Source organism: Lepus europaeus, chromosome 5 (assembly GCF_033115175.1).
Source record: "Lepus europaeus isolate LE1 chromosome 5, mLepTim1.pri, whole genome shotgun sequence".
Taxonomy (NCBI): Eukaryota; Metazoa; Chordata; class Mammalia; order Lagomorpha; family Leporidae; genus Lepus; species Lepus europaeus.
The window spans coordinates 109183745-109327337 of NC_084831.1; the positions used below are offsets into that span (position 1 = coordinate 109183745).

The 143593-nt window shown below is 49.2% G+C and overlaps 1 protein-coding gene across 3 annotated transcripts; it reads right to left on the reverse strand.

Moving 5' to 3' along the window:
* Positions 1–57901: 57901 nt before the first annotated feature.
* Positions 57902–113072, reverse strand: NGF (nerve growth factor). Of its 3 annotated transcripts, none has more exons than XM_062193502.1 (3): positions 113006–113072; positions 66729–66852; positions 57902–58780 (listed from the first exon to the last, which is right to left on the reverse strand). In XM_062193502.1, the coding sequence occupies exon 3, from the start codon at positions 58766–58768 to the stop codon at positions 58043–58045; it is 726 nt and encodes a 241-aa protein (XP_062049486.1). In that variant the 5' UTR covers positions 58769–58780; positions 66729–66852; positions 113006–113072; the 3' UTR covers positions 57902–58042. The 3 variants fall into 3 exon arrangements, with proteins under 3 accessions (XP_062049486.1, XP_062049487.1, XP_062049488.1); XM_062193503.1 differs by lacking the exon at positions 113006–113072 and adding an exon at positions 112843–112895; XM_062193504.1 differs by lacking the exon at positions 113006–113072 and adding an exon at positions 69210–69233.
* Positions 113073–143593: the final 30521 nt, after the last annotated feature.

Sequence of the window (143593 nt, forward strand, 5' to 3'; positions counted from 1 at the left end):
TACCCACATGACCTCATTAAAACCTTGCAGAAGCCAGCAGGACAAGGTAGGGATTAACAGAAGAGGAAACTGAGGCCTGGAGAAGTTGAGCAATCTGTCCACAACCTCACAGCCAGCTAGCGTCAGAACTTGAACTTGAATTTAGATTTGGCTGGCTCCAGAACTGCCTCCCTTCATCACCGTGATCTGCGTGACATACTTGATATACAAGGTTCCGGGAAGAATCCACCGTGAGCCTGACACCCTGAGGTTGGGCCCACATGGTCCACGGTCCCAGCCGCCCTGGTCTCAGCTCTGAGGCAGGCTTGGTTGCCAAAAGGACTTGTCTTTGTCACTCCCACGGAGACTGTGACACATTAAGAGCACATAAAACCCGAAGAGAAGGCTTCCCAAAGCACCCGGCCTCCTGATCACGCTGCTGTTTTCAATCTTTCAGCCACAGCATCAAGGTCATAAATGGAAAGGCTGTAATTTCCTTTCCTCCACGCCGGCTACGGCAACATAAGGAATTGATGGAGGACGGGGAGGCGGCTGCAGATTCGGATGCTGTGCACGGCAGGGCTGGGACGTGTCGCTGGCTGTGCGTTAGTCGGGACTGAAATGGTATTTCCATCTTTGAGTTTTGAAACTTGGCAACTAGCAGCCAACAGCAGTGCTTTGTAGAGTGTGTAATTCACAGAGCATTTGTGCTTTTATAGTTTGTACCTGGATCTCTTGACTGTTTCTCAGATTTTCTGAGCCAAAGTTTATGAGTCTTTTGGAAATCAGATGGTTGAGAGGGTTAATCCAGAAAGTCGCCAGGTTATTTTGGTCCTTGTGCCCTTGGAGGAGGCCTGGACTTGGATCAGGATTTGCTTGTGAGCATTAGTCTTTTTACCTGGAAAAGCGCGATAACCTTGAACTTTCCTACAGCATGTGGATGCTGTGACTGTCAGACAAAATGTAATAGATAGGCATTGGAAGCACTAAGGTCTTAAACCCAGGTAAAATATAGAAGGTATTAGCTGTTACCTAAGTGCTGGCATGTGGTCACATCGTATCTGTGCTGTGAAAAGACTTCACCATCCATCCCTGAAATCAAAAATCCTTCTTCTGATAACCTGTGGCCACCATGATCTCGAACACTCCCTCACTGCTAGGTCATGCTTTGTTTCATGATGTCATGATGTTTCATGGTGTCAGTTATTATCTTGAACTCTTGTGTTCACCTAGCATTTCATGTAATAATAATTGCTTCTTTTCCAATACAATGCCATCCTGGTGGAAACTGAGTCTTTAAAAGTTTTTATGTCCTGTCCATTGTCACAGGACGTGCGTGTGTCAAGGCTAGAAATTCCTTAGGTGTGGCAAATGTTCCAAGTCTCCCTTTCTCGGCCTGCGGCCTTCACAGCGACTGTCAGCAGAGTCCATTCACCTATTTCTTAACAGACATCCCCCGGATTGTCTTATGTTGAATTTCAGTAAAGGACATAAGAAAATGAGTTAACAGAAGCTGAACCCATACCACAGAAAGAACTATGTAGAACTTATCATGTAGTTAGTTCAAGAACGCGGTGAACATCTGGTGTGTGTGTGTGTCCCAAAATGATGCACACTCAATTCAATAAAAACCACAATAGAAAGATTTTGGTTGTGGTGTTTACTACAAAAAAATAAATAAAGCTCTGTAGTACTAATGTTCTTAGTACTAACTAAGGAGCACTTTCTGCTGAGTTCCAGCCATACACCTCAATCTCTGTCATCCTCTTTTGAGTGCCAAGTTGATTCAGAATATTACAAACACTCTCATTGATTACTTTCAGCGGTTTATCTCGGGAGAACGCTTGTTCTTTGCCTGTGTTTGGTTTAAGGTGTTGAATTTCCATCGTCTTCATTACTGCTGGCTTGATCCGGGTCCTGTCCTTATAGGGCATACATTCATACAGTGTTAGACCTAGAGAAAGAAGGGCTTCCCTCCTTGCTTTTTGCAGCCAATGCTCCTGCTCTGGTGGGTTTATTCCTGAACCCACACACCTTATAGCCGGTGGGAGTAGAAGAAGGTTTGTAAGTTTCCGTAACCGGAAAGTGAATTCAGGACCGGAAAGCGCCATCTTCATCTCCCCGCCCCCATCCCTGGGGATGACTTTCTGTGTACCCTCAGCCCCCTGCTCACCTGCTGGAGTAGGCTGAGCTCTTGTGATTTGGCAATTGCACCTCCACTGTTCACCTGGAACTCACATTGTGCTCCTATCTTGGTTTAAGGACTTCTGTTTTATTGTGTGTTCCATACAATAAGAAGAAAGGTAGCTTTGTCTTTGCACACCCCCTAACGTGTTCTTGTCTTCCCAGGGTGAGGTACAAACAGCCAGGCGTCCTGCGTTCTCCAAGAGAGAGGGCTTTTCTTGTAAAATCTGCCCTCCACTAGCTGTCACAGAGAAGGCTGCTCCCCACCGACGTGGGTCCTGGGTAAGCCAGGCCCTCTCAGGAGGAAAAGGCAAGGGGATCTGGGTACTGCACCACTGCATTGCAGCTTATTGGAAAAAAATAAGTGACCCCTGGACTCAGGATGGAATAAAGCAGGACAGAGGTCATCGGAAGGAAATGCTTTCTGAGAAAGGGTGCAAAGGGGTACATGAGTACAAAGGAGCGCATGAGTGACAGGAAAACTGCACCCTGGGAAAGCGGGGGGCGGGAGCAGTGCCGTGGACATAGGAAGGTTCTTCAAAGTGCCGCTTAGGAAAAAATGCTGCGTGGATTTAATTTTTCTCTGCACCCAAATAATTTTCTCATCCCATGTTCCACCAACCTTTTGAAGTGTGCTTATCTACACAGTTGTCCCTCAGTGCATGTGGAGATTTGGTTCTGGGCCCACCCCCACGGTCCCACCCTCTGCAGACGCTCAAGCCCCTCGTGTAGAACGATGCAGCGGTATTAAAGCTTCAAGCCCGTGCAGTCCTCCTGTACCCTTCATGTCCTCTCTGAGTTACTCGCAGTGCCCATACAACCTAAGCCCTATGTAAATACTGGCTATACTGTGTTGTTTAGGGAACAACGACAACAAAAACAATCTGCACATGTTTACCAAAGATTCCAACTTTGGGGCCTATTTTCTGTCTGCGGTTGGTTGGATCCAGGGCTGCTGAACACACAGATCCTAAGATATCCATATGGTGAGTGTCAAGGCTTTGCCCAAATGGTGAAGCTGTCATGTCTGAAGAAGTAGAGTGTCTGATAAATGCTGGCAATACTTTACAAATCCCTCAGAAAGCTGAGGAGGAGCCAGCCTTGTGGGGTCGTGGGTTGAGCCGCTGCCTGTGACTCTGGCATCCCTTATCAGAGCGCTGGTTCAAGGCTCGAGTTCTGGCTGCTCCTCTTCTGATCCAGCTCCATAGTACTGGGCCTGGGGAAGCAGTGGTAGATGTCCAAATGCTGGGACCCTGGTCACGCACATGGGAGATTGAGATGGAATTCCAGGCTTCTGGGTTTAGCCTGGCCCAACCCTAGCCACTGCAGCCGTTTGGGGAAGTGAACCAGCAGATGGAAGATTCTCTCTCTCTCTCTCTCTCTCTCTCTCTCTCTCACACACACACACACACACACACACACACACCACTCTCTGTACTCTATAACCCTGCCTTTCAAACAAATAAATACATCTTTAAAACAGAAAGAAAACTGAAGGAGCTGTGAGGTGAACTACCTGGAAGCCAGGAGCCAGGAGCTTCCTCCGGGTCTCCCACGCCGGTGAAGGAGACAAGGACTTGGGCCATCTTCCATTGCGTCCCCAGGCCATAGCAGAGAGCTGGATCAGAAGTGGCCTGCCAGGACTCGAACTGGTGCCAATATGGGACGCCAGCACTGCAGGTGGTGGCTTTACCTGCTACACAACAGGGCTGGCTCTAAATGTATTATTTTATATTGGAAACAAGAATGGAAAAATAATTGGCATAATCTAACAAAAATGAATGTATTATTAGCCCCCAGAATTAGCAAATGTTGAAGTTGGCACTGTGGTGTATCTGGTCGAACCACTGCCTGCAATGATGGCATTCCTTATGAATGCCAGTTCAAGTCCTGGCTGCTCTACATCTGATTTAGCTCCCTGCTAATGGCCTGGGAGAAGCAGCGAAGATGGCCCAAAGTCTTATGCTGCTGATACCCAAGGAAGAAGCTCCTGGCTCCTCGATTGGCCTGGCCCAGCCCTAGCCATTGTGGCCATCTGGGGAATGAACCTGCAAATGGAAGAGCTCTCTTTATCTCTCTCTCTCTCTCTCTTCCCTTCCCTCCCCCTTCCCCGTAACTCTTTTAAGTAAATAAATCTTGAAAAAAAAAAAAAGGATTAGCAAACGTCACTTCTTTGAGACATTTGCTGTAGACTTTTACTGAGGAAGTAAAACATGCAGGTGCAGTTCAAATTCCCTCAGCTCTGGGCAGGTCCCTCCCTCCCCAGACTGCTGCTGTTTTGAATTTGGGAGTGGATCCTCCCAATCTGTAGACTTACTACTTCCCAGTAGGAAAGGCCTGAAACTGAGGATGAGAGAAATGCCAGACTCTTTGGGAGAGACAGGCTTAGGGAGGGGTAGCCAATGGCACCTGCCTTGTATTAGGTGAAACAAGTGTCAGGGACAATCAGGCATAGATCCAGGGCTCTCCAAGTGGAAAGCAGGTGTAAAAGCCTGGGAGCGCCCAAGAATTCCGCTGGTAGCTATGTCATCACAAATGGACCTTGTAAGCAAGAAAAGGGGATAAGGAAGGCAAAGGGAAACTTCAGAAATAATGTGGTGGCCTCAGGAGCACCCTTGGCCGGCATATGAGACCCGGAGGGAAGCGACCTGCCGAGGTTAGCAGAGTCTGTAGGCTGATAATCAGAATTCCCAAATTCCAGAAGGAGACAAAGTTTTCAGGTAGCGCCGAGAACAAGAACGAAAAAGCTGTGTTTAGAACTAGGATCAGAGTGAGAGGAAGATCGAAGGCCCTCTTCATGGACAGCTGGTGAAACGTTAATGGGCAACAGAGAAAAGCCAGATCTACTCCATTTCTATCGTGGTATTCATTTTGTCCGTTCTGGGGAACAGGTGGGAACCTCAAAACTTTTGTAGAAAGGCAAAATTAAAAGGTGTTTATTTTTGTTCAGAAATTTTTTGTAATCCTCACATAATGAGACTTTCCAGAGGGTTCATGAAAAAGATGTAGTAGGAAAAATTGGGAACCCATCCATAGTCTTTCATAATCCGCATTGTCATGAACATGTTGAAGACCGCTAATGTGCATGGACTTCCGAATCCCTTTTTCACCAAAGCAAACACATTTCAATTCTATTTTCCATGGAGTTTTTGAAGCCCCCTGAATCTTCCATAAGGAAGAGGTATCCAGTGGTCACAGCTGAAGAGGAGTGGGAGGCCTGAGGGGGCCAAGCCAGAAGAAACACGGATAGCAGCTTTCAACCAGTTGCAGTTCCCACTGCTAAGGAGTTACGTCCCAAGGGGTGGACGAAATCACAGAAGTGACTATGGGATCTTAAGTGCCTCAAAATTGGGGATGAGTTGATGTCTTGATTTTTCTTAAAAAAAAAAAAAAAGGGTGGGTGGGTGGGTGGGAATATGTGGCACAATAGCGTAAGCATCTACTTGCAATAATGGCATCTCTTATGAGCATCGGGTCCAGTCCTGGCTGCTCCACTTCCAATCCAGCTCCCTGCTAATATGCCTGGGAAAGCAGTGGAAGATGGCCCGAGCACTTGGGCCCCTGCCACCCACATTGGAGACCTGAATGGAGTAGTTCCTGGCTCCTGGCTTTGGCCTGGCCCAGCCTTAACTGTTGCAGCCATTTGGGGAGTGAACCAACAGTTGAAGATCTCTCTCTCTCCCTCTCTCTCTCTCTCTCTCTCTATATATATATATATCCCTTTCAAATAAATAAATAAATAAATAAATAAATTTTTCAAAAAAAATTTGGGAAACATATGTTCAGGAATTTAGAGGCCAGAACATTGGTTTTCATTCTAAAGGCTGACGTGGTATGGAGGGGCTTCTTCTGCCTGAGGCCCTTCTGTTCCTGGTAGCCAAGGGACTGGGGGGTGCGATCCTGAGCAGGCAGCCCCGCCTCCAGGGTGAGCAGGACCAGAGGACAGAGACCTTTTACACTGCTTTGTGCAAAGAGCTTTTTACACAGACCTTCTCTGCCCATCTGTGGGGAGCCCCTCCCACCTCTGCACCTCTTTCTGGAGCAGTCTCCACAGATCTCTTCAGTCTACAGACACGGAAGCTCAGGTGCCTGGACCGGTTAGGTCCGGAGAGGAAAAGCACGCTGAGCAAGTTGCCCCAGCTGTTCAAGGCTGCGCTGGGGTGAGAGCCACCCGAGCTGAGTCACCACCTGGGGTTCTCCCACTCGTTCCCCGCTTGTTCTGCCTCACGTGGACTGTCAATTTGAGTGCACACATCTGTTACGTCCCCAATAAGCCTGCATCCATTTCACATTGACCGACTATTTAATGTGTTCCAGGCACTACAGTGGGTGCTCTGTGGAAGAAAGATGATTAAGATCTGGTCTTGGGTGTAATGAGCCTCTAACGTCAGTGACCCGTTCAGGTGTGAGCTCTGTGAGAACAGGCACCGTGTCATGGGATCCTGGTGAAAGGGACCACTGTGACCTGGAGGAGCCCCGGATGCTCTCCCGGGAGGCACAGGCTTCCTAACACAGGGAGAACGCCATGCACAGCTGCCCAGAAGCCGGGAAAATGGCACTGCCACAGGGACCCACAACCCCTGTGGGGCTTCGTGATTTCAGATTTAGTGAAGGAGCCCAACTTGTCCCAAGGAGGCCAGAGACCAAGATCCATTCTTGCTTCCTCTTCTCTCCCTTTTTTCTCATGCCACTCAATTCTCCTCGGCTCCTCTTCAGAGATTTAATGAAGATTAGAAGTTTTTTTTTGAGTCAGGATGTGTCACCTCTTGGGCAACCAGAGGCCGGTGAATCATATTAGGAAGCCGTGTCTGCTGCTTGCATGGACTCTCGGGCTAGCCTGCACCCAGGGCTGCCTGCAGGAGTGACAGGAAGTGCGGGGTGCAAGCACTTCATCTTGATGCTTTCTCTCTGGGGCAGCATGGAAGCATCCACAGCCCGGTCAGGGAATTCAGAGAAAGAAATGGCATCCAGGACATGGATGTTAGCGGCACATTCTTTCCCACTGAGCCTGGCTCCCTGGGGTGCAGGCCTGTGGGGCGGTTTGGAACAGAGACAGCTGCCTGGGTGTCTGGACTGGCAAGGACTGCGATTTGGCCTGGGGCCGCATCAGGCTGCAGATTCCAATGGTGAGCACCAGGACACCAGGGCAGTCCGCTGTGGTCTCTGTCCCCAGGGCCAACAGCCAGGGATCTGGCTGCAGCAGGAGCACAGACTGAACTAGGCACAGGGAGGTAGACAGGACAGAGTCATTGCAGGCATCAGGTGTTAAACGTGAACTTTGAATTCTCTGTTTATGAGGTTGACCTTTGGTCCAAGTGCACAAACCCAATTCTCAAAGGCTAAGCAAGACTTCACGGCTGATAGGTGGCTGGGAAGCTCTTTCCATCACAGCCAAGTGGAACATCATGTGCTTCGAGAGAGCTCATTTATCCTCTCTTCTTTGTCACTATGTTGTCACCCTCGTGGACTAGCTGTGTGACCTTTAGCTCTCACCTTCTCCAAGTGTCCTTCCGTCAACCTGGAAACGGGCATCACACTTTCTACTGTTCCAGTCTGTCTGGAGGACTAAACAAACCCGTTTGTAAAGTGGGAAATTGGGGGCTGGCGCAGTGGCACACTAGGCTAAACCTCCACCTGCAGCGCCGGCACACCAGGTTCTAGTCCTGGTTGGGGCACCAGATTCTGTCCCAGTTGCCCCTCTTCCAGTCCAGCCTCTGCTATGGCCCGGGAAGGCAGTGGAGGGTGGCCCAGGTGCTTGGGCCCTGCACCCACATGGGAGACCAGGAGGAAGCTCCTGGCTCCTGGCTTCGGATCAGCGTGACAACACTGAAGCTGCATTAGGAAGACCCTCTTGCCCTGCCCCAGACAGAAATGTTACCCCCAAGCTTATCCCCCAAGCCCTGTGAGCATGCTTGTGACAACACCTGGTGTCATTGCGGTTGTCATACAGCCTTGTTCTATACATGTTAGGCATTAAAATCTTGGTGTGAAATAACTTTCAAATCAGAGCTCCTCCATGTTGGAAGTCATTTTGTCTGATGCCCGCCCCCTAAAAAAGTTATTCTGATAACTCCCCTTAGAGTCATCCAGACTCCTCCCGAATACTCCTCCAAGACCGCAGAGCGCACTACTTCATGAGGCAGCCTGTTCCCCTGCGGGACAGCTGAAGTTGACTAGACATTCATTCTTTTTTAATTTTTAAAATTTATTTGAGAGGGAGAAAGGTAGGGGGAAGCTCTTTCATCTTTTGGTTCACTCCCTAAATGCTCTAAGTAGCTGGGGCTGAGCCGGGTCAAAGCCAGGATCTGGGAACATAATCCAGGTCTCGCACAGGAGAGGCAGGGAGCGAGTTCCTTGAGCTCTCACTGTTGCCTCTCAGGGTCTTCACCTGCAGGAGGCTGGCTACAGGAGACAGGGCTGATTGCTGAACCCAGGCACACCGATGCGGGTTGTGGGTGTCTTAACCACCAGGCTAAATGCACGCTCTCTGCCCATTCTTTTTACGTTGAAGTCAGTCAACCTTCTCAAAACTTCTTCTTTTTATTGACGTCAGCTCTATGAAGTAGAACAATGAGCTGAATTTGTTCCCTCATTCATTTGAAGGTATTTTAAATATTTGATGATGGGGGAGCTCTTTTTCAGCCTTAATAACCTGGTTCATTTGATGTTTTTCACATGACCAAGTTTCCAGATCATTCAGGTCCTTTACAACGTCGGTTGTCAATGTAAGTGGCCCCTCCCAGATTTGTGTCATCCTTAATTTGGAATAAGCAAGTCCAATGATAGAGTTCTTTAGCCCAAAACTAAAGACTTTCCTAAAACTGGCACATTTCTATCACCCCTGAGTGAGCTTGCTGAACTGCAAAAATATTCAATAGTTCTCACATTGAGGCTGCAACCCTGAGCACTCCCAAGCCTGGCTGTTTCCACAGTCACCCAGTTAGTAAGTGAAAGTTCATTTTTAATGATTTGGGTGGAGTTCTTAAAATGCATATGCTTGGCAGACAATGCTAATTGGGATGAGGTTTCTGGATGCGTACGATGCCACCTACCCAGGTAGAGTGATGCATAAATTACTGTTCTGGCCCAGAAGCAAGCTATTCATTCACTGAGTATTAAGAACATGGGGAAATGCACACGTGAAGCTTTGGACTTGCCCTGATGTCTCAGAAGGTTGAGGAAGAGCTGACTGGGCTGGAATCTGGCAGCAACAGGATTCCGACGCATGTGGGACCAGGGTATCCAATCTTTCAGGGTTTCTCTGTTTTCACTTTGTCCTACAGTCCAGGAACGACCGTCAGTTACATCAGTAGTTTCTGCTATTGTGAAAAAACTGCTGTGAAAATCAAGGAGCCGGTGCTGTGGCGCAGTGGGCTAAGCCTCCACCTGTAGTGCCAGCAGCCCGTATGAGCACCAGTTCATGTCCTTGCTGCTCCTCTTCCGATCCAGCTCCCTGCTATGGCCCAAAAAAGCAATGGAAGACGGCCCAAGTGCTTGGGCTCCTATAGCCACGTGGGACATCCCAGAGGAGGCTCTTGGCTCCTGGCTTTGCTGGTTTGGCTTAGCTCCAGCCATTGTGGTCATTGGGGGATTGAACCAATGAAGGGAAGATCTCTCCCTCTCTGCCTCTGCCTCTCTCTGTCTATAACTCTACCTCTAAAACAAACAAACAAACAAGCAAATAAATAAATATCAAGAACTTGGTGACTGGGGAAGGAAAAAGTGTTGCCATTGGGAGGAAACCTACACCTTAGACAAATGAAGCTGTGAACATTGGGCTCCATGTTGAGAGAAGTGGACCAGAAAGTGTGGCCTGGAATCAGTGAGAGACCAGAGGAGTAGCAGGTGGCATGTGGGACTATTTTCCTGAGACGACAGACCATAGACAGCTGAGTCAATTTTCCCCCCTCATCAACTGGTAGGCATTTTTGTGGTTGATCATCATGGAGTAGTCATCGTGCTCAAGTTTGGTTCCAAATGTTTGGAATCCCTTGGTGTCCTGGGGAAGCCAGGTATGAGGGTCCTCACCTCTTTTGGAAGCATTTGTTAACTTCTAAAGGATGTGGAAGATAGAAACTTGAGGTAAAAGTTTATTTTCATGTAATTTGCAAAGACCAAAGAAGAGACTTCTAGTTTAAAACTTGGCTCCTGATATGGCTTGTCAAAGATGCCAATATCATACATATCCCTGAAGGATGAGAAAAATAGAAACCTGTACCACTAAAAGATAGAAATGATGGACAACCTAATTTTATAATCTAAGAAGAACCTCTAAACTTGAGGGAGATTGAACTAAACTGGGGGAGAAAATCCTATGGAGGTTTCCCTTCGTGGCCCAGTCGGGTTTCATTTAACTCATGAAACCGAACACCTCGGAGGAAAGCCACTTCATAATCCCTTGATGTCTGCTTCATTGATCAGAGGCCGAGGATTTGCAAAAGGGAGAAAGCAGGGGAACATTCCTTTAGGGCATGAACATGTTGAGGTTTCCTGAACACTGTTCTTCCTACACTCTGTCATCCTTATTCGCAGAAAGAACAATGTAGTCTTATCAGTTTTGAAAATGAGGATAGTGCATTGAGAAAAGCTACTGGATCCCTGGAAAATAATCCCAAAGGCAAAAATGACAGGAACTGGGGAAGAGAAGGAGGGGAGAGTGAAGAGTGGAAGACACAGGTAGGAGAATATGGCATTGTAATAGGCGTAGGTCTCATGAGCACAGGAGGTACACAGGGAGAAAACAACACTGATGACCGTGTGTGTAGGAAAGCACAATAGATTTTCTTAAACTTTGTTCAAAGTATTAGAAACCCAAACAATGGTTTGATGGGGAAATACCACTGAAACCTCACTAGATGAAAGCCAATCAGAAAAGAGAGCAACTTCTCTTCTGCGTCTCAACCATCCCTTTCTCTGTAGAACCAGGCAGAGGAGTCACCCATTAGCCAAGGAGCTAGAGTAGAGCCAACCGTGACCTTATTACGAACCTTGTTGTTTGCAAGTGCTCAGAGAATATAGGAGAATGAATAAAGAAGAAAAGTTGTCCATGAGAACACATGAAAAATCCCACATAGCAAAGAAAAATTAACATCATTGTGAAAACTCAGAGAAAAGAATTTCTATTTTTAAATGGCAAGGCAGAGACTGAAGAAACTCTCCAAGTTTAGAATACTTAAAGATGTTGAAAAATGTACTTAAATAGTTTGTATTTAAACACTTTACTGAGCTGATAGGAAAGTAAAAGAAGCCTTCAAAGCCCGAAAATGACAAAAAGTTTTAGCCTGCATTTGCCATGGGGCTTACCTGGAGTCCAAGTGGCCTAGAGCTTAGGCATGAGACAAAGTCCGTGTAAGGTCAGAGGTCAGTCAGCTCTGACAGCCCTGTGTGAAGCTGGCTTCCCTGAAGGGTGACAGCCTCGGTGGGGAATCAGGGGAACCCACGTCTCAGGCACAGATGGTGGAGAGCCTGGTCTATCTGAATCTGACTCTGTGTGGAGACAACAAAGCAGTCCCCAGCAAGAATTCCCAACCCCAGGGACCAAAATTCATACCAACACTGAGACTAGAAAGCAACGTTCAAGCTATTTATTTTCAAGTTGTCTCAAAATTGGCAGTCTACTCATGTCCCTAGGAGAATCAAATAAAAATTCTCTCTGTAGAGATAGTTTTAAAACATGCAGGCAGATGCACACAAACAGAAACTGGTCAGAAGCCCAATAAGCTTGAAAATCAGATGCACAACATATTACAATTATCGAAATACAATGTAAATAGGACATTAAAAATATTACAAAAGTGAAGGACATTCTAAAGAGTGACTAAAAAGATTTTGAAAGGAGACCAGAATTTGTTATTGAAATGAGAAGTTCCATGTGTGGGCTAAAGAGCAGTTTAGAATGACCTAACAAGAAAGATAGTGAATTGGAAGATAGAATGAAATATTGCCCAGAATACAGCACAAAAGGTACAAAGCAAGCCAAAACATAGATGGATATTGGGACTCACAGAGCTGATCATGAGGACGTATGTCATTACCCGAATCAGATTCCCACAGGAATTATCAGAGATTGGGTGGTGGTAATATTCAAAGAGATAATGGCTGATAATTTTCCATCATTGACAAATATACCAATTTTACATCAGGAAACCCACACTGGACAAATAGAAAGAAACCAACACAGATACATCACTACAAACTGCAGAATTACAAATAGAAGATCATAAAAGCAGCCAAAAGAGGAAAGATTTTTAACCTACAAAATGTCAGCTATATGTACAGTTGAGTTTTAAAGAGGAACAATGAAAATCAGAAGAATAATATCTTTACTTTTTAATATTTTATTTATTTGGGTATGAGAGAGAGATAGAGAGAGAGAGGGAAAGAGAGAGAGAGAGAGACCTTCCATCCACTGGTTCACTTCCCAAATGCATGCAACAGCCAGGATTAGGGCAGGCCGAAGCCAAGAGCCTGGAACTCCATCCAGGTCTCCCACATGAGTGGCAGGGACACGGGACTTCAGCCGCCACCTGCTGCCTCCCAGGATACATGATAGCAGGGAGCTGGGTCAGAAGCAGAGCTGGGACTAAAACCCAGGGCATTGTGCTGTGTGCTTAAAGCCCAACATCTGACAAAATAATATAATTGTAAACCTAGAATTGCATATCTAGCAACTATTTGTCAACAATGAGACTAACATGAAACTACTTCCACACAAATAACAATTGAGTTATTTTTATAAAATAATTCTAACCCTTTCTTAAAGTAGAAAGAAAACAGAAAAATAAGGATGAGATGCAAGAAAAAATAGTGAGCAAAGAAAATGATAGATATTGGGAAACAGAAAAGATCATCAGCTGAATAAAATAGTTTCAGTAATGCCTAATTTTGAGAAAGAAATCAGAATAAAACTAAAATCATGGAGAAAAATATATGTAAATGTGGTGGGGCAGGGAAGTTATTGTGGTAGCAATAGCTTTGGGCTTTGTGTAGAAGAAGATGGGTCAGTGTTGGTGCTTAACAGATTTTGTTAAGTTTTGTGGATGCATGTTAAAAATTCTAAGGTAGCCGGCGCCGCAGCTCACTAGGCTAATCCTCTGCCTTGCGGCGCCGGCACACTGGGTTCTGTCCCGGTCGGGGCACCGATCCTGTCCCGGTTGCCCCTCTTCCAGGCCAGCTCTCTGCTGTGGCCAGGGAGTGCAGTGGAGGATGGCCCAAGTGCTTGGGCCCTGCACTCCATGGGAGACCAGGATAAGCTCCTGGCTCCTGCCATCGGATCGCTGCGGTGCACCGGCCGCAGTGCACCGGCCGTGGCGGCCATTGGAGGGTGACCCAACGGCAAAGGAAGACCTTTCTCTCTGTTTCTCTCTCTCACTGTCCACTCTGCCTATCAAAAAAAAAAAAAAAATTCTAAGGTAACCAACAAAAGAATAAAAACTGTAAGAATTTTTTAAGTAGTGTATGATAAAAATAAGAAAACAAATACAAAATTCAGTTAATCTAAAAGGAGGTAAAAGTTAAATGAGCATAGGGCTGGCATTGTGATATAGTGGGTTAAGCTGTCATCTGCGATTCCTGATCCCATATAAGAGGGCTGATTCGAGTCCCAGATGCTCTGTTTCCCATCCAGCTCATTGCTAATGCACCTGGGAAAGCAGTGGAAGATTGCTTGTGTACTTGGGCCCCTGCCACCCATGTGAGAGACCAGAGTGCAGTTCCTAGCTCCCGGCTTCAGCCTGGCCCAGCCCCAGTGAACCAACAGATGGGAGATCTCTTTCTGTCTCTCCCTCTTTCTCTGTCCCTCTGCCTTTCAAATAAATAAAAATAAAATCTCTTAAAAATAAATGAGCATAGGAAATGTGGAACAAATGAAAGTATAAAACATGAAATGTTAAATGACTAAGAATATATTGTAACTCATAATACAAGTAAATGGAGTAAATTCTCCCAGGGAAAAGCCAAAGGTTAGATTTCAGGAGATAACAAAGCAAAAATCTTCTTATATATTTTTTACAAGAACTATATCAGAGTTCAAGGGAATGGATGTTAGCCTAGCAGTTAAGATGCTGGTTGAGATGCCTGTGTCCTACATGGGGAGCACCTGATTTTGATACCCAACTCCTGCTCTTGCCTCCTGATTCCTGCTGTTACAGACCATGGGAGGAAGCCAGGATGGCTCAAGTAACTGGGTTTCTGCTACCTACATGGGAGGTTTGAATTGTATTCCTGGCTCCTACTTCAGCCTTGGCCGAGCTCTGACCATTGCAGGCATCTGGAGGAAGAACGAGTGGACGAGCACTCTTCTATCCGTCTCTCTCTGTACATCTCTGAAAGAAACCTAAGGACACAGAAAAGTTAAAAATAAAAAAGTGAAGAAACTATATAATGGGTAAATACCAAATAAAAGAAACAGAGTAATTATAATAGCACGGTTTTAAAGGAAGAAACGTTGTTCAAGGTAAATATGGCTGCAGTGATATGTAAAATGATTTTATTCTAAATTAACATTCATCTAGTAGCTATATATAACTTTCCTTTTCTTTATCTTTCTATCATAATGGAATAATTAATTTATTCAAGAGGTCAAGTCGGGGCAGAACGGGGAGCGAGGGAGAGGGAGAGGGAATGCTGCCATCTCTGTCATCTACTGACTCACACCCTAGGTTTATGCAACAGCTGGGCTGGGCCAAGTTGAAGCAGGGAGCCAGGAGCCCAGTCTAAGTCTCCCATGTAGGTGTTCCAGACCCAACCACTTGAGGCACCACCTGCTGCCTCCTAGAGTCTACACTGACAGGAGGCTGCAATCAGGAGCCAGAGCTGAGGATTGAACCCAGATCTGTTCAGATGTGGGACATGGGTGCCTTAACCTACATCTTAACCACTAGGCCAAATACCCTCCCTGATGGTAGAATATTTTAGTGCATATTCTTTCAGTTACTGTTAGTGAAACCAATAAAAATAATCAAGAATATAGAGTATTTGAACAACACAATTAGCACTCAAGAAATGCATAATGTGTCCGTGGGGGGAGTCTTCCAAAAGTTCATAAAACATGAGTATTATGAAAAAAATCCATGAATTTCAAAAACTTTTTAAGCATTAACATTTTTCTGACATGAATCTTTTTTTTTTTTTCTTTTTTGACAGGCAGAGTGGACAGTGAGAGAGAGAGACAGAGAGAAAGGTCTTCCTTTGCCGTTGGTTCACCCTCCAATGGCCGCCGCGGTAGCGCGCTGCGGCCGGCGCACCGCGCTGTTCCGATGGCAGGAGCCAGGTGCTTATCCTGGTCTCCCAAGGGGTGCAGAGCCCAAGCACTTGGGCCATCCTCCACTGCACTCCCTGGCCACAGCAGAGAGCTGGCCTGGAAGAGGGGCAACCGGGACAGGATCGGTGCCCCGACCGGGACTAGAACCCGGTGTGCCGGCGCCGCAAGGCGGAGGATTAGCCTGTTGAGCCACGGCGCCGGCCCTGACATGAATCTTTTTTTAAAAAGATTTATTTTTTATTTATTTGAAAGGCAGAGTTACAAAGAGAGAGAGGGAATGACATAGAGAGAGAGGTCTTCCATCTACTGGTTCACTCCCCAAAGGCCACAATAGCTGGGCCTGGGCCAAGCAGAAGCCAGGAGCCAGCAGCTTCTTCTGGATCTCCCACGTAGGTCCAGGGGCTGAAGCACTGGGGTCAGCTTCTGCTGCTTTCCCTGGTGCGTTAGCAGGGAGCTGGATGGGAAATCGGAAGTCTAGCAGCTGGGAATCAAACTGGTGCCCATATGGGATGCCAGTGCTGCAGGCAGCAGCTTAACTCACTACACCACCGTGCTGGCCCCAATTTCAAAAATGTTTTATTCAAAATCAACCTACCTTTAAAATTAAAATTTCTGGGGACTTTTTGAAGTATCCCTGAATATTCATTTTAAATATGTATAGACTATTTAAAAGTTTGATCACATATATCAGTTCCTTGAAATCAAGTCTTAGGAAAATTAAAAGGATTGTTTCCTACAGAACATAATCTCTGACCTCAAAATAATTTAGAAATCAGTATCAAAAAGGCGTTTTCCTTCATTTTGAAATTTAAAAGTAGACTCACAGAGACAGAAAAAGCAGATGAAATGTATAGTTATTTAGAACTGATCAATAGTGAAATAATCTACCTGTGGGAAATGAAACTTGTGCAATGGAGGGAATTTGTGGGGAGAGAGTGGTGGTGTGGCAGCAGAGTTTTAGTATCTTCTTGAACATCCCCATAACCAATAAGAGAGACCAGAGAGTAAAACTAGACACTCACGGACAACAGCAGCAACCAGATGAGATACAACCGGCAGTGGTCGTAAGGCAGGCAAGGCCTCAGCAGCTGGCAAGTTCCCAAGTGGCTAGTGCAGAACTCTCAGCACAGGTCTTAGAGGACTTGGTTTCAAGACGTGTTTTCCTCTCCGTCTGAGAAGAAATTGCTGGGAGTGTGATCAAAGTTGAGCTGGACGAAGATCTGAGAACAAATCAATAAAGTTTTTAGAACATGTGAAAATAATACAAGAGGAAGTTTTGTGAAGTTAAAATAATCTACCCTGAATAACATCTCCTGAACCTGAGCAACGGAAATGGATTGGGGCTCAATTCTATGAGGGATCTTTAAAACGTTCAGGGAGAACATGTACTAAGAAAAACCATGCTTGGTTTTCAAAATTTTTTGCACCAAAATAAATTGATCTTTCAATTTCATTTATCTGTGAAATTTTTGAAATTCCCTTGTATCCCGTAAGAATGAGTAACAGGAAATGTATCAGCTCAAAATGCAATGAAAGTTATTATAGGAAAAAAATAAAACATGGGTGAGAATAAAACCCAGCCATACTTAATGCACATTAAGAAGCTGTTCCCGTGAAAATAATACTTATTATTTCAAAATGAGCTAATGTAACAATATTCATTTCCAGATTATGACGGTTGTGTTATGGTTTTGTAGGAGAATAAAGGCATACAAATTAATGTGATTAACCATGATGGGATTATCAGGTTGCAACTTATTTCCAAATCATTCAGAAAAAAATGTTCTTTGTGCAGTATACACAGCTTCTCTGTAAGTTTGATATTGTTTAAGAATTAAAATCATTAAAAAGGAGGTCAAAGAATTTCTGATAAACTGACAAACATAAGGATACTTAATAAAGTTTGTGAAAATGTATTTAAATTTAATTTGGTGCACAGAAATTGAAATCCATTTATAGTTTTTTAATAAACACACATTTTCTCAGAGTTACACAGAGAGGAGAGGCAGAGAGAGAGAGAGAGAGAGAGAGAGAGAGAGAGAGATCCTCCATCAGATGGTTCACTCCCCAATTGGCCGCAATGGCTAGAGCTGCGCCGATCCGAAGCCAGGAGCCAGGAGTTTCTTCCATGTCTCCCAAGCAGGTGCAGGGACCCAAGCACTTGGGCCATCTTTCACTGCTTTCCCAGGCCATAATAGAGGGCGGGATCGAAGTGGAGCAGCCGGTTCTTGAACCTGCGCCCATATGGGATGCCAGTGCTTCAGGCCAGGGCGTTAACCCACTGCGCCACAGCACCGGCCTCCATGAACTTTTTCAAGATCCTTCACACTGAAGCTAGGCAAAGAAGATACAAAAAATGAGTAACAGTAAACCCTCCCCCCCAAAAAGAAGCCCAAATCAAAGAAACAGAAAAAAATACTAAAAACTCTACATTAATAAAACTTCCATGAAAAATATTAAAATACATGTAAGAAAAACATACCACACATTTGAGAATACTGACCTAACATAACTAGCCCTAAGACATACACAAATACAAATTATTAGATTTTAAGAAAAATGATAAATTCTTTAGATAGATCCTGCTATTTATAAAGAAAACAAAATTAGAGTACTGTTAGACTTTTTGACGGCAAAGCTTTATACTAGAAGAAAACAAGAATATTGTTGTAGATAACTCTAGGAAGGAAAATATAAACACAGTGTTTTATAGCCAGGAAAAATGACTTCCAAACAAAAACAGCAAAAGCTGTTATAAACATGTAAGAACTCAGGGAATATTGTTTTGATGAGTTCTTCCTGAGACATCTACTGGGGTGGAACCTAAATGACTAGAGAGATGGTAAGAGAGATGCTGCTACCTGGCATCAGTTAGGCCAGAGTCCTACTATCCTCTAGTGGTATCAGTGAGCTAGGTTCTGAACAACCTCTTTCACCATCAGCCAGGGTCTGCAGCAGAGAGCCTCCACCGAGACTTGGAGTTATGCTGGTACCTGTTTCACAAGTCCTATCCTCATGACTTTGCAAAGAATGTGTCGATTATATTCATGTAGCATGTCTTCCAGTTGTACATGGTGTGAACATATCCATTCCAGCATGTCAAATTCCTGGAGATGTTTAATTTTTCCATCTAGTATCTGTCTCACATTTCAGCTCTACTCAGCATGAACCATTGTTTTCTCTCTGCATCTGTAGTCTCTACTAGTAGGGAGTTTGGACCACCTCCTGGGGGCCTTGCCAGTATATTAAATCCTGTGTCTCAGGAGAATGCTTCCAAGTGAACAAACCCTTCTGTAGCCAACTTTATCTTGTGTCTTCTAGATTGATCACTCTCAGAATCCAGTCCCAGGCAAACTTGGCTGGCTCCTCCTGGAATACGCAGGTTAGATTCAAAAGTTCTTTTGGAATATAGATCCCTTCTCCCTTGGTAGGCAATGCACATGCTCTACTGGGTTTTAGTGTAACTTGGCCCTAGTTACAGGGCTGGTGAGTGGATAAGAGAGGAGGTGAAGTGGTTACTGAAAAGGATACATGTTGCTGTCCAAAAAAGAGGACTCTGTGTCTTTCCAATAAGGGAGCAGAAGGGTGTAAATGAGACCAAGTTGGCTTTCAGTTAGGAGGGACGGGTATATATGCAAGCTGAGAAGCTTTAAAGGGTTCTTGTCAATCAAAATCTTCAGGACACATATGTCCCTACCCCCTGACTCAAGGTCCCATATCTGTAAGCAAGGCCCTGATCTTGTCGTAACAGACCTACTGCATTGTGCCTTTAATTGTCATCAGTATCCAGCCACTCACTTATTAAGTGACAAGAAAAGGTGGAAACTTTAAGAGGCTTTCTGGTTTTCACAGCAGTCATTAAATTGCACGTTACAGTATTCCTTGTCTTTCTGAGAGCACCAAGGATGCTCCCAAAAGCCACCAGTGCTGTGATCTTAAACATTGCATGTATGTTCTCCATACATTTCAAACAACTGATCCATTATTCTGTTTATCCAGTTCATTTTTCCAACTCACCACTGTTGAAAATTTTGATGCCTGCAATACCATGTTAAGTCGGGGACTGCTGGTACAATACACACCATCAGCAATGGGACCTTGTTGCTAGATTGGTATTGAGTGATCAGCTCCAACATGCCGTTTATGACGTGCTTTCTCAGATCATTTCTGGTACCCACTCTTGTAGGTTGCATTCCTCAGAAGTAGATATTGAGATGGCGCTGGTGGCCTAAGAAGTCTCTTAGGGAATCAACACCCGTGAAGGAAAGGGAGAGAAAACAAGATGTGCAAAAGAAGTCTGAGTAGCATGCAAGTCCAGCAAAGGCTTGGCTGACTGGGTAGGGACCTCTGAGCAAGCACTGACCAAAAGAGTATCTGCAACTTAAGCCAAGAGGCCACATCTTTATGCTCTCACTTCAATTCACCACCAGGTGAAACCTGCACTAGGAAGGCATTATCTTAGGACAGCAGCTTCTGCAGTTTAGGTACAATCTGAAGTAGTTCTAGCTATAGGCTCTCTACTGATTCAAGTCACTGATGCTGGGCAGCAAGACCTCCCTGGACAGGAGATCTCAGCCATGTGTCTCCAAGCTGCTCAAATCTGTACGCAGTGTTTGACAATAGGTTTTAGTGTGACCACAATAAATTGGGCTATGATAGGGAAAGTCTATATAAAGATATTTTAAAACCATCATTGGTGAAAGGTAAAATATTGATATTATCTGAAGAGAAAATAGTTTACATTAGAAAGAGAAGTTAGATGCTAATTAGTCGATGAAGTTAGAAGGAAAGGTAAAACCAAGTCAAAGAAAGTAGAGTGAGAGGGAACTCATGAACAGAGGGACTGAAATTAATGCAATAAAAAAAACTAAGATAGGAGACCAATAAAGTTTAAATGAATTCACTGATACAAGTTATAAAATTGTGAAATCTGACAAGACTGATCAAGAAGAAAGTCATATATAAGTAATAACATAGCTACAGATACGGGAAACACTTAAAAGATAAGGAGATATAATAAAAGTCTTTATGTCAATAAAATTTGAAAACATAGATGCCAGGAGATTTTTCTAGATTCAACACTATAAAAAACTTCCACAGTTGACTCAAGAACACACAAGTTTCTTCTTTTTTTAAAGATTTATTTATTCATTTGAAAGTCAGAGTTATACAGAGAGAGAAGGAGAGGCAGAGAGAGCTGGTTCACTCCCTAACTGGCTGCAATGGCCAGAGCTGTGCTGAATCGAAGCCAGGAGCCAGGAGCCTCTTCTGGGTCCCCCATGCGGGTGCAGTCCAAGGACTTGGGCCATCTTCTACTGCTTTCCCAGACCATTGCAGAGAGCTGGATGGGAAGTGGAGCATTCAGGACTCAAACTGGTGCCCATATGGGATGCCAGCACTGCAGGTGGTGGCTTTCTCCGCTTCGCCACAGAGCTGGCCACAACCTAGACGTTTCTATACTACTTATAGAACTAAGTATTTAAAGATCTTTAAAGGAAAATGTCATATCCAGACTCTCATAGGCAAGTCTTCTAAGGATGCCGTCTACACCAAGTCTTTCAACATTTTGCCAGAGGGACCTAGCAAACAACTCAAGATTTGTAAATGAATCTATAAAGTTTGGAAAGAAAGAATTGAAATAAATGAAACATATTTGTAGATGATATGGTTGCAGAAAGCTAACATAATACATAATCTAGTTAGAGTTATTAAAGTTAAGAGTCACAAAGCTTGTCTGTATACAAATTTTATAAAATCTATTTTGTAACTACAACATCTAATTAGAAAATGTATTTATATTGAAGTGTGAGGATGCCTGATTAATAGTATCCACTCTTCCAGTGGGAGTTCTGAACCAGACAAAGCAATAGTCAGATAGGAAAAAAAATAATTAAAAACAATAGGAAAAGGGGCCTGTCTAGACATTATTCCAACAAAGATGTGTGGCTGTGAAGAAAAGGAAATCCCTGTGCACTATTGGAACAGGCACTGTGGAAAACTGTAAGTAGCCTTCTCACAGAATTAAACATGGAGCTACCTTGTGATCCAGAATCCCAGTTCTGGGTATATATCCAAAAGAAACAAAATCACCATCTTGAAGAGCAATCTACACTCCTGTGGTCTGTACAGCATTATTTACAATAGCCAGGATGTCGAAATAACCTAACTGTCCATAGACAGATGAATGGATAAAGAAATCTCTCTCTCTCTCTCTCTCACACGCACACACACACACACACTATTCAGACTTAAAAAAGAAGGCAGCATTAGGATGTTATGCTGAGTGAGATAAGCTAGACACAGGAAGAACACTGCTGTGTGGTCTCACTTAACCTGAGCAATCTAAGAAAACAAAATTGAATTCATAGAAACAGAGCATAGAACAGTGGTTCCTAGTGGTGAGAACAAGGGGGAGGGGTGATACTGGTCAAAGGGTGGAAAGTTGCAGTTGTACGTGGAGTGGTCCTGGAGACCTAACAGACAGTGTGGCCACTAGAGTTACTGATAATGTCTGATACACTCGAGATTTGCTGAAAGGGTAGCACACACGTGTTCTCGCCACACACATACACAACGGCAACCACATGAGGGGATGGATATGTTAATGAGCTTAATTTCAGTACCAAGTCACAACATACAAATATATCACAACATCATGTTGTGTATCCTAAAATATTTATAAAAGCTTTGTTTGTCAATATTGCCTAAATAAAGTGGGGGAAAGAGTGGGCAGGTAGGGAGTACCACTTGTTCATTAACAGGAGCATTGGTTTTGGAGAATGTGGCTTATATTTATGCATAAGAGAGATTCATAATCCTAAATTCCACAATCCGACAGCCTGCCCCAAAGAATCACTCGAAACATATGAACACCAAAGACCTCTGCTGTCAAGGAAGGGCCTTTTCTGTTAGGCGGCTTAGAGTAATCGAGACCACATGTTCTCACAGAGCTGCTCCCAAGAGCAAGGCAAGAGGAAGGAGCTGGGCATGAAAGCCAAGTATATCCTTACAAACCATTAATCAGATTAGGTCGCTTCTCCCCCCGAGCTGGCCCGGACTGTTGCACAGGTACAGCTCCCTCCACGTGGAACCAAACCGGGAGGGGAGGAGATGCTCCCCCGACACAATGTAGGCTGTCAACCTCTCCCCTCCCCCCAAGAACTGGCCAGCCCTAGGAACAGACTTTATTAAATAAATGCAAGATCTTTATGGAAAAAAGTATAAAAATTTATTGAAAGATGCTAAAGAAGATCTAAGTAAATAAAGAGACATTGTGGTCCCAAACAGGAAGAAGGACCATTATAAAGTTGTGAATTTTCTCAAGGCTAAGTCACAGCTTCAATGCATTTCTAATAAATTCTGTGAGGAACTTAATTAGCTATTTCTAAAATATATATGGATGAGTAAAATGTCACAAATAGCCACTACACTCCTAAAAAATGTCAGGCTAGAAAGACTTGCCTTTCTGACGCAATCTTGTGACAAGCTCTTGTGATTAAGGGAGTGTAGTTTGGGTTCAAGGATAGGAACAAAGCCCACTGGAAAATAGTGAGCCCAGAGCATACTCCTAATTATCTGATAAAACATGAGCTCACAAAGAGCTGGTATTGAAGATCATAAGGAAAACAAGAATGTGGGGCTGGCACTGTGGCATAGCCAGTAAAGCCACCAGCAGTGCCGGCATCCCATATAGGCACCAGTTGGAGTCTCAGCTGCTCCACTTCCAATCCAGCTCTCTGCTATGGCCTCCAAGTCCTTGGGCTCCTGCATCCGCATGGGAGACCCAGAAGGAGCTCCTGGCTCCTGGCTTTTCAGATCTGCGCAGCTCCAGCCATTGGGGCCATCTGGGGAGTGACCCAACGGATGGAAGACATCTTTCTCTGTCTCTGCCTCTTCCTCTGTATCTCTGTCTTTCAAATAAATAAACAAATCTTAAAAAAAAAAAACAAGAACGACAATGACACAACTGGTCACTTAAGTGGGAGGAAAATTGTCTCTCTTCATGGTGCACACAAATGTTTATTGAGGGCAGTGCTTCAACTGAAAAGGGAAAACTATAAAATATTTCAAGAACAATACAGAAGAAAAGTCTTTCAGCTTTAGGAAAGGGGAAGAATATCTTAAACAACATTCCAAGGAGGAGGATCTTATGAAATTTAGGTTGCTAGATGTGACCACCTTCTAATTAAAAACTTCTTCCAAAAGATATCATCAGTCAAAAAAAATCAAGTCAAAAATCGTTAGAAATGCATTAACCAGTGAGGAATTAGTAATTAGGTTATACAGCAAACTTCTCTGACTTAGAAAGAAAATTACAACCCATTAGGAAAAACATAGGCAAAAGACAGGAGCAAGCATCTCACAGAGAAGCAATAGGAGTGGCCCACAAACATGAAGAGATGTTCAACCTCCTGAGTGAGACAGCATCTGGGGAGCTCCTTCATATCTGCCATGTTTGTAAACAGTACAAATCTTGCCAAGTACCATCAGGGGTGTGGGACACTCGAGCTGTCCCTACATGGCTGGTCAGGGAACAAATGGGCACAGACACACTGGACACTGCTGGGCATTCCTTGGTGTGGCCGAAGACGTGACTATCCTATGACCCAGGGATTTCATATCACAGCAGGGAAAAGACCTTCAAAACACTCATGGAATATGTGCATTACCTTCCAGTGCCATCTTGAAGCAAATTTTTGAAGCCCTCTTGTATTTCCTAGAGAGCCTGCACAGGTGCACCAGCAACCAGGCACAAAGTGATGACGATGGCCTTGTTTGTAACAGCACAGACTGGAAATAATGCAAAGTTCACCACTTCTAGAATGGATAAATAAACTGTGGTACATGCATTTAATGAATATTCACCAAAGTAAAATTGAGTGAATTACAACTCTGTGCCCCAACATGGATGATCTTACTGTGAATAAAAATCAAAAAGCCATAAAAGAATATATATGATACGATTCAATTTACACAAATATAAAAAGGCAAATTTTAAGTCACTGTAGAGAATACATTGGTATATGACAAACACGTAGGGGAAATCAAGGGTGTAATTAACAGCAAATTCAGGCTACTTCGGGGTCAGGTATAGGGCTTAGGCTCCCATGGAGTTTCAGACACTGGTTGTTGTCTGAATGATGGTGATCCTCCAAAATTCCTGTGTTAGAACCGAATCTCCAGCACCACCGTAGTATGGAATAAGGTTTTTAGGAGGGGATTAGGATGAGAGCAGAACCCTCACAATGGGATTAGTGCCAAATAAAAGAGACCCGAGGAGACCTGTTGCCCTTTTGGCCATGCGAGGACACACAGAAACCACCATCTGTGTGCAATGGGCCCTCACCAAACACCAAATCTGCTGGCACCTTGAGCCTCCAGAACTGTGAGTGAAGTCCAGAAGTTACCCAGTCTAAGGTGTTCTGTTAGAGCACCATGATCACAAGAAGACACTAATCATGTTCTATCTTTAAAACCAAGTGATGGGGCCTGCATTGTGGCGTAGTAGGCTAAGCCTCCACCTGCAGTGCCGGCATCCATTTGGGCACTGGTTCGTGTCCTGGCTGCTCTGCTTTCAATCCAGCTCTCTGCTGTGGCCTGGGAAAGCAGTGGAAGATGGCCCAAGTTCTTCTGCCCCTGTACCCATATGGGTGGGAGACTTGGAAGAAGCTCCTGCTCCTGGCTTCAGATTAACCCAGCTCCCCCTTTGTGGCCATTTGGGGAGTGAACCAGCAGGTGGAAGACCTCTCTCTGTTTCTCCCTCTTTCTGTCTGTAATTCCATCTCTCAAATAAATAAATAAATAAATAAATCTTTTGAAAACAAAGCAAAAAACTCAAGTGGTACAAGTGTGTCTGCATATTCAATAAATATTTACAAAATAGCACAAATAAATTACACATATTAACTTGTAATGCAATTGTTTCATTTAAGGAATTAGTTAACACTTGTCAGAAAATTATATGCTGAAGGATTCAGAATAGAACATCAGCATATTACTTGGCATTTTCAATGAATTACAAGAAGACGTGGTTTCTGTAGCATAGGAGCAGAGAGCTCAGGAGACAGCAGGGTGAGATCCCAAGACCAAGGCACAGAATGAATCTGGAGGAAATTAGAAATACTTTATAAAAAAAATTGTGGAAAACTAATGTGCAATAGCTGAGTTACAGTCCAGATCGGAAGCAATAAGGAAATAATTTTATAGCTTGGAAGATTCAATCAATAATGCGAAGAACAAACGAGAAGCTATTCTAATAGGCAGATAAAAGAGTTACAGAAATGAAACCGATGCAAGAAGCTGACAGCTGTGGATGGATGAGCCTTCCTCTTTCAAACCCTCCAGGTCATCCTATCTCCAGACATGGGTCTGGTGCCTTTCCCTGGAGTCTACATCAACCTGCACTCCCGTACTGAAACAGCTGTCACACTCCAGTGTGTTTGCTCTCCGCTCTCTCCTGTCTAGGAAGTTAGCTTCTGATATTTGCGAACTTTATCTCATTCATGGTTTACCGCCCAAGGCACTGTAGTGTTTGCAGCACACTGTTTGCCCCAGCAAGGTGCAATCAATTGTGTCTAGTGGAAAGTCCTACTCAAAAGAGCTTGCACCAGGGTCAGGGCAGCATAGCTCACAGGACAAAGGCGACCTGGTTTGTAAGCAAAGTTTGCAAAGTGATGAATGTTCATATTCCCCCAGTTTTTTCTGTAGAAATCCTAACCCCCAAGGTGATGATATTTAGTAGGTGGAGCCTGTGGGAGGTGATTGGATTATGAGCGTCATCGATAGGAGCAATGTCCTTCTAAAAGAGACCCCAGAGAGATCCCACGCCCCTTCTATCATGTGAGCCGCAGCCAAGGAGAGCCGTCCGGGATTAGGAAGTAGGCAGGCCTTTACCAAGTGCCTGGATCATGGATTCCCCAGCTTGCAGAACCAGGAGAAGGAAATACTGGTTGTGTCTAAGCCACTCTGTAGATGGTGTTTTGTTGCACAGCCTGAGCAGACTGAGACACTTTCCTGATGCCAGGCCACCCCCACAATGGATGGGCTGTGGCTGCTCCATGCAATGGCAGGCTTGGTAGCTGCTGCAGAGAACATATGGTCGCGACTGACTTTCCACCCCTTTTCAGATGAATGTTGCCAAGCCCTGGCTGAGACAATAATGGTATTTGTTATTATCATACATATCACATAGTAATTCCAGAGGTAATATAGGTCCATGATTGATGGAGTGGCCCAGCGGCATCACTAGGAACCCAGATTTCTCTGATCTTTTCTCTTTGTTATTGTTGGTGTGTTGGCCACATCCCCCGGTCACAAGATGGGTTGCTATTTTACCAGACATGAATTTCCAGAAATAAGTAGGACTGGCTTTTTCTGTGTCTGTTTTAAGGAATTAATACACACGTTCTATAAGCCTCCTGCAGAAGACATCCTCTCCTGCTGGCCAAATCCAAGGCTATAAAGCTACGCCTAAACTGCTCCGTAAACCAGTGACTGATGATGTGTTTAGAGACACCATGACTGACCTTTACCAAGCAGTACTTTAAAAAAAAAAATTCATTAATTCATTAATTCATGTATTTGAAAGGCGGAATTACAGAGAGAGAGGGAGAGACGAGAGAGAGAGAGAGAGATCTTCCATCTACTGGTCCACTCCCGAGATGGTTGCCATGGCCAGTGCTGGGCTGGGCCAAAGCCAGGAGCCAGGAACTTCCTATAGGTCTCCCACATGGGTGGCAGGGGCCCAAACACCTGAACCATCTTCCACTGTTTTCCCAGGCATATTAGCAGGAAGCTGGATAGGAAATGGAGCAGCCAGGACATGAACCCATATGACATGCCAGCACCCCAGGTGGCAGCTTAAACTTGCTGAGCCACAATGCAGGCCCCCACCAAGCAGTGTTAACCTGAATCATTTTGGGGTAAGGATAGATGATGGAAAGAAAATCAGGGTTCTATGAGCATTTGGGAAGAGGGAAACAGCTTTTGAGTAGGCAATCAACGGTGAATACTGAGACATTCACTGGATAGTTGCTGAATGAATTAGAAACAATGAAAGATCTAACATTTGAATAATTCATGCTTTTGAAGAAACAAGGGGAAAAATGAGCTGAAGAAATAATTAAAGATACAATAAAAAATAGAAGAACTTTTCCAGGAATGGTATATGTAGATTACAAAAGTTTCTTGTGTTCCAGGAGAAAAGAATAGCAAATGAAAAGAGATTCTTGGCTAGATTTTTGTCACCAAAACTTTGCAATACAGAATCCAAAAGAAAGAGGAATCTTCCATGTAGCAATATGGAACAATAACATGCTACAAATGACCAAGATGAAGCTGTTCTTGGAGTTCCATTCTTCAGCATTGATTGCCAGCACACAAGGTCTAAACGTGTAAATACCAAAAATCAGTGACTCGAGCCTATTTTTTCTGACACATTGACTTCCATGTGTGAAAGTAAAAGAAAACTATTGGCCGGCGCCGTGGCTTAACAGGCTAATCCTCCGCCTTGTGGCGCCAGCACACCGGGTTCTAGTCCCGGTTGGGGCGCTGGATTCTGTCCCGGTTGCCCCTCTTTCAGGCCAGCTCTTTGCTATGGCCCGGGAAGGCAGTGGAGGATGGTGCAAGTGCTTGGGCCCTGCACCCGCATGGGAGACCAGGAGAAGCACCTGGCTCCTGGCTTTGGATCAGCGCGATGAGCCGGCCGCAGCGGCCATTGGAGGGTGAACCAACGGCAAAAAGGAAGACCTTTCTCTCTGTCTCTCTCTCTCTCACTATCCACTCTGTCAAAAAAAAAATAAAATTAAGTTAAATTAAAAAAAAGAAAAAAAAGAAAACTATTTTGTGACACACAAGGGCTCAGAAAATATGCCAACCTTTCTGTACCTCTGGAAAAATAATTTCTAGATATGTACTCTTACTGATGTAAAGGTGAAGCAAAACCAAGTGTTTAGTCATCTTGAAGCCGTGGTAGAAAGTCTACCATTTGGCGTTTGTCAGATACTAGAGTATGGCAAGGAAGAAAATCAGAATGGAGTAGCATTGGTCTGGCACACTGAAAGTGGAGTTGGGAGGCCATGCTAAATCAGGTTTCAGACACACCACATCCTTTGAAGTAGGCTGCCTGGACATCAACACCCTGAAGCCTGCTGACTTTTGGACTGGGCCAAACTGCAGTCCATTAGTTTTTGTTAACCACATGTAAAATTCCTGTCTTCCCTAAATTACCTAGCGTTTAAGACACATCTAATCCCTTTCTTACAAAACAGTTTAACTTATGGCAGCAACAATTATAATTCCCTGCAAGCAGAAGATGTCACCCACCTCCTTTGCAATTTAAAGCTTCAAATATGGCCACTATTTTGTAAAATTTTGCAGCACATTTTCAAGGCTGCTTATATGTGTGTTTTCTAGGATTACAACCCCAATCTGTCCCGGATGAATGCGATATTCTCTATTCTCAACCAGGTTGACTTCATCCTTGGCTGACAGGTGGCAGGACTCAACCAGGGAAGTGCCTGAGGAGCTGTACTCTGAATCCTTGCTCTCTAGTGTGCCGTAGGGGTGGCCTTGTAACCTAGAGCCTCCTAGTCTAGGGCAGTGCTCGTGAACCCTGGCTCCACAGTGGGATCACCTGGGAGACTCTTCAAAAATGTCAATGCTTGGCCCTACCTTCAGAGAGATCTTTCTTTCTTTTTTTAATATTATTATTTTTTTTTACAGGCAGAGTGGACAGTGAGAGAGAGAGACAGAGAGAAAGGTCTTCCTTTTTCCGTTGATTCACTTCCCAATGGCCACCGCGGCTGGCGTGCTGCGGCCGGCGCACCGCGCTGATCTGAAGCCAGGAGCCAAGTGCTTCTCTTGGCCTCCCATGCAGGTGCAGGGTCCAAGGACCTGGGCCATCCTCCACTGCACTCCTGGCCACAGCAGAGAGCTGGACTTGGAAGAGGGGCAACTGGGACAGAATCCGGCGCCCCGACCGGCACTAGAACCCAGTGTGCTGGCGCCGCAAGGCGGAGGATTAGCCTATTGAGACACGGCCCTATTATATAATATTTTCTTGATATCCCTTCATAGGGGTGTGTGTGTCAGAGGGTGGGGGAGAGGGAGAGAGACCACAGAATCCACAGTCAATCTGAAATTCTACACAAAATGTCAATTCTAATCAGTGATTCACAGAGCACATATTAAAGGCTCTGCCATAAATGAGGCCGGCGCTGTGGCTCAACAGGCTAATCCTTCGCCTTGCGGCACCGGCACACCGGGTTCTAGTCCTGGTCGGGGCACCGGATTCTGTCCCGGTTGCCCCTCTTCTAGGCCAGCTCTCTGCTGTGGCCAGGGAGTGCAGTGGAGGATGGCCCAAGTGCTTGGGCCCTGCACCCCATGGGAGACCAGGAGAAGCACCTGGCTCCTGCCATCGGATCAGCGTGGTGCGCCGGCCGCAGCGCGCCAACCGCGGCAGCCATTGGAGGGTGACCCAACGGCAAAGGAAGACCTTTCTCTCTGTCTCTCTCTCTCACTGTCCATTCTGCCTGTCAAAAAATAAATTAAAAAAAAAAAGGCTCTGCCATAAATGAAATAGTTTTTGTTTGACCCAAGAACCACTCCTTAAAAAAAACAAAACCCATTATCTGGCAGAAGATATGTTCTACCAAATATACTTGCAGATGCATACGTGAGAAGAAAGGATCAAAGACGGGATTAGGATGTCAAGGACCGAGACTAGAGGCTTTGCAGCAAGACTGGACTGGTCTAGAGCAAACAAGAGTAGCCCTCTGTGATCACCAGCAGCAGTTGGGGGTAAGTGGCTGGCTTGAAGGGCCAGAGGAGAGCCGGCAAGGACCAGGGCCAGTACAGAGTCTCGAAGAACAAACTGTTGCAAATTCAATCCATTTTTCTCCAATAAGTTTATTGAACCTGCAGATTTGAGCAATGTGATAGACACAATGCGTTTTGACTTGAGGATAGTGTTCGGCAGAGTTCCTTTTAATATTCCTGTGGAGGGGCTGCTTGAGTGGGGAAGAGGCTGACAATTCCCAAACATTTCAGAAAATATGGCCTACTTAGACCAAAGAAGGGAAGACTCCCTTTATTATAGAAGGATTTCTTTATTTATTCGAGAGGCAGAGTTACAGACAGAGAGAGGTCTTCCATCTGCTGGTTCCCTTCCCAAATGGCTGCAACAACCAGAGCTGGGCGGCCAATCCGAAGCCAGGAGCCTCTTGCGGGTCTCTCACATGGGTGCAGGGGCCCAAGCACGTGGGCCATCTTCCACTGCTTTCCCAGGCCATAAGCAGAGAGCTGGATCAGAAGAGCAGCAGCCGGGATGTGAACTGGCACCCACGTGGGATGTTGGTGCTGCAGGCTGAAGCTTTACCGTCTACGCCACAGCACCGGCTGCTGCAGACTCCCTTTTCAACATAGTTGAATGTCTGCCATGGACTAAAGGGATTTGTCTGATCCTTGGAAGCTTCACAGGGTAAAACTGATTTGAGTTACAAAGAATCAATTTTAGAGGTGAATATGGACAAGTGCTAATAAATGAGGCCTGGGCTCCCCGACCTGGCGACAAGGGAGTTCCTGCATGGGGAGGAGTGCCCTGATTCTGGGAGGTTTGGAAGATTTTTCTTTGGAAAAAAAATATGGTTTTATGTGTGGAGGGCATGTATGGGGCTATCTGGGAGTTGGTCCAGTGATTTCTGGAAAGGTGGCGGCCAGAGAGGCCACCGCCCATCTTCACATCCCCAGCCACGCCCCTTCAGCCCTCTCTCCACACCATGGGGAATGCCATGGAAACAAAGCGATTCGTGGAGAAAATGGGCTAAGAGGTGAGTGAAGCAAGTGCGCGCGCTGTGGAAAGGCAGCACGGGCTGCAGAGTTTGCTTGATTCGCTCTTCCCGGTCTTTCCTGAGCAGCTTGGCAGCAGACCCACCGGCTTCTCCTCTCTGCAGTGCGTTTCCAAGCACTAAGGCACAGATGTTTTGGAAATCTAAACAGGCTGTCTGGAGCTGCTTTTTTAACCAATGAATTGTTTTCAACTCATGTGGCCATTCATTTCAATTAATTATTTTGTAAAGATTCTGTGTTTGTGTAAAGAACAGTTTTAACTTCTTCAGGGAGCTGATCGGATCTCCTGTGCAACTGGAGTTCATGGCCACGGACAGCTGCTGAGTCTACAATGAAAGGGAAGAGCCTCCCAACAACCCTTCATATCCTGTCCACGCCGGGGGCCCTTTTCTCCCACCCTCTCTCCTCTCAGGGTGAATTGAGTAAGACTTCTGTATAAGGTAGCACAGGATCTGGAACACGGAGCCCAGGTCTTCAGGAGGTTGAAGTCCATTGGAAATGATTTATCCATAAAGGGATGTGGGACAGCTGTAGGTCAGTGAGTCTGGCCACAGCACGGATGGAGACCAGGCCTACTTACCACCTCGCATGCCAGAACACCATCTCTTCTTCTCTTTGCTTTTGTGTAGCAAGACTCGGATGATGGGAGGTTCTCAGGAAACACAGTCACAGGGCAGGGAGGTTCCATCGTCTGTGACATAAACCTCGGAGCGCCTTCGCTGAGCTGACTGCTCTCGCCGGCCTCTGTTCTTCAGGAGGCAACTTAGAAGGGAGCAGCGAGAAGGAACTTGGTATGAACTTGCTGGCCGCGGAGCATGTGCGTCTTCCACTTGGCTTGGAGCCGGGAAGGAAGGAGGATCGTCCAGACAACCGCAGGCAGGAATCCTGCTCAGCCCCTGGTCAGCAGATGAACTGATAGCTGCCGCCAATTTTCTGAGTTTCTATCCTTTATGGGCTAATATCCGCTAGGCGTGTGGTAATTGATTGTAATAGGGCTCTTATTCTGACAGAAGAGACGGACTTGCTAGAGCAAAAAGAATTAACCAAGGCCCCTTTGGTTTCCAGCGACAGCCCAAAAGGAATTCTGTGCAATGGCTTTGCTTACCAAATGTTCCCAACTGAACCTTCATAGCCTGTTCATTTTTTAACTTCTAGTAAGTACACTGACTTACAAAAAACAGACCTAAAAAGGAAAAAAAAAAAAAAGAAAACACAAACACTGACAGGAATTGATAAACAGTATGTTTCACTTGGGGTTGGGAGGATGAAGAATGTGTCTCCCCTTCTGCTGGTCATTTTCCTTCTGAAAGGATTGTGTCATTATTTGTCCAATGCTCATGAACCTGGCTGAGGACAGTGCTCGCCACATGGAAACTGGATTTAAGACTCGCCCTGTTAATCCTGAAGGCTTCCTGCTGTGTCTTTGCTTGAAGATCTGGGGACACAAAAGGGATGTTGGGTTGTTAACCACCAGCACGGGTTATATTTTATTTAAGATTGCAACCTGATGCATCCCTGATCCTCTTCCGCCAAGATTTCTTCCCTCCTGAGTTCTGTTTCTTCGGAGGATATTGTGTCAACGGTTCTCAGGTTAGGCTGGACACATATCTTTAGCAAGACTGTTGATCTGTCCTTATCGTACATGCAACAGTCTATCTGAAGGTTGAGCGTGCATTCGCTTCTCATGGGATCTTTCCCGGAGAGCACACCCTATCTTGTTCCTTTCTCCAGAACTTCTGTCCCTTTAAATTATTTTTTTTTATTTGACAGATAGAGTTAGACAGTGAGAGAGAGAGACAGAGAGAAAGGTCTTCCTTCTGTTGGTTCACCCCCCCAATGGCTGCTACAGCTGGGAACTATGCTGATCCGAAGCCGGGTGCCAGGTGCCTCTTCCTGGTCTCCTATGCAGGTGCAGGGCCCAAGCACTTGGGCCATCCTCCACTGCCTTCCCGGGCCACAACAGAGAGCGGGACTGGAAGAGGAGCAGCCAAGACTAGAACCTGGCGCCCATGTGGGATGCTGGTGCTGCAAGTGGAGGATTAACCAAGTGAGCCACGGAGCTGGTCCCCTGTCCCTTTACATTAATGAGTTATGCCTGTTACCTCAATCTCTTTGTTCCCCACTGGCTGTCTTCACAATGTGGTTATCGGAGTGAAAAGAGGGATTGGAGGGCGGGTAGGGATCCATATTAGAGACCCTGTGAGTATTAGTTGTTTCACTTGTAAAATTGATTAAAATCGTTTATTGGATAAAGAGATAATTTAGAAATGGGAAAGAGCTCTTACAACACAAAGTATTGCTATGAAGTGTACCTGTAAAACAGGACACAGGCAGGAAGCTTCTTGCCATATGAGCCATCCATGACTCCTTCTGACTTCATCACCATCGAACCTGCAGGCTCTGCAGACTCGCATGGGGCTACCTGCTGTTTTCTCCCTAGCATCACCACCCTGGTCCGGGTGCTCACTCCACCACCAGTCCTCCCAGCACTCTCCTCTTGCCCTGGACACACCACGGAGTGCAGCTGCTGCCCCACTGCCCAGAGGACTACTGTGCTGCCCACCTCTGCTTCCTGGCCTCCCGTGGCGACCGTCACCATTTCTTAGGCCTCCTTCTTATCACCTCAGTCCTCTTGAATCAGTAACATGCGTTCCTTACCCCCAAAATAGAGGGGGTTCAAAAAGTTCATGGAAAACAGAATTAAAAGCTAAGAAGAAAAAATAAAAACTCTAGTTATGAACACAATCTCCATCAAGTTCAAGACACTTTCTTAAGTGATGGTGGCAGCATCTGGTCTATCTCTAAAGAACTGAGGGCTCTGGAAGTTTAACTCTCAATGCAGTCTGTTTTATGCTATTAACAGAAGAGAAATGGGTATCCTTTGAAGTTTTTCTTTTTTTTTTGGGGGGGGGGTCAGGAAACAAGAGAAAGTCAGAAGCAGCCAAATCAGGCTGTGAGTTGGACACCTAGTTGATTTCTCATTGAAACTCTCACAAAATTGCCTTTGTTGAAGGAGAGGAATGAGCAGGAAACTTGTCATGGCAGAGAGAAGACTTTGAGGAGGCCTTCCTGGGTGCTTCTCTAAAGTTTGGCTAACGCTCTCAAAACACTCTGCTAATGAACAGATGTTCTGGTTCTGCAGCCCTCCAGGAAGTCAACAAGGAGGATGCCTGAGCATCCCAAAGAATGGCTGCTGTGCTTTGGGCCAGTTCCCTTTCGCCTGAACTGGACCACTTCCACCTCTTAGTAGCTGTTGATTTGATTGTGCTTTGTCTCCAGAATCATACTGAAAAAGCCCTCTTTCATCTCTTGGTACAATTCTTCAAAGAAATGCTCTAAGATCTTGATCTCACTTGTTGAAACCTTGCATTGAAAACTCTGCTCATGTCTGCAGCTCGTGTGGGTGTAACAATTTTGGCACCCATCAAGCACAAAGTTTATTTGACTTTAATTTTTCAGTTGGGATTGTGTAAACTGAACCAATTGAGATGTTTATGATGTTAGCTATTGTTTCTGTTGTTAATTGTCGGTCTTCTCCAATGAGGACATAAACAAGATTAATGTCTTCCTTGCAAGTTGATGTTGATGATGTGCCTCTGTGGATATCATCATTAATCTTGTCTCTTCTTAATATGAGGTACCCATTTGTAAACTGCTTATTCTTTGAGGACTGTCTCCAGACATTTTTTGTAAAGCATCAGTGATTTCAACCATTCTTCTAGCCAAGCTTCGCCATAAGTCTGATACTTGTTCTGACTTCAGTTTTAGCAGACTTCATGGTGCTCTGTTAGGACTCTTTTGAAACCAATGTCTTATCCTAGTACCCCAAACTAGATCCCGTTAAGATGTGTTATAACAAGTTAGTATAGCTTGTTTTTGTACAAAAATTGTTTAAACCCATGCCTACATTTTTATGATTTGCATTTTCAAAAAACTCTTTGAATCCCTTGCACTTAACTACTACAGGACTCTGACTTCAGCTCTGCATTTTCATCCCATTACTCCTTTCAGTAAGCATTGCTTGTTTTTCATTTTCTGTGCTAGGTATTGTACTCTGTACTGATGAATCAAAGCTCTAAATGACGTAGTCTGTTTTCTCAATGTGGTGCTGTGGAGTATGAAAGACATGAGCTTGAATGATGGCTCTGACATGTATGAAATGTGTGATCTTGGCTAAGATGCCTAGTCCTTTAGAGCCTCAGGTTCCTTATCTGGTTTTGTTTTACAAATGAAAATAATGCACCTGACCCATGTCATTGCTCCTCTGTAAATGTCAGATGTTATTATTATCATTGTTATTAATAACAAGCCAGGCCAAGTAACACCTGGAATCCAGATAATGCAGAAAAAAAAAGTGGCTGGTGGGCCATTCCCACTGTGGATAAGAAGAGTGTGTCTGAGCCCACAGGAGAAACTCTCCTTGGTGATGTCATAAAATAACAGAGAAGAATTCGATGGGAAAAAGCAGTTGATTCTTGTACTGGACCCTGTTGTGCCCAGGGTGACTTGAGGGAGGCAAAGTTACACTTCAGAATTTGGTCATCCTGTTCTCTTCCTGGAAGAGCAGGGATAACTGTCTCTTTTCTTCACAGCTATCTATGCCTACATTTAGAGTGTGTTTCTCATCTTTATATTTTGCATTTCTCCTTTGCAATGAAAACAGCAGATTCTGCCTGTACAACAGTGCAGTTCTGCTATTTCGTAAGGCTCTGTAATCTCCTAGGAGGCAGGGAATGTTTCAGTAACATTCATGCCTCCTGCAATGCTGTACTTGTAGTTGCTCCAAATGTATGCTATATGAGGACTCTTCAAGCAATTCATGGAGGGGGCCCAGCATCGTGGTATGGTAGGCAGTCGCTGCGTGGGACACTGGTATCCCATACGGGCACAAGTCCCAGCTGTTCCTCTTCCTATCCAGCTCCCTGATAATGGCCTGGGAAAAGCGGTGGAGGATGGCCCAAGTGCTTGGGCCCCTGCACCTGCATGGGAGACCCGGATGAAGTTTCTGGCTCCTGGCTTCCTCCTGGCTCCTGGCTTCCACCTGGCTAAGCCCAAAGCCATTGCAGCCACTTGGGAATTGAACCAGCAGATGGAAGATATCTCTCTCTCTTTCTCTCTCCCCCCCAACTTGTTTTTTTTTAATTAACATATATATATAATCTTTAATTTTTAAGATTTTTAAGGTGAATAAATTTCATGTATTTCATATATACAGATTTAGGGGCATAGTAATACTTCCCAACTTCCTTTCCTCCCACCCAGACACTCACCCTCCCTCCTCCTTCTTTTCCCATTCCTTCCTTTATTTTTTACAAGGATCTACTCTCAGTCTATTTTTTTTTTGACAGGCAGAGTGGACAGTGAGAGAGAGACAGAGAGAAAGGTCTTCCTTTGCCGTTGGGTCACCCTCCAATGGCCGCTGCGGCCGGTGCGCTGCCGCTGGCGCACCGCGCTAATCCGAAGCCAGGAGCCAGGTGCTTCTCCTGGTCTCCCATGGGGTGCAGGGCCCAAGCACTTGGGCCATCCTCCACTGCACTCCCGGGCCACAGCAGAGAGCTGGCCTGGAAGAGGGGCAACCGGGACAGAATCTGGTGCCCCGACCTGGACTAGAACCCGGTGTGCCGGCGCCACTAGGCACCAGCCTCTCAGTCTATTTTATACTCATAAGATTAACCCTGCATTAAGTAAATAATTCAACAAATAGTAAGAAGAAAAAAAGCACTGTTCCTCAACAGCAGAGACAGGGCTGTACACAATCAACTCTCAAAGTGTCAATTTCACTCACATGCATTACTTTTTTTTAATACTTTTAGTTACCACAGAGAAGAGAAAACACATGGTATTTGTCTTTTTGGGACTGGCTTATTTCACAAAGTATAATGGCTTCTAGTTGCATCCACTTTGTTGCAAAAGATAGGATTTCATTCTTTTTATGGCTGTGTAGTATTCCATATTATGTAACTTTTTCAGATACATGAAAAATAAATTCATGGAAAACAGAGTTAAATATTTTTTGGTGTGAAAAAATTTTGAAATCCATGTACAGTTATTTCAAAATATGCATCACCCATGAACATTTTATAGTCCCCTTGTATATATGGATTTCAAAATTTTTTTTTTGCAGGAAATAAACTTATCTTTTAGTTTCAATTTTCCATGAACTTTGTGAAGTCCCCTCACATATACTTACTTTGGATGTCAGTGATTCCGCATTATCTTGCCAATTTCAAACACAACCCACATCCCAAGTCTGCCACCCAGTTTAGAGAAGCCAGGTTCCTCACGGTTCTGACTGCTTTCTTGTGGTGGTAAAGAAAATTTCACATACTTTGGAGCCGAGATTCTTATGTTCCAATGCCGTCTCTGTATTTGAAGTATGTGTGTAGGAGAATAAGTACCAGGATTTCCCTTAGGGCCAGTGTTGTGGCACAGTAGGTTAAGCAGCCACCTATGATGCTGGATACCATATTGGAGTTCTGGTTTGAGTCCCAGCTTCTCCACTTCTGATCCAGCTTCCTGCTAATGCACTTGGGAAAGCAGCGTTGGATGACCCAACTACCTGCACCATGCGGGAAACCCAGAGAGAGTTCCTACCTCCTGGGTTCAGCCTGGGCCAACCCTGGCCATCGCAGCCACTGGGGGAGTGAACCAATGGATGGAAGATCTCTCTCTGTCTTTCTCTCTCTGTCTCTGTCACTATACCTTTAAAATGAATAAAATAAATCTCTGAAAAACTTCCCTGAGACCCAATCCCATCTGCAAACTGGGATTCATAAAATGCAGTTCCTACAAAATATTTGGAATGTGATAAGTGATATATAAATTTCAGTTGCCGCTCCACTCTTCTCTGCCGGGAAGCCACTTCCCTCTCTGCCTCTCCCTCTTTTAACAGTGTGTTCACATCTTAAGTCTCCCATTGTTATTCTATTCAGATGGAGTTCTCCATTCGTTCATTCATTGGGTCCTTGGTCACGTGCTGTCCTGTGCTGTCATGCAGTTGTCCATGGAGTTGTGATACGGTATCCCTAGCTGCTGCTTTTCAGTGTTTCTCATTCTCTTCCTTCTGAGCTTTTCGTACTTTTACTATGTGACTTGCCTTAGCCAATAAAGCATCAGCAAATTTGGCAGCATCATCTCCAGACAGAAGCCTGAGGAGTCCCTACGTGACTGTCCCTCTTCTCTTCTAATCGTTGCAGTAGCCTGTGGCACTCCACGAAGCTGCACCTCTGTTAGCCTGAGTGTCTGAACAAGGAAGATGGGCCAAAGCCTTGTTCCCTCTCTGACTTACGAAAGACAGGTAGTGGACACAGGAATTCAAACGCATACAGTTTCAAGTTTCTGCAAGCAGTTTAACTAGATGATCCTAATTGACACAGATAATTGGCAGGATTCTTATCTCCGAAGAAAAGCTAAGTGCAGGGACTGTGTCTTCATCTATGTTTCTCGGTACCTCAAGGAATAGTGTGGGCATCAAGCTCGTAGTGCCTGTGAAGTGGACACACTTCAATCCAATCAGAGCGCTCTGGGATGGAAGGGGACAGCTACATTTATCTAATGTCACTCATTTTCCCTCATCTCTTCTGTAACTCTTCTGCTTGATGTTTAGTCTGCTTAAACAACTCCAGTGACAGGAAACTCACTCCATTCTAAGCCCAATTGTCCATTTTTAAGAAACTATGTCATAAAGTTCAGCCTTACGTAGATCAACAATTGGTTTCCATGTGGTTTCCTCCTGTTGGTGTGCAGTGCCTCTCAGGTTGTAAGAAAAATGTTGGCCCCCAAGCCCCGGTACTCACTGCTCGGTGCAGAAGAGAGTCTCTCTCGCTTGGGAGAATGCATACCAGTGGATTCTGTGAGCCTGGTGGAGTTCCCTTCCCCCACCAGCCTGTTTAAGAGAAGCCTCACAGGGCCCCATATCAACTGCAGATCTGTTTTTTTAAACATGGGCACAGCCAGAGGGTGAAGGCAGCTCCCTCCTTTGGCCACCTCAAGTTCAGTAGGGGTTTGCAGAAAGGGAGGAGCTCCCTGTGACTCTGAATTGTGAGGACGAATAGCTACCACGTTCGAGTCCACTGATTTTCCCCCAAATGTGATAAAGCAGCCCCAGTTGTCAGCAGCAAAATCATGTAGGGACACTCACCTCCCCGGTCTAGAGCTTGGCTGTGCTGCATCCGGCCACAGTCCCTCCACGTCCCCAGGGAAAGACCCAGGATTAAAAGGCGCAGGAGGGTCCGCTTGCAAGGGCACTGTTGACGTCAATCCGGATCAGGCCCCTGGGGCCCGTGGTTCGTTTCTGTGAATGGCGCCTCGGCTTCTGCCGCTGGGCCTCCTGGGAGCATGCGCAGCCCAGAGCCATGCCAGTCTCGGAGGAGTCCCGGAACATGAACGCTCCTCTGAAGACATAATATCTCAGATTAAAAGGATTTGAACCATAACAAAGTGAGTTTTCGTTGGAAGCTATTTTGTTTCTTTAAACCAAAAACAAAACCTCTCAGACTACAGAAAAACATGAACCAGAGACTCAGGCGATTGGGGGAACTCGCTCGCTCCCCTTCTAAACATTTGCTGAATCCAGGCGGCAGGGAGCAGGCAGGGGCTTAAGACCTGTGAGGAATGACTTCTGGGACAGCTAGGACTTGAGTCCAGGGAATATGTGACTTTCTAAGGCCAGCAGCCTGAGCTCTCTTCCGGATGATAGAAAGAAGAGACTAGAACATTCGATGGGTGTTAACTTCCCAGTGACTTAGAACATTGACCTCCCAGGTCCTGGAGAGGTGAAGAACAGGACTCAACTCCCATCTCCAAGGTGGGAGGAATACCCATTCAACAGATTGTCATGATCCATGATCTGTATGGATGAGATAGGTGGATGGATGGATAGATATGTATATATGAGTCCAGTATGTGTAAAGCAGCTTTTTAAAAAAGATTTATTTATTTATTTGAAAGAGTTACACAGAGAGAGAAGGAGAAACAGAGAGAGAGAGAGAGAGAGAGAGAGGGAGGTCTTCCATCCGATGGTTCACTCCCCAATTGACCGCAGTGGCCAGAGCTGTGCCGATATGAAGCCAGGAGCCAGAAGTTTCTTCCAGGTCTCCCCGACAGGTGCAGAGGCCCAAGGACTTGGGCCATCTTCCACTGCTTTCTCATGCCATTGCCGAGAGCTGGGTTGGAAGAGGAGAAGCCAGGACTCAAACTGGCACTCATATGAGATGCCGGCGCTGCAGGTTGCAGCTTTACCCGCTGCACCACAGCACTGGCCCCTAAAGCAGCTTTCTTAAGAATAATTAACATTCGCTGAGTCACATGTGTCAAGAACTCAATTATTTCCCACTAAAGGGGATAGAGCTTCCCACTGTTACCCTTTGTTTAGAGAGAGAAACTCAAGTATAAAATCACAGAGTAACATGTGTAAGGTCACAGAGCATGCAAGAGGTGATTGCCATGGCCATGGCCAAATCCGCCTGCCTGTCTCACCAGTGGACTTAACCATCATGTTACGCATGTGCACACACTCTGACCACCTTTCCACTGGACCTGGAAGGAAGGAAGCAATGCAGTTTTACTAAAGAAATGGAGGCAGACTGAGTGGTAACTTGCTCAGGGTCTCACATTCAGTTCGGGGCAGAGCCACAGTAGCGTGTGCAGGTCAACACCAGGCAGCTGGTCACTACAGACCCACACTGTCCATCGGGCAGGGAAGGAGCTCGCGAGATCAGCTGCCAGCCTGGACGGTGCCTACCTTCTCTCAGGCTGCCTGGCTGGCATTTATTGCCTACAGTTTAATCTTCTACTTCTCCTTTCTCATCACAGAGGATGAGAAAGACCTGGAAAAGTCAGTGCCTTGCTTGTGCTTGCATTGCTAGTAAACGCAACTACTTGAAAACTGGAGTATTAGAAGGCATTTGCGGCCAGCGCCATGGCTTAACAGGCTAATCCTCCATCCTCCGCCTTGTGGCGCCGGCACACCAGGTTCTAGTCCTGGTCGGGGCACCGGATTCTGTCCCGGTTGCCCCTCTTCCAGGCCAGCTCTCTGCTATGGCCCGGGAAGGCAGTGGAGGATGGTGCAAGTGCTTGGGCCCTGCACCCCATGGGAGACCAGGAGAAGCACCTGGCTCCTGCCTTCGGATCAGCGCGATGCGCCAGTCGCAGCGGCCATTGGAGGGTGAACCAACGGCAAAAGGAAGACCTTTCTCTCTGTCTCTCTCTCTCTCACTATCCACTCTGCCTGTCAAAAAAAAAAAGGGGGGGGGGCATTTGCACAAGTACCAGAGCCTGGTTATTGTAACTAGGGGAGACTACTGTCGTATACCTGCCTTCATTTAGATAGACCAAAATGATATTGGGAGTGTGGTAATCTCTCTGGAAAAGCCAAATCTCAAGTGCTGAAAAGTTTAGAAAGCAAAGGCTTATTTCTCGTGCATGCTTCAACTCTGGGTTGGTGGAGGACTCAGCTCAGTCTGGCCCCTCAGGCCAAGTAAACATCCATGAGGAAGTGACTGGGCTCTTCAAGGTGAGAGATGAGGAGGGCCTACACCAGGGCAGAGGTTGCAGAGAGTGAGGGCTCAGATCTTTAAACCTGGCAGGACTCAATGCTTCTGAGATATATCTCAACATTAAATTCTCCCCAATATGGTGGCGGTGCATAGGCTAAGAGCAGGAGTGAGACACCATGGCAAAACTGTGAAAGAGAGGAGATTCTTACAGGAGATAGGAGGAATAGTGGTTCGGGAGCAATGATGGAAACTCAGTGCCTTTCCTTCTCCACTCCCACCTTTGCTTAGCCTGGGATCAATGAGAAGTGGAAGGATGGGAGACCCTGGACAGGGTGGTAGAGGGCAGTTGTGGTCTGAGGTATCCCTGTCTCAGCCCACCCCCCATCCATATGCTGAAACCTCATCTCCAATGTGGTCATGTTATGAGGTGGGGCCTTTGGGAGGAGATTAGGTCGTGAGCACATCACCATCATGAACGAGATTAGTGTCCGAGAGGCTGGGGGGGGGGGCGGGCTTTCTCACCCCTTCTACCGTGTATGGACCCCGTAAGAAGTGCCATCTCTGACGCACAGAACAGGCCCTCACCAGACAACAGATTGGCGCCTTGACCTTGGTTTCCCCAGCCCCCAGAATCACAGGCAGTACTTTTCTGCTGATTATAAATTACCCAGTCCACTTTATTTTCATTCAGGAGCCCCAGCTGACTGAGACAAGGAAGTAGGGTCTCTGCAAGATCAGTGTCTGCTGAGGCCAGAGGGAGAGATGGCAGTGGGATGAGGCTTTCCTGAGGTTGCCAGTGGGGGGGAGGGGATCTATGCTGTTACACCCAGGGATGGGGGAACACAGTGTCTTCAGTGCTGGTCCAAGAGCTGACTGGGAGCCAATCACCTCTGCAGCTTCAGATCTCTAGGGGAGGCTGCAACCTGCAGGCATTGAGGTCCAAGCTGGCAAAGCCTTCATCTCTGGGTCTTCCAATCTCTCTGTGAGGTCCAAGCATCATGCAAGGTCACACAGTTGGTGTCTGGCTGACTAATGTTTCTTCAGTTGGAAGGGAAACTCCCTTCAGGGAGAGAGAGAGCCTTAACAGTCTTCCTCTAGGCCAGACCTGAGATTGACCTATTCCTAATGTTGGATGGAGGACATTAGGCGGCCAGTGACAACGCCACCTGAAGCTGGGGCCTTTGCATGCCTATGCTTGAACGCTGCTCTTTAGAGATTGCGGGGAGCAATTTGATCCTTTATAATCTGCACAGAGTGGATGGGCCAAGACACTGTTGATCCCCAAATGCCTGTACTTCCTTTGGATGGCAACGTAGGAGCCCCTGGGCATGTGACTGACGGTGTTCTGGGGGTGTTGCCCTTCCCCTGGGCACAGGGAAGGGAGTCCTGCAGAGCACCCAAGAGAACCAAGAGCTGCTGCTGGCTGCTCGCAACCCGCAGAGCTGGTGACAGTCACCCAGCACATGTGTGGAAAGGCCAGGCCATGTCTGCAGTGCCCTCAAGGCTGACACTCCACTGAGCTGCTCCGTGTGGGTCTGGGCAGGGCTGTTCTGGGATGCGGTGTTCACACTCAAGGTCTTATCCTCAGAAGCTCTATCTGCCTCTGCCTCAGGAGAGCTGTCCAAGGAACCCTCAGCTCAGGGGCACCCCCTCTCCTGCCCAAAGACAATAACAGTGACAACAGTTAGAACTCAATCTCTAAAGAGCAGCGTTCAAGCATAGGCATGCAAAGCCCCCAGCTTCAGGTGGCATTGTCACTGGCTGCCTAATGTCCTCCATCCAACATTAGGAATAGGTCAATCTCAGGTCTGGCCTAGAGGAAGACTGTTAAGGCTCTCTCTCTCCCCTGAAGGGAGTTTCCCTTCCAACTGAAGAAACATTAGTCAGCCAGACACCAACTGTGTGACCTTGCACGATGCTGGGACCACACAGAGAGATCACATACATTTGCAATGCTCTGGAGCTGCTGGCATTGTGCCTGTGGGCCAGGTGAGTCCATTTCTTGGTGTGTGTTGTGGGGATTGTCACACATTCAAGATTTGAGCCCCGTCCTTCCCTTTATGAGAGAGGATAAGGATGCCCAAATTCTTCCATGTTTATAAAAGCTGGAGAAAAATAAATAAGTAAAAACAAGAAGTCATAATGTAACTTAAGATTCTCTTTAAAAAGTTGTAGATTGATAAGCCTGTTAGTAGTATCACTAAACATCTCCCAAAGTCCCTGTTGAGAAGCTATCCTGCAGGCCTATGTTTCCCGATCATGCAGTTTCCTAGTGTCCAGTTCTCTGTCGGAATGAGGTAGAGAAAGGAAGAGGAGAGGTTAGCAGGTCAGCATGTGTCTTAGTCCCCTTGGGCAGCTATCACCAAATACTGTCACCTCGGGGGTTTATTACAATAGGAGAGTTTGTTTCTTACATTCAAGGGGATGGGAAGTCCCAGATCAAGCTCTGGTTTCTGGTGAAGGCCTGCCTCCACACAGATAGAGGCTTCTTGCTATGTCCTGATTCAAGTGGTAGAAGAGGCAAGGTAGCTCTCTAGGACCTATCTTGTAAGGACAGTGATCCCATTCATGGGCTTATCTGTCCTTGTAACCTAAGCAACCCCCAGAGGTTCCGCCTCCTAATGCCATCAATCATGTTTGGGTTAGAATTTCAACATAGGACTTGTGGGAGGACACAGACATTCAGTCCATATCAGCAGGTGTCACTTTTGGTGTTAACACTGCGAACCTGTTTTGCCAACTGGTGCCATTTCTCTATTAAGATTGAACATTGATATCTCAAAGAGTATAAGTTTTTTATATCTTTCTCGGGATTAAAAAAAAAACTCAGAGGGTCACTCTATAAAGAAACTCTGTGTCCAAGTCAAAGTCCCTTTGGAATGTAAGGGTCAGAATAGGTTGGTGACGTGGAGGGAGGCTGAATTTAGAGCATTTATTCAGCCTTCTGTTCAGCAAATCTTAACTGAACACCTGCTATTATGCCAAGTCCTATGCTAGATGCTCCAGTAACTATGATGAATCAAGTGATTCCTTCACAGTAACTCATAGTCCAGGGGAACAACCTTGCCTGCACAGACGCTGTGCCTCTAATGCACCGGCCAGCATCTCATAAGAAGACGCTCTGAGCTACCCTTCCTCCTTGAAGAAGCAAGCCCAGATCTTCTTATTTCATTCCCATCTTGCTCCCAACTTCCTGCTCTGTGTCTGCATTAACTGAGACCTCATCTCCAGATCCGCTTTCCAGGTGGTCCAGGCCTCTGGTCAGATTCAGCGTCTTTTGATGCTCAAGCGTGCACCCATAGTCATTGCTTTACATTCCACTCATGGATATTACCCCCCCCCCTCCGCCCCGGATCCTCCTCTTTTTGACTTAGTTTAGCCACTGGAATTCCTTCTTATCTCAACCAATCTGGCTGGCACTGCCTGCCTGCCCAGCCTGGCCCCTTCTCTAGGGGGAGGCTTAGGTAGCACAGCCGTTTCTCCAATTATAAATTAACTGTGACTTACTGGCTAGCTGAAGTCAAACCTGCTATGAGCAGTTGTGTGTTCAGAGAATACCAATATCAGCCCATTTTAGCCCTAGTCCCGGGAAAGCAATCAAAGGAAGAGGAGTGGCTCTGTCAGTATCTTAGCTGCCATCTCCGTGTGGTCTTTGAAGAAACATAGGGGCACTTGCACTGCTTCCTCTCCTTTGGGCTACCTGTAAGGCCACTCTACTCCCCAAAGGTAGTAAGTTAAAGTACGATTTCCTAGAATATAATTGGCAGAGAGCTCTCCTGTCACTTAGCACCTGTTAACACGCCATAGAACTAACATTCTGTGGAACACAATTAATGAAAAACTGAGCCAACTCTTAGCTGTCTTCCCAAAGATTCTGTGATTGTCATTAAGGTTTGGATTTTATGTCAAACAAATCAAGGTAACGCCAGGTGTACATGGCCACATGCATCGAGACCAACCAGTTGTTGGTGTCAAGATGAGTTAGAATCTCTTTGCTTCTTTATAAATTATCCTCCACATGGCTGCCTGCATGATCTTTCTAAAATGTAAATTGGAGCTTCACAGGCTCACCATTTTTTTATGGTGTAGAAATCTAAATTCTAGAGAACAGTGTCCCAAGCTTTCATGAGTGATTTCTACGTGTTCTTCCAACCCCTTCTCTCTCCTGATTCCAAAGGCTACTTTAGACTCTGTCCAAACAACCCACTCCCCCACGCCTTCTTTCATTCCCATACCTTTGCAAGTGCTCGCTCCTTGGCCTGGAACTTCCTCTTGCTTTGCTGTGTGCTTCTACTCGTCCTTGGAACCTCAGCTCAAATGTCCTCTTGTGTGAAAGGTCTTCCTTGCCTCCATGTAAGAGCTAAGAGCTTTCAGTCACCACATGTGATCATTTCTCACCTTCACATCTATTCATCACCCTTTAACTCTGTCCTGTCTCGTCTTCCCAATTGTTTGTGAGTCCTTGGAGGGCAAATACTCTGCTTTCATAATATTTTTATCCCTAGTGTCTAATACATATTAGGGATTTAACATGCATGCAATAAATGAATGAATGCCAACATAGAGGATGCTACTGCTTGGCTACAGATCTGCGGTTGGTATTCAATAATCCTGGAGTGGAAGAATGTCAGCTTCAAGTTGCATGGTCACCAGCTGAAATTTCTTAAAAACAAGAACAACATGAAGCAAATGAAAGGTGTTGCTGAGTGCTGTGAACTATAAGGAATAAGTGAAAGCATTTGGCAGAAGGCATTAGGGAGGCCCCTAGTGTCTCCTCATAGGAGACTTACGTTTTCAAACTACCGTAGCTCTTCTCTAGCGCCCTGAGTTTCTCCCTCCTTGATGCCTTCCCATGCTTTTAAGCACACCCAGACAGTCCCTGGTAAACAAAGAAAAGCAAACCAAAGCCCTTCAATCACCTTCAAGCGCACCGCTTCCAGCCTGCGATGGACTCGGGCCCTCTCGGCGTCGTACCGTGCAGGCATCTCATGCATTTTGACATCCGCCAGGCATTTGAAGGTGCAGCTTGTGAAATCCTTGCAGACAGGATGCAAAAGGTGGATTAAGAGATACTCGATAGTCAGGCTCAAAGAGCATTGGTTGTGGATCAGCATTAATCCGGAGGCAGGCCTTGGAGACAAGCCAAGCGACTCTCTTCCTTTGCCTCATCATCCTTCAGCTTCCTCTCTGCCGTCTGTTCTGGCCTCTCTGACGTCTTTTCAGCTTCCAGTATTGCTGGGCTCCCTTCTCCACCGGGCCTTTTGCAGAAGGCCATTGTCTCTGCTTGGCGACTCCTTCACTTCCACCCTTACCTGGTTGATCACACTCATCTCTCCCCTCACACCCACTTCCTCTTCCACACCTAGGTCAGAGCCCTCTTTTGTGGTGCCCAGGGCTCCATGCATGTGTGTCTCTAGCACTTTTCATGGTAACAGTTGAGTTTATTTGTGTCGTTCTTTTCCCTCACTAGACTCTAAACTTCATGCCTGATTTTTATCATTGGGGTATTCCCAGCTCTTACAGAGCCCTGGGCATGGATGGACAGTTGCAAATGCAAAGCCTTGGAGTCTGTGGGAGGCTGCCTGGGGTCCAAAGGCTGGCAAGAGCAAGCGAGTAAACAAGGGTAGGAGTCAGTAAAGACAAAAGGAGTTTGCGGTGACATCCTTGGACCAAGGTTACATACCACGGTGTTTCTTCTAAAAACTCCAGCTTGGCCTGATCCTTCCTCAAGTCATGGTTCTCTGAAAGTTGAGAAAAATCAAGCAATATGTTGATTCAGAAAGAACACCAGGTCTGTGATCATTCAAGTTGCTGACCATCTCATCTCAATCCCACATTCTAACCCCTAGGGGGAGCCCAAGGACTCCCCCTCTTAGAATGACCAAAATAGAAGTGGTAGGGCTCTGACTGTGAAGAATAGCCAATTAAAAATGGAACTAGACTAAGGAATCACCCTTTAATTCACTCCCTGTTTCAGTTTTCTTTTCTTTTTTTTCCCTCTTTTTCTTCCATGCTGAGTTCGCCATCAAGTGGGTTTGTTATAATGAGTTGACAAAAGTTCTATAAAGATGCCCTGGAAGTGCTGCTAAGGTGGGAGACATGATAAGGATTTGGGAGTTAATCTTACAATTAGGAGTAAAGATTGAGCTTTCCCGTGGCAAATTCTTGCCAAATGCATTTCTTAAGCTCTCATCATTGGGTAGAAGATACAGTTAGCACATCAGTGGTAGGCACCGTGCTAGACTCTGGAATATCAGGATGAGTTAGTCAGAGTTCCTGCCCACAAGGATGTCGAGGCTCATCATTTAGCTGGCCAATCTTCTGTGTTGAAGAGAAATAATCACTGACAAAAATGCAAGGCAGAGGAGTCCTGGTTTAATAATAGTAAGAAAACAAAACAAAGAAACCAAGGGGTTATAATTTACGAGAAACTCAAAATGAAAATCTAGTGTGATGTGGCAACTGAAAAATTTGTGTGTAATTTTAGGCTCCATTAATAGAAAATACTGTGTGGATCAAAGGAGTTAATAGTTGCATTGTAATTAGGGCTGGTCTGCCCACATCAGGAATATTGTGTTTCCTTCCCTACACCACATTTTAAGAGGAATATGGACAAATTAGAGAAGTCTGACCAGGATAGTAAGGGGTCTGGAAATCCCACCATACAGGGATGATTGAAGGGTGTGGAATGTTTAGCTTGGGAAATAAGTCGTGGGAGGGGGATATAATAACTATTCTCAAAGATTTGTTATATAGAAAAGAGCATGGGGCAACTGCATGTGTTGTTCTAAAGAACATTTCCTTGGCCCAGTCCTTGGGTTAAATAGGTAGAAATGTTGAGGACAGATTTTTAGTTCAATATGAGGAGGAACATTGTAGCATCTAGTTGGTCCCTCAGGTGATCTCTTTCTCTTAGTACTTCACTCTCCTGTCTTCTCCTTGTGTTCATCCCTCTTAGTGTAAGAACTGGTTTGTAGTTTCCCTTTTCTTTCAAATCTCAGATCCTTCTTGGTCACCCTAACTGAGGAAAACCATAGAGTTTGCTTCTATGAGAGTGAAAGGTAACGTTGACAACCAATGCTATGTAGGGAACTTTCCAGAGGAGATACTGAATCCTTAATGCAGAGGATCCTCCCTATATACTGATGAAGAAACAAGACCCAGGTAACTTGCTGAAGGTTGCATCGTTATTAAGTAGGGGAGCCAGGAGTGAAATCCAGGAATTCTGCTTCCATATCCTGCTCTCCTAACCTCCCTGCTATACTTGCTTCTCCCTCACCAAAATATAAATTATCCCAAAAGTAAAAAATAAAAACCAGGTGTAGAAGTATTGAGGGCCTATAAAAGTCAGTGCAGTAAGGGTTTTTTTCCCCCAGTGAATGGAGGGCAGGAGCAGAAGGCAGAGAGAAAGGTGTAGCTTGGGTGGGTGTGCTGAGGGCAGGGTGCTCGTGGCTCCCCGGGCTTGCTGCTACTTGCCACCTGATCGTGCACAATGTCTCGGCTAAAAGAAAGCAGCACTCAGATCTGCCCCGTGGCCCAGATGGTCTGCATATGTTGTCAGGCTGAGCCCTCTTTCATTCTGCGGCAAGATCAGGATTCTGATTTAAATATCACCTTTGTTTTCTGACACTCTCCACTCATTCCATTGGGTTCTTGATATTCCATTTTAATTGTGTCTTTATGGCTTTACATAGGACAAAGCTTTTTTATAATGAATAAAACAACTGGAAAGCTTTTCCTCTTGAAAACCTCTGTGACTCACCAAATACAAACCACAACCCAATAAAGCCACGATTAAAGTCTATGTAGAATAAATCCCTCAATGAGTAGAGTTTTGCTTTCTGTTACCACAAGTCATCCAAGGCCTTTGATGTATGTTGGGCCTTCTTGCTCATAGACCTCTGTCCTATCATCACTTTCCCTCGTCATGAATCTTATACCCATGTGATAGCTCAGTGGAGAAGTCTTGTCTAATAGGAGGCCAAGGGAAGAGTTCCTGGAACATGTGTATGAAGATCGAGAGAATGACCCTAGTGAGAGGTAAGCCCAGAAGAAGAGAACCAGAGGCCAACCGAGAGCTTTCCCAGCTAGCATCTTTACCTGTGCCGAATCCCAAGATTTGCTCACTTTTTGGTCTTCTGGCTCTTGCTTTGTGGAGAATGATGTTGTTAAAAAAAAAAAAATAGTCTCTGAAACAAGATATTTTCCAGAATTAAATTTATATTTGTCACCTGAGGCTGCAGGTACCTAGACATGAAGCAAAGAGTCACTAAGCTGCCTGGATGGATGGCTTCTGCTATGGACAGACAACCTGTATTTTATTTTATTGCACTGGGCAGCTATTAATTCAGAGAATTCACTGGCCCTCAGTCTTGATAAACTTTCAGTGGCTGGAATTTTTGTAATATATTTCTCCAGCAAAGCCCCTCTTAGGGAAATCCTAAGCCTCATTTTTACTATGTTCATGATCTTTTACCCAAAATGGTGGAATTTTTAAGTAATGGATAAGAGAGATTGTGTTTACAGCAGCAACTGTTATGGAACAAGACAGGAGCCAACGAGACAGAGAGAGAGAGAGGGGAATAGAGCTGGTTATTTTTAAATGACATTCTTCAAATATGACAAACTGTAAATAAACTGTATGTTGCCCTTTGAGGGTGAGAGTCTGTGGTGGAAACTCCACATATGGCCACCAAGAAGTCTGGTATGGGGTTTTCAAATGCTCCAAGTGACTCCTGACATGGTCTGGCTGTGGAATCCATCTCCTTAAAGCTGAAGGAAGGCAAACTCTTGGAGACGGATGGGAACTACTCGTTTTACACATCGCACTGTGACATTTTTCATTTTTACAACCGCTGCTGATGGCTGCGTCGAGTGTTCTGTAAACCATCCTGGGTGTGGTAAAAGAAGACCCTCTGGGGAGTTGTAGGCCAGTCCAAGATCTCTGACACGGAGGGTGCTGACTTTTCATCCCTCGTCTTCAAGAGGGAGAAGCTTAGGGTCAAAGAAGGCCGCGAGCAGGCTCTGAGTCACACACAGCTTCTCCCCGCCCGCCTCTTCCCCCAGCTCACCCTTGGGGTGTGCACTACCTCTCTGGGACTTGGTTGTCATCCCATTGTATTCTTCTCAGCATGACACAAGTCAGATGGGCCCCTTTTTGGACATCTCTCCATCAAGGGAGAACACCGAGGTTATGTGGGACACAGGCCCTGGAGTAGAAAGCAGTCTGAATTCCCAACGGCTGGAGCTCTGCCAGGACTGATCTCCCCCAGTCCAATTTGGACTCCAAGAAGCAGAGATGAACCCCATCAAAACTCCTAAGTGAGATGTGAGGAAGAGACCGTGGGGAGGCCTGTGTGGTCCCCAGAAATGAAGATAACAGCTCCCACCCCTCACCTACGGAATCAGAGAGCTCCAGGCAAGGTCAGGGGCAGAGTCAGGGCCAGCTGAGAGTGTGGAGCTCAGCGGGGGTGAGATGGGAGTGAGAGCAGGAGAGGAAAAACAGAGGTCAAGGGGTATGTGCACGGGGCGGGGGCAGGTGGTTACTGCCACAGCACGGCGTGTTGGAGGCTGCCTCCCGTGCTGGGATTGGGCAGTAGGTACAGAGGCAAGTCCACAAAGAAAGCTGAACAAAGAGCCCAAGTCCTCTACTCAGCCTGCACTTGAGATGGGAGGACTTAGAGGCCGGGGGCCCATCTTATCCCCATGAACACACCAGGCTGATCGCAGCCCCTCACCCATCCCAGCTATGCAGTTGGTCTCTGCTGGGCTGAACAGGGCCCCTCAACCTGTCAGTCAATGGTCTGGGGATTGGAGAGGAACATGGCCATCAATTCCACATGTTCCTTAGGAGCCTCTTGGGGGAGATATTGACACAAAACCACGCTGCTGGATCACCGAGAAGCCAGCGTCACATCCCTTGAGAATCCAGGCAGTGGCCCTAAAGGCCCAGGCTCCTGCGGTGACCCATCAGCAACGTCCTTTCTGAGGCTGGGCCTCCTGGGTCTCCTTGTGACTGTCGGAAAGGCGGGCGCCCAGACGCCAAGGCCAGATCCTCGCTGTAGGTTGCCAGCCCCTGCCGAAGCTCGGCAGTGAGCTCTGCCTGCAGCCGGCTTCTCCCAACAAGAGTGAACGCTAAGGTGCAGCTGAAGGAATGTGAGGGCTGGGAAGCCAGCTCCGGGGATGGCGCTTGCAATCAGGAGATGGCCTGAGTCAGAGCTGCAGAGCCCTTTGAAGGGATGCCAGCTCGGACACATGCTTCCAATTATCATATGCAATCTCGAGACAGTGTGCAAGTTGCACTTTCATTATGTCAAAGTGAAAGGAATGGTGAGGGTGAGATAAAGGAGGAGAGGCCGCCAAGCGGGAGACCGCACGTAACTGTGGCACCGACCGTTAGCCAAGGCTCCCAGTGGGCCTCCGAAGCTCCAGCCCTGGAGCGAGGCGCGCAGGGCACCTACGTAGCTTTCTCTTTGTTTTATATTGTGGCAATCTGGAAAATCAGCTGATGGCGCTGGAGGAGGGCTCGTCTTCAGGAAAATATTTGACCAGCTCTTTGGATTTTGGTCTGGACACAGACAAGATTTTGTGGAATGCATAAGAGGGCTTTACCTGTGCCCATCCACAGGAGCTCCCTTGGTTTGTCTCTGAATTTCCCCAAGGCTGGCATGCGCAGGAGATGCGGCTTCCTCACTCCCGATGAAGTGAGACAACAGCGAGGCAGCCCTCTCACTCGTGCACCCGTGAATAAGTCCCAACACAGCACAGTCATTCCACTCTACTTCTGCTTTTGCAAACACAGTTCCAAAGTTGTTTCCTTAAGTCAGGTTGCCTGCGGGGTAAATTATGAACTTCCTGGCTGCTTCTTGTCTCTCACAGGTTATTACACAATACACACTCACACACAATCACACACATGTGTGCACATGCACACACTTGCACACACATGTATACATCATTATGCACACACAAATGCATGCACACGTGTGCACATATACACTTGCACACACATGCACACACCCTTATACACACGCACACACAAATGCACATGTGGGCACACAATGCGCACATATGTGCACACACTGTGTGCACACAACATAAATGCACACATACATGCACATGCACACACTCTCACACAACCTTTGTATCTCCCTGTGTGTGTATATTTGTATACTGTGCCTAGTTCCATGCATGTATGTGTCTGTAGCTGTGTGTCTATTTACCTCTTTGATTGCAATCATTTACTGCACTAGACTGAGCACCTTGCAATACAACAAAGTGGATTCTGTTGTTATCATCCACATTTTACACAGAGGAGAAGTGAAGTGCAGAGGGCAGAGTGACTTGTCCACCCGCCACGCTAGTGGTGAGGCCAGGCTTCGGCCCCACAGTGGGACCACACTGTTCACCACCACACTCACCCCGAAAGTTACTCAGCGGCTTCAGGCAGCACCTTGTCTTCAACCAAGAGCAGGAACCCACTGACTGCTGACGTGCAGTAGCTACAAGGGACAGGGGCAAGGGCAGGAATGATGAGGACAGGCACAAAGACAGGGCTGACCCCTGCATCCCTGCCCTGCTGCAGGCGACGTTGGATCCAGGTGCTGAAGGGGCACGGCTCTAATGCATCTTTGACTTGGAGGAGCAGCCTGTGTTGGAGGGAGATTCCTCAGGCTGCTGCTGTGGCATGGTCTGCCCAACCCACACCTGGCTCTGGGCCCCTGAGCCGTCTCCACACACCCAGGTGAGCATTGGGAAGGCGAGGGTTATTCAGCTGCAGATCCAAATGAATCAGAGCAAAACAGATCCCTCGTGCATGACTCGTGGAAACTCAAGCGCCGATGGTTTACAGGCTGGCCAAGGTATGGGGGCGGACGCACATCCCAGAGACGTGCGCAGCCTGCAGCGGCTCTGTGGCAGGGCTGCACGCAAGGAGACTTTCTGCCTACTACCGTAGCCTTGAGTTTTAGGGCCCCGAGGCCCGCTCAGAACCACTGCACTTGAAGTGCTCAGCGCCCCGCCCCACATGCGGCGAGCTTCTAGGAAGTGCTAATGGCCACTCTGAGTGATGGCCGTGTTGCTTGCCACAGAACGCATCTGTGACACACCTGCACACCTGTCCAGGAAGCTGCTTGTCCTGGGGAAAGCTGCTCCACCCCACTTCAACGTCATTTTTAGGGTTTCTCCACCAATCTACTTTTCAGAATGAAAATGCATTGCACACTCCTTAAGTGCTAGGCACTTGTGTCTGTTTCTGCATATTATCTCACTGAATTAGCTCTTGGCCCTTTGAGGAAAGCACTGTAACTAACCCCGTTTTACAGATGAGGATACTGAAAATCAGAGAAGTCAAGCAACCTGCTTAAGGTCACACAGCCTAAGCAGAAGCGCCTTGCTTGCCTGACCCCAAAGCCCATGCTCTTAACCACTGCACTGGAGCTTCTAGAACCTATTGTAGCCTCTCTGAGCCCAGATTCAGGCAGGAGCTGAAGCTGCAGAGCTGCCATACTTTCCCCTATGCTCCCGAGCCTGGCTCTGTTGCATCCATATTGCATGCCCACGGGGGTTTCCCACCCAATCTACACATCCGCCAACAGACACACGCATAGCGAACAGCACCACGGCCGCTGGGAATAAATTACCTTGCCTTCCTCTTGGGGAGCACTTGGTGCTCACAGCTCTGTGGTATAGGCATGATGGTTTTCATTTCACAGCTACAGAGCTGTGACCTGCTGGAGTTTCACCGCCAGGAACCAGGGAGCTGGGACCATCACACCCGGCTGCTTCCTCAGCATCTGCCGCAGCCAATGACCTTGACACAGAGGCTGGGAGCCTCCCGCTGGTCCGCTCAGGCCTGAGGGCTCAGACTCTGAGGCTGATGCCAAGTCCAGCCCCCGGGGGTCTACTTGCTTCTGCTTCCCCAGCCTGTCTCTCTGTCCCAAGGAGCACAGCACATGCAGCCCAGGCATGGCGGCCCCTTGTCCCTTTGTCCTCCTCCTGCCACGCAGACTACGCTAACGAGAAAGCGGAGGGGAGACTGCTGGAACACACCCGGATGAAAATAGCAGGCTGGATATTGTTGAAAATCTACCCTCCTGGTGGGTTTCCAGTTAGGACCTCTAGGCAAGGCGGGCGCTCCAGCTGCAGCCACAGAGGTCAGCGCGACAGGTGTGGCCCTGCTCGCATCTCCCAGGATCCGGGCTTTGCATCTACCAGAGGCCAGCAGGAACCCTGCTTGCAGGGCTGGGCTGGCTGGGGCTGAGGCTGAGCCAGCATGGGGGTTGCTCAGCGGACAGGGTCCTGTGCTCACCTTTGGGGTGGGAAAATCCCAGTGAGGCCCCAGAAGGACAGTTTGCAGGACGTGCAGCCGCCCGGCCTCAGCAAGGCGCAGGAGGCCTTCAGAGCCACTGTTCAGTGCATTTAGATGGACTGGAGCCTGCCCTGGTGGCCGCGGGCAGCTTTCTGGACTGGTGTGAAAGCCAGGGCCCTGCAGCTCCCATGGGAACATGGGAGCAAGGGCCACACTCGCAGGGACCACCAGGCACAGGGCTGTTTTGGGACCACACTAGCTCCCTTCAGCCATCATGTTGTATAAAAACATTGGCTCCCATGCTGAGACTACATAGTTTTGGCCAAGGGCAAACTTGACCTTTGGGGAAGGCAGGTGGCGTTCCTGGGATGAGGGGGCCTCCTCCTCTTACCGGAAGGGGCAGGAGAACCACCCAGCTGGCAGTGAAGAGCCACAGCCCCCTCTGTCCTCCCTCAGGGGTGTGGAGGCTGAGCCTCCCCCCTGGGCAGGCCAGGGGACCCCAAATCATCTTTAAGGCATCCTAGGTGTCCTGCTGGGCTGGGGCCGCTCTCTGGGGCTCTCATCACTGGTGCAGCTGCTCACGAGCAACTTGCCAGCTGCGAGCTTCCTCACCGTCTCCCTCACCACCCCTCTCGCCCCACATCCAGGACCCAGAGGGCCTGTGGTGCCCTAAAAGAAAGGGCCCCCCGCGACTGGAACCCAGCAAACAGCCACAGTCGCAGGTCAGTGGGAGGGCTCACTGCCCGAAGCCCTTATCTGACCAAGCATCGCAGCACAGAATGTTCTGGTTGGTGTTTCCAGAACGTAAATCTCTATTCCAACTGCAGTAGCTCTGAGAGAAAAACAGAGCTGGTTCCCTCACACTCTACGCTGGGCAACGGCTCCCATGCCAGAGCTCCCTGCCTCACTGGCCCCACTCAGGACAGGGGCAGGGAGGGCTTGGAGAGTGAGACCTATGGGCAGCCAGGATGGCCACTTGCTCTTTTTCTGATGCACAGTTTGGACCTGTTCTCCGGGAAGCCAGAGCAGGCATTCCATCCTGGGGGGTGAAGGAGAGGAGAGACCAGGCTGGGTCTCCAGAGACACTGGTGGCTTGGGGACAGGGGGGAGGCAGCAGCCAGGGGCTGGGGGGGGCTCTGCCCCAGGCTGGATCCTGGAGTCTCTGTCTTGCTTTCCTCCTCCTGCCCCTCCCCACATCCCATGGGGGTCTTCTACCTCCCCTCCCCCTTCACGCCTGGCTCCGCAGGACCCACCTGCCCACCACATCTGCCCTGGTTTATCTCTACTGGTTCTTGCTCCACTGATCTTTGTCTCTCTGCACTCCTCTCCACAGGCCCCATGACGCCTGCCACATTTGGTCACTTATGAAAATCACCCAGTGGAAAATGAACACATTAGGGCAGGAGTTTGGCTCAGCAGATAAAACAGGGCTTGGGACGCCTGTATTGTATATTGGAGTGCCGGGTTCAAGTTCTAGCTCCACTCAGAGTCCAGCTTCCTGCTAAGACATGCTTTGGGAAGTTGATGGCTCAACCACTTGGGCCCCTGGGACCCATGTGAGAGCCCTGGAGTGAGTTCCTGGCTCCTGGCTTTGGCCTGGCCCCGCCCTTGATGCTGTGGGCATTTGAGGAGTGAATCAACAGATAAGATTCTCTCTCTCTCAGCTTTCCAAATAAATAAATAAGAAATTAAAACAAGGGGCCAGTGTTGTGGCATAGAAGGTTAAGCTGCCACCTGCAATGCTGGCATCCTATATGAGCACCAGTTCGAGTCCTGGCTGCTCCACTTCTGATCCAGTTCCTTGCTAATGCACCTGGGAAAGCAGTAGAAGATGGCCCAAGTGCTTGGGCCCCTGCAACCAACATGGGAGACCTGGAAAAAGCTCCTGGCTCCTGGCTTCAGCTTGCCCCAGCCCTGGCCATTTTGACCATCTGGGGAGTGAAGCAGCAAGTGGAAGAGCCTCTCTTTCTCTCCTTCTCTCTCTCTCCCTTCTCTCTTTAATTCTTTCAAACAAACAAACAAACAAACAAATAAATAAATATTTTTAAAAGATTAAAACAAGGTCTTTGAAAGCTCTTCCCCCCTCTAGGCCTTTGGTTTCCCAGCTCGTGGGCCGACTTGGGAGCCAGTGGAAGTGGCTGCTGGGGCTGCACATGGGTGGCAAGGGGGTCGGAGGCCCTGGTGTTCTCCTGGAGTAACCCGGTCTCCCTGCAGGAAGCCACTGGGGGATAAGCGGAGGAGCAGCCATTAGTGCTACAGCAATCTGAACATGAAACCAGATCAACCGTGACCGGCCTCGGAGAAGATTCTGTTACAGCTGTGCTGACGGCAAGTAGATCTCCCCCAAACAAGCAGCCTCACTGGCCTTTGCTGCGAGCCTCTTCCTGTCTACCTCTGGAGTCCCCAGGGGCCTAAACCTGGCCTCCCAGAGGCTGGGGGCAGGCAGCCCCGCCAGCGGCGATCTGCCTTCTGATGAGGCTCCACGCTAACTCCCCCAAGCGTGGCAATCAAGACACACGGATCCTGGCTGCGGCGCACGTAATCCAAGGATTAAGCAGCTTGGGTTCTGGAATGTAGAACAAAGTGGCAACCAAGCTGACTTCCCTTCTTAATCATGCCTGGCTAAGGCTAATCGCTGAAACCAGTTCCCGTCCCCGAAGTCAGAGACCCGACCGCTGCGGGGGGTGGGGGACTGTGGGCTCAGGCTGCAGGCGGGGCCGCCCAGAGAGCTGGAGGATGTTGTTGAAAATGCCCCCCCCAGGCTCTTCCCCAGGCTGGCAAAGGAGACAAACGACCCAGGTGGCGGCCCACGGATGCTTCAAAAATTTAATAAATAATGATTCTTTTTTAAAACTGTATAAACTATAAATTACCATGCAGTCCTTATAATTTAAAATAATTTACAGGTTGAGGTAGGGAGGGGGCCCAGGAGAGTGTGGGGGGCGGGGGGAGGGGGCCACGGGCAGCTCAGCCCCTCCGGGAAGCCTTCCTGCTGAGCACGCACACGCAGGCTGTGTCGATGCGGATGAAGCGCCAGGCGGCCTGCTTGTCGTCCGTGGTCAGCGCCTTGACGAACGTGTGAGTCGTGGTGCAGTACGAGTTCCAGTGCTTTGCATCAATGCCGCGGCACCCGCTTTCCACGGGATTGGGGTCTCGGCACTTGGTCTCGAAAAAGTACTGTTTGAACACGCTGTTGTTAATGTTCACCTCCCCCAGCACCTTCACCTCATTGCCCTTGATGTCCGTGGCGGTGGTCTTGTCCCCAACCCACACGCTGATGCTGTCGCACACCGAGAACTCTCCCATGTGGAAGACGGGGTGGGAAGCCGAGCGCTTCCTCCTGTGAGTCCTGTTGGAAGGGGAGCCCACGTCCACCTCCAGGTCCAGCTCCTCAATGTCTACAGCGGCCAGCGGGGGCTGCGTGCTGAACAGCACCCGGGGGGACCGCAGGCGCCGTTTCTTAAAAAGTCTGGGGTCCACGGTGATGTTGCGGGTCTGCCCGGCCACCCGTGCGGCTATGGCCACGGCAGGGGCTGCGCGGGCTCTGCGGAGGGCTGTGTCCAGGGAATGCTGCAGTTTAGTCCAGTGGGCTTGGGGCAGGGCGTGGCCTGCTGGGACATTGCTGTCTGCGTGTGGTTCCGCCTGTATGCCAATCAGTAACGCTGTGATCAGAGTGTAGAACAACATGGACATTACGCTATGCACCTGGAATAAGAAAGAAACCAAGGTCATTCCATGGGGTACCGGGTGTTGTCAAAAGGTTGGCCCAAGAGCCCTCGGAGTTGACTTCCCAAGAGGATCATGGGACGCTGCACTTGGCGAGTCTATGGGTAAGGAACCCCTAGGTGGCATCATTGAAGTGGAGTTGCTTGAGGCAGGGCAGGGGGCGGTGCCAGCCATAATTACACGGGGACCATAAGCGTGGACCCAAGTTGCCTCTGATAATCTCGTCAATGGTCACCTTATAGACGGGATGGGCTTGGGACAGAGCCCCTGCAATTCACCCGGGGAGCTTGGGGTGCACCTGGCAACATCAGATGGAATCCTCTGAGCTCCTTGGTTGCCAGAGGAGGCAGCTGAGGGAACGGGTGTGTGTGCACCAGGGAGGTTGGGGCGGGGTGGGGATGAGGCTGACGCCTCTTCCCAGCACTTGTGCCTAGGACATGGCTGTGCCGGTCTCCCCTGGGAAGTCTGAAGATCTGATGGCCCAGCACCCTTGTGCCAAAGCCTCAGCACATCTTGAGTGCCAAAAGCCGCGTGGCTCTAGGACCGTCTAATCCATGTGTCTGTTCAGCCTCCAGCCCACACGTATGCACACGCTACTGTTATGACAGGTTTTCCTGGTGTGAGGTGTTCATATTTTTCAAATGCACTTAATTTCTCATCAGTCTGTGACTTGGGTTGGGATTTGCCATCCTTTCAAAACACATAAGGAACCTGATTCACAGAAAATAGTTAACTAACAGGCCTAAAGTCACCAATAAAAGTGCACTAGAAGTAGCACGCAAAACTCCAGTGCCAGTCTGCCCTTCCACTCGCCCTCCCTTCCGCCTGCCCTCCCTTTACGCTTCTATTCTTAAACAGGTCTTCTCTTTTATTTTTTTTCAATATTTTTATTTATTTATTTGACAGGTAGAGTTACAGACAGTAAGAGAGAGAGAGAGAGACAGAGAGAAAGGTCTTCCTTCCATTGGTTCACTCCCCAAATGGCCACCACGGCTGGAGCTATGCCGATCTGAAGCCAGGAGCCAGGTGCTTCCTCCTGGTCTCCCATGCGAGTGCAGGGGCCCAAGCACTTGGGCCATCCTCCACTGCCTTCCCGGGCCACAGCAGAGAGCTGGCCTGGAAGAGGAGCAACCAGGACTAGAACCCGGCACCCATATGGGATGCCAGCGCCGCAGGCAGAGGATTAACCAAGTGAGCCACAGCGCCGGCCCCTATTTTTCTTACGTGAGGATAGACCAAGTAGCATGAACCTATCTGGCCCCAGGAGGGCTTCCCAGTGCACTGCAGGCGCAGTTTTCTGAGCCTTTCAAGTCATCCTGACAGCTGCTCTGCTCCTGGGGACCCTTCAGCTTCTTCTGCTGGGCTCCTGTTCCCAGCTGCAGGCCCAGGGCCAATGTCACCTCCTCTGTGAAGCTCTCCTAGACCTCCTTGGTAGGATTAAATGCACAACCCTGTCCTTTCTTCCATCTCTCTTTCTCAACCTCATGGGTCCTTCTCTCCTAGTCTGGCACCACAGATGCTACCTATGCTCAGACCCCTCCAGTCAAAAGTGGCATCTTTCCCCGGCCGGCGCCGTGGCTCAACAGGCTAATCCTCCGCCTTGTGGCGCCGGCACACCGGGTTCTAGTCCCGGTCGGGGCTCCGGATTCTGTCCTGGTTGCCCCTCTTCCAGGCCAGCTCTCTGCTGTGGCCTGGGAGTGCAGTGGAGGATGCCCCAAGTCCTTGGGCCCTGCACCCACATGGGAGACCAGGATAAGCACCTGGCTCCTGCCTTCGGATCAGCACGGTGCGCTGGCCGCAGCGGCCATTGGAGGGTGAACCAACGGCCAAGGAAGACCTTTCTCTCTGTCTCTCTCTCTCTCACTGTCCACTCTGCCTGTCAAAAAAATAAAAAAGTGGCATCTTTCCATTCTGCCCTTCAGAACAGAATACGCATGGGTGTTTCTCTCCTACTAAGTCAGTAAGCAGAACTCTGCGTTGGGTCTGGGGTTAGCAAACCTTTGGGTACCTAACTTGACGGCTTGTTAGCAGAAGAAAGTCGCTTACTTCCTTCAAGCCCTGGTTCCCTCTTTGATAGAATGTGGGCAACCAATGCTGTGTCCCATGTGTTAGGACAAAGTAGATGCTCACAAAACCTGCTGATTTGGAGTCACTGCAGTCTCCCTGCGGATTTGGTCTTCAGTTCTATCGCTGCTTCTGTCCTGACTGAGCACCGTCACCCACGTCTTTTCCTAGCGGAAGTTTTCCCTTTCTCCACCCTCTTTCAAAGCTGTTATTGGAGCCTGTCTCCCCGCAGGCTGGGGGAGGGCCTGGAGGGCAGAGCCAAGTCTCATGCGCCACCCTCGCTGTCGCTGGTTGCTCCAGCCCTCGGCATGCACCTCGGCATCCGAGGCACTGTGTGCATCACCCCACGGTCTCTCCTGTTGCTGGGGTTCACAGTCGCCTGAGAGAGCTTCAGGAGCTGGGTGCTTTGCAGCTCAGTATTCCTGGGGCCACGTGCAGTGTCTGGCAGGTACCAGGCCCTCGAAACATGTAAGGAGATTGAACCAAAGCATACATGGGGCAGCCAGAGAAGCTCGCCCCGTCTTCTCTCCCCCGTGGCGCAGACTTTGTGCATATGGCTACTTGCTTCTTTTCCCATGTGCTCGAAAGCAACACATTCTCCTCCTCAATACTCAACTTCCATTCGGCTGGAAAAACTCAGCTCTTTGGTGAGATACCAAGGAGGAGACCACCGAATTCTTTTCTCTTCAGTTACTCTGAAGCAAATTTCTTTTCTCTCTATTTTTTTACAGGTTTTATTTATTTAGTTGAAAGGCAAAGTCACAGAGAAGCAGAGGCAGAGACACAGAGAGAGGTCTTCCATCCGCTGCTTCTTTCCCCAAATGGCCACAATGGCCAGAGCTGCACTGATCCGAAGTCAGGAGCCAGGAGCTTCTTCTGGGTCTCCCGTGCAGGTGCAGAGGCCCAAGGACTTGAGCCATCTTCTGCTGCTTTCCCAGGTGCATGAGCAGGGGGCTGGGTTGGAAGTGGAGCAGCTGGGACTGGAACTGGCATCCAGACGGGATGGCAGCGGCTTGGCCTTCTATGCCACAGCACCGCCCCTGAAGCGTATTTCTATTGGCTCCAATTCACCATCCCACCATGCACAGGAGGTGGTAGCACAGCTGAGCTTCAAGCACCGCTGGTTCTGGTGACCGATGATCTTGCAAATTGGTGTCCAGCTGGTGGCTAACTGAAGCCTTTTCCTCTTTTCCTATTTCATTTCTGTCTCCTCAGTACACAATATCTCTCATCAGATGAATTGAAGGAGAAGAGACAAAACCAAAATTCATCTCTTTTACCTCAAGGAGTAACGATGATTAGAATTTGGATAGAGAAATGAGAAGAGTTGCCTAACTCTTAGAGTTTCGGTAGAAATTAGGGACACGCTGCCCCTGTTCCGTTGCTTCACTCCACAGCACCTCCCTCGGTGAGCTCATCCTCTTCTCTGGAGCTGATTGAAACTCCTGGGCCGGGAAGCCCACACCTGTGGCTCTCGGTCTCCAGCGGCCTGCGGGCACCTCTCCGTGGACGCTGGCGTTTCAGATGGAAGGCATCCCGAACAAAAATTTGCATCCTCGGCGTCCACATCAGCTCTCCCGCTTCCACCTTCCACTCCACAGCAGCGCCCGGTTCTGGCCACTTGATGAGTTACGGAGCAGAGCAGTTCCAGGACTCCTCCCCGTGCGGATGGTCTCTCCCATCCTCCTGGATGAGGTTTTCCACATGTCTCTTCTGTGGCTGGGACCGTGAGTCCTCCTCCCGCAGTTCTGAGCCGACCTCCCGCCCAGACTCTGCTCTTCCCTGCCTGGCCCCACTGCTGCTCCTCCCAGCCCTTGGGTTTTGCTGTAGCAGCGGCTCTGGAAACTGTAGTTTCCTTCCCATGCTGCCCGCTGTGCCTCTCCTGCGGGCCCGGGAACAGTCTCCCAGCCAATGCGCTGGCCTCTCTTCCTACCCCTGGCTGCTCCACGTGGCCTCTCAAAGCCCTGCTCTGTTTCCAGCCCGGGCTCCAGGGAGCCAGTGGGGACTGCTCAGCCTGGCCGTCGGGCCCACCTCCTACTCCCCTCACATAGTTGTCATTCCAGACACAGGGAATTCCTCCAGGGCCCTGCCTGCTCCGTGCCTCCCCACAGCTGCCCTCTCTTCAAACCCTTCTTAGGAGGCTTGTCCCCTTCCCTGCCCGCCACGGGCCTTGTCTGCTCTGCAGGTTGGAATCCCTCCTGCTGTCTGTCAACACCCAGCTTCCCTGCCACCTCCACTGGGGACCTGCCTCCGATTCCAAGGCGCCAGACCCATCCTTCTCCACCTCTTCAAGCATCTCCATTCTGTCCTCTATGGCGGCAGCATTCTCTTCTCGCCCTCCCCGCTGGAGGACAGAGTCGTGGCGCACAGACAAGTGTCCCACTCATCGTCATTGCCTCGTGACCCACACTACAAGGTGGCCCCAGCTCCAAGAATCAGTGAGCGTGGAGACCAGCTCCCTTCCTGCCGCGTTCCTGAATGTCTCCAGCTGAGCAAGGACGTTGGGGACATCTTCCAGTTCCGGCTTTCTTTGATTTCTAGCAGTTGTAAGGTTTGCTAGGCTGCCTAGCTCTGCTCCTTCTCCTTCACCCAGCTCACAAGGCTGCCTCTTCAAGGCCAGCACGACTTCTGAAGTCACTGTCAAGCTACACAGGGCACTGTGTCACAGGGCACTCAGCCACAACAGAGGTTGGCATTACACAGGGGAATCACTCACAGAGACCTGAAAATGACTCAGCTCCATCTCCCATTCGGGTTTTAGAGGAAAAGGTATTTAAAAAAAATATAGGTGCACTCCTATATTCTTTCCAAACTTATAAAGAGCTTCTCAGTAAAAGTCATCAGATTGAAGAAGAACGAATGAAACAGGCATGTTTTCTACTCTAGTGAAACAAGGCAGTTTGGAAAAGAACGTTCTCCCCCTGATGAGAATGAACTGGCGATGGGGCAGAGGGGTGAGCGGTTATTTATTTATTTGAAGCCTTGCTCCTGAGTGGATGGCAGCTCTCTGCATGGCTTCCCTGAGCAGAGCTGGGGAAGGGGCACGTAGGGGGCTCACGTGAAGGAACACGTTCTGCGTCATGGGCAATCGTGCTGTATTCACGCTGCTCCTCCCCAGGAGGGAAGACGAATGACTAAGAACAGGACGCCCAGTCAGGATGGCTTTCAGTCCAGCTGCCGGGGGGCCACCCAGCGCTCCTTCCCCCTCCCAAGCAGCGGCACGGCCTGCGGATTTCCTGTGATGCACACACTTCGTTAACAAGAGATCATTCCTGCGCTGGCTGGGCGATCTTCACACAGCTCTGGCCTTGTGTGACTAGGTGACGAAGCTGCTGGACAGAGCTAGGCTGGAATATTTGTGGCTAGGAGGGCTGATGCTCTTGGGAGACTTGGCAACCTTGTCTGTGCAGACGCTTGTACAGGCAGTAAGGTAGCTTCGGCCTTACAGAGAGACAAGTCAAGAGCTGTCTGTGACGCTGGGGCCAGAGACTGCATCAGTGCAGTGAGGTCACTGACTGTTGGCGAGAGGAAATTCTTGTGGCCAAGGCAATGCAGCTCCTCCTCCTCCATGGCACTGGCCACTGAAAGTGGGTCAAGGGTCATCCTTGCCTTACTCTTGGCCTCTGCCCGTGATGTAAACTGGCTGCTGTTTTCAGTTGTAAAGAATCAGACACTCCTGACTGCTGGAGGCTGCACGCAGTGTGATCGGACTTTGGTGGCTTCCCAGTTCCCCAGGGAGGTATCTCAGAGGTGTTCTGGGCTGAGCAGAGAGACGTATTAAAGGGCTAAAACCCAGGGCCTCTGCCAGCATTGCCCGGACAGGATTTCTGGGAGGACGTGTTGTCTGCAAGGAACACCAGAGATTAAAGTCTAGAGGTTCTCTTGCTGCTGGTGCTGTGGCGCAGCAGGTTAATCCTGAGCCTGCGGCACCGGCATTCCTTATAGGCATTGGTTTTAGTGCTGGCTGCTCCTCTTCTGATTCAACTCTCAGTTATGGCCTGGGAAAGCAGTGGAAGATGGCCCAAGTCCTTGGGCCCCTGCACCCGTATGGGAGACCCAGAAGAAGCTCCAGGCTCCTGGCTTGGGATCAGCTCAGCTCCACCCCAGCTGTTGCGGCCATCTGGGGAGTGAACCAGCAGATGGAAGTCCTCTTTCTCTGTCTCTCCCTCTCTCTTTGTAACTCTACCTCTCAAATAAATAAATTTTTTTTTAAAAAGGTCCAGAGGTTCTCAAACTTTAGGGCTTCAGAATCCCCTGGAGAGTCTGTCCAACTGCAGACTGCTGGGCTCCACCCCAGAATCTGTGTTCGTAGGTCTGCTGGGGAGGGGAATGCGAATCCCCTTTCCAGGGGGTGGTGTTGCTGCTGGTCTGGGGGCTGTAACTTTACAGAGGACAGACATGAGCCTTGCAGGACTACATGGCGGGGGTCATGCAGCTGGAGTCTGTCGGGGTCAGCTAGACACTGCTGTGTGCCTCCACCTCTTATCAGCTCCGGGTAGCTGATAGGACATGGTGTGTGTTGTCTCCACTCCCAACACCAAACTGAAATTGCTGTTCGCTACACTGTGAGTTTTGCCTTCCTGAGCTCACACATCCAGATGCTAAGGAACATTTCCATGTTCACTGCTTTTACATCTAGTTCATCAGGTTGCTAGGTAACACGTAGACGTGATCCCCAAGTACGGAAATGTCCATGATGGAAATACATGGCCACAGTGCACCAGCCACAGGAGAGAGGACCTGTGAGATTACTGGTCTCCCCCGGGACAGGGGTGCATGACTGTGTGAATGGGAACAGAAGCCACTGGTCCCAGTGTTTGGATCTTCAAATGAACGAGGGAAAAATGATGATCACTGGGAAGGTTTCCACAGGATTTGGTCCCAAACTCAAGCAGATATTTCATTCTCAAATTCACAGGGTAAGGATACTGAGAGGGTAGAACTTGACCCAGTGATGGGACTGGGAGGTGGGCCCACTGAGAGGTCCTGAGGCCACTGGGGACAAGCCCAAGGAGGACAGTTCTCTTAGGGCTGGAGGTGAAACCCAGCTGGGGTGTCTCTCCCCCCCCCCCCGCCCTTGCTGGCCATGTGGCCCTCCCTCTGTGTGCCCTTTGCCAATGTCCTCCTCCAGCCTCACCAGTTGGCAGAATCAGTGGAGCTCACCCAGTCTTGAACTGTGAACCGGCACAACTGCAAACCAAAAGAAACCTTCTTCCTTCACAAGTACATTCTTTCGGGGATTTCATTTTAGTGACAATAAGTGGACTGATACGATCTTTATTGCTTAGTGGACATAACTGTCCAGCTACTCGTCACCACAAACCTGGGGCGTAGGCCACACTATTTCCATTCTACAGATGAGGAAACAGAGAAAAATCACCTGGAACACGGGCATATCCCTAGTAGAAGTGGAACTCAGAGCCTGGCCTGCCAGTGTCCAGCCTATAGCTCTTCTCCATGCCTCTGCACTGGTCAAGGGCATAAGTGTGACCACGGAGCTTCCATCTGACAAGGTCACCTGCTCAGGCAGCCAGGAGAGCTGGGTGGAGGGCCTGACTGATGCTGTTTCTCTATTTGAGGCCCTAGGTCCTGGTGCTTTAAAAGTAGCACAGCTCAGGCTCTTGATACGTTTCTGAAAGCTGTGGCATCAGCCTGCAAACGTGAGCAACTTCCTCTCCCCGGAAGCCCAGGAATTCCACACTGGCACACCACTCAGAGCCTCGCCAGAGCCCTGCTGGTCAGTGGGTCCGACCCCTTCCTCAGCTGGCAGCTCATTTCCAGCTGTCCTCTCTCTTTGGGTCCCACCACTGGCAGCCCCAGAGCTGGGAACCTCAGGGAAGCAGGTTGTCCCGTACGTGCTTACCTCAGCGTGGCCAGGACAGAAAGCTGCTCCCTTGGAAAAGCCGTTATTGGGCCCGGACGCTGAGCTGAGCTTGGGTCCAGCATGCCATCCAGCCCCCTGGACTGCACGATCACAGGCCAGAACTCTGTGGAAGGGAGAGGTGGCATTAGATGGGTTCGTCTACCACACACCCCAGCAGATGGTTACTGTGTCCTAGGCAGCGGGGAGGGATGTACCAACACGACAGATCCTATTTCCCTGAGTTCTGGGATTTCATCAGCAGCGGGGCCCAGGAAGGAACCAGAATCCAGTTAGTGACATTGTGAGGGGTCTGACCTTACAAGGACTTCCAGTGGCACATGACTCGCCCTCTTGTGCCAAAGCTCTTGGTTTCAGCCCGGACACAGCCCATGGCTGATCCTATAACAGGTGTGGGTACTTCCAGATCCACACCAACGTCCTGTTCCAGCAGAACCCAACCTACCACCGAGGGGAAAATCATTCTGTACATTACACAAAAGCAGATGTGGCCGACCCAACTCTGGAGAAGCCCAACTAGGACCAGTCATACAGAAGAAAAAGCCCAGGCGATTCAGAACAAATTGGTGCTTTGGTGAAAATCTAGATGAGTGACAGGGGCAAAGAAGACAACCCGAGCACTGGGCACACAGCAGGCGGCTCTACAGAACCTGAATGTTAGAGTACCGTGCTAGGAATCAAATGTTAGGAACTGAAAGCTTGGAGATGATGCAATGAGAAAAAAAGTACTATCGATTTTGGGTTGCAGTTTCTAGAAACAATGGAAGCTTTTTATTCTCTCACTTCTATACACCTGAGCACCTACTATGTGCCGAGCCCTGTTCTTGGTGCTGGGGACATAGCAGTGAGTGAGAGCGACTCTCATAGAGCTCATAGACTTGTGTAGATGAACTGTATCTTCAGACTCTTTATATGCCACAGAGGAAGTAAGCAGGGTGTGATGACCCAGGGGACAGCAGGGTGTACAGAGAAGCCACAGGTGACAGATGGTCAGCGAGAGCTCCCTCAGGAAGCAGCCTTCAAGCTGAGATCTGAAGGATGAGAAGGGAGAGAACATTCTAGAAAGCAAGAAAAGTCAGTGCAAAGGTGCTGAGGTAGAAACAAGCCAGTTTCTGAGCATCAAAGGAAGAGACCTTGGAACACACAGGAGAAGTGGAAAGGACCACAGCTACCGGGACACAGCAGGGAGCTCCGGTTTCACCCTCAAGGCAACAGGAAGGCAGCGACGCTATAAGCAGGACGGTGAGCTGGCATACTTTATGAATGAATGAACTATGTGCATTGTGGAATTTGTTGTAGAGTGGGGTATTCCGCCACCCGGAACAGTTCTAGAATGGCACGCTTGTGCTTCCTGTCTCCTGGACCCCTCATCCCCATCGTGTCTGTTTCCAGTATGGACGCGCAGCACGTGTCTTCCTTCAGCCTGCTCGCATCTTGTGCCACAGAAGCAAATGTGAGAGCAGGCCCTGTGGTTCCCCAAACCTCCCATCACACAGAGCAGCTGCAGACCTGGGGCGGGTGCTGCAGGGGCCTCTGTAGTTACCCTCCTGCACCAGAAGTCAGGAAACTAAGGCCTGGATGTTTGCATTCCTCTTCCCACAACTCGAAATACTCTCTTTGCCTCCAAAAGTGCCAGGAAAACCTTCCAGTACTCAACTGGAGTTCGGGCCGCAATGCAAACTTCCACAAACACTCTTTACCAAGGTTCGAGTCTGCAGTAAAGAGCGCTGTCATGTCCCCCAGGTAGGAGGTGGGTGTTGTCCGGCAGCTCATGGGGAAGAGGAGCTCACCTGTTTCACAAACCCTTCATCTGGGTGTGTGACAGGTCACCGGCCCGGGGCCCACAGACCTGCACCCTGATCCCATTCACACTGGCTCTTGGCAAAGCCACTCAGCACGCGTAAGCACCTGCGCACATGCTCTTTCATAGGACAAGCAGCTGGCACAGAGGACAGCAAAGCTCCCCTCTGGCTCTGATCATCTGTGATTCTAGGGCAGTTAATGTTGTCCAGTCTGCACACTACTGGAAGCTCAAGTAATACTTTCTCCACCCAAACACTGGAAGTCAGTTATTTCACTAAGAAGATGCTTGGCAGGTCCTGGGTCAGTCACTTTGCCTGGTGCCAGGTACATAAAGAATAAGACTTAGTACTCCCTATAGCAAATAATAATGAAAGCAGGGCACAAGAACAAACCTGTAAAGTGTACTATGGTAAGTGTGATATGTATAGGAATATAGTAGAGGAAGAAATTAAATTAGTTTTATCTGGGCAGACTAGTCAGAGACGTAAGCTCCTAGAGGAAGTAAGATCTGAACAGGGTTTTAAGGATGGATAGAAGTTTCTTAGGGAAGAAGGGGAGAAAAAGCATCAGATAGCCCCAGAGTTCAAGACTTGGCTACAAGTAGAGCACGGCTTAGCAGGGGCTGCGGGGGAGGGGGAAGGAGTACTTGCTGGACCATACACATCAGTAGGTGCTGGTGAACTTGCAGATCTCACTACTGTAGCCAACCTGCTTGACTGCTTCCTACAGGACTCAGACAGCACCTGCTTCTAATCTATGGAAAAAACAGGGAAATAAGAGTAACTTGTAGGGAAATATTTTGGATATTCTACCACAAACCAGGATGGCTTCCAACTAGAAAATTAGAGTGAGAAGGCCAACGTACATGAGAAAATCCACAACTCCTAGGCGTACCTGCTTTCTTGGGGGGACTGATTGTAGATCAACCATCATCAGTTCTCTGGCTTTGTATCTGTACCTCGGGCCCAAGTCATCTTGGTCACACCAGGGTCCCCCGCCAGTGTCATCTGGACACCTGGTTGTCATATTTGAGACCCTGTCCAGTACCTCCTCTGCCTTGGCCTCCTCTGTTTCAGTGTTGTTATGGGTAGTTTGCTACCCGGCTGGAAAATGCCATCACAGAACACTGAGACACTAAAAAATTCTCATAGATATTGTTAGTGTTTTCAGCCTCATGCTAGTGAAGATTGAAGCTCTAAAGTCAAATCCAATTTATACATTATCAACTTCTAATGTCAATCTATCATGCATATGTCTATATTTAAAACCTGTGTGTTCTCCTGGGGGGATTCATTTAAGCAGAAATCAAATGGCTCCCACACTTTGGATGAATGCATAGAGGAAAACCCCAGCTCATTGCAAGACTAACTCCTGTTCCTCCTTATAGGTCCCAAAGCGATGCTATTCCAGTCTGGTGCACCTCTTCTCGACCCTGGCCTGGCCTCTGTCTCTTGCTTTAAATCAATGCTTCTCAAAGTAGTATTGAGCGTCATGGATCTTGCTAGAAATGCAAGATCACCTCCACAGACCTATTGCATCAGAAATGCTGGGAGTGAAATGAGATACTCTGTGGTGTAACAAGCCCAGCAGGTGATTCTGACGTATGCTGGAGTTCAAGAACCATGGCTTTAGGAGGTTCTACTCTGGCTGTCCTCCAGCTAAAAGCTGCCTGGGAGGTGAGGGTTCCAAGGCACAGAGAGAGACCTGACCTGGCATCAGTCTACAGCCGTGGACTGCTCACTTGACTGTATCTTTCCAGGGGGCAGCCCATAGCACGTTGAGGCTCCTCCCCCCTTCTGGGCCATGCTGCCAGGACCCATCACTCCAGGAACCTGGTCCAACCAGCTGTGAGCCTGCTGGAGTTGGCAGGGGAGAGAGGGCTCTTCTGAGCAGTCCTGAGGTTAAGTCTGTACGACTCTCCCCTGATGACTGCTGTAGCCTCCCCATCACATTCTTAAGTTCTTAATGATATTGTGGTCAACTCCAGTGAAGAAACTTAGATTACCGGCAAATTGTCCAATAGCCTCTCACCAGGTAGCTTGTCTGTGCCTCTGCTGCTATTTAAACCTGCTGACTGCCAACCAGCATCCCACTAAGTGCCCCACGCCAGAATTTCATGAAGGATTCCACGCACCTCCCTGGGGTACCACTTTCTGCTGTGCCCCAGTCATCTCCATCAGTGGCTCTCAACCTCAGCCACACACTGGAACCTCCCAGAGGTTTTACAATCTCCTCCACCTGTGTCCCATTCCAGCGATGCAGCCTTAATTGATCTAGAGTGTGCCTGGGCAGCAGAACTTGTAACACTCCCAGGGTGACTCCAGCATGAAGGAAGGGCTGAGAGCCACTGGGGTGCAGGAAGAACAGAGGCTTGGCATTGGCTTCAGTGAGCTGATGACTGAAAGAAATCATCAAGAAATGAATACCTCAGCATGTAGGAAGCCCAGGTATGGTCACACGAAAAGTGACAAGAAGGTCTGAAGATACAGCACGCAGGCACCAGGAAATGCTGCTCCTGATATGCAGACATAATCGACATTGGCACATTGTTTGCCTTTTACTGCTTGCTTGCTACTTCAAATGTTCCTTGGTGTTGGCGCTATAATTGGCTTAGTATAAATAAGCCTAGGAACTATTTGCTGGCATTTTTGAATTCTAATGATCTGGGGATGCTCAACCCAAATCCTTGCACCACCCGGTACTATGCTCTGGAGCAACGGTGAGCCCAAGGGTGCCAGGGCAGCTGCAGCCCCCCTTCTCCTGGTTTGCACCTAGAAGAATTCTGTGCATGGGGAAAACTCACTGAGAATCGCAGGTGCTAAGAACATGTTGGTGGAGGGGATAATAAGAATCGTTGGTGCCACTGCTGTTGGTTTTCATGGCTGTAACCACACCCCCAATCCCCTCTTCTCCTCCTGTGTTCTTACTCTGAGCCTGTACACAAAGGAAAAAGGAATTTGAAGTCTTTCACGTTCAAGTCTGTCTTCCTAATTTCTAGCCTAATCAGAAGTTTTCTAGTATGGAATAAGACCGCAAGGATTGCTGACTAAGAGCTCTTTTTTTTTTTTTTTGAAAAAAATTTCAATTTTGGCCATTTTGAGTTGATTTGATGTGCTTTAACTATTTAGTGGGTTTGGCATATCCAGTAGGAAAATAGTGCATCTGGCAGCAACGGCTGAGGAAGACACCGAGGTTCAGCAAAACTGCTCTTCTTTGCGACTGAACATTTCTGTGCTGACGGTTGCCACGTGTCCCTAAGACAGGAATGGTCCTGTGTCTCTTTGAGAGGCGCTGGGGTAATTTACAAGACCTTTCTTAGCGTTTCCCCAGAGAGTCGGACAGCTCCAGGAAGAAAGCGTTGTGCTTGGCTGTCCTTGAGCTTCAGAACAAAGATGTTCACTTCACGCATGTGAGTGGCCTTCCACGGTGTGTGGCTGGCCAGGGTCTACGCGGCATTTACCCAGTGGGAACAGTTCATGAGCTGTGCAACGGCCAGCATCAGCGAGAGATCTGCCAAATGTGGGCAATTACAAGTACGTCAACGTGGTACAAGGCACGCCATCTAAACACACAGCAGTGCTCCGTTATAGAGGCGAAGGTAGACTATTGTTGCAAGAGTGTACTGGTTAAATTAACAGCCCTAGTAATGGAGCCCATCAACTTGATAATACTAATGCTGTATCTACCATCTAGAGCTGAGTGCCAAAAACAATCCAATAGTGTTTCAAACTTTTCTGCGACCCTAAGAAAACATCCCCTTGGTTCCAACTGGCTGATCCTTAAACCACAAGAAGAAAGATCTATTTCAGCTATGCTTTGGGTCTTGCCACGCTCTGCTGTTCCCATACTGGAGACTAAGAGCAGTCAGCAGTAGTGGGAACAAACGTGACCCTCAAGTTGTCGCAGTCACAGTTCATATTCAGTATGGTACCGACTGAGGTCTGCAGCCCACAGATCTTGGATGACCACCCTGGGATGGAGTACATGAATGAAAACGAGACAGTGCCAGGGAGTGTTAACTCGGGTCCAAATCCTTGCTTCTATATAGGCTCGGTAGGATTAAATGTCTTCAGCTCTTCTTCAGCTACGGCTGCTTCCCTCTCAGTGTGGGGTATGTTTTCCAAAGCAATAGGTCAAGAAATGTTACAACGCCTGAGCCCATAATGCAATTCAGATGGAAGTTCGGAAAGGAAGAGAAGCTACAGCCCTGAAAGAGACCAGGAAAATCCAGGCTTCACAGACAACCCAGGGTTCCAGGGCTTTTTAAAAGGCAGGCAGCCATCCTTCAACTAAGGAGGGCTAAGGGATGAGTCACGGGACCCGAGTTTAAGGATTCCAGTAAAATGCCACCCTTACTCGTTAGAGTGTCCACGAGACGAGGCCATTGCTGTGGGAGCGGCTGGACGTCAGATTCACGCAAAAATCGCTGCACCTCAATCACCCTGCATCCAAGAAAAGACGGATCACAAGTCGCCAGCCAGCACCAAACACTGCGTGGGGGAAACCGAGTCCGGAGGCCCCACCAGATGCCTCCCCTGTGCACAGCGCCCACACGACCGCTGCTGCCGCCTCTGGGGCTCCCTCACGCTCTGTGCTGGCGTTTACTGGCTTGTCTGCTAACTTCACACCCAGAAAATCTGACTCAAGGCATGAAGGAGATAACAGCCGGCTCTGCCCGGACACGCAGCACATGCAAATCCTGGGCAACCTGAGGCTAAGGTGAGAGCTGGAAGTGGAGATTTATCGCCGTGTGTGTGTGTATGCGTGTGCATGCGCGTCCTTGTCGGGGGAGGGCCTTGTGCTGCTTTACCTGCTTCCGCTGCCTGGCTTTGGCTGTCCCAGGCCCAGCGGGCTCCGCACGGCAGCAGCGCACAGGCCCAAGGTGGACCGTGAGAATGCCTGCAGACACTTAGGTCTCACGGGTGGCTATTGAGGGCATTTCTTTCTCTTTCTCTCTCTCTCCTTTTTTTAAATTTTATTTATTTGGTTGAGAGGCAGAGTTACAGACAGAGAGAGGGAGAGACAGAGTAAGGTCTTCCATCCACTGGTTCACTCCCCAGATGGCCACAACAGCTGGAGCTGTGCTGATCCAAAGCCAGGAGCCAGGAGCTTCTTCTGGGTCTCCCACATGGGTACAGGGGCCCAAGGCCTTGGACCATCTTCTACTGCTTTCCCAGGCCATAGCAGAGAGCTGGATCAGAAGTGGAGCAGCTGGGTCTCGAACTGGTGCCCATGTGGGATGTCGGTGCCACAGACGGAGGCTTAGCCCACTACACGCCATGGCTCCAGCACCTTGAGGGCGTTTCTGAGCTTAGGTGAAGGCGTTTGTTCTGGCTCTTCATTAGCCTGGGAGGAAACCCCGTGGTCTCTCTAAGGTCCCTGGAGTCACACGCAGAAGATTATATTTCAGAAGATTCCCAATCCTCTAGGGTTCTGCCTCTTAGGGTTTGTTCCACAGGGCCCAGGTGGACAAAAGGAAAGATCTGCTCTGGGGGAATTCACCGCAGAGCTAACAGGAGACCCACGGAGTGCGCCAGGTCCCAGGGAGCCGGAGCATGTTGTGGGGTACTTAGAAATTCCAGAGGCAAAGGCAGACAGTTTTCTCCCCCTCAGTCAACCCACGTGTGTGCAGAGACAGAGAGGCGAGAGAGGGAGAGACAGGGAGAGAGAGAGGGGTACAGTTTCCACGATTGAGATTGAGAGTCACAGCCACTGTTCTCGAATCTGTATAAGTGCGCTGGCTTACATAATCACACACTGTTCCAGCTGCCGAGGGCCTCTGGCTTCTGCGCAGCCCAGCTGCTTCTCTTGACAGACTGGCCTGGGGCTGGTGGCATCTCGGTCCCTCTACTTACCAGCTGTGCGATCTTTAGCAAATGACTTAACCTCTCTGCGTCTCAGTGTTGCCTCTCAAAAGCTGGAAGAATTGTACCTTCCACATCAGGTAACTAAGAAGATTAAGTAGAACAAGCGCGGAACCCACTGCCCGGCACCCCGCTGATGCTAAATAGACAGCATCCATTCTTCTTCATGATCATTAAAGACAGTCAAAATCAAGCAGTTGGCTACTGGCAGATCTGGGTACAGAGGTCCATCCCCTGCCCCGACGTGGTCCTCTCCGACAGGAAAACTTACGGCTTTGGATCCCAGTCGTGGCCACGCCCATGCTCAGTGGAGCTGAGCAACTTTGCCACACTCGGGCTGCAGCTGCGGGCCGATTATCTGCAATCATTTGCCAGCGAAGATGCTGAGTAGCCAACGGAAATGTTCCTTTGCTAAACGGCCCATTTTCTTCAGTCCTGTTGCAGTCAGAGGCAGGAAGCTGCGCCAGCTAGGGCTGCGGCCAGGCTGAACCCAGTGACGTTAGTGGCCACTAGCACGTCCCCGGCACTGCGAGGTTAAGAGCATCTTTGCTTAGGGTGATGTTGCCTATTGAGAAAGTCCATCACAAGGAGCACACAACACAGAGGGTACCCTCAAGGTCACATGTATGCTCAGTTATCCAGGGATGCAGGACACATTTAGGCACTGTCAATTAACTGACTTCTATTGACTTCTCGAGGTTCTAGGTGTATTTTTAATCCATGGAGCTGGCCTAGAGAAGACACTTCATGTTTATTGAACAGAACCGAAAAACTCTTCCCACAGCTGCACCAGTTTATTCAACCCATTGTCTTGGGAAATAACAAGTGGTCCTAATTTGCATTCCTGGAGACCTGGGCAAGTCTCCTTTTCCCTCTGGAGAGAAGAGGCGCCATCTAAGGAGAGTGCCACATTGGTGGGCGGACAGGTGCACCCCTGAGGAACTACAACGCAGGCTCCTATTCCACCTGTGGTACCAGGGCTTAAAGCGTACACAGGTGTTGTGCACAACACACCCCTGCTTATTTCCAGCTTGCTCATTTTTGTCCTGAATTTCCTTGGAGAAGGCTGAGCTCCAACGCAGCCGCTGGTGATGTTGTGCAATCCAGTGGGATGGCAATCACCTCATTGTTTAGTTATAACTCCAAGAAGATGAGAAAGAAAGAAAAAAGCACAGCGCACACATACAGAATGAGGGTGGAGACAGCATGATGATAATGAAAACCATTTGTTAGCATTGTACTCCTTTCTTTGTGAATCAGCCGAGTCCCTGGCACCAGGCCTCTGTCTGTGAAGGAGCTGCATGTCAAAAGCCTTCCAGGGACTTGTTCTGCCAGGTCTGGTCCGAAGCGTGTCACCCTTGGTCCCCAGGAAGGTGGGTTCTTGATGGACTCCCCCAGCTCCCTCTGGGCTTCGCCTCTAGGTCTGGCTCCAGCTCTCACCTCTTGTCCCGAGGCCACTTCTTCATGCTGTGGGATTCACTGATTTTTAATCTGTGCCTACAGCAGCCTTTGGTGCAGTTTGTAATAGAAGGGCTCCTTATATGATGCTTTCATTCACCTGTGTCCAGGACTTCCAGCCTCTGCTCTCTTTTGAGCTATTTCTACCTTTCCTTCTTCCCATAGAGCTGATTTCCAAACTCCCAATGTGCTTATACTTCAAAAAGTACACGGAGGGACTGGCACTGTTGTGTAGCAGGTTAAGCTGCTGCTTGCAACGCTGGTGTCCCATATCAGGGGGCTGGTTTGAGTCCCAGCTGCTCCCCTTCTGATCCAGCTCCCTGCTAATGCACCTGGGAAGGCAGCAGGAGATGGCCCAAGTGCTTTGGACCCTGCCACGCACGTCGGAGATCAGTGAAGTTCCTGGATTTTGCCTGGCTCTACCTCGGCCATTGTGGCCAATTGAGGAGTGAACCAATGGATCAAAGATCTCTCTCTGTCTCTGTTTCTGTCTCTCTCTCTCTCTTCTCCTTCCCCTCTCTCTGTCTCTTCTTTTCTTTTTGTCATTTTGCCTTTCAAATTAGCAGATAAATCTTTAAAAAAAAAAAGCCCACGAAAAGTGGAATTAAAAGATAAATTTAGTACTAAGCATTTTTGAAATCCATGCATTTTTAATAAGTTTTAACTTTGTGAACTTGTTTAACATACAACTTTCCTTGTATGTTAAAAAACGTTTTGCGGCCGGCGCCATGGCTCAACAGGCTAATCCTCCGCCTTGCGGCGCCGGCACACCGGGTTCTAGTCCCGGTCGGGGCACTGATCCTGTCCCGGTTGCCCCTCTTCCAGGCCAGCTCTCTGCTGTGGCCAGGGAGTGCAGTGGAGGATGGCCCAAGTGCTTGGGCCCTGCACCCCATGGGAGACCAGGATAAGCACCTGGCTCCTGCCATCGGATCAGCGTGGTGCGCCGGCAGCAGCGCGCCTACCGTGGCGGCCATTGGAGGGTGAACCAACGGCAAAAAGGAAGACCTTCCTCTCTGTCTCTCTCTCTCTCACTGTCCACTCTGCCTGTCAAAAAAAAAAAAAAAAAAAAAAAACGTTTTGCACCAAAATAAGCTTAGCTTAATTCCATTTTCCATGTACTCTGGATGTGCCCTTGTATACATTCAAACTTTGTTAGGATGAAAAGTAAAAACAAATACAAATATAAAAATAAAACAATCTCAAAAAAAAACCCCAAACTTTACAACCAGTAGATAGTGTATAACTGCTTATGCATATTTGTTTTGCCTGCATTGTTCCCAAGAGGGGAATCATCTCAAAACATAAAGTCTTGAGCAGAGCCAGTACCAAATGCTCTCTGTGTTCGTGTGTTCATTAAGTACTGGGACTTAAACTGCTTCTTTTCTCTCTGCCCACTTCTGAAATCTATCACAGCAGTTACACAGGTCAGATCGATTTAGCGTAGCACAATTATCTCCCCAAACCATCACCATTGCTTCTACCATCTTTGCCAAGTTCTTCCACCTCCATCACCACCACCTCCTCCACCACCAGTGACCACCGTCATGCCACCACCTCCACCACCATCACCATGACCACCACCATCCTGCCATCATCATCTCCATCTCCTCCAACACTTCCTCACCATCACCATCCCTTATCATCATTAGGATTACCACTTCTACCATTTTCTCACCACTACTGCCACCTCCACCAGCATTACTACCATCGCCATTATAACCATCACCATCTCCAAAAAATTCTGTAATTTTTTGGAGTCATGGAAGTCTGACCCACGTTTCCCCAGGCCTTCACTTAGACCAAGGGGCTATATAAGGCCTGTGAAATCATTTGGTGTGTCTGTGCCAAGGCAACCACAAGTGGAACTTGACATCCAATAAATCTATAGCAGGCTCATTTTTTTTTTAAAATTTTTGACAGGCAGAGTGGACAGTGAGAGAGAGAGACAGAGAGAAAGATCTTCCTTTGCCGTTGGTTCACCCTCCAATGGCCGGCGCGGCCGGCGCACCGTGCTGATCCCAAGGCAGGAGCCAGGTGCTTCTCCTGGTCTCCCATGGGGTGCAGGGCCCAAGCACTTGGGCCATCCTCCACTGCACTCCCTGGCCACAGCAGAGAGCTGGCCTGGAAGAGGAGCAACTGGGACAGAATCCGGCGCCCCGACCAGGACTAGAACCCGGTGTGCAGGCGCCACAAGGCGTAGGATTAGCCTGTTGAGCCACGGCGCCGGCCATAGCAGGCTCATTTTTAAGTTGATCATTTTGTGAGGCCCATAAACGATGTTACACATATCCACATGGCCTTTGGCAGAAAAGAGTCCCCCAGGCCCTTGGTATGCCATCAGTAGAGAGGCAGGCGAGAACACAGACATGAGGTGTTTTAGTTCCTTCCATAGTAATTACATGACTGGATTAGGTCTACACGACTCCAGAGTGATGAGTAGAATTGGGTCTAGAAATCAGTATTCCTGGTTTCCCACATATTACACTGTGCTATTTTCCTGCATTCATTTGGGAAGCTGTTTTTTTTTCCTCTGAGATTTTTTTTTTTTTTTTTTGGTCATCTTTGTATTTGCAGTAATGTTGATGACAACATGTTTTAGTCTGAACCTTGATAAATCTTTAGCATGATCTCAAAAGAGTAAATGTCACAAGGACACACACACACACACACACTTTAAAATGCAGAGAAGGAGTTATGTGCCGAGGTCCTCCAACATCAGCCAGGCGCTCCCATTTGCCTGATGTCATCTATTAAAGATATGTGCACCATCTTTGCTGCCCATCTTAGGGCTCCCATTCCTTCACATCTAAAGACAAGTGGATTTTGTGCTTAGGCCTCTCTGGGCCTCCAGAAGCAAGTGTTCCTCTGCCTGGGCCACCTCCAAGGCAGTGGCTGGTCTACTTGTAAGAGGGGAGTTCCCTGAGGATCAAAGGCTAGTACAGCTCAGTACAGCTCAATACAGAGGCAGGCTAGCCCAGGTGGGAGAAGTGGCCGCTGCTTGTCCCCGGAGGAGGCTGGGTTAGCTGCCTCTTCTGCTCAGACTGCATGGGGAGCTCCTTCCTTTGGTTCAGTAGGGTCTGACTTTTGGGGAGAAAGGGCAGGGATGGGATGGAAATCTCAAGAGGTGCCTCAGGCCTATGGCCTAGGCTGCATCAGATGCGTCCACAAGGACAGCATTGCCTGTACTTCAGATGTACAATTAATACGTAATGTGATGTACAAAAGATGTTAGAAGATGGCAGAAACTATGGGTGAGGATTGAATACAACCGCTACTGCAAGTAATAAATACCATGTTTTGTGCATTATGTGCCAGGCACTATGAAGTTGCGGACTTTCTCTATACTGCCTCTCTAAACATTCATCAAACACTTTCTGAGAGCATCACTCTCTCCATTTTATAGCTATGGGTACTGCACCTCAGTACCAAAGTAGGAAGTACACGGTTGCATTGTTTAGTGAACGGCATGCTGGGTAAGAGCCCAGGCCTCTTGCTCTGTGGTGCTATCCTTTTTACCCTATTCTACACTGTTCACAGATGTGACCCTTCGAAGGAGCAATGCTTCTGTCCTCTGGTTTTAATATTCAGGGTCAATTTCTGCATTGTGATATGGATAATGTATGGGTGGACTCTGCATGTTTTCTATTCTTAAGTTTACTTAACTGCTTATAAAACACCAGTGCTGATTCTCCAGTTTGTAGAATATCTCAACTTCTCCACTTACATGTCATGAGACTCTCCCTGTTCCTGACCCTGAAGGAGCCTACAGTCTGTACCCCCTCTTCATGCAGCGCTCCAGCCACTGCGATCAGATTTTGGAAGGACCCACGATTCGGATGGAAACATAAGTCATGGGAGATAGATGCTGAGGAGTGTTTAGCTGCTCTTTGCTGCAATTTACAGAACTCAGAACATGGCTATTCTAAAACTCTCCCATAGTTTCTGGGTAAGATTTACTCTTATTTCTGACCCTGCAAAGAGAAGCAAGACAGGAACTACTCACTCTGGGCTGGGGATGTGATTCTTTGTTGGTTGGCTTTTTGGGTGTGAAGACCAAGCCAGAGGCTGAGGAAGCCAAGTGGAGTCTGTTACTATTTCCATTCATGGACATGCAACAGCAAACCATCTCATACATTTACAGGAAAACATCAAATACAATATCTTTGTTGAGCTTAATCAGAACCAGAGTAAAATTCCAGGGGACAAGAATAGAAACTTACCCTAATGATTTCATTTTTAGTCCAAAACATACACAGTTTTCTTTGCTTGCTTTGTTTGTCACTTTCTAAAACAAGAAATTACCAAGCAGTGACTTTGGTTTGAGGGACGAGTGGAAAGCAATAAACACTGAACAGAAATGCACAGAGATTGGATGTCAGAGGTCCTGGTGGATGAACATTCAGAAGTGGATTCAATTTGTGAATTGTTGACTTTACTTCCCAGAATTCATGTGAGTTACTCAAGAAGGATTCAATTGTCCAGGCTTCCTGCTCTCTGCCATGAACACTTGGTATAACAGAAGTAAATCATAACGCAAATAGGAGGAGGTTGAGTTACTTATATCAATGTGTGTGTGTTTGTGTGTGTGTGTTAGGCAGATACAGCTGCTTTCATTGTTAGCAGGTGAAATGGCCTTTTCATTAGGAGTACGAGAATCTCACATCATGAAAAACATACAGGCCACCCAGCCAGAAGAGAAGGTCAGCCCTATTGGCCATATTGAAATGAGTCGTTGATTTAATATTAGGAATCATGCTGCTATGTGTAAAACAGATCGGTGGTGTTCATTGCAAGCGCTGGGGTGAAAATATGGAAGTTCTTCTAGTCTACCCACCTACTGCATCTAGGAACTCTCTTTAAGAGATGGGTCACTGTCTTTGCATCTAAGAACAGTGAGTGTGGGGCCGGCACTGTGGCATAGCAGGTAAAGCTGCTGCCTGCAATGCTGGCATCTCATATGAATGCCAGTTCGAGTCCTAGCTTCTCCTCTTCCAATCCAGCTCTCGGCAATGGCACAAGAAGGCAGTGGCCCAAGTCCTTGGGCCCCTGCACCTGCTGGGGAGACCTGGAAGAAGCTCCTGGCTCCTGGCTTCAGATCAGCGCAGCTCTGGCCATTGTGGCCAATTGGGGAGTAAACCATTGGGTGGAGGACCTCTCTCTCTCTCCTCCTTCTCCTCTTTCACCTCCTCCTCCTCCTCTCTCTGCTTCTCGCTCTCTGTGTGTAACTCTGACTTTCAAATAAATAAATAAATCTTAAAAAAAAAGAACTGTGAGTGTGAAGATGAAACCACCCATGAGCAGCGCTGTCACCTGTAGAGTGACACATCATAAGAACACACACTGGGCACTAAGGATGTGGCTTGGCCCATCCCCTCCAGCCACCCTGGGGGATCTGACTAATGCTGGCAGTGATGATGGCCTTGGCCCTGTGGTGGATCTGCTGATTCCAGTCAGAGGCCAGAGAGAGAAATGCCTACCTCATTTCCCATCAGCTTGCTGTTTGGTGAGTGTTACAGTATGAATTACAGTCCTGAATGGAGAAGCTAGACCCAGCCAACAGCGGCAGGCACTGGGAGGAACTAGGTGAGCTGGGATGTGCCCTGCCCTTAGACAAGCCACTGGCATCACAGAGGGAAACTGAAAAAGCAGAAAGGGTAAGACGGAGCCATAGCGAAAACACCGAGAGAAGACAGGACCGGGAGAAAGTGAGCGGAGACGGCAAACGAAGTGAGGGGCGGAGGCAAGAAAATGCCAAGGCGAATGGGCAAAGCCAAAGGGCGGTGGAGAGGGGACCCAAAGGACAACAGCAGCAGTGTGGGAGAGGACCAGGAAAAGGGCAGAGTGTGAGAAAGACCCAGACTGGGAAAAGCCTTTGAACGCGGCCTCAACATCAACTCTGATGAGGAGGAAGAAACCGCTGCACTAATCACAAGCAGACCCGGTCCTCAGCCCGCACTGGAGACATGCAACTCCTGAACTTCCCTTGAGAAAAAAATCCAAGGACTGGGTAATCATAACCATTTCTAATGAGCAACAACTCCACGAACAAGAGCGAAACTTCACTGAACCAGCTTCTGACGATACCCATGATGCCTCAGTGAGCGGTCTATTCACCTGTGATTCGGAAAAGTTCCGATGCTGAACCCAAACCCAACGACCGCATGGCCTGGCAGATCAGGTAGTGATTTCATCCCATAGGTTAGCACACGGCCACATTCCAGGCACACAGCAGCTCTAACTCGGAAGTCCTTCATCGCAGGGCTGCCAGGCTAGGCGAGCCAGACTAGCCCTTAACATAAATGACGTGGCATGATGTCACCAGTATCAGATTTGGGGAAGATGCCATGGAAAGAAATTTTGAGTGGAAAAGACAAAAGGACAATGCGGGGAATAGGGAATTCCCACTGATGCTTGGATCCAGCTGGAATCGGTTATAGTAAAAATTTCATTTAATCAAATCCACTATCATTAATAAAACACCAAACAAAATCTAAACAGAGATAGATGATGAGGTTCTTGGACTGCGCACTGGGTTTGCATCATTCGGCACCAGGTGCCGTCTGTAAGTCCGGGCTGCAGGCTGCTGGGGCGGCAGCTGCCGTGAGCCTGTCTCGGGGGTGTGCTTCCACCATTCCTCTGTGCCGCTGCCATTGCCCAGTCACAGCTGCTTGGAGAATGAGCTCAGCGAATCTAGGGCTCTGCCTAAGGCCCTCAGTCCCTCTCTTCTCAGCGTGGTGAGTTTCAGAGGCCAACCAGGAAGGCGAGGCATGGGGACACCATCGCATAACAAAAACCATTTGGATGAAGTAGGGGTGTTTCAAGTTCAGGAAAGCTCTCAGAGCTGCTCTCCATCATGCGGGGAGACAAACTGGGATGAGGGGCAGAACTGGAAGAGAGGCAGGTGCTACCTCAATCAAATAAAGACACTCAGCAAAACGGATGGGTTGCCCGTTGTGCTAGGTTTGTGCTTCCGGTTAGATAACTACAATGGCTTCTTGTTCTAAGAGCATGACTCAATCGTGTGTAATCAGAATAAAAAGATGGATAGAACAAAGAAGAAAGGAAGGAGGCAAGGGAAGGGGAAGGGAGGAAGACAGGACAGAAGGGAGGAAAGTAGGAAAGAGGGAGCAAGGGACAGAGAGAAAGAGAATGGACAACAGATTGAATGAATATTGAAGGCAATTCCTCTGTCATTCCACCAAATGAGTGTGTAAGGAAGAGACCTGGCCGGTGCTGTGGCTCACTAGGCTAATCCTACACCTTGCGGCGCTGGCACATTGGGTTCTAGTCCCGGTCGGGGCGCCGGATTCTGTCCCGGTTGCCCCTCTTCCAGGCCAGCTCTCTGCTGTGGCCCGGGAGTGCAGTGGAGGATGGCCCAAGTGCTTGGGCCCTGCACCTCATGGGAGACCAGGAGAAGCACCTGGCTCCTGCCATCGGATCAGCGCGGTGCGCTGGCCGTAGCACGCCAGCCGTGGCGGCCATTGGAGGGTGAACCAACGGCAAAGGAAGACCTTCCTCTCTGTCTCTCTCTCTCTCACTGTCCACTCTGCCTGTCAAAAAAAATTTTTAAAAATTTTTAAAAAAGGAAGAGACCTGAATGTACCATTCTCTGGGCATAGTTGCTCCCCACTGAACCCTCATTCTGGGGGACGCTCTTGTTAAAGCTGTGTACTCTTTAGATCATCTGGTGCCTTTGGAAGCCAACCACTTCATGTGCTGCTCCACTGGAGAGAGGGCAAGCCTCTTCCCCACATGGAGAAACAAGGCTCCCAGGTGGACGTACTGAGAGGTACCACCTTGCTCACCAGCGTGGGCTCTCTGAGAGGGGCCAACCTAGCTACACCTCCCATGCCTCTCATCCATTGACCAGAACATCAGCCAGGCACCACGGGACAGCAGCAAGAGAAGAGGGTCCCCTCAGTGGAGAGGGGCAGGTGGATGACCTTTAACCAATGAGAGGGAGAAGGCCACAGGGTATACTGAAGCCATCCATCCTTGCCACTCTAACAAGCTCCCTTTATTATGCTGCAAAGAATCACCCCTCTGGCTGCCACAGGTCCAGCTGGAGCCCTCTCTAACTGCTCATTGAGGAAGCCAAGTCTGGATCATACCAGGGGATTGCAAAAACTTGGTGGAAAATGAAATTAAAAGATAAGATTATTTAGATGCCAAACAGTCGAAATCCACAGGTTTTTCATAATATGTATATTCCATGAACTCTTTGAAGATCTGTTGTATTGAAAAACAAACTCATCTTAAAGAGATGCAAGTATGAAAGACAGATACGAAGGAAAATACTGGATGGAAATAAATACTAAATATTAAATAATAAATGATATCGGTAGTTTAAGGAGAGTACAGGGGAGTTTTTGTTCCTTTACCCTTTTCTGTATTTTCTAAGCATTTTGTAATGAGCCATGAATAGCTTTAATAATTGCAAAATGTATTTTAAAATAATTGGATAATTATTATCTACAAAACCATCGAAGAAATGTCCATATGAGTTACCAACGAACTCCTTTTGAAATTTTATCCTAAGAAAATTATTCTGAAAGGGAGGAAAAGCTATATTCATGACTTTTCCTCTCCAGTTAATGACTTATAACTGCAAAATCAGAAGCCACCTTTTCTTCAATAAAGAGTTTGTTTACCGAAACTCTTTTCCAAGAACTTCTATGCAGCCATTTGAAGACAGCAATGCTTGTGATCTGTGCAAAATGGAAAAGCAGGTTTGAAGAGACTACATGGGAATACCTTGCAGCCAAGAGAAATCACATGTGTGTAGGAGCCAGGCCTAGAAGTAAATATACAAAATGAAAACAGTTGAATTGAGTGTGAGAACCCTGGGTGATCTCTTTCCCCTCTCCAAATGGCTCATAATGTTGTCATAATGCCTTTTTAATGAAAACAGCGTCCATAACCCTTTCCGTATGTCCTCTCTGTAAATCCTTCAGGGTAGGAACTGCACTAAATACATTTTCAGGTTGGGCTCCCCCACCTCTTGGTGCCCAGCCTGAGCATCTTCACTCTGCAGTGGCTCAGAGAGTGTTTGTTATTGGGAAGTGACCAGGCCTATCGATGGCTGTATGTGCAGGTGGAGGACTCGGTCACCCTGTGAGAAGTCCCTTCATGTACTCAAGTTACGGTCTGATCACACTGAACATGGAGCAAGAAACTGAGGAACAGCTCCAATGTGTGTGAGCACGTTCCCTGTAGTTGGAACTCCTTAGGCTTAAATGCAAAGGGCTGACAATGCAGATTCTCTTCTATCTCCTGTTGATTTAGGCTGTTCTGTCCTCCAAAGCTCACGTGAGGTTTGGAGACAATGTAAGCACCTCATTATCCATGCTGTTGAAGTAAAAAGTTGGAAAGAAATCAGCAAGCTGTTTGTGGTGCATATGATTTGGTTGTATTCATCCCAGACATTGGGGAGGGAGGTAGGGAGTGGGTAATGGGAGGAGGAGGAAGGAGAGGAAGAGAACCATGACCATTTAATACATATCTGCTCCTTGCCAGTTATTCTAGGAGCTTTTCAATGCATGGCGCACTTATGCTTGTGACCATGTGTGGGGTACATATTCCTCCTTTTGTACCAATAACAAAACTGACACTCAGTCTGGATAACTTGCACGCAGCCACAAAGGCTAGAAAGAAAACAGATTTATCTGGTTCCAAAGCACAGTGGATATTGATTTCCATTCTCTGGAAACATAACTGATCATTGTCAAAACAAAAAATTCAGCTGCCATTATTCTTGAATGGACCTTAATCACCCTCCCCCACCCCACCCCACCCAGGGCACAGTTGGCAATGTCTGGAGACATTGCTGGTAGCTTAAGGGCTCCGAGGGGTGCTACCAGTATCTGGGCAGAGGCTGAGGACCACCTCCCACAACAAGGAATTTGTGGCTGAAGATGTCAACAGGACACAAATTGAAAAACCCTGCCATATTATAATGGAACCCAATGTAATTTATCCCCCACTACATGCACTTCCTCTTTCCCTTATGAAATTAAGTTTCTATGACTGAAGAATTCTCAAGTCTATAAAGCAACAGAGGTGCTGTCTGTTGACTGATCATACAGTTAAGAACCACTCAGCATATGTAAATCAAACAAATGTGCATAAAATTCGTATGACAATGCCAAGTTTAAATCTGAAATTTATGAAGAGAGTTTACAGTGCAATTGCCAGAGAGAAATTAACAGCTTCCCAAGTGTTACCAATTGTGGCTAACCCTAATCTGTATTAAATTCTATAATGAACAGCTAAACATTTCCAGGATGCCCATATGCAAAATCAGAAACTTGGCTGTTCTCCATTTACAAGGTCAAATCAGGAAGGTTTATGTTCTAACACTTGAGCTGTGTCCATGGGCGAAGAGTAAATTGTTTCAGTTGGCTGTGGAATGCATTAATTTTGTTACTTCTGTGGCACTAAGACAGCTGTTGGAAAACTAGAGCTAATGAATTGGGTAATACTTCTGTGGCTCACCTTAATTTTTTAGGTACAGGATTGCACCAATATTTGAAAAAGACTCTTAGAACCACAAAACTTAAGAGGATTCAAGGAATCACCTAGTTTAGTCTTTGAATCAATAGACTAATTTTCATTGGCTGACACTATGTGGCCAGTTCCATGCCAGGTGCCATAAGGAATACTAGGCAGGTACAAGGCATGAGACCGCTCTTTAAGTCACAAGCAGTATAGTGGGGGAGGTTATAAAAACATATGGAAAATATTTAGTGAACAGCTTGAGTTCCAAATTGTGTTGCACAGTCAGTGAGGACGGGGTAAGGAAAAGCCTACATCACGTGACACATGAAAATACCAGCTATCTGTGTATGTGTTCACCTCTCCTGTTGCATCAACAGCTACCTGGGTACAGGAATCTAGACATTTCTTTGTCTTTGCCTTGGTGTCTAGGCAGAGTCTGAGCTGCACAAGCCAGAAACTGAAAGGATGATTTCAATAGGAAGTGAACCTTGATCTTGACCTTGAAATCACAGGGCTTCCCATCCTTGGACTATCAAAAAGAAGTCTGGTAAAACAAGGCTTGTATAGTCAACTGTATTTGGGAACTGTTGGGTTAAAAGCAGCTTTCTTTGCTCAGAGCTCTCCACATGTCAGTATGCATTAAGAATCTCTAGGAAGGTTTCATTTATTGGCGGTTAAACTTGTTTCACAATGGAAATGTTTTTGCTGAAGACTTGCTAACATATATTTGCATCAACATATCAAAAAAATTTGCTTTGACAATAGTCTAAACTATCCAAGGAATATGGCTTCTTGAATTGACCAATGCTTTAAAAACCAGTCTAGGAGCCAGCAGGTGTTGTGGTGCAGCCAGTTAAGCACCCCATGCCCACCCCCACCTGTGATACTGGCATCCCACATGAATGCTGGTTAAGGTTCCAGCTGCTCTACTTCCAATCCAGCTCCCTGCTAGGAAAGCAGCAGAAGAGGGTTCAAGTACTCATGTGGGAGACCTATGGCTTTGCCCTGGCTATAGCAGCCATTTATGGAGTGAACCAGCTGACAACAGATCTCTGTCTCTCCCTCTTTCTCTGTAACTCTGCCTTTCAAATAAATACAACTTAAAAAAAAATACAAAGGGGCCTGTAAAATTATGATTTGGGGATTTTTCCAGAAGTTCTTTCTAAGCCGGTGTGTGGAGGAAAGACCCAAATGTACTTAAGCAGCTTTTGGAGACTCTGGGGGCTCTCTGTTGCTCTGGTGTAACAAGTACTGCTTTGGCCTGTTGGAATGGTTTGAGCCTTAGATGCACATTTTCAAAAAAAAAAAAAAAATTGGAAGAGCCTTTTCTTAACATTCCCAATGGGCCTGTACTTCTATAAGGACTTTTTCAGTGTTTCTGCCCCAAACAGCTCAATGGGGCTTGATGAATTATCAGTGGACTGCTGTTCCCAAAGCCCTAGATGGTCCGGAACAGCTGCTACTTGTTTTTCTGTGACTCTCCACTTGCTTTTATTTGGGTGGGTTTCCTGGCATAGTTCCCAATGACAAAGATTACTTTGGGCACCAATCCACTAAAAAGTTAAAAGCAAAAATACCCACCAAGTTGAGTTTCTTTACCTTAGGGAACATCATTATATTCTTAAAATTTATTTATGAGCTATATGGAATCTTTTGAAAACTAATTAAAATTTTTTAAAAATAAAAATCTTAAAAATAAGTAAAAATGCACAGAAAGAAAACATAATTTGGATGTGTAAAGATATATTAGCTGTGATGACAACTAAAAAGCTAAGAAAGATACAAATAAAAGCTGTCTATTAAAAAATAAAATGTACAATTGCTTTGCTTTCCCTGATAAACTTTTGGAACAAATTTTCCATATGCCAAAGTGTTTTTATTAAAAGACAGGCAGTTTCAAACTGGCTGATGGTGACCTGGGGAATTGAATAGTGTTCTGTTGCCATCAGAAGACGTAAGCAGACAGCAACACGTTTTGTGAATTATTTCTACTTAAACATTTGAGCATGAGTTGAAGGTGGAATTACATCCATTTTTGCAAGTAGCTTTGATTTTAAGGTAAATTTGTAAAATGATCCCTAGCGTACCGTGGCAGGTCCTACCCCCCACTTCTAAGCCTGAATTTCGTGCAGTGCAGGCTATACCTGGATTCCTTCCAAAGGAGCCCTGATTGGAAACACCTCAGTATAGCTCAGCCTCTCCTAGACCAGTCCTGGGGGTCATGAGGCCTAAAGATGGCATTTCAGAAAGTCCACCACTCAGACAAGTGGGTGAAACTCCAAAGTCAGAGAACAAATTGACTGGTTCTGTAGAATATGGCAGAATCCGACAGAAGCACAAATCTTGGTGCGCCTGATTCATCATGACTATGTGGCACACATATGGATGTACTTGCCCTCCAAGGCAGACCCTGTGACCTTAGCAGCTCAGATCCAATCAACCATTTGCCGCTTTTGCTTCTGCTACTTTCCCCTGGAGCTTGCTTGTGCATGCTAAGGCCCGGCAAAAGGCTGTTACAGATAGCCTGGACTGCGACCATACCTCTCTGTTCTCTCCCCACGACGAAGCTCTGTTTGGGCTGCTGTTGCCCCCCAGGGTTGCTGCCCAAGTTCCAATGAAACTGGGACCATCAGAAGAAGGAACAAACCCTTGGGGCACAGTGCTCCTTCCAGATGACCTGAACTGGATTGAAGTCACAAAGCTTGCGGCTAGTGCTTGAAAATTGTTTAATTTAATTCAGCACACACGTAATGAGCACCTGGTCCATGCAGGTGCACCACACTTGGACTGTAGGAATTACAGAAGTGATTAAAAAGGAGTCTTGCAGGGGGTAGCAGATGAGCACACAAACAACCTAAACTAAAATAGGAAAAGTAGTAAATCGCTGACCCACTCGGTTAGCACCTAGTTATTCAGTATCTACCATGCACCATGGCACTGTTCTAAACACTGGGGATATGGTTGGTGATGGACGTGTTAGGAAAAAACTGCAGCACGGTGTTTTGAAATGACAAGCAGGAGCATGCTTAGCTGAAAACTGGGGCAGAGTGGTAGGAGGTGAGATTTAAGAGGCAACCAGGGTCAGCACTTGTAGAGCTTTATGGAATGTGGTGAGCATGGATTTCACTCCAAAAGAGATAGAAAGCCATCTGATGGTTTTGACCAGGCAAACGATATGACTTGCTATATCTGAAAGGAGCACTCTGGCTAAGCAAGCACAGTGGGGACCAAGAGAAGAAACCTGAAGACTAGGCATCTCCTGCAATGCACCAGGGGCGAGGTGATGGTGGCCTGGGCTGTGCTGGCAGCGTATGAGAGGTGAGAGGGCTCTGTTGAAGGAATAGGGCCATTCATATTTCCTGATGGACTCACTCTGATGTGGAAAAGTGAGGGAAGAGCAGAATCAAGGGCGATGCCAAGGTTTCTGGCATCTCAGCAGGTGGAGGTAAGATTCACTGAGAAAGAGAACCCTGGGGCAGGAGCAGGCTTGAAGCACAGTCAAGAGCTTAGGTTTGGACATGTTAAATTTTGGATACCCATATACTAAGATACCTGTATTTGAGATACCTCATAGTGGACACATAAGTGGAGAATGAGTAAGGTAATTGCATTAACCTAGAGTTAAAGGAAAAGTCAAAGTATATAAACATAAATTTTGGAGAGAAACATCCAGGTTTGGGGCTTGCCTGGAGTAGGGAGCCAGGAGAACCAGCTCATGGAAGTCTAGTACATGAGGTGATGTCTGGCTTTCAGCGTCCGGTAGACGAAATGAAACAAGTGTCCCCTCCTTGACACTGCCCCATCTACTTCCGTGCCTTCCCTGGCCAGGTTCTGGAAGCTTCCTGAATGCAGGGACTCACCCATACACTGCTCAGCACGCACCTGGCACACCAGAGAATTGAGGAAACCATTTATCAAGAACCTGTCATCGACCCAGAACTGTACTCCACGCCGTGTGACATCACATTGCAGTCAAAGGCACAGGAGGAGGTCAGTATCATTAAATGTCAGCCTGTCAACCAGCAGACAGAGAAACCCATCCGTCAGAGGGAAGGGACCGGGGTGGGCAGCCAGGGCCCGAGTCTTTGCTTCTGTCTGACATTAGGTCACACCCTTCCAGGTTCAGTCCCATCACCTGGAAAGTGGCCTGGCCCTTACATCTGAGGTTCCTCCAGTCATAACTTCCCGCCACGTCAAGGTAAGAATGACCTGCGGGAGCAGCAGGCAGGAGATCTAAGGGCTGGCGGAGCCTGGAGGACTTGTGCTGGGCCCTGGACACTTGCTTCACAAGCACATCTATCTCAGGAAACTCAGAAAATAAGACGTAGATGTCTGCCCACTGGACCACGTATTTTCTTGCAGATATCAGTGTCATCTTTAAAAGAACTAAAAGTGAAACACACACACACATGGACATATAACGGGGTCTTCAGAAAGTTCATGGAAAATGCATACTATAGAAAAAGGATGCCTGGGTTTCAAATTTTTGTACCAAAATAATCTTTTAATTCCATTTTCACTAACTTTTGAAGTGTCCATGTGTGAGTGAATGGATGACAGTTAAAATTTATAGAATATCTTGTATGTGTCAGATAGTATGGTGAATGGACTACCTCACTTAATGTTCATAATAGCCCTATGAGTTATTTAGTTTTGCACAGAGAAGTTAACTGAAGTTCCATAGATAGTCACTTATGTCGATGTCAAATGTCAACCAAGCCAAAAACTCACTCAGTTTTTTATTCAGATTACATAATTTTGATCTAGAGAATTTCAAATTCAATATAATTTAGATTGGATTTTTTTTAAGTTTAGAGTAGTTGGAATCATTTTTTACCTATTGACCACTTACAATACAATTTCCTTGAGGAATATTCTATATTTCCACATAACCTCAGGATTTATTTGTGGGAAATTGAATACCAATCTGGATTTGAGTGTAATTCCCTCAAACAAGTATGCACCACTCCAGATATGCCAACTTGTTCTTTCTGCCCATCCCACTTAATCAAGGATGACTAACACTAGCATTCGGGACATATCTTTCCAGAATGTTCTATTGTATTCATATTTTTATACAGTGGTCTCCCCTTGTCCTCTGGATTTATTCCAAGATCCCTAGTGGAAGCCTGGGCATGCATCAAACCCTGTTTTTTCCTACATATACAAGCCTATGGTAAAGTTTAACTTATAAATTAGGGACAGTAAGGGATTAACCACAATAACTGGTAATACAAATAGATTTTTATAGCCATTTTCTATAATAAAAATGATAGGGCACAGGCATTTCATACACCATTAAGTCACTACCTAGCATGCCCATACCCCAAATATGAGTGCCTGGTTTGAGCCCGGCTACTCTACTTCTTTTTTTTTTTTTTTTTTTTTTTTGACAGGCAGAGTGGACAGTAGAGGGAGACAGAGAGAAAGGTCTTCCTTTTGCCGTTGGTTCACCCTCCAATGGCGCACCGCACTGATCCGATGGCAGGAGCCAGGTACTTATCCTGGTCTCCCATGGGGTGCAGGGCCCAAGCACTTGGGCCATCCTCCACTGCACTCCCTGGCCACAGCAGAGAGCTGGCCTGGAAGAGGGGCAACCGGGACAGGATCGGTGCCCCGACCAGGACTAGAACCCGGTGTGCCAGCGCCGCAAGGTGTAGGATTAGCCTAGTGAGCCGCGGCGCCAGCCAAGATTTATTTATTTTGAAAGTCTGAGTTACACAGAGAGGAGAGGCAGAGAGAGAGGTCTTCCATCCGCTGGTTCACTCCCCAGATGGTTGCCTGAGCTGCACCGATCCAAAGCCAGGAGCCAGGAGCTTCTTCTGGGTCTCCCAAGCCAGTGCAGGGGCCCAGTGCAGGGGCTATCTTGTACTGCTTTCCCAGACCATAGCAGAGAGCTGGGTCGGAAGTGGAGCAGCCAGGCCTAGAACCGGCGCCTATATGGAATGCTGGCACTTCAGGCGGTGGCTTTACCTGCTATGCCACAGTGCCGGCCCTACTTCTGATCCAGCTTCCTGCATCCTTAGATCACTGACACCCATGTGGGAGATCTGACTGATGGAGTTTCTGGCTCCTGACTTTGGCCTGACCAAGTGCTGGCTGTCGTAGGCATTTGGGAGACTGAACCAGCGGATGGAAGATCTTTCTCTGTCTCCCTGCCTTTCAAACAAAATGGAAATAAATTTTAAAAAGAGTTTTTAAAAATTACGTGAATGTGGTCTTTCTCTCAAAATGTCATATACCACCCCACTCGCCTGGCACAATGCGTACGTGTTGGGATGAAGTGAGGTGAGTGGCACAGGCCTTGTGCTGGAGCATTAGGCTATCACTCGAACACAAGCCCTGAATACCTTGGCAGCTGATCTGATCAGCAGATGGCTATGAAGTGACTAAGGGGTGGGTAACACACACAGCATGGATACCTGCAAAAGAGAAAATTCACGTCCTGGGCAATACTGAGTGGGATGGCATGAGATGCCATCATGCCAGGCAGAATGGTACCCTATGTTTAAAGGGTATTTTTTACTTCTGGAGTTTTCCGGTTGATATTTTTGGTCCATATTCACTGTGGATAAAGGAGAACGACTGAACTACTTTTACTATCTGCAACTACTTTGTTTGACTTGGACCTGGCCCCTCAGAGTGTGTGAATGGGAAGTCCTTTTCCAGGGCCCATTTGGCAAGGAGATGGGGGCGTGGCTCTTGTGATTTTCCGATACCATGGCACTTGCATGGAGCCACCATCTGTTTGCAGGGCAGCTCTGGGCCCTGTGCATCTGATTCTAGTGAGCTGGGAGAGCAGCTCCATCCGGCAGGCACATAGGCTTAGGATCCACGCTCCAGAGCCAACAGGAAGTCAGTCTCTCGGAGCCCACAGTCCTGCTTGACAAGAGAAGCCATTGCTGTTGGAGTCTCTTCAGATCCTACAGAGGTCAGCCTTTGGCCCAGAGCCTTTGCAGCGGAGAAGCCAGGCTAGTTATTGTTCTTTAGCATTAGTTGTGTTGTCTCAATTAGGAAAAAAAAAAAAACAACTATGAAATCTGGATGCAGAATTCTCAAGTCTGGAATGCCTCCCACACATGGAAAACACGACTCAGTCAAGGCACAAGGCCACTGTGTTTGTCACCCACATAGGCTGGGATCTGACTATAGAGAATAATTTGCTTTATCAGGGGCTCTGCACCTGCCGCTGAGAAGGAGACCCCAGGCAGGTGAGTGCGCCCAGCCCAGTAATTCTCCACGCTCGGTGCTCACTGTGTGGTTAGAAACGCAGCCGTGCCACTGGCAGCAGTCCCAGGTTTACTGTCCTGCTTGGATAATTAGCAGCTATAAGGCGTTGCACTGAACAATATTTAGACCATGAGACTAATAACATAAGCAAGTTAATTGGTGTTGATCAGGAAAGTGGCCCTTTGTGTTCAGGCCCCAGCGCCTCGATAGAGGAAACCCAGGGTCCTGTGCTGGCTCCAGGTGATGTGAGTGGGTAACACTGGCCTTGGCCTCTTCCTGCCCCAGGGGCTGCCCCTCCCTGAGACCCCCATCCTGCATTTCCTCTTCCCTGAGCTTCCCATTCCTTCAGGGCCTCCCTTGCACACCTGCCTGCCGGGGCTGGCAGGGTTGGCCCTCAGCTGGGCTGGTCAAAGTCCCTGTGTGAATTGCACGCTGTCCCTGCTTTGGGCAGATGTGGCTCCAGGCCAGGGACGTGGTTCAGCAAGCACAGCTCCCCTCATCCGGGGCTAGATGCCCTACACAGGGTGCCATCTGCACAAACTGCCATGGCGTCTCTGCCCACAGTGCCTGCCGGTGACTGGACAAGCCCTTCCCTCCATTCCTTCTCATCGACTCCCAGGGTCTGGGCCAGGACCCTCAAGCTCCTGTCCTTTGCCCCAGGGTTGGTAGATGCCCTTGTGCCCAAGGTGGTGTCGGGAAGGCAGCAGCATGAGAGCTGCCAAGGGGTCACCAGTACAAAGGAGAGCCCCAGGAAGGGGACTAAGCTCCAGGGCAGGGGAGCTGAGGGCCATGTGCTTGTCCCTTCTGTCTGTCTGTCTGTCTGTCTATCATTCCGGGCCAGCCTCCTCCCCTGCAGCTCTGTGACGTCCAGCCTCCTCTCTCCTTGGTGGTCTTTGCACTCTGCACACACGGCACCTCCCAACAACAACCTGTCCCCCAGCATCACCAGCCCCACCTCCCTGGCAGTCTACCTGTTGGTCCCTGCTCTCCCAACAATACCCCCTGGGGGGAGTCTTTCACTCACCCCACTCATTCCCCACCACAAGCGCACAGCTTGCCAATCTGAGATGTGAACACAAGACGAGGCGAGAAAAGATGGCCATGCAGTGCAGTTTAGGGTTTTTGGTGGAGGCCTCCTGAGGACTCGCTGCCCACCCATGTGGTGGTACTGATGGTGGCTGCAGGCAGATAATGGCCTCACAAGACCCCACGTCATCCCTAGCAGAGCCCTGCCCGGCCCTCACTGAGACTCTGGCTTAAAGACTTGTGCATCTTTTCTGGCTTTTGCATTCAAGGTCAAGACCGCACTGGCTGGGCTTCCACATGCACGTGGTGTCATCGTCTTCTTTTTTTTTTTTTGACAGGCAGAGTTAGACAGTGAGAGAGAAAGGTCTTCCCTTTCCATTGGTTCACCCCCGAAATGGCCGCTGTCAGCCGGCGCACTGTGCCAATCTGAAGCCAGGAGCCAGGTGCTTCTTCTTGGTCTCCCATGCAGGTGCAGGGCCTAAGCACTTGGGCCATCATCCACTGCCTTCCCGGGCCACAGCAGAGAGCTGGACTGGAAGAAGAGCACCCGGGACAGAATCCGGCACCCCAACTGGGACTAGAACCCGGTGTGCTGGTGCCGCAAGCGGAGGATTAGCTAAGTGAGCCGTGGCGCCGGCCAACGTGGTGTTTTCTCCACCGTGGGCCCAGGGTGAGAGCCACTCATCCCTCCCGGGAGCTGGGAGAGGGGCGAGGCAGGGATTGCATCCCATTGGATGCTGATTTGCTTCCCCCAATCAGAACAGAGCACTGGCCTTCTCCTTCCCCACTCTCCATCTGCAGCCCTGCCCTCATCCAGGCCCTGCCCCTCCCACACATGCACTGCTGCCCTCAGAGTTCTGTAGGAGTGGCAGAAATACTCACACACTCACACAGGCATACACGCACCACACACGTGTACATGCACACATACACGTGTGCACTGCAAAACCCCAACTCTGGGACAGCCACCCCTCCTTGCTTTCTGATAGTCATGGTAAGAACTCAAACTCATTATTTTTCTTTTGGCAAATTTCTTCATTAAAATGGGGTGACGGGAGGGTGATTGGGATACAGGGTGGGAGAATCAGTGGCTTTGCAAACTCGACCATATCATAGTGCTGTGGACGCTAATCCCAGCTCACCCGGTGTTTCCTGTGCCTAGAAACAAACCGTGACACAAACAGTAGCGGTGCCATCTCCTAACCTCGTGCCCTCAACTGGGCTCTCAGCCCTGTTCTCGTGCCCCGAGCAGCCCGAGTTATATTAAGGAAGAACAATGCCAGCCTAGAGCCTCAGCCAGGCCCTGAATTCCTGAGGGGTCAAAGCCTGGCTTGGGATTTGCCTGGCCAAGCGTCTCCGATGGTGCTGGGCAGGCGGGGGTGGCTGGTAAATATCGTCGGATGGCAAGGGGGTGACGACGACCATGAGAACAGGCTCGCTCTTAGACTGCGTATGAGCTTGCTGGGATGTCCTGCCCCCAGGAGGAGCCAGATGGCCCAGGGTCTGCCATAAACAGCCCCAGGGCCCAAGGCACTGTTCACTTCGCTGGGAACAGACTTCTGGGCGCTTTCTGCAGAGAGGAGATCAGGCATTCGGTATGAGGGGCAGTGCTCGTGCTGCCCCCAGCCCGGAAGTGGGTGAAATAGTGGAGAGGGCTGCCAAGGTTTGTGGAAACTGGAATGAAAAGATCAGTTTATCTGGGTGCAAAAACGCTTTGAAATCTCTACACTGGTGGATCTTCCAAAGGTTCACGGAAAACACTTATTACATAAAAACCATGTGTGAATTTCAAAAGCCCTTTTGCACCGAAATAAACTTACCTTTTGATTCCATTTTCCACCAACTTTCAGAAGCACCCCTCCAGGGTGGGGGTGGGGAAAGCCCTCACTCGTAGCACCTGCTCCTGGTTGTGGGGCACATTCTCCCACGGTGGCCAGCGTGACCTCACTGGGTGCGCAGTTGGGAAGGGCGGCCCCTGGCGGAGCAGGTGGCAGCCCCCGTGCACAGCACGGTGCAGAGCAGCATGTTCCCGGATGGGCGAGGAGGCCTGCCCTGTTGCTCTGGGACACCCCCCACCCCTCCTGCTGCCTGCCTCAGACGGCAGTGAATCCTGTCCACCTCGGGGAAGCCTGCCCTGTCCCTAGGACACAGCTTCGACAGCATGGGGGTCTGACCCTTGGATCATTGACTGTCACCCTGAAGAGTTTCTAAGTGTCAGGACGGAGGGAACTGTATGCAGTTTCTGTCCCCCACCGTGTCACAGGTGCCTGGCACAGCTTCTGGCACGAAACACGTGCTTCAGAAATCGTTGATGAAAGAACGAAGGGAAGAAGCGGCCTGAGACTTGTGTGGGCTCTGCGAGTCACTCCGTAATTCTAGGTTGGGCCCTCCACCCGCTGGCATTTTGGTTTTCTTTGCTTCCTTTCTTTGTCCATGAATTAAATAAAGGCCTGGGCACTTTCTCATGATTCCTTCAACTCAAGAACTCTACGGATTTTTTTTTTTAATTTTAAAACATTTTTGAGATAATGTATGTTTAACTGACATGATAGTCCAAGGCTTAATGCTCCGCTAAATAAGGAGTTCAACAGACAGAAAGCAAGAGGACCACAGCTCAGTGTGAACATGGGCGAGGGCCATGGCAACACTCAAACGAAAAGATGTCAGCTTCACCCATAGACAGCGAGCCCCGAGACAGTCGCAGATGAAGACAACTACAGTAGCGCGTCACCCCCGCCAGTTTGTAAATGGATCTCGAGCTCAGAAAGCTGTTGAGGTTCTTTAAGGTTTGCCGTGGTCTCAGCGACGTCTCCACTTTCTCATGCTATGCGTGTGTGCGTGTGCAGCACAGGCACGGGCAGATGCCAAAGCCTGGGACAGGGAACAAGGCGGCTTCTAATGAAATGTTTTCATTTCCTTTTCATGTCCAAGGCCACAGGGTCATGGGCGATCTGTTTCACAGACAGCCCTGCGGTTTTAGATTCAGCCCAGGGATTCTTTTCCTGCAACACTCAGGCTTAAAGCAAGACACGCCAATCAGACGGCAAATCCCTCAGACTCTCGCAGGCAGGTGTGAGCTGTACATGTCCAGAACTGCGTGTGCACATGGGGAGGACATTGCAATTCTTGCTCAATCATTACCTCGGGGATACCCATCACCCTTCAGTAAGAATTGCTCCTAATCATCAATTTTAGTGGGACCAAAAATGTCCTCCATTTTTATATTTTCACCTCGGAACACAGACAGAAATATCCTTGCAATGTTGTCTACACCCGAGAGCTTTGATCAGAAATGAGACAACTCTGCAATTTATTTCTCCCTGAGTCCAAGGGAACTGGAGGCCCCTGGGTCTGGAATTCCTGTCCTGGTCTAGCACTTTCTGGCAGGGCCAGTGGCAAGAGCTAAGTGCTGGGCCCCTGCCCTTTGTTGGTTGCTGAACTGAATCCTCTCTGTGGCCATAATGGGGGATGGGGGCAGGAGAGTCCCACTCAGGCTGAGGTAGGGAAGGAAGGGGCTGCTCCCTGCGTATGCACAACTCTGCTTCTACAATGACAAAGCCACGTGGGAGCAATGAAGAGTGGGCCCTGTGGAAGCCCGTGCCAGTAACTTCCAGTGCCATACACAGCCTGTGAAAGGAAGAGACCCTTGGTGAGGGCCACACTGTCCCAGTCTAAGTTCTAGAATGCGCCTGGCTTGAGCGGAGCACAGAGATGACAGGGGAGCTTGCCTAAGGAAGACCAGCTGTGAGGACGGCAGCAAGGAAAGCTAAGACATTTTTTTGAGGCTTCCTGGCTACTCTATCAGCATTGTTTTCCCATTTGGCCATCACGGCAACATTATCGCCTCCATTTTACAGGCAGCATAACCGAGGCTCACCCCACAACTGAGCAGTACGTCACCCGGTGAGACCACAGCACCCACCTTCCCCATTCCTGGTAAAGGGATTCCCTCTCCTCCTCGCTCACTTTACAAAGACCTCAAGCTCCAAAGTGCTTCCATGAGTCATGGATTGATGTCTGAAACTTTACTTTCCAAGAACTGAATCAAATAACAAAGACACCTGTCATCCGCCCAACAGCTTTCATGGGTCGGGTACTGTGCTGAGTCCTTGGCGTGCCCCTCTGGCTTCTCATACATGACCGCAGCTGCAGGCTCGCCCCTGGGCCCACTGCAGCCAGCAGTCCCCTTCTTGGTATGCCCCAGTGTGAGCTGTCAGATTTCTCCATCACCATGTGATCTCGGAACCTTCGTCATACTGGGAAACACACGGCCTGGCCTAGAAAGACCCAGACCCATGCTGATCTGAATGGCAAATGCTTTTAGCAGCCATCAGAGACTCTCAGTTGGAAGGTGACAAAGCACTCCCAGACAATGCAGCAAGCAGCACACCGGCTGTGGCCCTAACTCCGCAACGTTCAGTACACGGTGGAAACTCCCTCTGACTCTGTTTCCCAACCCACAGTCCTGGAAGAACAGGGATGCCTGGTGCATGAAGCAGTGATGGAAGCGAGGGACAGAGAGAGAGGGAGCCAGGAAGGGACAGTCAGCTCTGGGCGGCTCGCCGCAGCCAGCCTCCCCACCCTAGTCTTGCAAGGCACGCGGCATATGGGCCATGAGACTATGTCATTGGGAAATCCATACTTCTATAGTCCGAGTCAGGTATTCATTAGACATCAGGGAAATTCAACACATGTGAATTTCATCACCACTGGATCACTGGTTAGGCCTGTAAATGTTCCTAATACAATGCTTGGTAGCTGGAGTAGGCTGTCTCCATCTGAGGTGTGCTACTTCAGACCCCCATTAGCACAATACTAGAACGAGGTGTTGGTGGCTAATCTCCTGTAGTTATCTCCACAGAAGTATCTGGGTAGCAGAATGAGCCTGAGTGAAGACTGGGTGATCCAAGGTGGTCCCGAGAACCACATGGAGCTGTGGGCATGGCCAGAGCTGTGCACCTGCCACCAAGCATCCCTCTCCATGGCGGGCTCCCTGACCTGCAAACCCCAGAATCTGTGTGCCCTGGAATCCTGGAAATGTGATCCTGACCCGCCCCTCCCCCCCGAGAACTGGACGTTGACATCATTACGGCATGTGCTAAATCCAGTCACTGCAGTGCTGTTGGCATGCCTTTGGCAAACAGAAGCCTAGGACCAACGCCTGGGAGGAGAGCAAGTATTTGGGGCCAACCCTCTCTAGAAACCATGTCTTCCCGCATTATCTTGTGCAGTACTAACCATCCCCACCCCGGGCAGTCTCTGTAGCACAGGACACAGCCCCTGCCTGCTGCATGAAAGCCTGGGTCTTGCTCCTCACCTGCCTTTCCAGCACCCACGTCCAGCTCATAGCCCCTGCACTCAGCTCCTGGCAAACCGACGGCAGAGGCACCCTCTCCCCCAGGAATGCCCCCAAGAAGCACCTGCTCTACCTTCCTAGGACTCACCCCCCCCCTCTAGCCCAGGCCCCGGGCTGACCTGAGTGTAGATTTCTCCCTCCTGTCCTGCTTCCCTGCCACTCTCTCTCTTTCCCGACTCCTCTCTCTCCGGGCAAACCTTGGGTGCCCTGAGCCCCAAGCTCACTTCCCCATTCTCCAGTCCACAGCTGCCTCTCACCCACAGGAGGCTCCACCACGTAGACTTGTGCTTCGGTGGAAGCAAAATTCCTGGAGCCCCGCTGTATTTTGGGGTCAGCTCATCTGGAGGGGCAGAGACACCAGAAACTTGTGGTGTGGCCCACGCCATGCCTCCTCCAGGAAGCCTTCCCCCAAATGCGGGGGGCAGTTGAGCTTCTCTTTTTCCTAAGCCACGCCATTCTTATCCACTGCGGTTGCATCACTCCATCAGCACATACTTACTGGGCTCCTATTTTGTGACACACTACCTGATAAACTGAAGTTCATGACCTCATTCTCCCACGCTTATGGCAGAAAACAAGTCGTAAAAGTGTTATGAAGTAAATAAAGCAGGATGAGGGGGCGGAGTGGCAGGGTCTGCTGGCAGTGGGAGAGATCCTTTAGATGAGGGTGACTGACAGGGGGCGTCTGTCCCAAGCAGAGGCTATGGCAATGCAAGGCCTGGGGACGGTAACACAGGTAGAGTATGGAAGATGCCGGAAGAGGGTCCACATGCCAGCCACGTGACAGGAAATGGGCGGAACCACACAGGGTGCTGGAGGTGGATTTTCCTCGTCTCTGGATGGTTGGCCCATGGAGCCAGATCATTCCTCTCAGCAGGGCACCGTCCTGCACAACGTCAGGTGTTTAGCAAGCCCCACCTTGTGAAAGCCGAACCTGTCTGCAGAAGAACCACAGAAACCAGAGCCTGGATCGCTTGTACCCTACATACAGTGGCAAGCCACCCGAGATCTGAGAGCCGGGGAACACCACGGCGGGGTTCAGAGTTCCCAAAGGTGCCCTGGGCTGCTGCTGGGGGAGCAAGCGTGAAGGCGGAGAGGTCCCAGCTGGGCGCATTCCCAGTCGATGGTTCGCACTTACTGGGGCAGTGGTGCACCATGCGAAAGGATTGGATTCAACACGTATTTTCAGGGTGAAGCCAACGAGATCTGCTGGTGATCGGATCCGAGAGGTGAGGAGGAAAGCAGATTCAAGGAGGATTTCTAGATTACTCTGTGGGAATAAGTATGTCCGTCTCTAAAATGAGGAAGGCAAAAGCCTCTAGGAGAAGAGTAGTTTGAGAGGGGCCCTTGAGATACCCAAGTGGACAGGACAGGATGGCAGACTGTAAGAGCAGGGACCAGGGCGTGCTCCACTTCGTGACTACATGGTGTTCGATGCCTGGGGAAGAGAGTGATCTAGAAAATGAAAGAGAACCCTGGACTGGGCTCCGAAGGAGGAAGGGGGAGCAGGAGTCTGGGGGCTCCCGAGGCACCCAGCGCTGTCGTTCCATCTGCCCTCGACAGTCCCTGGCCAGGCCTCCGAGCAGCGGGGAGCTCCTCGGGCACTCCTGGTGTCAGCACCCACGATGGTGCTGTGCTGCCGGAATGCACTGCGCACCCAGATGACTTAGCAGAAGCCACCTTCTTTAATCTGCACACTAAGAAGCAGGTGCAGCTAGTCCCATGCAATAGCTGAGGAGACACACATCGCTGGGCTGCGGCCACACGCCTCCTACTGCTGCGGCCGACAGCCAGGAGAGCCTGACTCCACACTCGGGCTGTCCACACGGCGCCCTTGGTCCCTGCCCCCTGGCCCCCAACCGCGAGCTCAGGGCCTGGCTTGGGCCCCTGTCCCAGACACAGCAGGGGAGCTCCTTTCTCTCCAGGCGTATGTAGGCACTTCACATCTGCTCCTGCCTCTGGATACAGCTGCTCATCAAGGCAAGCAGCTGTCAGGGTCTCTCACCCAACGAAGACCTGCCCTGGCATCTCACTCCTTGTCCAGGATTTCACATCTGACCTAGTCTGTCTACAACCACGGTGTTTCCCCATCCATCAACAGTGTTCAGAGCAAAGCTCTGTCGTGCACACAGGGAAAACTCTACTCTTCTCTGCACAGAGTAAAAAGCAGGTGCAGAGGGGCTCTGTGATGTGCCTCAGTTACACAGGGAGCAAGGGTCTGAGCCAGGAACAAATCCCCCGTCTCCTAAACCTAAGCTTTCTTGAACTGAAACAAATCTTCTATATCTGAATTGCTAGCTTTCTTTTCCATGTCACAGCGTTTGCGATCCAAGAGAGAGCTAGAGACAGGTTTGTGGAATTTCCCCTAGCATCAGGGATGCCACTCAAAGTTCTGTAACAGGTGCAGGATCACTGAGCCTGTCAAAATGACCAGAAGGTGCATAATCTGTGTGCTGTGGCAATTTAAACTGCTTTTTTTTTTCCTCAATCATAAGGATGTGATGTGTTGAAAAGAATCTTTGAAATACACTGGCTGTTTTATTTAGTTCTCCAATTTCTGATGTATTCCGCTCTTTTTTTGGAAAAATTTAAAAACAACAGCACTTCAAACCCCACCCCCAAAGTATTTTCTTCCACTTCCAAGATGCAGAGATGCTAACACAGGGGCAGCAATCTGGAGTCCAGCTTTGGTGTCTGGCCTCTTTAAAAAAAAAAAAAGAAAATGAAAATGTTTTGCAGCGGTCACACTTTCCCTGTGAAAGCTCTGTCACGTCACTCTTGAACCCGGATGAAAAAAAAGGGACTTCTTCTCCAGTGTTAGGAAACATTCCTGGTGGTGTGTCATTCCTGGGACATTTCGACAGGGTGGAAACCAAGAGTCCCTCCTTTCTTTGGGGCACAGAAAATGTAAGCCAGCATCGACTTTCGCTCCAAACACAGGTGCAGCAGCAATGAATTGAAACATGCCTTTGCTGACTCGCTCGCTGTTCACTCAGCTCCCTGGCGCTTGGCTCAGTGTTGTCCACCTGCTTGGGGCTGGGGGCTGGGTAGGATGTGACCAAGGCATCGCCTGTCCTGTAAATGTGATTTCAAATGTTCAACCGGCCTGGTGACACCAGGTTTACAGGGAACAGTGGAGCGGGTGGTGGCGAGGAGAGGAGGGTGCCCTACAGCCATGCACAGGCTCCCTAGCACCAGGCCCCGCTTCTCCCCTGCTGCCCCCACGAGGAAGCCTGAACTGTCTGGAAAGGGGCACTCAACCTTCAGTCTGGACAGGAATTCAGCCGCTAAGGAGATGTCACAAATAATCCTCTTTGAGTCTCTGTGGGGGAAAGTGGAGTCCAACTGGGAGGTGGCATGGGCCCCAGGGGAGCCGGATAACTAGGGAAGGGGGAGGCAGAGTTTGCCCGTGAACAAAGAGGCCGCCACTTTGTCTTTACTGAGCCATCCTCAGGGCCTGCATTAACCAGGCTCTCAAGAAAATTGCCATATGTCACCTTTGTGGCCCTGAAGCCAGCCTTGGTGTGGGTCACAGTTTCCTGTGCCTCCCACCGGGAATTGGAGTGCTAAAGCCAATGACAGAGTGCCGGCTGGGATGAAGGCTGAGGTTAACACCGGAGCTGGGGGGTAGCTGAAGGATTCAGCTTGAATGATGACACTAAGGGCCCTGGAGCTGTATGCGCTCAGAGAGAAACTTACACCCCCCACACTGGGGCAGCCTGGCCCCTGGCTCATGAGAGAAGACTAGGTTTTCTGCTCTGGGCAGGAACTTTCTAGAATGTTGGCGCTATCCACATGTCAATGGTATCTTAGCCCCGCTGTCCCAGTAAAAATATAGTGAAGGGAATTATGTGATCTTATGGGAACAGAAGCTCAGTCCCAAACCACTGCATCCCACTAGGACCAAAGTGTTTATGCCAAAAAAAGAAAAATGCCATGATGCCCCTCAATGGTTTCCAGTGGCAGGGAGGAGGATGTGCCACAGCTCTTGGACCATCGCTGTCATGGTCAGGAGTAGGGCATCACAGAAAGACAGTTCTGCAAGTGTGGGCTGGGAGAAAGATGGTGGAGAAGATGGGGCCAGAAACAAAATATGTTCATCGTCGCTTCTGTGCGGCGTTCTCTGGAGAAAAAGCAAACCTCAGGGTAAACATTTCGGGGAGTCACCACTGATGGTCACAAGGAAGGAGGCAAGACAGAGAGAGGAACAGGAAGAGGGGAGAAGTAGAAGGAAGTAGAGGAAGGAAAAGAGGAAGAGGACAGGGGGAAGAGGAGGAAGAGAGGCGACAGGAAGCAGGGAGGCAGATGATGGCTACGGCTCTGATTTTCGGGGCCCTCCTTGCCTCTAGTGCCAAGCACTTTGCACACCGCTGCTGCTGTTACTTAACCTACACAGGAGCTCTACGAGGGAGAAATCAGTTCCACCTGGGGCCAGCACTGTGGCGCAGTGGGTTGATGCCCTGGCCTGAAGCACCAGCATCCCATATAGGCACCGGTTCTAGTCCCAGCCCCTCCTCTTCCGATCCAGCACTCTGCTGTGGCCTGGGAAAGCAGCAGAAGATGGCTCAAGTGCTTGGGCCCCTACACCCGCATGGGAGACACAGAAGAAGCGCCTGGCTCCTGGCTCCTGGCTTCAGATGGGCACAGCTCCAGCCGTTGCAGCCAGCTGGGGAGTGAACCATTGGATGGAAGACCTCTCTCTTTTTCTGCCTCTCCTCTCTGTGTAATTCATAAATAAATCTTTAAAAAAAAATCAGTTCCACCTTACAGATGGGCACCCTGAAGCATACAGAACTAAAGTAACCAAGAGCACACAAGTAGGGATGACAGAGCTGAGCGTGAGCCCCAAGTTTGTCTGGGTTCAGAGCTATGTCCTTTGCTGAGTCATGCCGTCATCCACATTAGTATCTCCCCAACTTTTCTGTGACTCCAGTTTAAAAAAAAAACAAAAACACTTTCCATCATGAGCCAGGTTGCACACCTGTGTGCACTCATCTACACAACACAGAGTTTCACAATGACGTCTCCCCTGCTACGTGTGATGCAACGTATGCCACCCCTTGCTTGGTCCTCACAGATGCTGGGTGGTATCTTGCCTCCTAGGCACGCAAGTAATCGTGTCCACTGCACCATCCCTCCTGCGAGGGGACATCACCAATCACACATCGCAGAAATCACAAATACCGAACAGAGCCGTTTGCTTGGAAAAGAGTCAGTCCAGGAAACCGTCCAGAAAGCCTGACCGCCGATCTCAGGCACCGAGTGGCAACACTTGAAGCCGCCGATGCACGCTTGCGCAGAAGTAACTATTTTCGAGTCCGCGCAGTGCGCAGTCGCCGCCTCACAGTCAAGGCTACAGGAAAAGAACAAGGCCTCCACCTCCAGGGCAGTGCCGATCCACCCCGTTCCTGGTTAGCACAGAAAACGGAATCAGATCGCTTTTCCGGGGAGCATGCGCGGCACCACCCCTGGTTTAGGGTTGGGGGCTGTGGCAGGGCTGGCAGGATCACAGTTGGGAGGGAGAGCAAAGTCCGGGTCAGGAGGCTGCGCGCGAGTCAGCCCGGCCAAGCTGCGGACCCGGTGACTTCACTCGCTGCAATGTGCGCGATAATTGAGAAAACATGTGCCTGGGATGGCCTCAGCAGAAATCCAGATTTACGAATTTTTTTTTTATTCCTAAGAATTCCTTGAATATTTGCTGTGCATGTCTCTGCAGCCTCCCCGAGCCCTTCTCCCTGCACGGGGCTGTGTTTCTCTCTGCAGTGGCCTGGGCCAAGCTTTTAAAGGGTGGGATTCTGACAGGGCCACTGGGCAAGCAGCCACAGGCCTGGCGCAGGAGGAGGAGGAGGGCAGGAGAGGAGAAAGTGAGCCTGAGCCTCCCGTGCTTTTCCCAGGGGTGGATAAAGAAGCGAGGCCCAAGTCCGTGCAAAGTGACTGTCCCCAGGTCGCACGAGGGGACGTTCAAGCTGCCTTCTCGGCCCCGTGTTCAGGCCTCCTGGCCACTTGCTGCCTCCCACGCTCTGCGGGAAGGGCTTTACAGCATTTCCTCCTCGAACCTCCACAACTGTGCCCTCCACTGTCTGCAGTATGCGTCCCCTTCGCAGATGGAGAAACTGAGGCTCCCAGGGCTTTAGGAAGGTGGCCATGGAGGTAACAAGAGGCAGAACCTGGATCCAAAGCCAGCTCTGTCCGGGCTTCTCAGTTCTCCCCACCTGCAGAACACCTCCTTCAGGAAGCCTCCAGAGAACCTATCCTTGCCAATCAACTCTCTCTCTTCTGGGAGCCACCCCGTTAGTACTTCTGGAGCTAGTTCCGGTTTCCATAGGGCTCTCAACTGCCCCAAGTGTGTTCACTTAGATAAGGAGATAAAAGGCCTGAAGACAGGTTTCTTGTGGTGTGTTCTGATGTTTTTTTTTTTTTTTCCTTTTTACAGACAGAGTGGACAGTGAGAGAGAGACAGACAGAAAGGTCTTCCTTTTGCCGTTGGTTCACCCTCCAATGGCCGCCGCGGTAGCGCGCTGTGGCCGGCGCACCGCGCTGATCCGATGGCAGGAGCCAGGTGCTAATCCTGGTCTCCCATGGGGTGCAGGGCCCAAGGACTTAGGCCATCCTCCACTGCACTCCCTGGCCACAGCAGAGAGCTGGCCTGGAAGAGGGGCAACCGGGACAGGATCGGTGCCCCGACCAGGACTAGAACCCGGGTTCGCAAGGCGGAAGATTATCCTAGTGAGCCGCGGAGCCAGCCACTGATGTTTTGAAAGGGAAGAAGTTACACATGCAAAGTTTAGGTTTATCTAGAAGGGCTGGGAGATCTCTGGGTTTTTTGGCCATGCACACAAAGAGGCAGGTGGCCTGACTTCCTTCCGTGGGCAACATGTCAGGTTCTCACTAGTCCCCACCAGCCTGAGGCCGCCTTGCCTTTGTACTATGGTAGGAGCCTCTGCTGCCAGTGTAGTTTGAACTCCCAAGGCCACCCCTGACTATCTGGCTACCTGCCAGGGTCTAGGGTCCCTGGTAGTCTACATTCAAAAAAATGCTCAAGGAGAGAAAGAAATGAGTTCCGATGGACCAACCTCTCCTGTGGGCGGGGCCTGCCCCCCTCCCCACAGGTTCCAGTTCTGGGGTAGGTGCCCCCCCCCGCCCCCTCTGTCTCCCACTGGCACACCAGGTCTGGGCTCTGGGGGAGCTGAGACACCCTGCTGCCTGCTATAGCAACTCGCTGGCCTGCCCCCTCCCAGGCCTTGGTATAAGATATTTACAATCCTGAAGACACAGGGGGGTTGTTATGTGGGCTAAAGAACCAACACACTCTCAAAACACTTGCAGTAAAAATGGCCTCTCTCAAGAGAAACTCCAGCTTCCCGGAGCATTGCAACTATTTCGGAGCTAAAAGTCTGAAGCGAAGTTTACCTCCAACAGAAAATTATAGAATGCCCTCGAGTCTCCTTTTACCCGGATATTATGAGGCAAAGAGGAGTTCGAGAATGAAAGGTTTGTTTGAAATGCTATCAAAGTGAGAATGTTCATTACGGAAGGTCAAAATATAGGTGAGGGAATTCCTAGAAAAGCCTTCAACGCTACCAAAAAGGTTGCTTCTCCCAATGTAGCAAAGCGTTAGGTGCACAGACAGGAAGGACTGCCATGATGGTGATGTCCTCCCGGAAGTACAGAGGCAGGAAGGGAGGGCGCCCCTACCCCCATCCAGGGAGGAACATGAGGGAAGAAGACTCGCTTGTTGGGTGCCTACCTCGTCCCTGGCCCTTGCTGGTGGCCTACTTCTGGCACCCCACTCAATGTGCCCAATGGTCACAGGAGCTACTAGTGCTGTCTTTGAAGTACAGATGAGGGTGCAGGCACAGGAGATGCCCTCCCGGGTCCCCGCCATCCTCAGGTGCTATCTGCCCTCTGCCTTTCTAGCCTGGCATCTGTCAGTCATTTGGCATCCAACAGGATTTCTGCGTTGGAAATTGCAATCCACAATCCAAAGACAGCCGCCCCTCCTGGCATGTCCCACAGATAAGGTGTCACACAAATAAGGTGTCACCCAGATAAGGTGCTGACCTATGAACCAGGCCTGCTTAGACCTGGAAAATGGGCTGCCATTTCACCAGGCTGAGCCGGTGAGAAACACAAAGTCACCTTATGAGTAATAAGCGTTGTCACCCACAGTGATGAGGGACTCCAGACAGGGGACCCCCTCCCACACCCTGTCACTCCCGCCAGCCTGGCCAAGGCGTCTCTCAGCTGCATCAGTCCTCCCTGGGTCCCCGTAAGGCACAGCACACGGAGCAAGGTGACACACTCCACCAACCCTCACCACTGACGGAGCAGCCGAAGCCAAGAGGCAAGCCCGCCTGCCCGCGGTTCCGCACAGGAAGGGCTCTGCGGCTGTCGGGATGGGAACAGCCAGCCTGGGAGTTGGCTCCCATGCAGAACTCAGGCTGCTCGTTCGCCCTGCCGTCCCAGCCAGATTCCTCCATGTGCAGGGCTCCCCACCTGCAGGAGCCACCCCGGGGCAGTGCCAGGGCCGCCACTGTGCTCAGCTCAGTGGTGAATTCTCAGGGAAATCCAGACTGACTCTGACTAATACTACTGCTAATAAAAAGACTTCCCGCACGTGGAAGAGGTTGGCCAGCCTCTTGGGCAATGCGCACAGCCCTGGTGCCGGTCCCACCTCAAAATTTCATCATCAGACCAACTTCATCCGGGGATCTCCTTTAGTCTCTCACATGCAATCTTTGGAGGGAAGGCCTCATTAGGCATCGGATCCAAACTCTGCCAGCCCTGTCCCTACATTCAGTTTCTCCCTGGCTTGTAATGACTTGTGAGTGAGTAGCCAGTATGTGTTCCTATAATACCTCCAACGATATTACTCATTTTATCCTTTGCACTATAAATAAACAAATGGTTCTATTTTTTGTCCCCCAGTGAGACCTTGGGACAGAGGTGAGGATAAGGTAGAATGCTTGCCTTGCGAACAGACCCAGCGCCACAAGCACTGTCCCCCCAGCCTAGCACTGCCAGCCGGCTTTTTCCTATCACATGCCACAGTATCGATTCTCATTTAGCCTCGCAGCTTGGGCACAGTTGTATTAATTTGATGTCCACTCGGGTTGGAGTTATGTCAGGTGCTGTCCGTGCTGGGACGGGTGCTGCAGGCAAGGGACCTGCTGGGGTCAGATGTGGTCCACTTGGTAAGGCAGAGAAGGGTTTCCTCCCGGCACTGCAGCCCCCCAGGCAGCCGGTCTGCCTAAGTTTCCACAGCAGATGGCAGGTTCTGATACCACCTGGCCCTTCCCCCACCCTCCTGCGGGTCATGTACAGTCCCACTCTACTCACAAAGGCAAGGGATGACACCCAGCAGCAATGCTGAGGCCTGCTACTCTGGCTCTCAGAAGATGAGCCCTGGACTGCGCTTCCGAATCCCAACTCAGCGACTAAGTCAGGGAGGCCCCAACAGTGGGGCCTGAACTCCTTTCAAGGGTGCCCTCGATCGGGTGCAGCCTTGCCCTTCAATGCAAGCATCTAGCCCTGCAGGAGGGCTGTTGGGGGCTGTCACCATGACTCCCAACATTTAGGAGGGGAGGCAGGAATACTAAACCTCCTGCACTGTGCAGATCGGTCACACTTACCCGAGACGTGCTAATAGGCCTGCTGAGAAACAGCGCTCATCCACTACATTTGTCTTCCAGTTTGGGAAAGTGACGCCTGAGCTGTTGACTCACTTGCTCAGGGTCGCAAAGCTACTTTCCTTCCTTTGCCACAACTGAGAAAACCACTGCTGGCCGTTTTCCCGAAAAACAGGAGAAAAACATCGAGAGATCATCCCGGCTTCTTAATCCGATTCCTACTGCTACCATAGGCAGAAGCCAACAGCCTACAGAAACTCCTGAAGGCTACAAAGGAGTCTGCAGAAGAGCGAGGCAAACATCCCAAACCACAAGAAACTCATTGCGATCGTATGTTTTCATTTTTCTGGTCTTGACTAAACTCTGTGGCTAACAGTCTATTCTTGGCTCAAATAGCAACACTTCCACACTTGTGCACACCCAACTGAAAAGGCCAGGCCCACAGCCTCAGTTTCTCCAGCTGCTTTAGCAACCTCAAGGGCATCCTGGTCTTGCTGCTGTTTGCAGCCGGCGTCTTAACTGTCTTCCCACTGTCAGCAAGTGAGGGGTCTTGGGAATGGGGTGGACAACGGTCCTTTGTCCTCATTTATCTGCCTGATGCCACCATATGCTGTTCTGTGAAACTGGTCCACCACGGAGCAGGCTTCTGCAGCAAAGTCTCAGCGCCGAGGATGGATGGTTTGCAAGCTCCAAGGTGCCAGGCAAAGAAAGAGGCACCTTCTGGGAACACGGCCTGTTTGCTCACAGACATCCAGAGATGCATGGTAGTACATGCCCTCTGCAAACCTTCCACAGCCTCTTGGGAGCAGAGCGAGTACGTGCTGCCAGCAAAGGTCTCCAAAGCCTGCTCCGGACCTGAAGTCCCTCCAAGTTCTTACTGGGAGAAGTAAACGGCCAGGCCTCTGGTCTCGAGTCTGGCACAAATGTCTCCTCGGGGGTCTGTGCCTTGGCCCCACTCCATGCTTGGTACAGAAGAACAGTGACCGACTCTGTCTGTGGGTCCCTCTGCAGCTCCGATGCGGTGTGTTCCGGCTGAGCACCCTCGAGTGAGCAGCAGTGGCACCCAGCACTCACCGGAAAGTAACGTTGTGTGATTTTCTCATCATTTGAATCTCAGCAATGATGAGAAACTCCCCTCGGGCTCCAGCCCTGCCCTGCCATGCCCTACCCTCCCTGCCGATGTCGGCAGCTGGGGCCCCCTTCCTGGCCAAGGCACAGCTTTCTCCCTGAAAGGGAATGGGAGGGTGAAGCCTCCTCCCGGGTTCCCACTGGTCCTTGGGGTGGGAGGCGCAGCAGAAGGCGAGAGCCTCATTCCTTGCTAAGGAGTAAGTGTAGGGAAAGAGCCACAGCCACTAGGGTGACCACCCCCGGCAGGCCCAGTTCGCTAGGGGGCCTGGAATAAGACGGCTGCCCAGGGAAGGCAGCAGTACCTGCGGCTGCTTATCAAGTCCTCCGAGGTGCTTGTCCGGTTCTATCCAGACGTGTGTTTCCAGGCCTAACGACCCGGCCTTCCCATCTGTGGTGCCTCCTAACTGGCTGTTCTTTCCAGGTCTCCCTTTTCTTACCTGCCTACAGATGTTAGGACGAGGATGAGGGAGGAGCTTGGCTGCACGTGGCACTAGCCCCTCCCCTTCCCCTCCCCAACAAGAGGGACACTCATTGCTCCTGAGAGTCCATGCCAGATGCACCGGTCCTCAGCCCCCAGACCACTCTCACCCCGGGGGGCCACTGGTGCTCCCTGGACCCCTGGGAATACTGCCATCCTGAGTTGGCACCGGGGTGCCCACCTTGGCTACGACTTCCTCAACAGGAGAGGCCTGATGGCCAAAGGCAGCCTCTCCACGTGCCTCCGCCCAGGGAGCAAGAGTTCAGGCCAGCCAGCGGACTTCACTGTCAGCTTCAGGAGGCTCAAGACCCCCGAGGGCAGCCCCTGGAGGGCCCTCCATCCCCATTTCTGAATTTGCAGAATGCAGCTGGCCATGCCTGGGGCGGGGGAGGGGCCTGGCAGGGCAGTGGGTGCGCCCAGTGGATGGAGCCAGGACAATTCATCAAGTGCCTTTTCTCCAGGATTTCCACTGGCCTCAGATGCCAGAGGGGGCAAAGACACCCGGGAGAGCACTATTTTGGTTTTCAGCTGGGAACGTGCACCGAGTTTTCCTTAATACCCACAGCACCCAAAAGGCTTTGCTGTAATACACGTTAATGCACAAAACACCCATAAATTATCCTTCAAACTGTTACAACTTCCAACCTGGAACGACTTGGAAAAACCAGCCTAGCAAGCAGGCTTTTTTAATCTCTCAAGTCATGAGAGAAGAGAAAGTTCAAGCAGAAAACACCTTCCATGAGAATCTCAGAGATTTCTGGGGGGCGGGGGGGGGGGGGAGAGGAGCATAAGCAAGCAGAGCTAAGTTGCTTGTTTATGTTGGCTCAAAGTTGTAGCTCCCTGACCCCTGAGTCCTCTCTCTCCCGCCCCTCCAGCCTCGCTGCCTGAACCCACGGCGCTGCCCACCCCAGCCTGCCGTTGCCAGCTTCTCCCACACCTGGCAACAGACAGCTAGAGGTGAGGCATGTGACCCAGGGGCAGGGCTGAGCCTTGGCGACCTCCGGAGGATGTGCGGCGCGGATGCTGAACCCCGACACTTGGCGCGCAGGCTGCCAGTGTCAACCCATGGAGGACCCCAGGCGGGACCCCCAAGGCCTTCTAGGACGCGCGGGCGAGCCCTGAGACCCTCGCCCTATTCCTTGCACCAGCTCCAGCGCTCCCTGGCCCGCTCGTCCTGATACCTGCGGGCAGTGAAGCACTTTAGCCACTCCGGCGCCCGGAGCCCTTCGCGGCGCGGGCCACCACTCGCCAACCCCGGCGCGCTTGCAGCCCGCGCATCCCTCTCGCCACGCGCATTCGCTCTCCCTCACTTGCCCGCGGTTCCCCTCTGGTCCTCGAGCTACTCCCAGGCATGACCGTGCGGCTTCTGCAGGAGCCAGGTGGCCTCTCGCACTTCTGGCCATCCCGGACCGTGCCCCAGGACCAGAGGGAGCGCTGCGCCCTTCCACCCGCCCGCCCGCCGAGGGTCTCGCGCCCCTACACCCTCTCGGGACACTCCTCTCGGGGGTGCCCGGAGAGCTCGCCCGACCGGGCTCCAAGCACAGTCTCCCGGGGAGCCCCGCCGCCCCGGCCCGCCGGCGCCCGCGCTGCACCCCTCTCGGGCTCGGCTCGGGGCAGCCTGACTCACCGCTGCGCTCCCCTCGGGCTCCCAGCGCTCTCTGCTGAGCCGGAGCGCCGAGCTGCTCCAGCACAGGCTTCTTGAATTCTTAGCCCCTCCTCCCGGACTCCTGAGTCACACCCGCTCCCAATCCTGCCCCCCACCCCACCCCTCCCCACCCCCAGCCCCGCACCTGCTGTGGCCACGCCAAGATGCCCAGCTGTAGGGGGTCCCGAGGACGAGCGATCGCTCTCCCGGGAGGGCTGGCCGGGCCGAGCCGGGGGACGGATTCAGACCTCCAGAGGTCAACGAACCTCCGGGGGTCGAAGGGAAAGGCGCCGGGGTGGGAGCTGGCGCGCGGCCGAAGCCGGGCTGGGGCTTTTCTGGCGCTCCGGGCAGGGGTGCCAGCCCCCGACGCCCCTGAGCCGGGGCGGGGCGGGGCGGAGTTGCGCAGCGCTGCCCTCGCCGTCCTGCCCTGCCCCCGCGCGCTGCCGGCCGCCCGCGCCTCCCTGGTCTGCGCCACTTGGCCCTCGGCGCCCCAGGCGTTGGCTGCTCCCGCGCCCTGTGGAGGGGCTAAGCGAGCACCCGGGGGAGCCGCGCGGGGTGCAGGATGCCCTTGGCGCCTCTGCCATCAGGGCGGGCAGCAGCTGCCAAAGCCAGTGCTAGGCTCTCGGGGCGGGAGCGAGGTCGGCGTGGGGTCAGGGTCAGGGGACCTTAGGCATCAGAATGTAGACCCTGGGCCTTAATTAAAGCCTGTCCAGGGTCCCCACCTCTCCTGTAATCACAGGTGGGCTTGTAGTGTGTGCCGGATGCCTGCGTTTTTCCCGGTCGGCAGCTTTTGTTGGTTTTGCAAGCAGTCTTTGACCTCAAACTGATGTAGATGGCGACCCTGCCCACAAGCCCTCTTTATGCACACCTGAGGTGAGGCGGCCTTTCCAAGACTTTGGGGTTCACGGGCCTGACGGGGCGTTTGTCCATTGGGAGCCGGCTTGCCCTTCACCTCAGGCCGTTTCCAGCCCAGCCCCAGGCTAGCCAGGGAGAAACACCCCTCAGGCCAGAGTGCTCACCAGTGGGCATCATTAACCAGAATAACACGCTCCGGAATTACAGGACTTCGCAAAGCTGCATCCCTGCCCCTCCCTGCCGTGAGCTTGCCGGTTGCGTTCACTTACACAGGGCTTCGGCAGAGGCTTGCTGAGTCCCTACCCTGTGCGGATGCTGCGGGGGGGGGGGGGGGGGGGGGGGGGGGGGGGGGGGGGGGGTGATCGGAGCTGATGAAGCCGGGAGAGTGCTGGAGAGGGAGGAGGAGGGCTTGCGTCTCCCTGAGTTACTGGTGACTTCACACCCACCGGGCAGCACAAGCCAGAGGCAGTGCAGCCCGGGGCGCCGAGATCTTGGCGAGGCCCCGGGCCTCCTGTCGGAAGTGCAGAGGTGGCCTGTCCCCCTCAGCCTTGCCTGGGCATTGCCAATGCTCTTGGCTTAGTTTGGCCTGAGGTCTCAGCTCCTTTCTCTCCCCACCTTTGCCCCCCGACCCCCGTCCTAAATTCGGGCCCTTTATTCCTGCTGGGAGAAAAATGAGGAAGGAAGGAAGCCTGAGAACTGGACTGAGGGTGATCTTTGGTGTGTCCTCAGCAGTCCCCAGCAAAGGCTTGTCCACGGCTGAGCTGTTCACATGCTGGCTGCTGGCTGCGCACAGGTTGGGGGCCGGGGGCCGGGGGCCGGGGCAAGAGGCCAGGGACCACCGTATACGGCACTTTTTGCCACAGGAGCATCGCAGCCAGGGTGGTCCATTAGGCAATTTATCATCATCGATTAAACAAAGGGATTTCCAGACAATAGGATATGTCGGCCCATCAATCATGTCGTGTACAAACTTGCTTTGAAAGCACCAGCCCCTAGCTCTACGGAATAGCTCCCTGAGAATTTGGGATGAAAACTAAAAATTCTAGAGTACCAGGGAGGTTGTTTGTTGCATGCAGAGCTTTGCATGTGTCCTTGTGGCGTCACCCAGAAGGACAAAAGGATTTGGGGCACTTGTGGTCCTTTTTCATGTGGTATGTTAAGAGGGAAATTGAAAACGATTCGAACAGAATCTGAGCCGGCCGCCCCACCCCCCAAATGGCTGATCAGATTCTTATGGTACATGCTGGTTTAATAAGGGCCCCTCTCCTCCCTCACCAGATCTGCTCCTGTCCCTGAACTTTCAGAATTTAGTCAGTCAGAACCTGAAAACAACAAACATGCAAGAACCCCAAAGGTTTATTGTGAGCCTACTATGTGCCGGTCTCTGTGTGATGGTCCTGGTCACTGCTCTCAGAGAGCCTGTGTTCTAGTGTGGGCTTGGCTATTAGGCTCGGTCCGTATGGATTCCTGTTTCCCCAGGTCCTAGCATGGGGCCTGGTGCATAGTAGGTGGGCAGCAAGTGCTTGTTGAAGCCCACCATGGTCAGAGTCGTTTGTGACTGTTACACCACCCACCCATGCTGGATTGGTTTCTAGCAGGTTCCAGATCAGGTGGACCTTGGCATGCAGACCACAGAGAGGTGCCTTGCAAAGTGGCTTGAAAAGCTAGACCGGAAATGTCCTTCTCTTGGGTCACCGAGAGGGACCTTGCTGGTTGACCAGCTGCGTTTACAGCAGTGGAAAACAGCTGAGAGTGCGATGGCCCGGAGGAATGGTGCAGACAAGCAGAGGATAAGAATGTTTTTCTGCACTAGATTTTCTCGAAAGAGCTTTTTATCCAGGGTATCAAAATAACTAGCAGCTGATGCATTTGCTGACTTGGAGGACAGATTGTGGCGTGTACAGTAATTGTTGTTATTTCTGAGGATTCAGAAGCCAGCAGCCATGGAGTGCCTCATCAACAGCAACACTCAGCTGAGCACAAGCGGCCTGCCTCTCCCTTGCTTCATTCCAGAAGGCCAGGACAGAGTGCGAGGCTATTTAAGACAGCAGCAGGCTCGGAAGCGGTCTGCCGGTCAGGAAGGAACGGCTGGATCTGCTCGTTCTACTCCGAGATGCGGAAGTCTTGTCCCAATGGCTGGAGGAAGTGGTAGCTGTGGCTCAAAGGCTCTCTTTGCCCTTATTGCTGATCAGAGCGAAGGGAAACTCTAGGAGAGGAAGTGTTTTAGTATGCTCAGGGACACGACATGGTTGGAGAATCACATACACGATCCTTCCAGTCCCCTCCTCTGGATGAAGAGACAAGGGCTCAGGACCAGTGGCCAGTATCAGTGTCAGACCTTGATTTCATGACTTCAGGGCAAGTCTTTCTAGTACATTTCCTGAAAGAGGCTGAGAGCGAGACCTGCAAAGCCCAGCCCCTCAAGGACAAGGCTGGTTAGGGCGCAGGGGAAGTCTGGGGGCACCCCCTTCTCCTCTGGGCCCCACCTCTGCCGACTCCTGGGACCTGTGCCTGGATGTCACCCTCTCTGTGTGTGATCTCATCAATTTCCTCATCTCCACAGTTCCCTCCCTTTTACTTGTGGACATTCACTTGCTTTTCCTCTCTTAAAGACACCGCTCAGCCAACCACTGGTTTTCCCAGCTTCGTTCACTACCGGATTCCTCCACAAGGTGATTTCCACCCACTACTTCCTTGGCTCCCTTTAACTCCAACAATCTGGTTCCCATCCTCCTCCCCTCCCCTTCCTGGCCCCTACTGAACCAGGATCTTCTTAAAGGTTACCAGCTGCAATAACATCACCACCACCACCGAACTAAAGTGCCTGCAAGTTTTAAAATCTTGAGTCAGGCAGAACCTGTAGACAACAAACACCTGTGCAGGTGCTGGCTGGTGCTGTGTCTGCCTCCCCTGTGCCCCTCAGCCCTAGAGCCAAAGTCCCTGCTCTTAACTCAGTAGGGTGGCGCTGCTTAGGCTTCATCAGAGAGCCCAGGACAATTCTGCTTTTGTCCTGTGGGGGCACCGCAGCCCAGCTGAGCCACTAGCTCCAAATTGGCAAGGCTTAGCCCGTGCATCTCACCTGTTAGCTAAGTTGCTGTGACCTTGGGAGAAGGATCTATCCTCTTTGAGCAGTAATCATCGTAATTACTTATAATTATGTTGATTAAATGTATTAAGTAAATAGTTTCTGAGCACCTGCGATGTGCCATGCGCATTCTAGGGGCTGGGGCTTCAGCATGACTCGTGGAATTTAGAGCTTAGGAATTTCTCTCACCTCCTCTGTGCATGCTATGCCGGGCCCGTGGCAAGAACGCTGGGAGTGTGGGGAGCCTGACGTGGATGGAAGGCGGGACCCTGGAATTGAGTCTTGTTCTCCTGATCCTAACAGCTGCAAGCCTTCACCTTCTCCTATTGCTCCGACTCTGTCCCCAGAGAGGCCGCTGTGAGTGATGTCATGGCCACCACACGGACAGCCCAGGACAGCCCAGATGAGGCCTTCACAGGTGCTGCCATCAGGGGCCTCTGACGCGCTCTCAGTCTGCTTCCCCTTGGGCAAGCGCTCAGTGCCCCTCGTGAGCCCACAGACAAGGCGAGCGCACCTTTATCCGGATCTTCCCCGCACAGCCTGGAGATGGCACGGGCAGTCCTGCGGGGGCGCCCTCAGAGAAGCCTCTGGGAACGGAATCCCCAGAGGATCAAACTCCACCGGCAGGGCATCGCGGCGGCTCCTTCCTGGCCCGTGGCACCGTGTTGGCAGTTAAGGGTCTGTACTGCAGAGGCAGGCAGGGGCCTCGCGTTGTGGCCATCCCCTAGGACGGGTGGGCTTTGCCACGTCGCGGGTGGCTCTCCGTCACCTCAGTGATCCAGCTCTGCATGTATTACAGTCCTGTCCTAAGGTGGTTCCTGCTGCGTAAGAACCTGCTACCCCGTGGGGATGTAGACACATCAACCAGTGTAGAGATCTGTAGAGGACAGTAGGGAAGCGCAGGGGACAGAAGATGTGGCCACCTTGGAGCTTCAGGGCCACTTTGTGGTTGTCTCATTGTACTTTGTGTAATTTCTTTAAAGATTTTATTTATTTATTTGAGAGGTAGAGTTACAAAGAGTGAGAGGTAGAGACAAATAGAGAGGTCTTCTATCCGCTGGTTCACTCCCCAAATGGCCGCAACAGCTGGAGCTGCACCAATCCGAAGCTAGGAGCCAGGAGCTTCTTCTGGGTCTCCCATGCAAGTGCAGGATCCCAAGGCCTTGGGCCATCTTCTGCTGCTATCCCAGGCCATAGCAGAAAGCTGGATCAGAAGAGGAGCAGCTGGGACTCGAACCAGCGCCCACATGGGATGCCAGAGCCACAGGCGGAGGATTAACCTACTGTGCCACAGTGCCGGCCCCTTGTGTAATTCTGTATTTTCAAAAGGGACAAATGAGGCCCTGTGCCATCTGGTCTCACACCCGCTCCACCCTTCTCTTTTATTCCATCATTGTCTTTGCACTAGCCCCAGCCCTGTGTATGTGTCTCAGTTCATTTTTTAAGTGCTGCTGGCCCTGCGAGGCCCTACATAGTGTTTCCATGGCCTCAGAACTTACTGATCCCGTCCCTCCAGCTCCCTCCTCTGGCTTCTTCCTCTTCCTTTCAGACGCTTCTCCCAGAATCTCCGTTGTCCTTTCTCGTGGGTGTTCTGCATGTTCCCTCGGGTCAAGACTGGGTGCCCATTCTAGATGCTTCTGTAGGACTGTGTAATGCTCAGAGCACGTGCTCAATACATTTTGAAATGAGATATTGCCTGAACCGAGCTTTGAATCGTGAGTAAGAGGAGAAAAATCTTGGGCAGGGCATCATTTGAGATAGAGAAGAGTTTGGACTAAGACGGGCAAGTGTGACACTGTGGTGCGTGCAGGAAGCTGAGCCAGTTCAGAGCTGCTGGGGCACAAAGTGGCAGGAGAGGAAGCTGGGGCAGACACAGAAGAGGCCAAGAGAGATTTGGGTTGTGGGGAGGGCAGGGTCAGGTGCAGGGAGATCACCTGGGTGAGTAGTGATGACAGCAACCCGGGCCAGGCTCTGGGAGCTAAACCTGCATAGGAGATGCCTTCGAAATAAATGAAGGGGCACATACATCAGGCGACAGGGGATGGTTGGAACGGGGTGGAGGGCAGGAGCCATGGAGAGGAAGAAATGTCCTGGGTGCCAGGTGTGCCTGACCAGGTGAATGGTGGCACAACAGTAGAATTGGGGCGGAGCCTGTGAGGTGGGCGGGGAGCCTGTGAGGTGGGCTGGGACTCTTCAGTTGAGGATTCCATGGGCCTGTGGAATATCCAAGGACATGTGTTGGGAGGTCAGGAATGACGCCAAGGCCCTCAGGGTCTGCACCCTGCACGCAGGCCACAGGGAGCGAGTGGCACTATCTCCACAGAGGGTGCGTTTACCTCCCGGTCCAACTCATTCTCAGCCTCTCCACCAAGCCAGCCGCCGGGCCTCTCCCGGAGGCCTGCGCCCAGGGGAGCAGGCCTGCACTGTGCTCCAGGTCCCTCCTCCCTGTTCACTTCTATGGCGCTCACTCCGCACCCCGGGGTGCAGGCTGAAGGGTGAGGGAAAGCCAAGACCGCCTTGCCCAGCCCATCTGTCCCCTTCCTATTCTCCCCGGGGCTCACAGAGGGCCTTGTCCTCCTCCTCTTCCCACTACAAACTCTTCAGCCACACCCTGAGCTCCCTGTGCCCAGGGTTAGAGTGAAACTGTGATCAAGTCCTCCAGACCTGCCTCTTGGTGTTCTATGGGAGTGTAAGGAATTTCGAAAATTTTTTTTCTTTTCCTTGAGAATGCCTGGCTTTCAAAATGGCTGTCTTGCTAGGGACTCAGAAATACCTTCTGGCTGTGGGAAGCCGAGTGTGGCCTCTGCTTTCCTGCTGCAGGAGCCCCAGAGGAAGCTTCTGGAAACCACCTGCAGCATGGGGCAGTTCACACACCAGGAAACACGAACCGGAATGTGTGTGCACACGTCTCCCGAGGGCGTTCGGACATGGGCCATGGGCTGCTCTCTCTGCTCCACGTGAAATCCTTGAGAGCTTTAGACTCCTGGGATCCACCGGCACAACGGCAGTATCACAGGGCCTCAATCCATCGCTCAGGCATGCAGCCTGATTGGATTCCAGATTGAATTCCTCCACGGCCTCGGTGTCCTGCCTCCTCACTCCGACCAGGGTTTAGCACTCAGCGGTTGGGGACCAGTAGGGAGTTCCTGGACTGTGTTCAGGAGCTGCAGGAGCACCTCCTGGGAATGGAAGTGTCAGCTGAGCTACCCCCTGCCAGCTGGGAGACGCCCATTGCCCTGCAGAGTGTGCGCGTTAGACACGTGGTTCAAGCAGAACGGCTCTTTTCACCAAACTTTGAGTCTGGTGGAAACTCACGCCTGTCCTGGGGGAACCTCAGGTCACTCTCAGGTCCCCATCCTCAGGAAATGGCTTGGGACAACAAATGCTGGCTTTGAGAGGACACTGACGGAAGTCCATTGGCTCATGGGCTATTTGCTGGTCAGTGGATGACAGAGCCGCCTTCAAAGATGGAAGACTTCACTTGCAAGTTGGACGAGGTAGATATTTGTGAGAACACCGGGTCAGCGGGCAAGCCCCTGAAATCGCTTACTTTTCAAGGCTGCTCATAGACAAACTATTGACTTCCATGGATTATGCTCTCTCTCGCCCCTGGGCCTTTGCACAGGCTCCTTCCTCTTCCCGGGATGTCTTTTTCTGTACTGCGACCCGTGCACTAAGCTGAGCCCTCCTCATCCGTGAGGCCGTGAGATCGGTGAGGGCAGCCTGATTCTCCAATGGCGGATCTGGTTTCCTGCTCTCCATCCCCACTGCCCCCTGATAGGACCTCTGCAGTGCTCCACACTGGCTGCAGAAGCCTTGCTTGTCCCCCTTCTCTCCCGAACCCCCGGTGCTGAAAAGCTACTTTCCAAATGACAGGGGCCAAGGAAATCCCTGCACCCAACAGCGGGCCTGGGCACACAGTCTTCCATTTTTATTGTTGCTTACTGCGTGCTTACATGCATGATCTTTTTTTTTTTTTAAAGATTTATTTTATTCATTTGAAAGACAGAGTTAGACAGAGACATAGAGACAGAGAGAGAGGTCTTCCATCTGCTGGTTCACTCCCCAGATGGCCAAAATGGCCAGAGCTGCGCTGATCCAAAGCCAGGAACCAGGAGCCTCCTCCAGGTCTCCCACATGGGTACAGGGGCCCAAGGACTTGGGCCATCTTCCACTGCTTTCCCAGGCCACAGCAGAGAGCTGGATTGGAAGAGGAGCCACCGGGACACGGAACGGCACCCATATGGGATGCCAGGGCTTCAGGCCAGGGCTTTAACCCGCTGCTGCCACAGCGCCAGCCCCCATGCATGATCTTTGATTCTTTATTCAGCTTTCTCTGGGAGGAAGTAGAGCATTCAAGATCATTAGCAAATGCCTTCCTCCATGAGAAGCAGCAGGCCCAGACTTCAGAACCAGGAAGATCTAGGCCCCTAATTCCAGCTCCTTTACTTACTGATCCCCGTGCCCGTAAGTAAAGCACCTGAGAGGGTCTGCTTAGCGGGTGCTCAACACCCACTAGTTGGTGCGTCCCCTGCTGTGCTGCACCCCTGGCACACAAGCCCGGGAATCCATGGCACATGCCTGCTCCCCATCACGCACACATGTACACATGCCCTGGCCTGGGCTGAGCTGGACAGGATCACACTAGTACCTGGGTGGATGGAGGGCGGCTTGAGTGACCATCGCAAGATTAAGGGAGGAGGGGTGCCAGGTGCTTGGCAGCCCCAGCCGGCTGCAAGGATTCCAGCCAGGACCTGCTGTGGGTGTCCTCGGGCTGTGTTTCCTCCCTCACTCCGTGAGCCGGTAGGGCTTTTTCACCCCCAGAATGGAGACTTGTTTATCATCATTCTAATTTTAAAAGTTCTCCATGTGCAGATGACTTTGATCTTCAGCAGTTTATTTCTCCCTATTAGCATCACATTATACAACCTCTGACAGATTAATCACAGCTATTGTTGTACTGTTGATTCTACACACTGTATAATTTTACTTTCAAAATGTTATTTTAATTAAGAAGGAAGTGCATTGGGGAAGGCACTTTCCTGACAGACAGGCTTCTCTGGCCCCAGGAGCAGGTGTGCGCCTGTGCTGTTTGCCGCGGCAACGTCTCCAGCAAGGAGCTGGAGTCCCAGCGCCTGGGAGGAAGTGAACCCTGGGGTTTTGTGCTGTGAATAACTTGGTCGAAGCTGAGTTATATAATTTTCCAACAAGTTTTATTCCTTAGTTCTTAAAAAAAAAAAAAAAGGCTGGCATTGGCTGGCATTCTTTGCACCGTGTAGGACACAGAGTGTGGCTAGAGGGGGACAGAAGGCTGTGAAGGGACAGCGGTGGGCCCTGTGGCCTTCAACCTTCCACTGCCCTAGGGCTGAGTCCAGCCTGCCTGGGGCACTTACTTCCTTCGTGACCTTGAGCGGGTTGCGAGCAGCAGATCTCTTGGGAGGGGCAGCTCCCAGCTGGGGTGCCCTCGGAAATGCTGGAAGGCTTAAGCAACACAATGAGGCCCCCCCCCCCCACTATGTTTCTTTTCTTCTTCTTCTTTCTTATTTGAAAGAGTTACAGAGAGAGAGAGAGAGAGAGAGAGAGAGAGAGGTCTTCCATCTGCTGGTTCACTCCCCAAATGACCACAACGGCAGGGACTGGCCAAAGTCAGGACCAAGGAGATTCTTCCAGGTCTCCCACGTGAGTGCAGGGGCCCAAGCACTTGTGCTGTTTTTCACTGCTTTCCCAGGCATGTTAGCAGGGAGCTGGATTGGGAGTGGAGCAGCTGAGGCTGGAACCAGTGCCCATATGGGATGCCAGCATTGTAGGTGGTGGCTTATCTTGCCATGCCACAACCCACAATGCCAGCCCCCAACTTGGCATGTTTCTTGGCATATGGGCAGTAAGTGCTCAGTCAAGGGGTTCCTATTTGTCTCACAGACCCATTCCCTTCAGTTCCAATCAAGCTTGGGGTGGCAAGAGAACAGCCCGCAAGTGGGAGAAGCAGAAGTGGGCAACCTGACAGAGGTCTTGCTCAGGGCCCACTCTGTTCTGGAAAGGCTAACCACTCTGAAACCGCAGAATCCAGAAACACATCTCAGCTCCACCATTGACTCTCAAGTTCTGGACCCAGAGCCAGATACCAAGTCTGTTGGAGCAACAAGTTCATTTTTTAAAACAGAAAAACATTTTGTGGTGAGGGAAAGAATGCTTGCACAAGAGGCCCAAGGAGAAAAGCTTCCACGTGTGACATCGCTCCTGCAGACGGAGATTAAATAAAGAGCGCCTTTGCTACCAAGGCCCGGGAGGGACAAGGACTCGGCTTGGTCCTCCAGCTGGGGGTGCTCTTTCAGGTGTGGCCTCTGCATGTCAGATCCCACTGGCAGCTTCCAGGCACAGGGAGGCCTCCTTAGCCCCCTTGGCAAGAATTCCATGTGGCCACAGAGGTCTATGTGCTGGACATGCTGGCGGAACTGGGGAGCCACAAGGCCCCTGAAAGAAAGCTCCAGAGGGCCTGTGGCATTGTAGGTTAAGCCTCTGCCTGCCGCACTGGCATCCTATATGGGCTCTGGTTCCAGTCCAGGCTGCTCCTCTTCCCATCCAGCTCTCTGCTAATGGTCTGGGAAAGCAGTAGAAGATGGCCCAAGTGCTTGGGACCCTGCACCCAAATGGGAGACCCAGAAGAAGCTCCTGGCTCCTGGCTTCGGATTAGCCCAGCTTTGATTGTTGTGGCCATTTGGGGAGAGAATCGGTGGATGGAAGACCTCTCTCTTTGTCTCTTCCACTCTCTCTGTAACTCTGCCTCTCAAATAAATAAATAAATATTTTTTTAAAAAAAAGGAAGAAAGAAAGCTCTAGAAATAGAGTAAGGAAAAAAATAATAGCCTGAGATGCCTATAGGATAAAGCCGCCCTCCTCATCTGGAATCCTATAGTAGGTCCGAGGAGAACAAAGTTCCAGAGATAACCACAGTTTCTTTTGTTGTGCTGGAATTCTGTCATGTCAAACACGGAGCCCTCTCATTTTGGGCATTCAGCTTTTTCATCTCTGCCTCAGGACAACTGAGTACAGTACTTGAGAGTCTTCAAAAATAGTCCTTAAATGGAATCGAGTACAATTATTCCAAGAACTGGGCCAGTGTTCGGGACATTTGTTACAGAGAAATCTTTGCTGTAAGGGGACTTAAACCATGTTCTTTAATAACAGCTGGGATCTGTTGGGGTAGGATAAAGGTAGAAACGGGGATAAGATCTGCAGACAGCACATATGGCGTTGCCATTAATGGCATTTTGAATGTAGCTAATATGTGAAACAGAAACAGTGCACAGTGTCACGTTGTTCCAAGTGTGGCTTTAGTGATCTTTCCCCACTCCTTGCATATGTGCAGGGAAAGACAAAATTGGTTTTCTTTGGAAGAGAGAGAGGCTTACCCAGCACATCAAGTGCGGTATTTGCAGATCTCCCGGCACAGGAATGAGGCACACACCATGCCTTTTTATGGGGACATTTCTTTTCCAATGAAAGCAAATTCATTGGAAACACCCTGTCTTAGTTAACGTATTTATAGACTTTGATATACCTTTCAGCACTTTTATGCAATGCACATATTCGTTGAAACTTCAGAAAGAAAAGTTAACACCATTTCAGTTTATCCTACACATTTTTCAAATACTAAGGCCCTGATAAACATTACAAGCTGTCCCTTGGGCTGCTGATGGCTCCGGGCATTGCTCTGCAGCCTCTATGGCTGTGAGTCCCTTTTGCAGTGTTGTTCTCTTCAAGTTATTCTTTGCCTCCTTCTTAGAAAAAGAGATTCCAGCCTAAGACCCCTTGTTGCCTCTCACCACCCTCCCACCCATACCTGAGAAATTTCCAATCACTTAACTACCTAAAAAGGTGATTTGGCTTTGCTAGACCCCAGAGCAAAGTCTGTGACAAAGCCAGTAAAAAATGAGCATTTGTCTACGGTTTGCAAAACATCAGACAAGGGTTCCGATGTTAACGGTTTCAAATAGCAGGTCTTTAAAAGGTACAACTAATAATAAAAATCCAATAAAAATTATCCTTGGGCACTTTGCGAATTTAAAGTATGACATAAAAATGCATAATACAAACGATTCTAGTTGCTGTGCTAGGATACAGTGTGCTAGGATACGGAGCAGCGTGGTGGCACTGTCTGTTTTTAGCTGTGCCTGACCCATGGGGAGCAGCTCAAAGAATGCTTTGCCAGAAGAATGGCACGGAGTTGGCCAGGCAGGAAAATACCAAACAAGACAGAAGGAAGAAGGGACTCGAATGTGCCCGGAGCTTGCTAGTTGTCAAACACACACAAAACAGAATCCATTTTTTTTTTCAGTTCCTCTTAGTAATTTTTTTGCTCACGGGTGGCCTGTGGGTCAGGACCAGTGAGGTCAAGGTTAATGTGAGGGAGGGATTTGCAACCTGGAGGGAAGGAGCTCCCTGAGGGCTGCTCAGGACTGGTGGACACCAAACAGTGGAGGAGGGGCCGCTCCTTCTAAAGGTCTTTGCACCTCCCCCTCTCCCCAGGCCCAGCCAGGAGTGCCCCTTGGGCACGAGGGGAGCCAGTGTCTTTGGATCTCAGCTGCACTCTGTCTCTTCATGACCTCGGGCAAGACCCTTGATCTCCCAGCAGGTCAGTTTCTGGAAGACTTGGGTGAGAAGATGGCAGGGTTTCTTTGAATTCTCCAAGTTGCTCAGATAAGTCGAGCCACATGGAGGCGACCCCTCTAGTGGGTCTTCTCACTTTAAAGCAAGCTGCCTGCAAGGGGCAGTGTTCTTCCGCCAGGAGTGACTGTTCAGGCTGAACTGTCAGAACTGTTGCCTGCCTAATGAAAACAGCTTCTCCACCCCTCATCCTGGCAAACAAATGTGTGTGGGGGCCTGGAGCTTTATCTTCCTTCTAATTGCCCACACCAAACCCTTGGGATCATTTTCTTTTCCACCCGGTATCCGATTCCTTAGCAAATCCTAGTGGTTCCACCCAATACGATCACTTTTCATCATCTCCGGTTCTGTCAGTGCCCCAATAAGAATGCCAGCTTCACCTCTCACTAGATCATAGCCACGCCCTCACCTGATGTCCCTGCACCCCGGCTCCTGCTAGAATGACCCCGCTGGAACCCTAGCTCCATAACCCTCTCTTGGACCCTGGTGGAGCCAGTCGGGTCTGCAGCGCGCGAGGGAAGAAGCACCACCAAAGTCGCAGAGCTTGCAGGGGTGGGGGGCGGCAGTAAATCTATAGCAGGTTACCTTTAAGCTGCTAAGTTTCGATGGCCTGCGAATGATGTCATAAATAAATACCCAAATAGCCCTGGGTAGAAAAAAGGGTCCCTACCCCTGGACCCGACGAAGCTCTCTTCTCATCCAAACTCCATGTCCAGTGGCGGGTGGCAGAAGGGCTCCGCTCCTCATGGGCTCCCAGGAACAGGCCTGGCAGGGAAAGAGGGGCAAGGCCAGGGCAAATCCGGCTTCAACCTGAAAGCGACCGCGTCGCCTTGCTGCAGCTTTGCTGGCTAAGCAAGTAACATGGCAAGGCCAGGAGAAGGAGGACGTGCAGAACCGGGAGAAAGCACGAGGGCTACCACAGCTCCCTTTTCCCTCAGGAGATTTCCCACGTCCTCATCAGGGTCCTCCAGTTCCTGCGTGACGTGGCCTCCCACGTCTCTGATCTCGTCCTGTGCTACCTTCTCCCTCCTTGCATTTCAGCACCTTGAACCCTCTGGACAGGCTCCGCACAGGGCCTTTGCACCTGCTATTCACACCTTGGAATGTTCTTCCCTCTGTCCCTTCCTTCCAGTCTGTCTGTCTCTTCACATTGAGGAGTTTCCCGACCTCTGTAATTAAAAATACTGCTATCCTCTCCTCTCCTACCATGCCCAGCGCTCCCTATCCTGACTCCCTACTGTGTTTTTCTACTGAACTTATTGTCCTCAAGTGTAGCATGTAACTGACCGATTTGCTTTATGACACGGTGCCATTGTTGAAAACCTGCACTCTGTGTTCCTTAGGTTCAGACCCCCAACTCCTCCACATCCTGGCTGGTGATCATGGAGAAGGTACTTAGCTTCTCTGTGCCTCAGTTTCCTTGTCTGTCAAATGGAGTTAATAATAATGCCTACCTCCCAGGCTGCTGCTGCAGATGTCATATTGAGACACACAGAACAGGACCTGGCACATGGTAGTGGTATCTGCTATTCAGAGTTGTCTGCCTTGGTGCACTGTGGTGTAAGCTCCATGGGGCAGTGAGTGTTGTCCTGTTTCAGCCCTGATTCCCAGAACAGCGTAAGTACTTATTGCGTGAATGAGTTGAGTGGCTACTTGAATGACTGGCACACTGGGCAAGCTGGTGGGCACTCTCTGTCCCTGCCCTCAGGCCATACTACACGTGCTTAGGGCCCCTGAAGCCCCTGCCTCCATGCCTGCTGGGGACTTGCCTGGGTGTGACGACGTGTGATCGGTGGCGTGGGCTTACTTCCCCAGGAAGCATCCTGTTGCACTTTGAGTACAGAATGGATCTAGAGTGCATGTGAAACCTGGGTGAGCAATAATAGCAAATAGCTCATTGGGTGGTCAGCCTTAGCTGCAGCCTTGAACTCTACACTCTGCTCCTACAGTGCCAGGTATGCCTGTTCCTACTGCAGATTGATCATAGGTCATAGTTTTGATCTGTCTGGGATCTGTCCCCTGTGGGCAGCATGAGGGCCTGGAAACTATCCCTGGGTACATAGTAGGTGCTCAGTAAGGGTCTGTTAAGTGATTGAACCAATGGATTCCAAACCCATGGGGTGGGAGCCAAAATACATATACTGTGTCTACTATGTAGGAGGGAATTTTAATGCCCTGACGTTTGGAAATTGTAAAGAGCTATCAGAGCCTAATCTTTTTCCTTATAATTGGACACATGAACTTGACAGCACAAACTTGAACTGACTTAATATGGAGCATCTGTATTACTGGGATGTTGTCGTGCCTGCTGGCTCAGCTTATCACACCTTCACAGGTGGTTCCACTGCCTGCAGGAATGCAGAGTAAAACCAGCAATTTCCTGAGCTGTCCCGTCTAGAGGTGCTGCTGCTCCCTGCGGTAGAAGTCGCTTAGGGTTACAAAGCCAAGTGTGGACACTGAGGTGAAATTCCTGGTCGTGAGGCTATGAGAGGGGGTTTGATGTTCTTAAACATATCATATATGGCCATCTCTAAGGTGTGCAGTGAAGGGGAGACCCAAGGAGAGTATCGGGTACCATGATTCTTGGTTCTGGGCTGGATTCTGCTTCCCAATGTCTGATTCGGAGCTCCCTCCATGGGGAACCCCTTTTCTATTTGCTGCCTCCCAGCTTCCAGGCCTCGGATGAATAAGGTCACTGGGACGGGGACAAATCCAGCAGCCTACAAGACACAGAGAAGGGCAGACATGAGGCTGCTTCTCTTGGAACCTGGCTGGGGAATGCAGGCTGACTTGCCTCTCCTGTGGGTGCATGGGTTGTACGTTGCTTTCAGGGAGCCCCCTGCCTTACCCCACCCCATGCCTGCTCCGGCCCTGTTCTCTTACTGGGAAAAGAAAGAGAGCTCTGCTTGTGGCTTATCTGGGATCAGCCCTAGGGATGGTAGAGAAGTAAATCAGGCTTATCTGTTCTCATCCTTTTCTGCCCCCATCCCAATCCCTTTGCTTCTGAAAACCCCGTGTAACCCACACGAGTTCCTTGTTTTCTACATCTCAGTCTCCCCATATTGCGATTATATTAGTGCTAGTGTGGCTTTCTATAAAGTTACTTAGACGAGGAAACAAGATGGTTCTCATGTGGAGTGTCTGATGTCATCGGTGCTGCCTTTCCAGAAAGGTTCTGATGCCACTGGGTGGAAGCAACCTTTTCCCTGGGGAACAGGGCATTGGGATCCCACAGAAAGAGCTTTGGCAACAGGAGAGCGGTCCTGACCCAGGAGACACACCTTGGGTTCAAGGGCTTTTGCTGTTGTTGTTGCTTTAAAGATTTATTTATTTATTTGAAAGGTGGGTTTACAGAGAGGGAGAGGGAGAGGCAAGGGGAGGGTCTTCCATCCACTGGTTCACTCCCCCAATGGCCTCATGGCCAGGGCTAGGCTAGACTGAAGCAGGGAGCCAGGAGTTTCCTCCGGGTCTCCTACATGGGTGCAGAGGCCCAAGCACTTGGGCCGTCTTCCACTACTCTCCCAGGCACCTCAGCAGGGAGCTGTATTGGAAGTGGAGCAGCTGGGACTTGAACAGATGCCAGCACTGCAGGGGGCAACTTGCCCCGCGATGCCACAGCACCAGTCCAGGTTCAAGGTTTTAGTGCCCCTTGGAGTTGAGTGACATGTTCCTTCCGGAAAAGATCTCTGCTTCCCTCCTGAGTGAGGTAGCCGAGGGTGAGAACTGAGGGTCACAAGCACTTGCAAGTCCTCGTGTTCTCCCCCTTGTTTGCCTTGAAAAGGTGACTTATTACACAGAGGCTCAAATTGTGTCCTCTTTGCCCTTGTTGCCCTACTTTTAGAAGTTCATGTCATTGTCATATTCATAAATCCTAGAAATTCTTAGCTAGGAGAAACTGTTCTTAAAAGATCTCCATGTGTCCTACTGAAGGAAACTTCTGAGTTCCCAGCATATTCGAGAGAACATTCCTAATAAGCACAACTTTAGTTCCAGAACCAATTGAATACCAGCTTCTGCCAGCAGTTCAAGTACAATGTCCAGCTCAACACACACACGCACACACACACCAGGATGGCTGTGATGTGCCTTTATGCCACCACCAGAGTGTCCTGGATTTTGCTGGTAAAATCGTTTAACTTAGCCAGGCAGCCATGCTGATGGGTACCATCAAGATGTTCAGGAGGGCCTGTGCTGTGGCATAGAGGTAAAGCCGCCACCTGCAGTGCCAGCATCCCATATGGGAGCCGGTTAGAGTCCTGGCTGCTGCACTTTCAATCCAGCTCTCTGCTGTGGCCTGGGAAAGCAGAGGAAGATGGCCCAAGTCCTTGGGCCCTGCACCCACATGGGAGACCCAGAAGAGGCTCCTGGCTTCTGGCTTTGGATCAGTGCAGCTCTTTCCTTTGTAGCCATCTGGGGAGTGAACCAGCGGATGGAAGACCTCGACCTCTCTCTCTACCTCTGCCTCTCTGTCACTCTGCCTTTCAAATAAATAAATAAATATATTTTTTTTGACAGGCAGAGTGGACAGTGAGAGAGAGAGAGAGACAGAGAGAAAGGTCTTCCTTTTGCTGTTGGTTCACCCTCCTGCGGCCGGTGCACCGCGCTGATCCGAAGCCAGGAGCCAGGTGCTTCTCCTGGTCTCCCATGCGGGTGCAGGGCCCAAGCACTTGGGCCATCCTCCACTGCCTTCCCAGGCCACAGCAGAGGGCTGGACAGGAAGAGGGGCAACTGAGACAGAATCCGGCGCCCTGACTAGGACTAGAACCCGGTGTGCTGGCGCCGCAGGAGGAGGATTAGCCTATTGAGCCAAGGTGCCGGCCATAAATAAATAAATCTTTAAAAAAAAAAGCCATTCAGGAGCCTGAACTTTGATCTGATGGAAACAGATATTCTTGAAAGAGAATGTTGTTTGTTGGCTTGGAGACCATTGGCTCCTGAACTCTTCCGGCAGTCAAGTTGCTGGAAGGGCCATTTGTTTATGGAATTTGCTGTCTGGAGATAAATACAGCTAAGGGAAGTGAATTTCAAGAGATTAATTATCACAAGGATGGGCTCATATGGAAAATGAATATTAAGGAAAATATTTAAGTTTATTTTACAGGTTCTGCTACCTAGCCTGTAGAAATGTATCTCTGTGTGTGTCTATCAATGTGTGTCTGTGTGTATGTCTGTGTAGGTGTCTGTGTGTATGCGTCTGCATGTGTCTGTGTATGTGTCTGAGTGTGTGTCTATTTAACTGTGTGTCTGTATGTGTCTGTTTCTACGTGTGTGTATGTATGTTTGTCTGTGTGTCTGTGTGTGTGGGTGGGTGTATGCCTGTGTGCATGTGTCTGCATGTGTCTATGTGTGTGTGTGTCTGTTTAACTGTGTGTCTACATGTGTGTATGTATGTATGTGTGTGTGTCTATGTGTGTGTCTATGTGTGTCTGTTTAACTGTGTGTGTATGTATCTCTGTGTGTCTGTGTCTATGTGTATGTGTGTGTCTCTGTGTGTGTCTGTGTATGTGTCTGAGTGTGTGTTTAACTGTGTGTCTGTGTATAAGTCTGTGTGTGTTTGTGTCTGTGTCTCTATGTGTGTGTGTCTCTGTGTGTGCGAAGTATCCTTCTAAGCCCCACTTTACAAAAGACCTATAGGCCACAACTCAAACCTGCAGAGAAAATAAGGGAGTTTTTTTTAACACTGAAGGTGCATTTTGTAATGTCCCTTTCAGTGCTCCAAATCTGAAAATAGAACCCCACATTCAGTTAACATACAGAATTTCAGGAATGAGTGCGCAGTGTAAGGTAAGGTGCTCCTGCAAGCTGTTTAATCAGAGAACAGTTCAACAGGATAAACTGAACATTTTATAGAGTCAAGTGCACTGAGTTTTGGAACTTAAGATGTATAAGGTATGAATTTTCATCTTAATAAATACCCCCTTTTAAGATATGATTTGGGATAAAGCATTTCAAAGCTTAGTGATCATGCAGTACACAGGTTATTTAGACAGGTCAGCCTTTTATTCGCTGGTCTTCCTCTGTTCACTTGCTATAGCACTCTTTCCTTGATCTTCAAGGTTGGTTTTATAGTCTGACCCCACCCAGGCCCTGCTAAGCTGTTTGGCAGGCATGTGCTCATTTGTGTCTTTGTCCCTTGGTGATCTGATCCCACTACCACATTCTGCATTCTTTCAGTGGGGGTCCACCCACAGAATCTGGAGTAAAGCAAGTGACCTAGGTCATATCTTCACCTATGAAGGCCGCTGTGACTAGGGCCCCCATGCTAGGGTTGCTGAATCTAGTCCTTCAGAACAAGTGAGTCTTAGACATGCTAATGGTTGCCCAAAGGGGTGCCTGTGCCACGTTCCATGAAGAATGCTGGTTTTGGTTCAATAAACTGGACAGGTACTAAACCATATTTGCCATTTCTTGGATGAGGCCTGACAACTCCATGACCAGGATGAACGGGGTTGGAATTTCTGGCCCAGCATTGAGTCATAGGAATCCCAGTTGTTGTCTCTCCTTGAAGCTATTGTTCTCATACTTTTACTGAATCTCTTTAGAATGAGTGTCTTTAATGCACTGTTTTGTTTTGTCTTTGACAGAATACAGGACATCCAGCTCCAGGTAACCATGAGGCAGGGCTTCCAGCCCATCCTGTAGGGCTATGTAACCAGTCCTTTGAATGTGCAGGACAATCTTTTCCCAGGCCACCTGTGAACACTGTAGTTTAGACAGCAAGGAAGGGTACTCATAATCTGCTCTACACCTATAAGCCAGCTTGAAGAAGAAACAGAAGATGGACCTTCACCCATTCTACCTACATAAGATTATGGGCTACTTCTCTCTCTTTTTTTTTTAAGATTTTTATTTATTTATTTGACAGAGTTACAGACAGTGAGAGAGACAGAGAGAAAGGTCTTTCTTCCGTTGGTTCATCCCCCAAATGGCCACCACGGCCGGTGCACTGCACCGATCCAAAGCCAGGAGCCAGGTGCTTCCTCCTGGTCTCCCATGCAGGTGCAGGGCCCAAGCACTTGGGCCATCCTCCACTGCCTTCCTGGGCCACCTTCCCAGGCCATAGCAGAGAGCTGGACTGGAAGAGGAGCAACTGGGACTAGAACCCGGTGCCCATATGGGATGCTGGCACTGCAGGCGGAGGATTAACCTAGTGAGCCATGGCGCTGGCCCCTGGGATACTTCTCTTGAGGGGGGAATGATTGCTAACAAGGTAGATGTTAGCTGATGTGTGTGAGATTGACCAAAGAACACAAATGGGAACTCTTGTGTATTTTTAAAAAATGTAGACGCAAGCCTTGAAAGCATTCCAGCATTTGCATATCACAAGTCTGGTCCTTGTTCCATAACTTCATTAGCTGGGCCCCAGCCCTTTCCCAGGGGCAGCTTAGGGAAATCTTCCCTGCCCTGTACCAAGGGCTATTAGGCCCAATGACTTTGTGCTGATCAAGTTCTGGGAAGAATTTCAGGAATCCCACACCCAGGAGGCCTTCCGCCCAACAATATCCCAGAAAGGAAAGGAGAAGGAAAAATAGGGGGCCTATCCCCATATCCATTAAAACTCCAATTTCGGTACAGACTGATCAGTCATCTCTTTCCTGAGACACCTTCCCGTTCTATCAAGTGTGTTTCTCTTTGTTAGGCTCTGCTACTTCACCTAACACTAAAACAAGCAAATAAACAAAACCATAGATTGGGTGGCTTAAACCACAGACATTTATTCATTACTTGGGATTCTGAAGGCTGGGAAGTCCAAGATCGGAGATCCAGAATTGTTGGATTCTGGGAAAGGCTCTCTTCCTAACTTGTAGGTGGCCACCTGTATCCTCACATGGGGGATGGTGGACAAGAGGAAATGAGGGAAAAAGAAAGAGGGAAGACAGAAGAGAGAAAAATAATAAAGATATTAACCCCAATCAGAGTATCCCACCCCCATAACTTCCTCTAAATCTAATTATTTCCCATAGGCTCCACCTCCAAATACCTTACATTGGGAGTTAGAGCTTCAGCACCTGCATTCGAGCCCGATGCATTCAGCTCATGACAAACTGCCTCTAGACCTGGAAGTTACAAGCAAATTAACATGCTGTTTTAGACTAATTTAGGTTGAATTCTTTCATACTTGTAGCTGAACCTTAAGTAATAGAGAACTGTGTCTTGGAGACCATCATGTTCAGCCCCCACCCACTAAGAGTTTCCGTTTGTTCCAGGATCAAAGTTGTTTCTTCGTCCTCCACCACATTTTTCTTCCTTTCTTCATGAGCAGAGTGCCCCACATCGAAACAGTCAGAATCAGAGTGCTGAGTCTTCCGGTGCTTTGTACACCTGTTTCCTGGTGGATGGTAACTCAACAAATTACTATAATAGAGAGGCTATGAAAAGATTTAGACTAAGCCTTGTTTTCATTTTCTTCCAGGTTTTCCTACTCTATGATTTCCACAATAAATCTTCAGATACTTTGAGTTTATTTGGGGCCATAAATGGTTCCATAGAATCAGTCTTATAAAGATTACCAACACCTGCTCTTTTTCAGACTGTCTGGAAGAAAAAAATTGGATAACCAGAGAGCAGTTTGATGATTGTGAATGTGGTAATGGAAAGCCATATTTTTGGCCAAAATCTCCTAGGGCTGCAGAGATTTTTTTGTGTGTTGGTCAATAGTGACAGCTGTGGCAACTGTTCAGGTGGTGGCTTCCCTGCAGGACTGGAGCCTCTGGCATTGTCAGTCTCCTTTCTAATGTGGATGAGGAACCTGGGAGGTTTCCAACCTTGGACTTGATGTGAGCTAATACAAAAATATGGCTGGTGGTGAAAAAAACTGAGTTTTGACATCTGATAGACCTGAGTTCCAATTCCAACTTAGCTATGGAGAATTAGACAACTCGCTTTAGTTCTCTGAGTCTAAGCTTCAACATCTTTAATTGGAAATAATAATGACATTTACTCTAAAGGGCCATTATGAGGATTATAAAGCTCCAGAAGCAATGGCTGTCAGAGGAACACTCAGTAAGTAGTTTCTTCCTCCCTCTACCATAATCCAAACAAACTATGGAATAAAGTAAAGAGACAGACAACAGCCTAGGAATCAGGAGATCCTGGTGCAGTCCTTGGCTCTATTCCTAATCTCTGCGACTCTGACCAGGCCTATATATTTTTTTCTTAACATGGTAGCAGAAGCAATATCATCATCACTGTCTGATCAGTGGGAAAAATAAACCCATCTTGAAAGCTGAGGCAAATTCCATTCATTCATTCACCTTCTCATCCATCCATCCATTCATCCATCCACCCACCTACCCACCCACCCATTCATTCATCCGTTCCTGTATTCAGCAGATCTTTACTTGAGTGTGCTGTCCCAGGCAGCATATTAGTGCTTAGATTATAATGATGAGCAAAATGGCACCTGCCCTGATGATCTAGGGATCAAGTCATTTTCTTTCTACCTCACAGGGTAATTCTAACACCCAAATGAGAGAAGAAAGGCAAGTATAAAACACAGTAGAATGTAAAATATTATTTTCATTCTATGTTCAAACATACAGTGAGGTTCCCCCTGTGCTGACTTGAGAATTGTAATTAACACATAGGTGAGGGAAGCTGGGAAAGTTTACAACTCTCAGTTCAAACCATCGGTCTCTGAAGGAAGACGTTAGGGCCTAGCCCAGGTGTGGCGGCAAGCAAACTAGAAACGGGTCCTGTGTGTAAACCCCAGGGCCTGAGGGGCTGGGTGGGCTGTGTGTCTTCCACAGGTCTGTCCTGGGGGCTGATGGCACCCCTGATGCCTCAGACCTGGCCTCACCTTGCAGTCTGACTTCTGACCTGCGCTTTCTCCAGTCTGCCTGTTGGTTCTTGGCTCTGACAGCTGCCTGGTCCCTGATTCTCAGATCTCGTTGGCTCTCCTCCCATGTCCAGCACTGGTACCCAGAACTAAGGGCCGATTTTCTCCTCCAAGGCTGTCTACACATTAGGAAGAAAACCCAGGTGTAAGTAAGTTGCATTTTCTATTTTTTTTAAGTACCCTCTGCCTGGCCAGTACTCATTTCCGTGGTGTCTGACCTCAGCTGGGCTGCCTGACCATGGAGGAGATCCTAGAGTTTAGGGCACCTCTCGGGTGTCCTCATGGGCTGGACTCCCGGAGAACATCAAGGAATGACAGGGATTTGGGGCTCATCTTTGGGAGGCAAGAACTACAGGGCATGGTCTCTAGCTGGCCATGGTGAGGCCCTGGGTTGCTTTGGTGCTGTTTGCTATCCAGCCCACACCCTGCGGAGTCTAGGGTAGGCTGATCCGTCCATCAGCTTTTCCTTTTCTGACAGGTGGATGTCCTCAAGGCTCCCCACACTAGCCTCAAAGAGGTGCCCCGAGGCACATGCCCTTCTAGGGGCTGCGTCATGGCACAGCGAGTTAAGCTGCCATTGTGACACTCTTCAGAGTGCTGGATCGAGTCCCAGATGCTCCACTTCCAATCCAGCTTCCTGCTAATTGGCTTGGTTCCTTGCCATGCATGTGAGAGACCCAGATGGAGTGCCTGGTTCCTGGCTGCAGCCTGGCCCAGACCCAGATGTTACAATCATTTAGAAAGTGAACCAGTGGATGGAAGATACCTCTCTGTCTCACTACTCCCCTACTCTTTCTATTCTTTGCCTGTCAAATAAATAAATAAATTTTAACAAACAGCAAATAAATAAATAAATCTTTAAAAAGAGTGTGCCCTTCACTTTCCAGCTCACCTCCCAGTGGGAACTGAGAAAGTCTGGAGCTTTTCCAGGTGAGGGGGAGAAGGGCACACGTGTGCAACACTGCTGGTCCCTACAGGCCCAGGACCTGGATCTCCTGCAATTGTGCCCTGTCTGTCTCCTTTGATTGAGCTCCGTGAACAACATGTCACCCACAGGGAGTAAGGGCTGCCACTCTGCTGGTGACAGGCCAGCTGCTGGGGGGCTCGTCTGTGTGTCACACACTGCTGCTGCCTGCAGAGCATGCTGGCCCCATCCTGCCTGCAAGCTTGCCAACGGAGAGGGCCTCTTCCAAGCTGGTGAAAAGTACATCCTCCCAGGCCCCTGTGTGTGCTGTGACTCCTGGTGTTCCACAGAAGTCCTCCATTGGAACCTGTGCAAGCCTTTTAATATACGGCTGGGAACAAGCAAAGTGAATGTTCCCAGTATTTTTCCCATTCCCATTCCCTGTTCTACCACGAAGACTTTCAGTGCAGGGGGTGGGGAAGCTTCCTAGCAGAGGCAACTTTGCAGTGAGAATCTCCGATTCTATTTTTGTCCAGTACCATCTGGACACAAATCAAGAATCTAATTTTTCCCACTACTTTCTCTTTTTTTTCCCCCTTTGTACTTTAGCTGACTCTGAGAGCATGGAGACTGAAACCAAGTCTGGACCACAGAATTCCATTAAAACATAAAGAATAAACAGGGAAAAAAAAGTTACTGAGTTCCACGGATTATTTCCTCCTCCTCCTCCTCCTCCTCCAGTGCCCGTGGCACCCGAGGCCTTGGAGCCCCTCCCGCAGGGAGCGCTTCAAGCCCTGGAAGGTGCGGAGAGGAGCAGGGGAGAATGGCAGCAGCCCAGGGCTACCTCGCACCACAAGCCACGGCTGCACAGTGCACGTGCTCATCACCATGCATTCTCCCACAAGAGCCCCAGTGCCGGTGGGATGAGCTCAGCCTGTGAGCCCTCGCGGCTTGGCAGCGCCCCCAGGTGACAGAGACCCTTGATGCGGGCCTTGAAACATCACCACCCCCTTCCCTGTCCTGGGCTCTTGTCCGCATGCCCCTGCTGGCCGTGGCCCTGGTCAGCCACACATCCTGAGATACCAGTGCAGTGGATTTCTGTGACATTCCAATGGAGGGGAGGGTGGGAGTTTTCAGAGCAGTGGAATTTGGGTAGACCAGAGGCTTCTCTCTAAAGTCATCGGTGCCAGAGACTGTGGACCTGGAGATGAAGAACACAAAGTTCTAGACTGGATCTTCTAGCAATGAGCAGATAATCAGGAATGTGGACATTGAGAACTTAGCTTTACATTCTATAGGTTCAACGAAACAAACCGAAGATGAGAGTGAAGGCTGTGTTTGCTGGGATTTTAGGAGAATGTTGTCTGAAGATACAAGGGCTGGCCCAGTCTGATCCCCTACTCTTCTTCTCATCCGGGGTCTTCCTGTGTGCCTGCTGGGGTGAGGCTGCCCAAGGCACACCTAGGCTCTTGATGCACTTGGCCCTCTGGGCTCTCTTGGGCTGGATGCCTGCTTCCGCAGAGGGAGCTCTTCGTCTGGCTGAACCTTGTGGAAGGGGCGAGGAGCCAGCTGGAAGCCTGGTGGACCGCTAGCTGCCAGCAGGACAGATGTATCAAGTCAGGTTTATGGAAGACGTTTTCCCAGAGTGCTATGTCCAAACTTCTGTCCATCCTGATATAACCTCCACAGTTAGATGGATGAAAACCAGACCAGCCCAGTTTAGGACCAGAGCTGCACAGATAAGAACCCAAGGCAGGAACAAATGGTGCATCATTCAATATTTTCCCTCTTGAACAGACAGATCAAGGGCAGAAGGATCAGGAAGGAGGTGGCCTCTGAAGGAGACCTGAGGTGAGGACATAGCAGGTGAACACAGGGAGCTTGACCAGCGTCCAGCAGGGCTCAGTGGACCTGGGACCTTCTCAATATAGAAATGACCATAAAAAGAGGGCGGACAGATTCCCATGCTGAAAAAATGACCTCTACTCTGAATTCTGTGCTTGGAAAAATACTTATTTAGAGGAAGAAAAAAAAAAAAGTCCACATAGCAAAACCTGGTTTGTTTAGATGACTCTGCCTCGGAACATGGCAGAAGCAGAGCTGTGGAGCAGGCCTGGGCGGTGCACTGCCAGCTGGGGGTCAGGTGTCTCTTCCATGTGTGACCCTGCGACCATGAGCGTGGAGAAATCACTCAGATTTATGGTATGTGGTGGGGTCATGGGCACCTGCACTTTAAAATGTGTCCATAGCGAGCGTTGGCCTAGCTGTTAAGAGGCCATTTGGGGAGCCCATGTCCTGTATCGGAATGCTGAAGTTGGATTCCTGGCTCTGGGTTTAGCTCCTGACTCTAGATTCCTGCTGATGCAGACCTAGGAGGCAGCAGTGATGGCTCACGTAAATAGGTCCCTGCCACCCACATGGGAGACCCAGGTTGACTTCTTGGCTCCTGGCTTCATTCTGGACCAGCTCCAGCTGTTGCATAAACGTTGGAGAGTGAACCTGCAGAAAGGCATTTTCTGTCTCTTTCTCCCTCAACCAAATAAAAGAAAGTTTTCTAAACAAGAAAGACAAATGTGTTCCATCTTTCAGGCATATGGGCTCATTGGCGTAGACTAGAGACAGCCTAAATGGGTTCACTGGAACCAAAGTGGCCACAAAGCTAGCTTGGGTCTCTCCTCCACAAGGGCGGCCCAGAGGAGCAGGAGATGGTCCAGTTCCAGGAAAGTGAGCAACAGAGAAAGCTGCTCTAAGAAACAAGCAACAGATCAGGGAAACTTAACAAAGTGGATTGAAGACACTCCCATAAAGAAAAGCAGTATTTTTTTTAAAAAAAAGGATTTATTTAGTTATTTTGAAAAGTGGACTTACAGAGAGAGGGAAAGGCAGAGAGAGAGAGAGAGAGAGAGATCTTCCATCTACTAGTTCACTCCTCAAATGGCTATAATGGCCAGGGATGCCACATCTAAGTCTCCTACGTGGGTGCAGGGGCCCTAGCTCTTGGGCCATTCTCTGCTGCTTTCCCAGGACATTAGCAGGTGGTAGAGCAGCCAGGACTTGAAACGGTGCCCATATGGGATGCCAGCACTGCAAACGATGGCTTAACCTGCTGTGCCACTGTGCCAGCCCCAAGAAAAAGCAGAATTGATGTGACATTTAAGTTCCAGAGTTTTATATTGCAGCTGCTATAAATTGTCTTAAATTTGAAGAAATCTGTGTGTAAGAATATTAAGGAACTATATACACTCATTTTCCTTTTTCTTTTAAATTTTTCTTACTGATTGGCCAGCTTTCCAATTTGTTTAAAAAGCAGGTAGTAGATTTCTGATCAATTAAGATTAAAAAAACTTTTAATCATAAAATATTTTTTAGTTTTTGCTTTTTACTTTGAAGGTATTTTAAACTTACAGAGAAAAATTGCAAAAATAGTAGGTAGAGTTCTTGTATGTCTTTCATCTGTCTTCTCTAATGTTATTAACACATCTAAAACAGGGATCAAACCAAGAAATGAACACTGAAACAATACTATGAAACCAAAGTACAATTTATTCCACATATGTGCTTTAAAAAAATTTACAATACGTACATATTGGGGCTGGCATTGTGGCATAGCAGGTTAAGCTTACGCCAATGACGCCAACATCCCATATGGGCACTGGTTCCAGTCCCAGCTGCTCTACTTCTGATCCAGCTCCCTACTAGTGTGCCTAGGAAAGCAGCAGAGAATAGCCCAAGTCCTTGGGCCCCTGCACCCATGTGGGAGACTCAGAAGAAGCTCCTGGCTCCTGGCTGCAAGCCCAACCCTGGCTGTTGTGGCAATTTGGGGAGTGAATCTGTGAAAAAGATCCCTCTCTCTCTGTATCTCTCTCTCTCTCTCTCACTGTCTCTATTTCTCTCTCTGCAACTCTTTCAAATAAATAAATATTTAAAATAAAGAAAAGATATACATGTATTATATATTTATATATAATATATTGTGTATATATATGTATATATATATGTATATGTATATATATATATATATATATATATATAATTGAAAGGTGGAGAGACAGATTTTCTCATTCACTGGTTTACTTCCCAAATACCCTCAATAGCCAGAACTGGGTCAGGCCAAATCCTGAAGCCAGGAACTCAACCCAGGTCTCCTATGTGGATGACTGCCACATGCTGCCTCCCAGAGTACGCATTAACAAGAAGCTGGCATCAGGAGTGGAGCCAGGACTCGAACCTAGACACTCCAGTATGGAATACAGGCATCCCATGTGGTATCTCAACCTTTGTGCCAAATGCCTGCCCCAACCACTGATGTTCTTTTTATGGTTTAGGAGCCAGTCCAGAATCCTAAATTGCATTTAGTTATAATGACTCCTCATTCTATTCCAGTCTGGAATTTTTCCTAAATCTTTCCTTGACTTTTACAAACTCAACATATTTTTAAAACCTTTTTATTTTAAGATCAGGGTAGATTCACAAGCTGATATAATAAATAACAGAGATTTCTATATAATTTACCCAATTTCCCCCAATGGTAACAAATTGCATAACTGTAACACAATATCACAACTGGGACACTGACATGGGTACAGGACATGGACCTTATTCAAATTTCACCAGTTTCACAGTAGCCATGTGTACCTGTGTGTGTGTGTGTGTGTGTTTAGTTCTTTACAATTTAATCTCATGTAGATCTGTATGGCTACAGTTCTATTACGATGGTCTCTAGTGCTACTTGAAATCCATCCAAGCTGTTGCATTTATCAATAATTCCTTTGTGTTTCTTGTGTAGCAGTATTCTATGGTTTGTTTAAACATCCAGCCATGGAAGAACTCTCTTGAACAATCTCAAATCTTTGAAGCGTACTCACCAAGATTTTGTGGACTATCTCTTGACATGAGTTGGTCTGGTGCTTTCTCATGATTAGATTGTGGCCGTCAGACTGCTATGAGCAGGAATACCACAGAAGTGCCGTGTCCTCCTGACTTCATCCCATCAGGAATACAGGAAGTCATCTCTCTTATCCCTGGTGCTGTTAACTTTAATGAGTTCCTTAGTTGATGTCTACCAGGTTTCCCTTTGCTATATAAATACTATTTCCCTCTTGTAATTGGTGAATAAATACCCTGGGGGATTGCTTTCCCTAATGAAACGTGGATAAGTATAAAGGGTGCATCCCTAGCTCACCCCACAAGCCTGTGGCTACGTCTCTGGGCTACTTGGTGCAAAGCAGAGCCAGAGCTGGCCATGAGGTCCTGGCGATTAGAGGAGAAGGCATCATCCAAAGAGGACACTAAACATGCTTCTTCAAAGTACACATCCACAGTGTCAAGCTTCAGTTAAAACATGAGCCCTAAAGAGGACACTAAACATGCTTCTTCAAAGTACACGTCCACAGTGTCAAGCTTCAGTTAAAACACGAGTCTCAGCCCGGGTGAGAGCACGCTTCTCAGTAGTTTCTTCTGGAAGGACTAGACAGCAGCCTGGACGCTCATCAACGTGCCCCTTTAGAAGCAAATGCGGCTCGGGGACGGGCCTGCAGGGGACGGCTCTGACTCAGATTTCCAAAGGGAACGATGATGGTAAGAGTCCCTTGCCCGCATTAGGACCACCTCTCCTCCCCGTGTCCTGCTGTAATGGAGGAGAGGTCCCGCCTCTGCCTGTGCTTTGGCTCCACTCCTTTCTTCATTCATGAAATCGTACACTATCACTTTTACCACCTCTCTCTGGTATAGTGAATTATCCATCACGGCTTGACTCATAGTTCAACATACTCGTAGGCATGGATTTCAAAACCTTTTTGAACTAAAATAAACATATCTTTTAATTCTATTTTACAGGGACTTTTTGAGACATTGGGAGGTATCTAAACATTCCCAATCTTAAAGGCTAAAAAAAATAAAAAATAAATAAATAAATAAAATGGATAAGTGAGGAAAGAAGGAAGGAAGGAAGGAAGTGCTCTAAAAATCCCACAGGCCTCCAAACGCCCAGAACATGCCACTCTCGTTTCGATGAATGGCTGGGTGACAGTGTGAGCCAGTTCCAAGCACAGTGACAGCAGGAGAGGTTTACTGGAAAGGGTTGTCTTGCTCTTCAATGAAGGACACACGGATGGGGTCTGTCGTTTTCTCCAACTGGCTGAGAACCAGGAGGCAGGGAGACCTGACGGATATAGCAGCCACCCCACAATCACGGCAGGAACCAGGTCTGGACGATTTAACCACTTGGAGGCTGAAATGGTGAGACCCTAACCTCGAAGACTTCTGGGACGCTAATGCCTCTTAGGAAATCAGGACACAGCATGGATTCAGGAAACCTGCTTTAAGTTCTAACCCTGGCCTTTCTTGCAAATTACTTCATCTCTGTCATCCTCAGTCTCCCTATAAATTCAAAATAAAAATAAGAAGAATGAGCAGTTCTGGAGATGTTGTCATGTGCCAGGCCCTGCATGACTGACTGTGCCCACTCATTAAATAGCTACTTGGCCCCTATTAGATGGAAACTCTCATTGTCCACATTTTACAGTTAAGAGAACAAAAGCTTAGTGAGGCTAAATATCTCGCACAAAATAGCAAAGCTAGTAAAACCCAGAGCCAAGATTTGAACCAGAGCCTCTCCAACCCCAAGTTCATATTGTTCATTTAGAACCAAGTATAATTTTATTTGGATCCCTACTCTCTAGCGCAAGGCAGGCACACAGTAGTCTAATAAATATTTGAAATGAATCTGAGTTCTTTATACATTTCCTTCCAGCACATAAAACTGGTGTTTTCCTTTGGTGAGCAGAGAAGCGCTAAGAGCTGACCGGAAAGCACAAGTTTCGACTTTTAACTGGAGAAGCTTAATGTTGCCAACATGCCAGTTAGTGGTCTGCCCTATGTCCTAGGAAACCAAAGCCTTTGGCCACCAAGATAGGCAAAGACAACTACATTTCTAGGTACACAGGGCTCTCTTCACACCCATATAAAGGGATGTTAAGAGAGCGAAGTATTTTCACATGTTCTACTAACAGATGGAGAGCCCATCCACATGGGGGACACACATCTTTATTGTGAGGACTTCCTTAAACAATGTCATGATTCTCTCTCATTGAGGAAAAGGTGAAACGAACATTTTGAGTATGTTTAGATTTGGCATTGGAGAATTCATCTGTTACGATGTCAGGAAATTAGCTTTGCAGCCATAATATCAGCATCACTTGACCACAAAAATGCTTTTATTACTCATAAATGCCTTATATTAGATAAAGTAACTAAACCATGCTGATGAAGTTGTGATGGCGTCGCCCTGGAAGAGTAGGTCTAATTCTCATGAATGGGGCTTACAAGAGGCAGTGGGAGATGCTGGAGCCCTGACCATGGCCCTGGGGTTATAGCAGCTGGTGCTGTA

Excerpts from the sequence above, each read along its gene's own strand:
- NGF (XM_062193502.1), bottom strand. The coding sequence starts at position 58,768 with ATGTCCATGTTGTTCTACACTCTGATCACAGCGTTACTGATTGGCATA.